The following is a 125152-nucleotide window of genomic DNA, read 5'->3' on the forward strand; positions in this document are numbered from 1 at the left end:
ATCTCATAGAAATCTGAAAATTAGTGCAGCGAACTGAAGCAGACAGGTGTTAACACAAAGCGGGGAACGCCGTACTCGGTGGCCTCACGCTTTCCCAGAACACCGCACGCTTTCCCAGAGCGTATGAGACCTCGCCCACTAATTTTTCCCCCACAATGCACTAAGATTCATGGCCTTGCGGTGAATGTTGTGGTAATCTGAACAGCAAAAGATTGAAAGCAAAGTCCACAACCTACTTAGTCATTAAAATGGGGCTGCAACACTTTTTTAAGCAGCCATGAAACGGATTCACTAGAGGAGCTTATTGCCTCATAAAATCACTGCCGCAAAAATTTTTAGAAACCATCCAGCATGAGCTGTCACAAAGATTTGTTGCACGTGGCAAATGGGTTCTTCCTTCTCTTGTGCTGATGAAAGCATTGGAAGCTAAGCAAGGAGAGATGGCATGGAAAAACACGACACATGTGCCTTGCGATCTTGAGCACTTTTTCCTTTTTTTCTTAGAATGCGTAGCATTTTAGTGCGATCACACGAGCGCGAACAAGTCGCAGCGGCCTGAGTAACGACCAAACGTGCCATACTGAAATCAAACAATTGCCGATACAATGGCTGTGACAAGTGATTTTTGAGCTTGTATCATCATTTGTCGAGGGAAAAAAAGCAATTTTTGGTTGACTGAGAATTTATTGTGAATTCCATGGCACATGTTGCACTATAATATTTGGCTCGCATTTTCTCTGAGCCTCAACAACCGATTGGCAGCGTTCACTGATCATGCTCAAAAATGTTTCAGGACCCCTTTAAGCAGATTCTGTGCTACACATGCAAAGGTTGCTCAACATGCAGTGGTTACTCGCATTTCACTATTGCCAGGCTGAGCGTGACCGTGCTTCTAATAGTCCGATGATGGTAATACCCCATATGGCCATGTTTATTTGATGGCCAAAGAGCAGCAGTACATGATTCAAATTGTCCAAGCCGGAGGAATTGCCTCCATGTTTGAAAAACACGGAGGCAACTACTACCGTTCTGGACAAAGTGTGTCAAACCAGCCTTCATACGTCAAGACTGCTCAGTGACATCAGCTCCCCTTTATCACGAGTAACTCTACTCGTAAGCATGCCTGTGAGCCCTTACAATACACCAATGGCCACCTTGCATCCATCTTCCACTGTGGTGGTGTAATGATTAGTGCTCGACTCCCGACCCAAAAGTCGAAGGTTCGATCAAAACTGCAGCCGTCCTATCTTTATTTAGGCGAAATGCTAGAGACCTATGTACTGCAGAATCTCAAAGCACGTTAAAGAACACCATATGGTTTATATTTCCAAAGCACCCACTACGGTGTGCCTTATAACTTACTGTGGCACATAAAACCACACAAACTGTTTTTGTCATCAGCCAATGAATTCACATTCCACTAGATTTGAAAGAGCTTAGGTTACAGGGCATACTCTCAGGCGCCCACATGGACACAGTGCTCACCACATGGAGTCTTGAATGCTGATGGTCTTTCCCGCAGCAACTGCTGAAGTGTGTATCTGGTAAATCGTCACACCGACGTCTGTCACTTGATCGCGAACGGACCCAATATGATTAGAATTTCTCCATTACGACTGGCTTCTTTATGCAAACTGGAAAAAGGAGTAAATCAGTGCGGGGCAATTTGATCAAAATTGGGCTTAATCGTAATAAGCTGTGCACTATATGGCACCAGTGTTAGTTACGCCCAATATACAAATTTAGCGAAGAGAATGCAGGGGCATGTTCGTAATGAGGGTTACTGTGGGTTCTGCGGAACCCTGGGAGCCCACAGTACACCAGCATAAAAAGTTGTAGTGTTGATATATACTAAGTATGCTTCAGTTTTAGTGGCCCACTTACGCTGCAACATGTTATTGTACCTTTAGATGCGAAACATGTGCATTAATAAAGCAGGGTTGTTTTTTTTTTTTTTTTTCCTTCAGAAACGCTAGTCATTACGTCATGAAGAAAGGTCAGTGCCGACGCACACAGCACTGCTCTGCGAATAATGAAAATGCACTTTTCTGAGCACAGCCCGACAACTCATCTATGTGTACCGACTTCCCCACTAAGCACGGCACAACGAACAACAAAAGGTGACGGGCTGCTCATGCGACTGCCCCTACGACTTCCATCTGTGCCCAAAACCAAAAGTGCACGTAGCCGCCGCGAAAAACCATTACGTCACATCTGCAGCATCACATGACACGACGTTTTGTGTCACGACCAAAGCCGCTGACAGCTCCAACGTCGATCGACGAGAATGAACACAAATCAGTTTCTTCTGTAAAACACGTGTATTATTACAGCAACACATGTCCAACCACTCCGTCAAGCGATCTCTTTAGCCCGCATGTAAGCGTTCCACTGCTCGGGTATCTTCTTGAAGGTGTTTATCTTCTGTCTGATCTGGGCAGGCGTGTCTTGGAAGTGATTCTTGCGATCTCTCGCCATGGCAGCGTAGTCCTCGCCGTACTTTTCCAGCATGTAGACGCAGAACTTGACGTCATCGACAGACATTCGTAGCGTGCTGGGCCTAGGCTCGGAGGCATGAGCTTCTAGCTGTGCAACGACGTGTGCCTTTGGAGCGGGTGTCTTTCGCTTGCCTTTGGTTGTCGGTTGAGCATCGACATCCATGGGGATGGCCTTGTTTGCGTCCGCAGCGAGGCCCATGTCGCGCATGTTGTCGAAAATGCCTTTGTTTTGCTCCCAGGCTTGCTTGATGAGCGTGCTTTTGATCTTCACTTGGCGTTTCAGCTTCTTTTTCATCTTCTTCTTGTGGTTGGCACTGTACGTTTGGCGATGCCGCCTCTTGGTCTTCTTGGCGTTTCCCATGATTTGATAGCGCTCGAAACACGGAGCACTGGCTGCCGACAAACAAGCGTAACCACGTGCGTCTCGAGTCTCGACGCTGTCTGGATAAATGATGTACTTATCTTAGATTGCAATGGCTGCAGCCTCCAAGCAGCAACATTAGAAGACGTCTGTGACTGGATATTTTATGTCATTTTAACAGTTTTAAATAAAACACAAACAAAACCATAATACAATGAGCTATTAAATAGTTTGAATTTATTTATATGTATGGTATAGTTCAACCAAACATTTTATTTTAAAACAGTTTTTTTACAAAATTAGTACATTAGTTCGCCGCTTGAAGCGCATGTCTCCGTCTAAGAGATACATCCATGCATCCATCCAGATCCGTGGCGATCCGGAGAAGCTGTGCGACTCTTGCATCGGAAAAATTGACGCTGCGCTAGCTACGCCGTCAATTGCGTGGATGGTCGCTGTCTGATATTGCCGAAGCAAGATTGTGTGCGCCGCTGAAACGAGCTGCCGCCCTCTTACCGACGCTTTCATCTCCTTCGTTGCACGGACATTTCGTTAAACGCCGAGGTACGACAACAATCGACGGAATCCGTGCCCGAGGAAATGAACAACTCGTCCGCGGACGTACTTTCGCAAGCGATCAACGTCACTAACTTGGAAGTCGCAAAGGGACAAACTCAAGACAATGACGCCGAATCTGACTGCGACGTCGACAAATTGTCCGGTGAGAATTCCTTTAAGTGTTGTCCCCGATGAACGGAATAGTCGACTGGTTTTCGATGCACTTTGTTAGTCAGTTTCGTTTCTAAGATCTGCATGTGGATAAAGATATTTTACCGTTACGACAGAGATACTTGCACCTGGAGAAAAAAAAAGTCCTTTTCGCATTTGTTTTGCTAAAACGCCACTGCTAAAGCGCCGAAAAACAACCGTAAGAACGACGGGCTTGTCGTCATTTACAACGGACGCCCGAAACAATGGAAAAGCTCAGTAACCGTGCATTATAGCGGCGACGGCTCCCCGCGGAGTTGTTCTGAAACGGCTCAGCTGTTATATCCCCGCTATCCAAGTCGGATAAATGTACTAATGCCGCCCACTGAATCGCTATTCAAACAATGCGTTCAAACAGTGCTACTCAAACTCACTTATCCACACCTCGCGCTGCTTCGGTACATAGTTCGTTGCGTCATGTGCATTCGCGGGCTACATCACCGCACAACGAAACGTGATGTGGTGTAGCCATCCTCGTACGTGCAACATTCAGTGGTCTCCTTCGGTTAAGATACGACACGACAAGTAAGTAAGTAAGTAAGTAACTAAGAACTGTAGCTCGAATTGTGTTTTACACGAACGAGTAAATCAGATACAAGTGGTGGACAGCAAGGTTTGATACCTGCCCGTAACACTTCAATATTAAGTAATTCGGGAATAGCGTGTCGGTTTTGGTTGTGATGGCGGCTAACTGTCAGCTCAGCCGTTTCCCTCGTTGTGACGGACATTTAATGGCTGTAAATATTCTTCTTTTTTTTTTTTTTTGCTAGAATAAGTCAGACTTTGACGTCTAGGCACTTTCCCATAACTGGAGCACGTACAGAAACATTTTCTTGTAGCTCCTATTTTTTCTAATTTATTATAAATATGCTCTTTCGGTTGTGGGCGCTCACGGAAAGCGACTTCTCGAAGATCGTGGCATTTAAACGAATGCATAGATTATCTTTGGCGGAATAACGCTGAGCAGCTGAATTCACTGATCAAGCAGACTTGAGTGGAACGGAGTTACGTCATACGCGTGCATAAACTGGTGATCAACACGAATCGAAAATATAGGCCCATGTGAGAGAAAAAAAAAGTCAAATCGAAATTCCAGAGGTTGATATCAAATTTAAAGCATTTTGTGATTACGTATCTGCGCTCCAATGATTCTCTTTTGAAATTTAATGCGCAGCGTCCTTTTGCGCCACATCGCGTTACATTTACTGCAATGAAGCGTCGCGGACGTTTGTATAAAACGCACAAACAGATGTGGTTTATAGCTGTGGTTTATAGTAAACGTGAATGATAAGCTTGTGTGAACACGAGCCTGTCGCTTTCGTGTACCTGTATATTTCTCACCGTAAACTAATCGCCTGTGACAGATAGCATAATTGCTGTACTTTATCTATACTATAGCCGAAGTGGCGTCGGCATTACTTCGACGAGAAATCTTACCTACTGGACTAATCAACAGCGCTTTACTAATTATAGCAATCAGTTACACTGCGCCACGCTTACGTGTATTAATGCACGAATTGAAACGGGTGAGCTATAAATGCCCATCTGCGAGTTTTCGGTCATGCGCTTTGGATTTCATTATCTCGCAGCTGAAGTGTCGTGCTGCTTTATATAGAATCTGTAATTTCTTTCAAGTAGACAAAAAAAAAGTGCCTACTTTCAGACAACGTCCTTTTTCCATGACGCCTCGATAGCTGCATGTATACGGCTCTTCACCGCCAAGCACGTTGTTTCAATAAACACTGAATCGTAAAATTTTTCCAGATGTAGCGTATATTACGGCGTGGCACACGTCAGTCAGGCTTGCATAACGCATGATGCCTCTGTATTACGTCGTTACTTCATTTGTGTAAACGAATCGGACGAATCACAGCGCTGGATGGGCTCCTGTGTAACGTTCTGTATGCTCGCAAATAGGGAACATCGCACTATACAAACGCCCACGAGCGCGATTTCAAGTGTGTATGGGGTTGGTAAGGGACTTGGGAAGAATTTTAGGTTAGCGCGCGCAACGGCCCTGAAAGAGGGGTCTCAAGAAGGGGAAAGGAACAGAGGTCGTCCAGTGCCTCCAGTGTACGCTACCCTCGACTTGTGATAAAAGTAGAGGGGCAGTGAAAGCACTGCCCTTGTGCGTAAGGGTACTCAGAAGGAGATTTACAATCGGTCACCGAAGCCGGTCTTTAAAAGGAAACACCGCGAATCAGTGTACGCGGCCAGGGTCTAAAAACCTTAAAGCCTATACTATTCGAAATACATGTTTTAGCCAGGTGTTCCAAGCCTATAGAAAAAATAAGTTAAGTGAAAAGTCGTACAGCGTACGGTTAATAAAACTGCATGATGTTTGGGTACCTGTACAATTACTCAACAACCCTATGCACACACATCTGAGACTCAGCTAGTTGGAAAACTTGAACAGAAAATCAAACAAATTCGCTAACGTTAGCTTGAAACTTCTAAATGCATTATCATATCGTCAATAAATTTGAACATGGTCCAAACCAAATATGTATATACTGTTTTGCGCGCTTGTATACCGAATGAGTGCTGCCTCTTCGTTCATTACATTCCTGTTATTTTGTAACAGCCGCGGCACTTATGCAACGTTGACGGATGCGTCGACAGCCCGACCTATTCGCGATAAGGGCGACCTTCCTTCGCTGGCCTTGGCCGCGTGTTTTCTGTAGGCCCCATTTTTTTCCTCCTTCTTCTTTATTTCTCACTCTTTCTCTCCGGCGTGTGCTGTCGTCTTGCTGTTTCACAATATGGCGGCATTAATCGGAACCGAGCCTTTTTTTTTTCCACGCATTTCTACTGCCCCCGGATTGGTCGTGCTGATCTCCGGCATGGTGACTGACCTCCTACCACGGATGTCGAGTTATAAAATTTTACGGCCGAACTGCAGCTTTGCGAGCTGTAATATGATCGGATGTGTCTCGACGAGGCCCAGTTCGTCCAACGACACCGCCAACGTTGTTAGTTTGTTTAGAAAGGTTAGTTTACGTTGGCGCAGGCGTGATCAGGATGATGCTGATGACGATGCATGTCTCATGCGATGGTGGTCTTGTGTGACAGGACATCGTCGACTGTAAATCGTAAAAAAACAAGAATAAAAGAACACAAACGGAGTGAGTGTGCGAGATGCGCGCGCACATCGTCCTTACGAAAGCTTGAAACATTAAAAAAAACAAAAAGAAACCATTAACGGATAAGATAAAGACGGTGATCCTGGCATGCAGCGGACCTTGTGGAAAGCTTCCGCGGAGCGGCGCCGTCTGTTTGGAGAGCACAAAAATGAAGGGGGGGGGGGGGGGGGGGAAGCACATGCGTTTCTCGGCGTTTACTGATGCCTATTGAATAAGGCGGGAATGACTTTTGGTCATGGGATATGCTGAGCCACGTGTGATATGCCTGACCCCCGTATTCTATAACGCCCCTTCACTCATCGCTCCACCTTCACTTGAAAAAACCGACAGAAGCACCATCTCTAGGCAAGGAAAACCACTGCATATCAGTAATAATTTGCCGCTATTCTTGAGTTGCGCAGCGTTTTTTTCAGCCGAGCAGCGGCGCAGTGCGCAACTCTGTCAAGTGAAGGGTGAAAGTCCAGTCGAGGAGCGTTTGTGAATACGGGGGTAAGAAATGGGCAGTTCCCGAGCAGGCTCGACAAGCATGGAATGTGTCACGACGTGCGAAACGTCTTGTCGATTTCTTGACTGGTCGTATAATGCATCGGCACTGAAGCCATCGCCTTCGAGTCGTCCTAAAGTTGTATGCGAGAGACCCCATGAACTTCCGTTTATTGATTGAGTTGTCCATTTCTTTATTTAGGCATGATATACTTTAAACAAGGCTATTTTTGTCCGAGTGCTTTGTAGTGTCTGGGAGCCGCCGCGGTTCTCCACTTCTCACCTGAAGGTCGCTGGATCGAATCCCTCTCGTGGCGGTCGCATTTAGGTATAGAGGCAAAATTTCATAGATGCCCGTGTGCTTAGATTAAGGCGCACGTTAAAGTACCCCAGGTGGTCGAAACTCTCATAAACGAATCGTGGTTTTCGGACGTAAAACCGCGACATCTGTAGCGTCTTGTAAGCATGCGTTTGTACTAGTTGGTAACATGAAGTAAAATTAGTTGTTACCAAGTGTAGTTCTTACAACGGGTGTTGTAAGAACACCCGTCTAACACCCGTTTGTCGCACAGCGACGGCCGTGTTTTGGTTATGGTGAAATCATAAGCGTAATGGAGTTTGTCTTTGGGACAAAATCAAACCCATCCTGGAAATCTTACAACTCTTATATATACATGTACACGCACACGTACAAACGCACGTACGAACATACGTAAATGATGGACGAACACCCCTTCCCCCGCACCCACTTCCAAGGAAAAAAGATATTAATAATCCACCGGGCCTGCGAGTTAGTCGCAGCACAGTCACAGCAAAAGCTGGAAGAGTGGCCTAGCTCTTGTGGCGACTACTATACGAGTACACTTGCATGGTACACACTGTACGCCATAAATTGTCATAATTTTTGCTAAATAGGAAAGGAGAAGTGAGGAGCCTGCTACACATTTTTAAGACATTTAAGTGCTTTTTTTTCTAAGCTGATAACGATGAAGAATTACGGCTGAGCCCTCTGTACGAGGTTAGAAGCGCTTAACTAGCCACTCGTTGCGCAATTTGCATCATGTGACGCCTGTTTGTTATTTTACTCTTCTACTTTGCTGTATTATACATATTATGCCGCGATTTCTTGCCCGACGCGACGCCTGTACGGGGTCATTAAGGGAAGCGGTTTCGAGCACCGGCGCTATTATGTGTATTATGTCATGTGATCTCGGCTACGGATACTGGTGGCGGAAAACTTCGTACGCCATCAAAGTCGTCTGTTGGGATCTCATTACAGCGTTCGCGTAAAATAAAATAAAGGGAGGGAGGAAGGAGGAAAAAAAGGGGGGAGGGATAAATAAATATATTGGATGTTGTGGTTTGACGTCCCAAAACCACCGTATGATTATGAGAGAGGCCGTATAGTGGAGGGCTCTCGAAATTTCGATCACCCGGGGTTCTTTAATGTGCACCCGAATCTGAGCACACGGGCCTCTATCTACCATTTACGCCCCCGTCGGAAATGCAGCCGCCGCGGCCGGGATTCGATCCCGCGACCTGCAGGTCAGCAGCCGAGTGCCTTAGCCACTAGATCACCGTGACTGGTGTAATAAATAAAGATAAAGAGGTTTGAAGAAAGAAAAAAAGGCATTGGTCACGCCCATGGATAAAATACGACAAACGGCCCGTCTGTGCGTATACATAACTTCACTTCGTATAAATTAATCTTGAAACCCACGCTCGAGCATCTAGCCGCAGCGTTGTTTTCAATTGGTATATCAATTTTATTCGAAGTTGGCGAAATACACGACAGCATTTTATGCCACGGAATGCGCGGTTTAGAGAAAAAAATATATATATTCATGTATTGTGAAAGGCTTTTCCGGTGTTCTGCGAAACTTGGGCAGAAGACATTTCTAATGTTTCCAGTTTTTTTTATATATATCTTGAAATATTGCTGTAACGTACGTTCTCTAACCCCCTCCCATGCTACCCGCTCACTTGGTTCTGCCCTCTTTTTTTATTCCTCGCCATTTTTTTCTTCATCTCTCTGCAAAAGCTTTGTGGCGTTTGAGACGGGCAGCCCAGGCCAATAGAACGGTTCCGACCTCTGGCTGTCTCGCCGGAAGACGCAAGTTATTCGATTGGAACCATCTACAATTTTCACGATTTTCAATTCTGCGGCGTATTGCCGTTACGCTATCTATATACGTCACACGCCAGCCGGCTACGCACATCGTCCTCTGGGCGAGCGATAAAGGTCGCTACTGTAATTTTCGTCGCCGTCACCTGTCCCCTGTGATAAACGCCTCGCGCCGTTCTCTTAGCGCTGCGTTTTGTGTCCGAGTTGCATGTCCGTGCGTTAGCGTCCACTGCGACGCGACGCGATGTGCATGAATAGAGGCATCTCTCGGTACTCGACCGAAGAACCTTGGTGATATATGTCTGAGAGCTTGTCTCGGCGCGACAGGGGCTTCAAATGGCTTTTTATTATTTTTATTTTTTTTATTTTCACACGTTCGTGCTTTTCTAGTATATATATATATATATATATATATATATATATATATATATATATATATATATATATATATATATATATATATATATATCCGGAGTGGGAGGGGGTCACTTATACACGCTTTCACAATGCCATAGGCCGACGTCATTTTTTGTGTGCGCCGACGAAAATGTCAGACAGCGATAACACTGAAGCGGTCATTGTAACTTCGCCGCCGCCGAAACGACCCGACGAGTGGCTGAAAGAGGACCGTCAAAAACAACAACAAGAAGAAAGATACGCAGAATGCAAGTCCATATTACCGCAGTGTCCCGTGCCTTGTATGCTGCGATACTTATATTTATTTATTTATGTTCAAAGTATGTGCTCGGACTTCAAAGCTTGCAGTCAGCGATTCAATCAAACAGCTAAGAGGAGCATGGGAATTGAAAACCACTGGCATTGTGTTCGCTTATTTCTGTCCCGTATGTCACGGTTGCTCCGTCTTCTGTTTACGTAGAGGAAGAAGAGGAAGGAACGACAGCCCTGCGCACGTGCGTTCGTGTCAGACTATATTATAGGAATTTGTAAACACGAAAATCTTGCGGTGTCGGTGAAGTCAGTGAGAAAGACAAACTCCTTTTCGGTGTGTGTGTGTGTGTGTGTGTGTGTGTGTGTGTGTGTGTGTGTGTGTGTGTGTGTGTGTGTGTGTGTGTGTGTTGCGCGCGTAATAAACTTTGGTTATGTCTAAAGGCTGCAACGTACAAATACGTAGAGCAATTTCATTAATGCCGCTGGTACAGCTTTTCGTCAGCTCCTCCTCGCGCATTGTTGCGACCGGGGTTTCCAGACACCGGAGGTCCGGGATGAAGTTGTCGAGGCAGGAGGAAGAGAGACTTGAAGAGGGTTTATTTACAATATGTACATTGCGAACTCCCTACACGGTGAGCTCTCAAACGTGGCAGGCCTCTACATGTCTCCTAACATAGCGCTACATGGTGCTTGGTTCTACATGGTTCTGCTCGGTTCTGCTCTCGAAAAAAAGCACCCACGAATGAGCCGTGGGGGCTCATTATAAAGGGTCTGTCCTCCCCAGATCCCTAGATCGGGGACCGCGTACAGAGGGCACCGTCCAACCACGGATCACACATTACCCGCGAGGGTGACGAGCACGCACGGTCCACGTGAACGTTCAAAATTGAAGTGTGGTCACTGCACGGCCATGTGGCACGAACGTGGCTCCTCCTCGTCAAGGGGTGTCGCTGGGCGAGGGGTCTGAAGTTGATGACTGCATCCATCGAAAGGGCCGCCGTAAACAAGCTTCAAATGGTCGCCGAACGACTCGTTCAATTAGCGGGACGATTTCCGGCCGCCGCCGCCGCCGTCATCTTCCAAAGAAGAAGCGGCACTTGTGGTCTCCCGAACTGCTCACGGTGTCGTGGCGGCAAGACGCCGCACCCTCCGGCCAGGGGGGAACAATACATGGCGGACACAGGCCGCCAGCCCGTTTGGCGACTAAAAAAGGAACATCAAAAGGAACGCCGATCCATTGTCAGACCTGGCGCCGGTCCTAACAGTAGGCAGCCGGTCGTTCGGTTACTTGTTTGAAGATTAAAGGAGCGCCGCTCCCTCTTCCGCTCTGGCGCCGGTCACAACAGCTCGTCCGCCGGCGGGAGAAGCGACCTGAGGGTGACCAGCTGCACAGGTTGCCCGAAGTGTCGCTGTGTAGTGCTGTCTTCCAGGCCACTGCTGATGACGCTCAGCCAAGGACTCTTTCCCTCTCGCTCCTTGTGGCTCCCCTCTGGGAAAAGCATTCATACACACCACCACAGGCACGGGAGAGCACCCTGCCCGCACTGAGACACGTCGAGTCCGACAAATTATCCAAAAGCAACCTTACTTAAGCGGTATTACCAAACACAAAGCAGCAATCGGGACGTTTCTCTGAGGTTTCACCAAAACTCCTAATCCCGATCCGATAATAATCTTCCCATCAAACTGCTTTCAAGAAAACTAACTGTCAAGTGATGCGCTCACCGTGGCATACCCGAGTGCTTGCGTGAGCAATCCGCCGTAACCCACCAGGTATCATACTCATAAAATAAAGCATTTTACTTCACGCTATCTTTTAGTTCCCGAAATTTAGTGCCGCCAAAGCCAGTCGTCAATTCCTTTTGAGAAGACGAAAGCATAACTGCCGTGCTGCACCTGCATTAGGAACATCTTTATTATATATCCGCAAACGCACATCACAGTGCTCCTGCCTGGATGAGATACCACCTAATCGTTCCCTTGCTGTTGCCACTTTCACAAAGCATACATATAAACTCACGAGCTAGCTTTTCTTACACACCGGACACATGCGAACAAAACATTAAATGAACAACAAAAAAAAGTTTCGCATGAATCCTGAAAAATCTCGCAAGCAATAACTTTGCGTCTCTACGCTCAGTCATAATTAGTTCATAACGTTGCTCCTGCTCATTTACACGTATCTACCATGACGCAGGCTCCTATGCGTGTCGTTTATGCAATCGCACAACGCTTACCTTAGCTAAACGTACAACGCCCAAGAAATGAACAAAACCAAAATTGTGTTACCTAAACACTATTTGGTAGACGAGATTCTTAAAAAACACATTAAAATCCAAAACAACTTAAACAGTCAAAAGCAAATTTCAAAACAAAATAAATCCACTAATGACCATCGTCAAAAGCTCACGGATGTCTACTCCTTTTTGGGACTAACGCGCGGTGTCGCGTCCTGTGGGTCTTTCTAGGCGAACGGGAAATGGAACAATGGCAAAACCCATTCGCTTCGCCTCCGACCCCCGCAAAGCTCTGCGCTGACAACCTGCGTTCTTACTCTCGCTGAGTACCTCGCACTCCCGCAGTCCATCAAACATGCCGTCGATAGAGCGACGAAAGGGTCTGCCTTTCTACCCAACGTGCTTTTTTTTTTTTTTCGTTTTGTCCGGCGGCTCGGACGCATACAAACCAACTCCGGTGCCGATGACAAACGCCTAATTCTGTACGCTCTAATGCGTGTCACTATCCTTCCAATAGATCTATACAACGTATATAGGCTACCAAAATGATAGAGCGCTAACGAAAACAAGGTACAAACGAGTTATTTACAAAATCACAAAAACAAACAAAATGTTCCTTTCAACAGTCCCGAGTCGACGTTTTCCGAGAGGCTAACAGCTGTTCGCAACAACTCTGAGTCGAACTCGCGGTGGTCGCGCCCGGAACGATTTTCTCGAGAAACGGGGTCTACAACACGCGTCAATCGCCCTGCTACCGAACCCCGCGACGTTCCTCGAAGCCGACTTGCTGTCGCTTCCTGCCCCTCGAAAACCACCGACTCTTTTGCCCCGCACCCCGTCCAATGCACCGCGAGAACAACGGAAGGGTCTCTTGCCCTTCGACCACTTACGCACACCATGCGCTTCTCTTTTCTTTGTTCTCTGGCCGCTTGGACGCTTGCGATACGGCAACTTTCTTGAAATTTCGCTCCGCCATTTGAATACATTCCTCAAACGCGTCGCGATTTCTGCCTGCCTGTTTTTACGGCGCTTTCTCCGTTTTGCACGTCTCTTGGTGCCGTCTACGGAGCCTTTCGCCCATCTCTGATGCTCACCAGCACCCACATGCTCATCTGATTTTTCGCGCGGACTGTCTGGATAATTGCCTAGCAATCTCTCCTTCAAACACTGCCGCGTACGATGCGCTTTTCTTTTCCGGCGGTTCGGACGCACACGATACAGACCCGTCAGAGATGACAACGGCACTTTTCTCGCGATTTTACCACGCCGTTTGAAACCCTTACTCAAACGCGTTGTGCTCATCTCGAGCTTTGCCTTATTGTTGCCCTTCGGACGCTTTCTCCCCTGTGCACGCTTCTTTGTGCGGACCTGGGAGCCTTTCGTCCTACTCTGACGTTCTTCATCACCGATATGCTCCTCCGCCATCTCGCGCGCCCAGTCCTGATGATTGCCTATCAGTTCATCGTAAGACCGCGGCCGCGTAGATTGCGCACTTCTGTTCCTTACTCTCCGGCCGCTCAGACGCCTGCGATTTAAGCCAGTCAGAGAAGACAACGGGCCTTTTCTCGCAAATCCGCCACGCCGTTTGAAGGTCCTCGTCAAACGCGCCGCGCTGATCGCGAGCCTTGCCGCGCTTCTGTTTTTCGGACGCTTTCTCCGTTTGGCACATTCCTTGGTGCCAAACCTGGAGCCTTTCGTCCGCCTCTGACGCTCATCAACATGGTCTACAGGGCTGCAAGGTTCGATGGAACACTCTGTTAATCTTAACTTCGTTTCCCCCACCACGGAACCCTCACACCCTGCTGTGACCGCGAGCTCTTTTCCCTCAGAATGGGTTAAAACCTGTTCCATTCCCTTACAGGCACTAGCCTTCTCTTTGGCCTCAAACGGCACCGCCGCTATATCTACAGATATCAGACCCGCAGCACTCTCTTCGGCCCTAAACGGCACCGCTGCTGAAACGCACCGTTCGTGCGGTACATCTGCAAATTTCTGACCTGTAGCCCTCTCTTCGGCCTTAATCGGCACCGCCGCTACGTCGCACCGTTCGTGCACTTCATCTACAGATGTCTGACCTGTAGCCTTCGCTTCGGTCTTAAACGGCACCGCCGCTACATCGCACCGTTCGTGCGCTACATCTATGGATTGACCATTCTGCTGCAATGCCACCAATTCACAATTAAGCCTTTCTATCTCTTCATCTAATTCCTGCATCCTTTTTATATGTTCTTCATGCCTGCGCTCAGCTTCCAATTCCTCCTGGCGCCATCTTTCCTTTCTTTGCGCCCTTTGTACTTCCTCCTTCTGGTCCAATAAGTACATATTCCCGAAGTGCTCGATTTCCTCATTGTCACTATTGCTTTCGAGAATCACTTCGCGGAGTTTAGAAGCAGGCATATCATCATTAAAATCTAGCTCCAGATCCCAACACAGGTTCAGCAGGTTCTCTCTCGTCAATCTCGTAAGATCCATGGCGACTACTTTGCTTTGGCTCAGCTGTGACAAAACACAAACCCACCAGCGCTTCAATTCTGGGTCTAGAGAAATTGAAGCCTGGCAAATCTCACAGCGGAGACCACAAGCTTAAGCACCCAAGTAGCACTACGTGGCCAACATCCCTCTCTACTTTTTCTTGTTAATTTTTCACTCCTGCTTTTTACAACATCCTAAAATTTAACCCGCAACGTACCCTTAGAAATTTTGAAACATTACCCCTTGTTCCTATTGAATCATCTAAGCTTTCCTGCTTTAGCGTACTTGCTCAGATAATCATCCAGTGCTGCCTTGTGCTGAGATAACAACCACAGTGGCCAGGCAGTTGTTGGTCATATCTATCTTTTAACGAATTTAGGCTAAAAGACTCGATATATCTCAAGCACAAAGCCAGGCACTCACCCCATTACGTGCGGTGGTGGTACGCTGCTTCGATCCCGCCGAGTTCCAGGGCTTTCGGCTGGCCTCCGGTACATGTCGCTCTCCGTCGCAGACTCGTATCCCACCGCTGCCAACCAGTTGTTGCGACCGGGGTTTCCAGACACCGGAGGTCCGGGATGAAGTTGTCGAGGCAGGAGGAAGAGAGACTTGAAGAGGGTTTATTTACAATATGTACATTGCGAACTCCCTACACGGTGAGCTCTCAAACGTGGCAGGCCTCTACATGTCTCCTAACATAGCGCTACATGGTGCTTGGTTCTACATGGTTCTGCTCGGTTCTGCTCTCGAAAAAAAGCACCCACGAATGAGCCGTGGGGGCTCATTATAAAGGGTCTGTCCTCCCCAGATCCCTAGATCGGGGACCGCGTACAGAGGGCACCGTCCAACCACGGATCACACATTACCCGCGAGGGTGACGAGCACGCACGGTCCACGTGAACGTTCAAAATTGAAGTGTGGTCACTGCACGGCCATGTGGCACGAACGTGGCTCCTCCTCGTCAAGGGGTGTCGCTGGGCGAGGGGTCTGAAGTTGATGACTGCATCCATCGAAAGGGCCGCCGTAAACAAGCTTCAAATGGTCGCCGAACGACTCGTTCAATTAGCGGGACGATTTCCGGCCGCCGCCGCCGCCGTCATCTTCCAAAGAAGAAGCGGCACTTGTGGTCTCCCGAACTGCTCACGGTGTCGTGGCGGCAAGACGCCGCACCCTCCGGCCAGGGGGGAACAATACATGGCGGACACAGGCCGCCAGCCCGTTTGGCGACTAAAAAAGGAACATCAAAAGGAACGCCGATCCATTGTCAGACCTGGCGCCGGTCCTAACAGTAGGCAGCCGGTCGTTCGGTTACTTGTTTGAAGATTAAAGGAGCGCCGCTCCCTCTTCCGCTCTGGCGCCGGTCACAACAGCATCTACTAAGTACCTTACCCTTACTTTTGCTTCCACTGTATCGCAACCTCTGCAGGTCATTACGTTGCTTTGCAGAGCACGAGGAACTGGGTTCGAGTCCCGATCGCGTTAGTCGCATTTCGATTGGCACGAAATCTAGTCTTCATTAAAAAAAAAGAGTCCCGGTTAGTCTAAACTGATCCCGCGTCGCATAGTACGGCGAACATAACAGTCGTATCTTAGCTGCTGCTCATAAAACTTGAGAAATTTGTTTTGAGAAATCATCCGACTCTGTCAGCATCAACTTTGCGTCCAGCGAGAGTGACACTTGATCAACACATCTCGAGCTAGTTGGCCGTTCATCACCACAAGTCAAGTGCAGCGCACGCTTCACGAAGACAGATACAAGGGACAAGAGGCTTAGTGCGTGCGCCTCGTGTTTCCTGTGTCTATAATCGTGGAGTGCGTACTGAATTTGTTCAGGAAAAGCTGCAGTACAGATACCGCCTTCTTATGGGATTTAGTAGAGCGTACTTTTGCATTTTTTTCCTACGTATAACGCTGATCGTCCTCTTTCCTGGTGTGTAGGCTTCGCGCATAGCGACAATGTGCATGGGAGAAGCCCACCGCATGCTCTCTTGTGGGGGTGACTGGTTTTTGCTGGCGAAGTTGCCGTGCCAGCAATAAAGCTCTTTCCATCCGACTCGACTTAGCCAAGAGTATACCGTTGACCGAGCGGTGATTTAGACCGCAACGCAAGTCCTAGCTTGCGCAAATTTCTATGTTGTCCCACTGGTCTCGCTTTCGTTTTGATTCTCAAATGCGGAACGTACTCCTCCTGGCGCTGAGTTTCTTTTTTGCATTGGCTAACGTAGTGTCAATCCAAAAAATTTCTGCCGCCTAACAGACGCTATGGGTGAGCGATGGCTGCTGTACCGTCAGGGGCGGCGCCAGAGGGGGGCAAGGGTGGGCTGGAGCCCCCCCAAAATTCTCGCCTGCCCCCCCTATGCCCACCCAAGTGCCCGGAAGCTTATATTGAAAACCTAGTAGGAGCAGAGCTAGCTTGCCCCCCCAGAGGAACTCACTTTTCGTGGTTGCCCCCCCAGTAAAAACATCCTGGCGCCGCCCCTGTGTACCGTGGTCAGGAACCGTTATTGAAAAATTGTGGGCGCGTTTCTCCGTGTGAAGAATCTACTATTTCGTAGGTTAAACAGCCTGATGTTATCGCATGTGCCGTTACGTCTCAGCTTCATATTATATTGAAACCTTACTTTATTTCTTTTAATTCTATGATCTTTTTTTGTATACAGAGATTACATATCAAACTCCGACATTTCTGAAGTATGACGCAGTGGAAGCTGACACGATTGCGAGCTCCGACAAACGTTCATTAGAAAAATGAATGCGCGCAAATTATTTTTGTCTTTGTGCTTACTAATCGGGCCCAGTCCGTTCAGTGGCGACAGCTACAAACACGCACATACACGAACCCTGTCATCATGCACCACATATATCCTGACGTCTATAGTTCTAATCTATGCCAGTACTGTACCACCAGAGCCACTCTCGAACATATCCTATGGGCACGTCCAGCATTAGTCAGAAATTCTGGGGTCGCGGCCTCCAATGAAGACCTTCGGGCGCGTTGGTGGACTGCGGTGCTCAGTTCGGGCCTGGACAAGCAACTTTAGGCAATCCAGCAGGCCAAGGAAGCTGCCGGGAGACACGGTCTCTCCGTTGGCCCCTAGGTGGGAGACCATCCCAGCAATCTGCCGGAAATTAATAAAGTCTATCTCTCTCTCTTTGTGCTTACCTGTCCGGAGACACTTATATTATACTACGCGGCGCGCTTTAACTGACTCGTTCGCCAATTTGTCTCAACCTCCAATGAGTCTAGCCTATAGCGAAGCTGTCCAGAGTCACGAGCGAGATGAAATTACCTTCACTAAGACTGATCATGCGCGAACGAATTTTTATTCGAGTATTTTATGCGGGCCGCGTTAATTAGAAACGGAGCGGCGTCTGCTGCCCCCGTCTCGCTGCGCGTGAGGAAATCGCTCTCCCGCGGCGTTATAGGTATACATACGGGCTCTGAGAGCAGTGGAGCCCGGGCTCCGTGTCGTAACCTGGCCTCTATAGTAGGCTGACGTGGGAGAGCAAGACTTGCGACACCACTCGCCGCTGATGTAGCGAAACAGGGGGTAAGCGTTGTTATGAATTAGGAGACGAAGTGCAAAAGGGCTGACTGCCAGGGGGACTGCAAAACCGAGGCGTTCTCTCATCGCAGGCCTGCCAGTACCTGTTTGTCAATCTGTGTAGCAACTGGGATGAAAGAAGGCGGTAGCTGAGGCTGGCTCTTCGCGCAACAGCCCCGCGGAGCGGGCGAAATGACTCCGGGGTTTCGTGCTTGCTTTGGCCACCCTCGCGCGCCCAGAGGAGGCGGCTGTTGATAGGCGCCCCTCTCGGAGACTCGTTTTCGCTAACCGACGTTGCCCTTTCAACGTTGCTACTGCGTCGTCCCGCTCAACGTTCGTGTGGTTTAACTTGTAGTTCACTTCGCTTCTTTATTCTGTCGTTTATATCTGTGTGGCGTTTCACACTCGCTGGAGGAGAAGCGCGAGCAATGTATGATGTGTATTAAACGCTGTTCATTGTCACGCTTAGGTTGGTTGATGTTAATAAGAGCCGACAGGGGTTTCGTGCCGAAGCTGCTAGTGCGGCAAAATAATCGCTCGATACAGGCGCGTCTGCCATGCGTGCTTGCACTTATTTGTGTTGTTCAACTTTGTTATTTCTCTTACGTTTATTATTAAAATGCTTTTTTGGTTGTCTTCCACTCGCTATCTGTAACACGTTATTGTTGTAGATGCTGCCATCTAGTACAAGCCAGGCGAAGGGTGATCGTGTGTGCTCCAGGTGCGCGTGGCTGGGCTCCTAGGTTAGAACGTGGTTCTGGAATAAACCCGTGTCCACGTAACCCAGCCTCCTGCCTTCTCGCTCGTGCCTGATGACTTCAACAGTTATGAAGTGGGATAATTATTGACTTAACTTCGCTGCCGCATTTACTCGCAAATGAGAACTTTACCCGAAATGCTGACTATTGATGGTTCTTCTTCGCCAATGTCGGCTATCTGCTGTACATAGAACATTGTCTTTATTAGATCTCTTTCCAGTGGTCGAGTTGGTTATCAGGCTTTGGAATGACAAATTCTGAAGGCTGTTTGTCCAAATCTTTCGTGGCATTTGCTTGCCTGCTAGTTTTTTAGTACTGCAGGATACTACCGAATAATAATAATAATAATAATAATAATAATAATAACTCAGGTATTGCGGCCCCAAAGCACGATGATGTGATTGAGAGGCGCCGTAGTAGGGGGCTCCGGAAATTTTGACCGTCTGGTGTTCTTTTTTAACGTGCATGCACAAACATCGAACAGCACACCAATCTCCTATCCACTCGTGCACTAGCTAAAAAACCGGCGGGTAATTGAAACGTTAACGTTAAGACAGATGTCGGGCAAGGGAAAATATTACATTAAAATAAAAGTAGCTAGAGAATCGTATTTTGATTATACATAAATATTAAATGAGCAAACAATTCTTATGAACAAAAAATAGCAGCTTATACATGAGTAAAATATTGTTGCTTCACTGTAGTGCCGAATACTTTTTGCTGATCAGTCTATTCTCATAAGTATTGTAATCTTCTTTCCTTGGTATCAAAATAGTAGTACTTCGTTAGAACTACCCTGTTCTTGGTCAATCCCACAGCGTGGCTGTGTGCCACAGTTTCCAGGCTCTTCTTCTTCAAGAAGAAGTAAACTGCAGTCTACTGGTGGCCAGACGTGCATGCGTATTCTGTTTTTTTTTTCTGTAGGGATGTCCGCTCTATTGTCTTCGAATACGTAAAAAAATATTACTGTGTTAATCTACTTTCACCTATTCTTATTCTTGGTTTTCCGTTGTTACTCTTGTCAACAATCTGTTGTTACTTTTGTCAGGAGTTCAAATAAAGTATCGCATTCATTCATTTCGTCGGGAGGCTCGGATGGTCTGACCGTTTGTTCATTTTAAGCATTTTCATTCATTTTGTGTTTTATTTTTAAATTAGAGTTCCAGCTTGATTTCATTTCACAGACCTTTACTTGAAACATCCTGCCGCCGAGTTCTTGGCCTATTACCCTTTGTGGGTGAGCGCCATCGATACGAGGACGCCATCATCATCATTATCATCCTCATCTTACGCTTCTTTTTGTATACAACACACAAGGCCCGCAGACACGTGCGCCTCCCTCAATGAAGCAGCAACGAACTAGGGTGAATGTGTGTTCGGTCGTGGTGCATGGGACGTGCGCAGCTGGCATCTTGGCGTGTTGTTCAGCGCTGGCTGGGGCCTCCAAACAAGAAAGGGAAAGAAAGTTGTCGATGGAGAAGTGGTGGCGTGCTGATCGCTCGGTGTCCGGCAGCCCTTCTCGTGTCGACGGCAACGGCGTCTCCAGCAATTGCAGCAACAGCAGCAGCAGCATCCGCGGAATCGCGATGATGACCGCTTCGCACGAATCAGTTCTATCTTGCAGAGGAAATCGAGGGAAGCAATTGGTTGGTTTCCTGTGTCCGCATCTCTACAGCCTTCGGTCGTCTCGGGAGAAAGGTCGATACGTGGAGCGGGCGTGTAGCGCACAACAACGCTTGGCCCTTTGTGCAGAAAATGTTCGACTCCCGTTAATTCGGTGGTTTTTTTTTTTTTTGAGTTCGCTACAATTTAATGGAAGGAAAACTGTTCTTTTTTTTTCGAACGCAATAAGGGGGACTCGTTTGATTCGACCCTCACCAGCTTCTTTTCTCTTTTTCGCCCAATGATTACGCGCTAAAACCACACGAGTTCCGGCTGATATGATGTATTCTGGCTCAATAGGCATTCTGTCTATAAGATCATTCGTAGCTTTGAATGTTTAGTTGAGCAGCTAGTTTATTAATAAAGAAACCTTGAATCAGGGGATTAGCCATGGTGGGGAAACATCTGGCCCGTGCACCCCCTTCCCCCCCCCCCCCCCAATTTTTTTCGCCATGGCATACAAAGCGAAAAACGACCATTTTAAGAGAATGCCCTTCCTGAAATAAAGAATGACACCCCCCCCCCCCCCTTTGCCGAAAAAAAATTGTGGCTACTCCCCTGCCTTGTATCGTTCGAAATTCTGAGTTGGCGACCCTTGTTCGTCAATTCAGACTCTTGTTTGTCAGTCGGGGCCACGGTAGAAGTTAAGTAGCCAAAGTTAATAACGCGACAATAACAAAAGCACATTCAGCATTCTTGTAATTAGGCAAAATCAAAACTAGGTACTGTTACTTGGTCGTCGATATAACGTTAATGATTAAATAGCCACAGTGGATGACTTTCGTCGTCCGCTGCGATGGAACATTGCTCATGCTCGGCTGCTGACCTGGTAGTCGGGGGTTCGGCGCCGGCCATGCATGGTGGTCGCATTTCGGGGGAGGCACTTGTACGTTCAAGAACACCAAGATGGTCGAAATTTCCGAAACTCTCCTCTACGACGTCCCTCATAATCATATATTGTGGTTCTGGGACGTAAAATCTCAAATATTAAATTAATCAATGAAGTTAGTGATAGTTTATTAGTTAGTATTAGTCGTCGATGTAATTAATATTCATGGTGAAATAGCCACATCGAGTGACTCGTCTTTAGTTGTCCAAGGTAAAGGCGTAAGGGACCGTGCGATCCTAATTTTTTTTTCTATGAGTATTCGTCCTTGCAGCTTTATTCCGTCGTTAAAACCGCTTTATTATTATAATTTAAAAGCCGCGAAAGGGAAGCAAGGACAGGGACACTAAGACGTTTGTCTGGTCCGTTAACTAACCAGCGTTGGAGGAAACGGAGAAGTGGGTGAAAAGTCGGAGAATGCTCGTCTTCTGACGGTGACTTGTTGACCTCAAGTCTGTGTTATCGACGCACATGGTTGTGGTTCAAGAATTTTTACGTGGACCCTGGACTATGGCCGACTGTCTCGAGTTCAGCCGACCAAATGCTATAGCTTAAGCAGGTTTCGTATGTTTTTCGCTTATTTCTCAAAACTGTCACTGTTATAGTTTTCATACGTAACTCCCTCAGTATTGTTATGAATTCGGGTTTGATGACATCCCACCGCTGCCACGACTGTTAGGAATTCGCTGTGTTGTGATGGTAGCAGTAGCCGAGAGCGGCGAGTAGTCGAACGGACTTCGCTGAAGCCTTCGCCCAGAGGCGTAGTAGGAAGGCAAACGTTTTGTAAAACAAAACAGGTAGCAACGTTTATAGCAGAAGTTTATCGTTTGTACAGAGCCAGCCAGCACGATGACGTCGGCTGGGGCGAAAATTCTCAAACATCGGGCCGGCACGGCCTCAAATCACGTTTTGGTCTTTTCTCTGAGACCAATTTCCGGGGCTCGGCGGAGGAGGCGCAGCTTTCCCCGTAACTGCACGGTGGCTCGGCGGGGGAGGCGAAGCCTTGGCCGGTACTGCACGTGGCTCGGCGGCGTCTTCGTGGAAGGTGGCGCTGGGAGGGGGGGGGGGAGAGAGAGAGAGTTTGTTGGAACTGCACTCGTTCTTGTGGGAAGAGTCGCTCCCGAACGAGGACCATGCCTCGGGCATACCAGTATTCAACAAAATGCGCTTTTTTATTTTTTATTTTGTCACTTTTGTGTTACGTCTCTTTGACCAGCCCACGTGTGGGATTTCATGCATGCCGTTATTTTCTGTGGCCTTTGAAATGTGGTTGCGTACTTATATTGGCAGCATACCTTAGTTGGCGCGCTGAAGCCGACAGATTCTATTGACGCACATGTTTTCCTGGGGATGTAAAAACGATTTGCAGTTTTATTATCCACTTATCCTTTTTGTTGTTTGCTTACTTTTAGTGCCAGTTGCTTTCCCTTTCTTTTGGTAAATAAAAAATGCGATTCTCGCAATGCCACCTAATTCATTGCTGTTATCATAAGCTTGGTTGCATTATTGTTGTATGTGTGTGATGATTGGAATATTGTATGCTGTGTGATGCTTGGATTGATTGCCTTACTGCCTGTACCATTCCTGCTTGGGCTCCATGCCTGCAGTATCTTGTAAAAAAAATAAAAAAATATTGAAGTAAATATAGGCGGCGCCTATGCGCCGTAGGATGGCGGGGCGCGTGTTTTGATATAGTTAATGGTGTATCTAGTGCCTCCTTCGTCATGGCAACGCGGCAGAAAAAGCTCCGCGCAAACTCCGCACCCGTTCCAATTGCGTCAGTGGGTCTTTATAAGTAGGGCATCCTGTTTCCTATCGCGACGTGACGTGACGTGACACCTGAGCGTTTTCCAGGACGCGTGGTGTATTTTTACGTTCGCGCGCGCGCCATCGAGCTTTTATCGCACAGGTTTAATCTTTCGTCCTGGTACGTTTTTCGCGAAATCTTGGACTGCTTCCTGCTAACCATGTGCTGCCTGAAGTGCTGCATCTGCAGCAGCTGGAACGCGCGGGTCGATCCTGATTCTCTCAACTTTATGCTTTCACTTCGCAAAAACAATCTTCTTTATGGTCTCCTTTTCTTCTCCGAAACTGCGGAATAACGCAATTCAGTACACCAGGGGTCGGCAACCTTTTGAGGTGGAGGACCCATTTAAACGAAGCCAACACAGCGGTGGGCCGAAGGGAGGCAAAGAAGGGAAGAGGTGGAAAGGGAGGGGGAGAAGCTTCGCAGGCAAAGCGTTAGTATCCGGCGAATTGACAATATTTAGTTAACTACAAAAGAAGCCACGAAACGTCGAAACCGGAAAAGGCAGAGCAGCAGAAACTTAGACAAAGATCAGAGACGTGTTTTTGTTTCTGCTGCTCTGCTTTTTCCGATTTCAACGTTTTGTGGCTTCTTTTGTTGTTAACTAAGTATGTACCAACTTGCCCAGCAAGCAACTCTCCTAAATTGACAATAATTTGCAACACTGTATCCTGCTTATTTCACGCTTATTTTCGCGCTTATCACGCTTATTTTCAGCACTCAAGTCAGAAAGCTGCAATTGAAAACATTAAGTTACGAGCGGAAATTAAATTTTAGGTGAAAACTGCCATGTCGGCCTTCAGATATGAAATGACAAGGGAAAGGGTAGGATAATGGGGAGGGGGCGCATAATACTACCCTGCCAGTTGCAGCATACCGACCCCTGCAAAATGCGCCACGATTGTCTTAACTCTGTAATGGAGTTTGGAGCTTATGTCTCACTTTCTGTCTAAAGGTTATACTGCTATTCCGTGCAGTCTTATCGTTTCCATATCGTATACCGTTATCTCGCATTATAGTGTGCGCTAGCTGCTCATTTTGTGTGCGTGCAGTTGGCGTCAGAAGTTTAGAGACCGCTATGTCTGAGAAAACTGAATTTACCAACAATTTGCGACTGTATTCGGTTGAACTGCACAGTACAGGCGGCGTCACCGCATTTTGGAAAAGGTCGGTAATACTCGCAAGGCTGCCTGCCGAAGCAGCGGAAATTTTAAGCTTTTTCTTGTCTCATGGTTTTTAAACACTTTACATCATATGTATGTATGTATGTATGTATGTATGTATGTATGTATGTATGTATGTATGTATGTATGTATGTATGTATGTATGTATGTATGTATGTATGTGTGCATACATGCATGCATGCATGTATGTATGTATGTATGTATGTATGTATGTATGTATGTATGTATGTATGTATTTAGTACTTTCACTGTAAAGAACATATAGGCGGAGTCGCTAACGACTGCATAGCAAAAGTGTGTCTCAGGAATCGAACATTTAAAATCTACCTCAGAAATTGATTGCGGTTGGGCTCGGTTTAACATTAACGAGTGGGAGGATTGTATCGTTGGCCCCGCGAAAACGTCCCGCCCGAGGCGCATGTTTTAAAGGCTTGTAATGAAGTGAAGGACTACTTCGAAGTTGGGCTACAACTAATGGGAGGACCCGTGCCAAGCTCGTTGGCACGGGTCCTCCCAGACTTTTAATTGCTAGCCGCCGCGAACTGGGTGGAAAAACACTGCCGCAAAAACTTTCTCCATCCGGGAAACTTAAGGACGTGCAACGAAATCGACGGTTTCTGTGCTGTGTTTACGAAGATGATAGGCTTCCAGCGAGACATTGGGCTGTTTGTATTGGGCTGGGTAAGATAGACCGCTGTAGAACAACAGAATGGGCACTCTTTCTTTTTTATTGATAAATCGGGTCGCTGCAGCGGCTCCCTTGTTTACGTTGGCGAGGAGAATGAGTTTTGGATTTCGCCTCGAAAGCTTTCCACGATGCCCCGTGTAGTTCAATTAAGAATGCTATTAGAGTTTGTGAGCAAACACTGAAAACGTAGCAGAACTCGTCAAACGTTCAATTTCTGCTATTGTTTGTGATCGAGTTGTTGCATCTCATTTTGTACGTGTTTCGTAAGAGAAATAATGACGTCGGCGTGAACTTATTACGCTTTCGAAGTTCGTCACCGCCTCCGAGTCGTTTCTTTGTGTTTCTGAGGAACTTGCACGTGTGCAAACAGTGAGGATTGCCTGAGAGTTAATACGCACAGGATTGTAAGGCGATGTGAATCAATAGCGAATACAAGGCTATGGCAAGCAATCCCGGTTGTTTATTGTGCTAAACAAAAAAATGCATTGTTGAACTATGTGGTACGTCCAAAATATGGGGTGAAAGTGTTGGGCTGCTTGGATCTATAGTGTGCATGATTATGAGGGATTTTCTTATGTGTACCGTGTGGGTTCAAAAATTGAGGAAATCGAACTGATAAAATACGCTTTACATCTAAATGCGTTACTCATAAAACCTGCACACATATGGCTGGTCTTTTGCGTCAACCGCGCACCTGCGTACGTCTGTCATCGAGTGCTGAGAGGCACAAAATTAAAATCCGCGTGCGCTATGCTCTTAATCAGTGGCGTAGCGATGGGGTAGCACACTGGGCGGCACACCTGTATACACGTAGGCGTCGCTGATAGCACCGTACGTGCGGCACGCGCTCCCATACTCTCGACTGTATACATCGTTAAGTGGATGTATTTGCTTTTTTGCCGGTACACCCATTGATATGCCGTTGTAAACAGTAAAGCTTCGCCGGCAGAGAATCCAAGCAACACAGCTGCCAAGTCTCGGACAGCCGCGTAAACGCCGTCGAGAGCTGCACAGACGGGAAACGGCTGCGCCCGCACTAATATAGACCCGCACCCTGTCGGAAGACATCAGCTGAGGCCAAGCCGAAGCCAAGCCTGTTTCCGTCACTGCTCTTTTTTTTCATGCTCCGGCCCCTTTCGCTTCTAATCACTCGACATAGACTTGCAGCGCGGTTTCCTTGAGCGAAAGGGTCGACGCCTCTACTTTTGCAACGCGTTCGTGGAGCATTGCGGATGCTCGCCGGAATCCACGCGCTTTTTCTCCGTGTGTGAGGCTTATCGCAATAGACGGAGTGGGGTCGTCGCGGAGTAAACAGGTAAACACAAGTGCAGTGTATACACTCTGAGAAGGGTGCGCGAGTCCGTGGCGCGCGCCGCTCGCTCAGCTATTCTGGTAGGGGGGCGACGGAGTTGACGACGCTGGAGCCTAACGCGCTGCCAGCCAGCCTTCTTGACCCTGCAGCGCGCGAAGGCCACCCTTAACGCGCATATTTACTCCGCGCGCGCGCGCGCGCCTTGATTGTGTTTTTTTTTAATTGCTTGGTGACGTAGTGGTCTGTCAGCAAAACTGCGCTTTGACCCCCCCCCCTCTCTTCCCCTCGCACATCTTTTTTTGCGTCTCCGTGTCTTAGCCGTGGCAGGGCTACACCGCTGTAGGAATACATTGGTCTAGCCAAGATATGCCCCCGCATATCAGCTATTTACCCGAGACCAAATAGCCTTAGGCGTTGGTCGTTTATGGTGCTTTGATCGAAGGTGTCTAATCCGTGCCTCAACATCACGTTTGCTAACTGTGGTCACTGCAGTACGAAGGCCTCTGTCGGCGAATTTTAGTTCAGTTATTTTGCCCGCTAAGTCCCGAGGCTACGGAATATCCGATCGTATATATCAGAGCGCCTTTTCCTGTGTAACACTTCCAAATACCTGTCCCTTTTCCAGGCATCGATTCGTCTACTCTTGAGCATTGATCGCGGTGGTTGCGTAGAGTCTCCAACGAATATTCCTCCACACCCACCTCGTAAAGAGAGAGAGAGGGCTAAGGGAAATTCCTGGAGATCCAGCTGGCGAGCGCCTGCACGGTTTTTTACCCTACATTGGAACTTGGTGGGGCGTAGAGAAGGAAGAAATGTGAAACGGAGAAGGAGTTCGCCCTGTGCACAGAAGGATTCTCATAAGGACCGCAATCCAATTCAACACTGTGGTCAGTGTTTCCCTGGCGTACATGATTTAAGCCATTCTGCGATTTCGCTGGAAGACCGCCACCTTACTGGCCTGCGAAAGAAATCTCCTAGCGCTCTCGAGAACTGTTAATCTATGCGAACGAATAACGGCCGGAATCGTCCCCCTTGCTTCTACTCTGTAGAATGGATGTATGGCATTTGTTATTTCTTTTGCTGTCACGTTTTATCAGGTTTGTAGTGGGTCAGTGAGCTTGAGAGAAAGAGAGAGAGAGAGAAACGCTGCTCGCGACGCTTTGCGAGAATGCACAGTCGACTTAACACGATGCATTGCCCCACGAAGCGCGAAACAGGCGCTGGGAAGACGCGCGTTCTATTTCGGTTGCTGCTGTTTACGTTCCTGTCACGCGCCGGAAAATATTGCGTACGTGTTGGCATGCAAGCCTACATTGCAGCTGTGCGTTCGAAGATGCTGAACTCTGCGGATGGAAACTCTGGTATATATCCCAGCAGACATTGAAAACTGCTGTTTCAATGATGAGCGATGTCGTTGGCACGATCCCTCAGTCGCGTGACTGCGCAGCTGTTTGGCGATGGCGTTGTGGGTTTAGCCTCTGCTGCGATCAAACAATATGTCGGCGCGTCACTGTGACGGGCATTCTTGACAACATGTGTCACGCTTGTGAGATGTGCGGCGGGGACGCGCGCATGCGCTGTATGTAAAGTTGGGTCGAAATTACGAGCACGTAGTTCGTCGCACCTTAACCATGGATCCAGTTGACGAGCTTCACAAGCGTTGATCCCGTTTGGGCAAACAGTTATGCAACCTATGTTGATGATTGATGTGTGGTTTTAACGTCCCAAAACCACCATACGATTACGAGAGGCGCCGTAGTGGAGGACTTCGTAAATTTTGACCACATGGGGTTCTTTAACGCGCGCTTAAATCTGAGCACACGGGCCTACAGAATTTTCGCCTCCATTGAAAATGCAGCCGCCGCATTTTATGCAGAGCCCAATTCACCATCTGGCGGCAGGTATTCACAGACTACCACCGCTCATCCAAGTCCGCTAGCGTATCATTGATCCTACCTTGGTATCCGTCATGACAATACCTGCAAGGTTTGCTGTATTGAACCTGCTGTAAAATGTGATGGAATGTGAAGCAAATGTTAAATGCATTACTTCCGACGTTTTCTTGGTGCGGGTGTATCGATGCTCTGCACAGCTCAGTGCTTGTCGGCCAAATCTGGGCCCTCTAGTAGGCCCGTGAAGTGGCGACTAAACAAGACCTCAATGTCCCGACGTGGGATACCCGCCCGGATCAGCGAACTGCACAAAACTCATTATATTTTTTTCACCAACCAACTAACCAACCAACGTAATCGGTAAATAATCTGATCGTATTAAGCAGCTTAGCTTCGGAGTCGTAAACATTGTGGCATGTTGAATTTTGCAAGCTCGAAGGGAGTCGCCGTAGTAAATTGCAACCACTTGAGAGCACCACAAATAATAATAATAATAATAATAATAATAATAATAATAATAATAATAATAATAATAATAATAATAATAATAAACATTCGGCCGTACTCGTCATGTATGCTGTTTGCCGCGCATGCTAGTGAGCCGCGGACACGTTTGCTTGTCGCTGAGAGGCGCCTAGGCGGCGCCGTCAGCGCGCCTTCTTCATGTAAATAAGCCGGCCGCTTATCATTACGCGAGCGGCAGCGTGTCCCGCGGTGCTTCTTCGCACTCATTCGCACGTGCTCCTCTCGGAGTGCCCCTGGCTATCGCGCGGGTTTGCGTGCGCAAAAGCGCATCTTCCTAGAGTGAGACGAGACGCCGGCGCCGGCATGGCCACTTATAGGGATGTCGTCGACCACTGCACAATGAAGAAACGTGTGTGGCTCGCGATATTCGGGTTGCTTTTTTTTTTTTCTGTAGTTGTACCTTGGTTTCCGCGAGGCTTCTTCGTCTAGTTAGGTTACAGGCCTATTCCATGTTTGTACACAGCTGTAGAGGACGTCGACATACCGAGGAGCTAGCTTGTAGCGACGTCGCGGCGCGCAGGCTCCGCCCAGCCCAAGGCTTGCCACCGCCCTTTATGATCATGCGATTATAAGGCGCCTGTGCGCTGCATGCGACGTCGATACAAGCACTTCCGCATATCGACGGTATCCACCGCTGTTTACAAACATAGAATAGGTCTGTGGGCATCACTTGCACGCACTGTGAGCGGCTTCGGGCCTAATAACTCACGCACCAATGAGCTCCAAAGCTCATACACGAGTTATATAGGATATAACCATGACTCCAGTCACTGAAATTGGCTCGCGTTATCGAAAACATCGGGTGAAAGCAGATGCTCTAGCCTGTTAGAGTTGCAGGCCGCGGTGATCGAGTGCTTATGATGCTTGACTGCTGACTCGAAGGTCGCGGGATCGAATCCCGGCCGGCTGTGGCGGCCGCGTTTAGATGGAGGTAGAATGCTATAAAGACCAGTTTACTTGCGTTTAGGGGCACGTTAAGGAACTCCGTGGAGTCGACGTTTCTGCATCCCTCTTCTTACGGCGTTGTTCTGGGGCGTGAAAATTAGACAATTATTGTTAAGCCTTCCAGAACGTATACTTATCTCCGTGGTTGCTGTAACGCTGTGCATTAATTCGCGGCCGTTGTATATACGTGTCGGTAGGCACGTACTATCCTCGTTCTCACTTGCCGCGGTGGCCGTCCATCCATTAGTCATGCACTATGCGGGGTCTGGTCGTTAGCCACAAAGAACGACTTCGACAACGTGCCGAGCGGGAGCTGTGAGGCTTCGCATTCCAAAAGCTCCTTGCTGCGCTGCATGCGTCGTGTATAGCACGAAAATTGCCGAGCGGGTTCCCCCACTATAGCTACACGTCACGTGCGCGACTGCATGGCGCGAGAAAAGGGCCGCTGACGCTGCCGTGCAGGCATGCAACGTTCGCGCTATTGCAGCGCTGTATGCGCACCCGTTTGCGTTGTTTTTTGTTTTTTTTGCTATACTTTTCGTAGTTATACGTAAACTAAGCACGGCATGCCTGATTGATATGTGGGGTTTAACGTCCCAAAACCACCATATGATTATGAGAGACGCCGTAGTGGAGGGCTCCGGAAATTTCGACCACCTGGGGTTTCTTTAACGTGCACCCAAATCTGAGCACACGGGCCTACAACATTTCCGCCTCCATCGGAAATGCAGCCGCCGCAGCCGGGATATGAACCCGCGACCTGCGGGTCAGCAGCCGAGTACCTTAGCCACTAGACCACCGCGGCGGGGGCTAAGCACGGCATGCATCAAAAGTGTTTCTGATTCTTTTTTTGTTGACCTTGTGTGTTTTATCTGAAACAGAGGGAAAGGGAAGTCCTGGCAGTACTTGTCGCATTCCTTCCCGCACTGCTCTCCGATTTGCATATGTGGTACATAGAAAATGTGGCATCTGTTGAGCTGTGAATTCCTCTGACGTCACAATATCACAGATGTCTGCATCTATGTCCAGTACCAAGCCGCATGTTTTTGCAGTAGTATATTTGAGGGTCTGAAATGATTATTCGGGGCGATGTTCATCGCGTTGTTGTGGTTGCATCTAAGTAGAATGAAATACCGAAGTTTAAGGCTGCCTATTCATGTGTCCTTTGGCGGATTGTGCGAGCTGGGTAATGCGTGGTTCCTATCGCGAAGTCAACAGGCTCGAACAGGTTTAGTCTGTAGCTTCCAGTTATCTATTGTCTGTTGATTTTCAGTGCTTGTCGCTTGCTGCGTGTGATGTGATAATTAAGTTGTCTAAGTGTGGTTTGTAATTATTACTTGTAGAGGCTTCGTCGGACTTTGCGGGCAGGTTTATCCCGTCGGTACTTCCATATGTATAGATGGTGTCTGAAGAAACACCTGCACATACTGGTAGCAAAGGTTCTTCTTCGTCTGTGAAGCTGACGTAATAGGTGATTGGTGATGTAGCTTGGTGTGGGTGAAGTATTCGACAGGAGATGTTGAATGATTATGAGCTAACTGTACTACAATTGCGTAGGGTAATTATAGGTGAGAAGACTGTAATTTGCACGTTGCAGCGGGTGCCGCAACCAACAGGCCCCCGCTCTCCTACACCTCATTTTGTGTAGGGCACTGCGGGGAATTGCGAAGCACTCAGTCTCGCCGTTCCACCACAGCGTGGTTGCAGCCCAGGCTGCTCGCCCGTGCTGCGTCGTGCGTTTCGCGATTTTTGTAGTGCGGGGCAAGGCCTCAGTTACCGAAGACCAGTTCTGTGCCTCCGAGTGGTTTATTTTTCCGACCCTCAGGAAAACGTGACTTTTCGTCGGCGCCAGTCATGCCTGGTCGCTAAACCATGACGCTATGCGGCTTAACTCACGTCCGGTTTCCCCTCAGGGTATAACTGGGTTAGTTCAGTTAGCCTAAACACAATAGGCCCAGATGCGGCATCGGGAAAGCGTGCGTTCGTACACTCCTTTGTCCCAAGACAATAATGCACTGCAGCGTAACTTATGCCCGGCAGTGGTTCTCTATATATGTTCAAGGTGAACCTTGCGCTGTGGTACAAGACACATACGCCGTGAATCTAAATGAGATGTCGATTATAACCTTTTTAACCTACCATATTGGGGTATAATGCAGTTTTCAAATACTATTAACGGTCAACAGCTAGGGTGGTTCATTTTTTCGCCGAGAGGTGCACCAATAGTAATAATTAAGCAATAAATCATTAGTCAGATCCAACAAAACCGAAACGTGGAGCTGCTTCGCGCTGGATATACGATGACGTCGCAAATTTGTTAAATGCTGGCGAGGATGTAAACATAGCAACGCGTGCATCTTCTATCACGTGTAAAGCAAGCTGGTGATGTCGTCGACGTGTAATCAAGCTGTGCCAGCCCGTCTTAACCCTACCAATGACGAGTTCAACGATGATAGCAGTTATACTGCCTGACAACGGAAGCATTGCATTTCGACTTCGACCCGCCGACGTGTGAGGCTGTAGCTAACGTGCCCCCACATCGATCTCCTCGTTGCTCAATATTGTGCGTGCATACTGCAAGGCCCTTTGGCAACGACGACTGGCACGCTATGCAGCTAACAAAACCGAACTGTGCGTCGTCGTCGCTTCGTGGAATAAAGCGCTTGCAGTGAAGAGACAAACGCCTTCGGTAGAGGAGTCAAAAGCTTTAATGCCGGAGAAAAGTCGTTCTTGACTTGCTGGTCAACCAGGCCAAGAGACGTCTCGAGGAATCGAGGCGTGCGTGAATGCCGCAACTACATCTTCGGTGGAAGTTGCAACATGCTGCATCTGTCTGTTGGGTGACGCGCGATTGGAAAAGAGTGGTAACGTCTGCTTCATACTGTGAGGATATCTCGGAGCGCATGGCATCGCGGTGCGGCCAGAGCTGCAGTCGCGCACCGGCAGCAGCTCGCGCACGCCTGCGCTTGGGGAGCGTGGTGTTGACAGCGGTACGCGTTGGCCACATTGTCGGGTAGCCCGCTTATTCCATCTTTGCTGCGGCAACTAGGCCGATATTCTGAGATAAACGTTGTGCGATGCTAACCTGTCAGTCTTGATTGAAGATAATGGGTTTCTAGAAACAGTATTTGACGTAGCATATACGTTGGTTGTTCGTTCCAGACGCCGTGGTACTGGGTGCGTTCGCGTATATTTCTTCTTTGTGTGTGCACCGCAGTACGCTTCGACGGGGAAGACCATAGTGAGCACGTATACCATGCTCGGTATAGATTTCACGTTAAAGAAAAACGAAGCACCCTATAGAGGCAGCCGTGCAGCTATGCGGGTTCGACGCAATAAAACAAACGAGAACGAGTTCAGGAACGCTGTAGGTCAAGTTAACGACCTGAACGTGCTTCTTCTCGTCGACATTCGTTACATGAGGCAGCACTCACTCGCCGGTGCCGAAATGCACGCGGGAAGCTTCCAACTTCGCTTAGCACCTCGTCATGTCCCCATAGGCAGCAATGACGGCACTTATTTTGGACGGCCGTGAGTCATACAGTGACGTGATGAGCGGTATCAGCCCAGTTCCTACAGTAACGATGAAATTAGCCCGCTGCCCGACAATGCGGCCTGTGCATGCATGCTGCCGTAGCCGACGACACGGTTCAACCGTTCAGCTATATGCATGCACCGCGCGATATGCTGCCGATGCGCGTTGCCGCGCTGGCCGCATCGCGAGCGAGATTTTTTCAGTGTGAAAGACTGTGCAGTACGTCACGTATACAGGGTGGCCCGCGTTTACAGGCTTCTTCCGGAATTGGCTACCAATCATTAAAATTCATATTCGAAATAACTTATTGGCGTACGGTTGTATAACTTAAAACACACCAGGGTTCCGAAGAGAAGATGTGTTGAGTTCTTTATTGAAATTGGTGAAAATCGCAAAGTTGCCAAAGTGCGAGTAACTTATTATATTGTGGGTATTGCTTTCTGGAGTGATCGCATGATGTAGTTAATCTAATATTGCTGCATGTTTATGAAGTGCATGAACATGACCTTGTTGCGTCGTTTTTGTTTTTTTACAACTTGAGAAGTTTATAGGGAGTCTTGAGCGATAAAGTGCCTTGCAAATCATTAGCTTGCATTTTTATTTTTATCATCTTTTCTTTTTTTTTTTTTTACCTGTTCTCCTCTCACCGCACGTTTTTTGTGGTTTGGGCGTGTCGACGGAGACCTCTGGCGGTCGGACTCGCGGTCTGGTCGAGCCATTAGCGGGTGCGTGCATTAGCTAACCCCGCCGCTGCACTTGGGCGCCTCGCTTTGTGCGTGCCTCGAGAGCTGACGACACGGTGATTTTCTTTTTTGTTTCTTTACTCTTTCTCTGTCTGCTCGCCCTGCATTCTTGTAGGAACCGATTGTCGTCTGTGTCGTTGCCTGTGTAGTTATATATCTCGGAATGTGGACGTCTGTTCCATTGGAACTAATAGAAAACACGTTAAGCACGCAACAAAGGCCCCGCCCCCATAACGGGGGGGGGGGGGGGGTCTTAGGTCTGGAGGTTTTGTTCGCAGCAAAAATATAGGCGGGTAATTTCAAGTCGTACAAACGTTGGCACGCACACATACGCATGGTACGCCTCTTGGTATACCTTCGTCGTCATGCTATTCGTGATGTATACACTCCTCTGGCTCAGCTTCGCCTATAAAAGGGCAGTGGCTTTTCGTGACAAATAATGGTATCACACGCGGTCGACGATCAATATTATTTTAGCCTTCTCCTTGTGCTCGACAGATAGAGATGCACCCCGTGGGATTAGGTGACAAGGGAAAGCATTGATTGATGTGTGGGGTTTAACGCCCCAAAACCACCATATGATTATGAGAGACGCCGTAGTGGAGGGCTCCGGACATTTCGACCACCTGGGATTCATTAACCTGCACCCAAATCTGAGCATACGGGCCTACAACATTTCCACCTCCATCGAAAATGCAGCCGCCGCAGCCGGGATTTGATCTCGCGACCTGCGGGTCAACAGCCGAGTACCTTAGCCACTAGACCACCGTGGTGGGGGCTGGGGGGGATGGGTGCACGTTAAAGAATTCCAGGTGGTCGAAATTTCCGGAGCCCTCCAGTACGGCGTCTCTCATAATCATGTGGTGGTTTTGGGACGTTAAACCCCACATATCAACGAATCAAAACCGTGGTGCGGGCGACAAGGAAGAGCACCTCCTTAGTAGTTCATGGCGATATATATATATATATATATATATATATATATATATATATATATATATATATATATATATATATATATAGACAGAGTTGGAACTTTTTGTGTGTGTGTGTGTGGGGGGGGGGGGGTGAAGAATATCCACCCATAAGTCCGTAAGCAATGGGAAAGGTTTAGCGAACTACTGCGTTTCGACTCGTCGACACCTTGACATCTGCTATAAGCAGATTCTGACAAGCACGACACCCAAAATAATGCCGAGATATGCTCTTGCTCGTCTGTGCTGTTGTTGCCTGACACGTAAGCGGATGACCCTTCTTACGTGGCGGTGAGTGTCGCTGAGACGGCGAAGCCGTCGGCGGTCGTGGGCCAAAGAAAGCGGAAGGGCTGCTCTGCGGCGGCCGAGGGAGGCCGGGCATCGTTGGCTTCCTGCCTGCCAGCCCGCTTTTCTTTTTCGCTCACGTGTGGCCGTCGCAGGAGCAAGAAAAAACGACGCCGTCCTCGTCGGCGTAGTACGTCGGTTAGGAGGGCGCGACGTCGCGTCTGGGTCTCGTCGAAGGCGTGTCGGGGAGGGAACGGCACGTCGCCGGCTGCGGACGCATCGCGAGTCTGCCTGCGCGGCTTTCGTCACGGCGGTCCTCCTCGCTCAGTTGTGTCTCTTGCGGACGCTCCCTCGTCAGCACTCCAGTTCTGCCGGAGCTTCCGTTCGGAACGGTGCGATCTGGACGCGTTCTCGTGTTCCGCTCGCTCCTCCGCTACAGAGTGGTGTAGATGCCTACCAGTGGCGCGACGGAATCCTCTTTGTTTTGGTTGCGCTTCGCTTCTCACATCCAGTCGCATCTCCGGTTCTTGTGCTGTGCCTGTACTCTGTTCCCGCCTGCATACGCCGGCCTTTACGCTTGTCACTCTTCGAGCCCCACCGTGTTTGCGTGTCTAGGGAAGTCTGTACACGTGCGCGGTGTATACCCATTGCAACTGGAACGGGGAAGCAACCCTGCGTATAGTCAGAAGAATTAAGAGGCATATATATACAGGGAGCAGTGACCGATCTTTGTTTTGTGTCGGGCCTGAGGTCCGGTGGTCTTCGCACCTGGACAGGACACGAACCACTGTGATTGTCGATTGTCGTGTCTGGTTTCGCGATGCCGCACAAGGATGAAGAGGAACCGCAAGCTGGCAGCAGTGCCGGTGGGTGCAATAACTCCTCTACTTCATTACTACTCACCTATGCACAAAATGCGCTGTTATTTACGGTCCTCGCGTATCTGCGCTGCATCTGCCATCAGACGGAAGTTGTGGTGCTACTGCGTTAGGCATGTGAACCTTATTACTTTCTGTTTGTACATTTTTTCTACACTGTTGTGGATTTTTCGCTTTTTTTTTCTACGGGCAATAACATTTGCAGGTAAAAAAAAAATAAGTGATCGAATTGGAAATACGAGGGAGGCAATGATAAAAATGTACACGACAAATAATTGATAATGACCGAAAATTGAGTTAGGCATTATAAAAATACATGATGTGGCTGTGGTACAGATAGAAACAAACAAGGCACTGTCTTAAAAATATACCTTTCGGAAGAAATGAGGATGATATACACTAACGACAAGAAAATCTAGTCTTGTCACATTTACGCGCTTCGTGTGGGAAACAAAAGCACATGATCCAGAACAGCAGGCATCACACGTATCTCGAGCGTCGAGCAGTATTGTTAGGTTGTGTGCGTGCTAATCAATTCTACTGCTTCGTATAGCCTTTCTGCGAGCGTCGCGCGCCGTTCGTAATAGCGCATGTAGTCGCTCGGTGTTGTTCGGAGCGCATATGCACCTTCACAAATCTTCCAACTTCCTCAAATATTGTCATGGATTGACGTAGTGAAAGGGCAGTCTCAACCACCTCGTATCGCTTGACCGTGCGTCCCGAAACATTTTTTGCTCGACAATGTCCTTGCGCTCTTTTTGACTTGAATCAACCGTCGCGAAGCCGCATTACGATCGACGTTCACAAAAGCAGCGCGTCTTACACACTGAAAAGTAGGGCAAGTAAATGGTTGAAATAAAATTCTAATTTCTCCCAACCGGCCTGTTATGCCCTCCTCCTTGCCCCACTATACCGTTTAGCGACCCACAGCTGCTCCTTTATCGTGTCAGCTAGCCGTCGACATACATGTCCAGCGCCGTGCAAACTTGCTGATCTTATCGCGCCACTCCTTGCACTCTCGACATCGCTTTTCATCTCTTGAACTCGCCGCGTTGGTGTAGTGATTCTGGTGCTTAACTGCTGGCCCGAAGGTCTAGTTAGATTAGACGACCCGAATCATCTGACGGGGGCGGCAAGTCTGGGCCGTATACGTCTAATCTATCGGACCTGTTCTGCCATTGTTTGAAGTGCAGGGTTACGTCCGTTTTTTTTTTTTTTTTTTTACGAATGGGTAGGTTTAGAACCACTGATGTTGCTTTACAAGCAAGAACTGTTTACTTCCCAACTCTGCCCCGTCCCCCTCCCCAAGGAACTAAAGGTCGCCGTTGTGAGAAGCATTAATCACGTCTTTCCTTTTTCCTTTTTTTTTTACATTCATTGCAACACTTGTTTTCATTCGAATGACGCGAAAAGAGGGCGGAAAAGGCAACTGGATAAAGCTTGCCTTCCCCTCCCCCTCCTTACTCCCCGCCTAATGGAAAGCCCCTACGCAAGCCTATGGGTGCAATTACGACAAGCACTTCTGCGAAAACTGCCTGGGTTATCACTCGGCGAGTGATTATGAGAACCGCGATGACTGTGCTTACAAAGACATCGGTCATTGTGCATCCGTCTTATAACAGCGACGAGAGCCGCTGTCGCTGTAGCGAGTTACCCACCATCCGTCAGGACGATTAATGCGTGGTCACGGCTGAGAAATGCTTGCAAAAGAGCTAAATACTGGTAATTGCCACACAGACATCAATGTACACCGGCCCTTATGGCTGTGTCATATTGTTCGTGGAGATTATAATTAATTAGATGTAGCTGCCAACTAAAGTTTTTATTTCAAACTTATTTTTATTTATTTAGCCAATATTTAGTAGTGCAAAATCTTGTGTCAGATCATCCGTAGACCATAGGTGAGCCTTCCGGGGTAGTTTCTGAAACTATAGTTCAAGAGCTTTGTCGTAGGCAAACTTTTTAATGCGTCATCGGTGGTAGAAAGTCGCCCATATTTCCGTGTCACACGTATGCGCGGCTTCATGAGTTTACACAACAGCGTGCTAAGACGTGGAATTTATTAAGGGCACCGTGTTTGTATAGACAAATTCCGCCCGACTTACGTCACGAAAATGCGGTGGCGCTGTCTTGGTAGGCAAAAGAGGCTCTGCCTACCGCAGTTTTATGCTGAGTTTTCAATGGTGCATGTGGTGTCAGTCAAGAAACGAAAAAAGAGAGAGAAAACGGTATGCCGACGAACTGCGTCGCGGTTAGATGTGAGTCGCGTCTCAGAACTTAGTTAAGTTAGTTGGCGCACATCGCAGCCCTCAGCGCTTATGGCGGAGGTTACGTGCGGACGTCGCTATAATTTTACCCATAATGTCGACATCGGCCTATCTTTGTTTACAAACATGGAATGGGTCTGTAGCTTCGTATAACATTCGCGGTGTCCGAGTTGTCATGCCCGTTATCTCGGGACAGAGTCGCGAAATCTATAGCGCGTTACAGAACAAACAACGCGTTCACTGAGGAATATGGTGGTATTCATATCGGGCGGTTTGGTGTTTTGTTTGTGCCTACGAAGATGTGTTCATAGGGTGAGCGCGAAGTGTATGTACTTTTCTGGCGCGATAAAAAAAAAAGTGAGAATGCGGGCTTGTGTGTGGTCGATGGTTCTGCTCAAGTCTCTTTTTACGCGTTCATTGATAGTTGACGTGTTAGTATCTTCGTTGATGGAGTGAAAGAAGTTCTGGAAGCGCGTCTGTATGAAAGACAACGGGAGAGACGGAGAGGTTGGAGGCAGGGGGAGGCATGTGCGCACTTATGCGCGGTCATTCGTTCGTTAGCGTTTTGGTCAATTAACGCAATATTTTTTTTTCATTTTTCGTTGTCACTTTCGCGTGATATATGACGTACGCTTTCGCTAAGATCGCCGAGTGCAAGCAGTGAAAGAAAAAAAAAGCATTAATGGTGAGAAAGCGAGGTCGGTCACGTAGTACTCTATTGCTCTCTATGTCTCTCTTATTTATCTATCTTTGTACGTGGCTTGATGAATGTTCATGTCCCGCGTAATTGCGGTGGAAGAGGCTGGGTGATTACGCTTCTTCGTGGCGGCGGAGAAATGCGCCCTCGGCGCTGTGTGTGGCTTTGCCGCGCGTCTTCGCGTGGCGGTCGTTATCGCTGTAATCCTTCCGCGATGTTTACTGCGATTCTTAGGGACTTCGGGGGATATACCGCGGAGTGGAAAATAACTCGCCGCCACGACGCCTGGCGGGAAGCGGAGGATGACGCTATGTGGTGTTTGTATATGCCCTTGCTCCGGAGCACTCAGTTGCCTTGTAATGATTGTGCCAAAGGTGCGTCTGCGGGGGATAACGAACACCGCAATGGATCGCTCAGTGTTATTATATCGCCAAACCGGGTCTCTTATATAGAAAGTGCACCCTATAGGTCGCTAGCAGGTCACGTTTGGTGGTGCTCAGGTTGTGTACTAACCGCGTGGTCTCGCAGTCCGAGCCGGACCTTTTCGACAATGTCACTAACTACCACGCCCACGGCGCGCAAGGACCCGCCATGGTTGTTTGGTGGTTGTGTGGCGCTCGATTGCCGACTGCAAGCTTGCCATATTGAATACCGGCGGTAGTGGCCGCATTTAGATGGCGGCAAAGCGTTAAAGACCCGCGGGCTTGGATTTTGGGAACCACCGGAAAACGAGACATTCACATAAAACGAAGTACACAGATGGTTGAGTGTTATTGCGTTTTGAGCCGCATTGTATTCAAATGATCGAAATGATTCCGAATGTAATGCCCGATTTCGCTAAATATCAGTTTTTATTAAACTATCTCAGATTTAGTGCTCGTCAAACGCCAACTGATCGAAATTTCCGGAGCTCATCTAAACAACAAGGTTTCAGGGCGTTAAGTTCCAACAATAATTACATATTAGCGGTGGGCAAGGATAAGAATGACTCCGCAGCCTCAGTGAGCCTTTAAAACGATTGGTTGACGCTACCCATTCCATGTCAGTTGAACCAAAATAAATTCCTTAAAAAAAAAACGCCAGGCCTGCGTGAAAGGTGCAGCACAGTCACAGCGGAAGCTAGAAGAGCGGCCTTTCAGAGCCTTTTCAAAACACTCATTGGGTAACTACTGCAAGCACACTTGCTTGATACCCACTAGGGCATTAATTATAAGCTTTTGGGTATAGCAGGCCGGCATTCGCTTTGCTATTTTTCGTCATTCTTCTGAGAAGTGTGGTACCCGCTAAACATTCGCAAGGAATTTCGTGCCCATTGTTCATGCTTGTGGCTGACGACGATGAGGAATTATGGCTGAAGTAGGTATGTGCCACAGTTAATAGGGGAACAAGAACAAGCTTTTGTTATAGGTTGGAGCATTGGACGGCCCACTCGTTATGCTATTTGCATTATGCGACGACTGGTTGTTCTTTCGCTGCTTTAAAACGCTTTATAAGTCTTATTAACGCGACTGCTTTCCCGACATCAAGCTTGCCTAAGACAAATTTGCCAACAAGTCACAAGCACCGGCTTAGCTCAGTGGTATAATACTGGGCTGGCACCCAATGCACCCGGGTTCTAGCCCTACTGTGTCCTTGGTGCTAGGTTTGCCAACAAGTCACAAGCACCGGCGTAGCTCAGTGGTAAAATACTGGGCTGGCACCAAGTAGACGCAGGTTTCGAGTTCTACTGTGTCTTTGGTGCTAGTTTTTTTTTTTTTCATTTAGCGGGATGTGGTTACGGACACCGGTGGCGGCGGTGGACAACTGCGCGTGACCAGAGTTGTGATATCATAACAGCTTACGCTGTGAAAATTGGTACGAGTATAATGCGCTGGTTTATAACAGGGTGTAATGTGCCATAAACCATGCATAGATAATACGTTGACAGGCGACGAACTTATATGTACATTGTTATATACCATACTTCTCGATCTACGCATCTTTAATAGCTGCGAATGTTGCCATCTATAAATGTATGCAGAACTTCAAAAGCCCCGCTACTTCTGCAATCAGTCCCAGGTTAATTCCCCCTCCCCTCCCCACTGATGCGAGTGTGAAGCTGTATGCCCCGTGCTGGTATTGCTGCTTGCTACACATGACGTGGTGTTATGCAATTTCGCTGAGCTGGATGAGAGGAAAAAAAAAAGCGCGCATTAAGCCGCACTGGTTAATGCCAAACCCAGGTCGCCGCGGCGCTTAAATATGCACGCGTTGACGACCGCTAACGACCTTGAAGTTTCCCTCACCGCAAGGCGGCCGCGATGCTGTGTAGATGCAAGGGTTATCATTAGGACTAAACGTGGTCGTCCTGTATTCGTTATCTGGCCGGCGCCGATGTCGTGGAAATATGGCATATAAGGCTAATTATACCGGAGTAGGAGAGGCGCCTCCCTCTGCGAGCATGAATAGGCACACGAATAAGAAGGTAGTCCGCGAGGTGCCACTGCAATGAAGATGAAGGGGAAGTTGCTCCTAATTGGCCAATTACCAATTGCTGAGATATACTTTTTTATGTATTGGTCGTGCGCCCTAGGGAAGAAGTGTGTTAAAGAGTTAACATTCAAGATTCAAGATGTAGTTCCTATTTACCCTTCACTGAGTGAGCCGGATGAAGGGTTAAGAAAAGAAAGGCAGATGAAGAGAAGAGAGATACACAGAAGCACGAGCATATCCACTCTATACAGGCGGTCGCTCAGATTTTTTTGAGTTCAAGCATACTTCAGTAACGTTTAGATGCCCTTTGCGCTCTTGCGTAATTCAAGAGACAATCGAACATGCCCTATATGCAGCTGCGCTCGCTATGACACCCAGGGGTGCCTGCTCCAGATTGTATCGAATCAACTGGACTCCAGACTACTTTCTGTACAGAGGAAGGCGATACACATAGCGAGAAAGTCGAACGATACCTTATGAGTAGTAAGTACAAGGTATATTCAAGGCCTTTCCGTCAAAACTGAACTGAATTAGAAGACGCTTGAGCATTGCTTTCAAGAGAAGAACTCGATTGCATAACATCGCCTTCCCAATCGCTATCTTTCCTTTTCTCATTGCTCTCAGTAATTGGTGGTCCTTTCATCCAACCGCTCGTTGTGCGCTTCACATGTTTTGACGCTTGGCGCAGTTCCATAAGCTTCCGCCACGCAATAATACATGCGATGTGCAATGACGTTCCTCGCGCTCAATATAAAATTCAGATGCTTTTTTTTTTTAGGCCCCGCCATGGTGGTCTAGTGGCTAAGGTACTCGGCTGCTGACCCGCAGGTCGCGGGATCAAATCCCGGCTATGGCGGCTGCATTTCCGATGGAGGCGGAAATGTTGTAGGCCCGTGTACTCAGATTTGGGTGCACGTTAAAGAACCCCAGGTGGTCAAAATTTCCGGAGCCCTCTATTACGGCGTCTCTCATAATCATATGGTGGTTTTGGGACCTTAAACACCACAAATCAATCAATCAATCAATCAGATGCTTTTTTAGGGGAAAATCTTCTTACGCCGTGGAGCGTATATGTCCTGTGTCGTCGTAGTCTTTGTAGTAGCCAGTTGCATTGCATTGCATGTCAATAAAAACTGTGTCACAGCATATCCACGGAGTGAATGATGATGAGCGGGGCAAACCGTCCGTCCGCTTCGCCCCACTCGTTATCATTCACTCCGTGGGTGTGCTGAATTTTTTTTTTTCGAACTAATTTCAAGCGTGGGTGTGGCTCTGTAATAGAACACCTGCTTGAACCGCGCATAATTGTTGAATTGGATTGCCACACGAAACGAAGTTTTTTTTTTTATTATCACTATTTTTTTATATTCATCTCTCTCGAATATTCACTCTCGGACGCGCTGATTTTTCGCTCACAACGAACGACGCTGACAGCGAAACTTCTGCCGGACGAGCTCGATCTTTAACGTTATAGCTTTAAAATATTTTTGGTGCCTGTACAGCTACGAGTAAATATTGCTGTGCAGTCGGATCCGGCTCCTGCTGTCGTTAACCCGCACAATTTCGCAGCCTGGCAGGTGTTTTTTTTTTTTTTCACGTTTGTGGGTGTATCCTTTTTTTTTAATATCGAATGCAGCAACCTGGATGACGACGTGGCTTTTACCTCGCTATAGTTTCACCTGTGGCGGCGCCTCCTACGCGGGATTTCAGTGTTCGCAGTGATCCGTCATCGTTGTTAAATATAAAGCGCTTCTCGTAAAAAAACACCAGCGGGTTCGCAAACATGGTTGCGAAAGCCGTTGCATCGTTAATTTCTTTTTAACATTGGTTCTCAAAGTAGGTAAAAATATTCATTGTGGTGTTTTACGTGCCAGAACTACGTGATTACGAGGTATGCTGAGTGTAATGGGCGATGCTGGGTTGATTTTATCCACAATTAACTCTCTAACGCACATTTCAATCTAAGTACTCGGATTGTCTTTCTTTTCACCCCATGGAAACTGGACTCTCGGCCCTTTTCATAGGAGAAATGTTTGGGTGCTTGGAAGCATGTAGAAGCCACGCCAGTTTCAGGTGGATATTGATGATTCCATGTGAGCGAGACAAACTCAGATTCCCCGCTGCGGTGCTCTAGTGGCTTAGGTACTCGGCTGCTGACTCGCAGGTCGCGGGATCGAATCCCGGCTGCGGCGGCTGCATTTCCGATGGAGGTGGAAATGAGGTAGGCCCGTCTGCTCAGATTTGGGTGCACGTAAAAGATCCCCAGGTGGTCGAAATTTCCGGAGCCCTCCACTATGGCGTCTCTCGTAATTATATGGTGGTGTTTGGACGTTAAACCCCACATATCAATCAATCAATCAATCAATCGAGACGGGCTCAGACGTGCGTCTTCAGAGCGTGTGCTATACGGTCTAAATAAAAACTTTTGCGCAAAGTACATGTCTCCGTACAAGACAACGTCTTGTACCGTAATCAGTAACCTATCGCCATACCTTCGTGCTTCTAGTTTTCTCCCTTTTTCTCTTTACGCTGCTAGAAACCCACTTTACAGGCCGATCTCTCCTCCTATATCGTTGTTAAACGTTTTCTTCGTCAAACTTAGCAGCGCAGACACGAAACTCGTTAAGCTGTTTATTCACACGGTGGATGTGTGAAGTTATCAACCAGGGCGTCCGGCGGTGTTTCTTCAACGGAAATACTTTTGTTGATTGAGATCACTTACCGCGCCGGGAATTGTGCTTCTCAGGCAGATGAATCAGACCCCAACCGTCATTTTAGGGGCATTTTGACTACCTTCAACGAGATCACGAAGCACTGTCAATTAGGCCGTAGGTCCTTTCCATTGTCACACGCAAAGTTGTCTAGGCCACAGGCAATCTCGTTTCGCTTGCTTCAGACGGGAACATACCGTAGCCTCGTAACCTATAGCCATTACTCCGATATTTCAGAACATTGTCCGGACTATCACAATCGCAGTTATTTTAACCACATGCTCTGGAGGTGCCCCTCTTTACAAAGAAAAAAATGAAGAATTTTCCGAAAACTCCTTTCATTTAATGCTCAAGAGTCCGGTTCTTATACAACAACTCAAGGCTGTCCAGAAGGCGCACAATGCGGCGGTGAGGCTGCAGGCTTCCCCGTTCCTACGTGGGAGCGGCCCGCGATCCTACCCCAATAAAACGGGGGTGGAATCCTTCAGGACCCCAATAAAAGTTTTTCATTCATCCATCCATCCATAGAGATCTCAGTGTTTCCAGCCGAGTAAGAAGGCGGCGCCGTGTGGTTAGGGCCAACACCGAGTTCGTTAGTATCGCACGCTTCACGCACGTTGCAGCTATATGCAAATAGTGTCCCGCGAAAAGGCGACACGTCGATAACGCAATGGGTCGAAGGAAGTTGCGTATATTTTCCTCGCGTTCGCTCTCTCCGCTGCACCCCCGTTACGGTGTCCCTAATGTTTCCCTTTCTCTCTTTCTCTTCCTCGCTATTAAAGGAAACTCGCTTCTATAAATACCGTAGCGTCGTGCCCAGAACGATGCATAGACGGGGACTCCGCCCTTCTCATACGTGCCAGGATCACGACGCGGAGGCAGTTCCCGTTTTCTCGCTCTGAGGTTATCGTTTTGGTTTTTTTTTTCTTTGGTGGCCTTGATTCAGTTCCTGAGCGGCGGTACTTCGCCACCTCAATGCTAAAGGTTACGGGCAGGTCGACTCGCTTAATTGGGCCTTTTTAAGAGGAGTTTTCATGTTGTATGTCTGCTGCCTTCTTATATGTAATTCAGCGCATGAAAACAGCAACAAACACTATGGTAGTCCGCCCGCTGTTGTGCAGTGGTTACGGAGCTCGGAAGCTGATCTGAAGGTTGCTGGTTCGATCCCAGCCGCGGCAGTCGCATTTTGGTGGAGAAGAAATGCTAGAGGCGTCAGTGCACATTAAAGAACGTCAGATGGTCGGAACTTTCGCAGGCCCCCACCAAGGCGTGCCTCATAGAATTATACCGTGGTTTTGGCTCGTAATACATAATATATAATTGTTAAACACTGTGATGTATTTATTAGCGTGCGCGTAAGAGGCACCCAGGTGATCAAGGTTAAACCGGAGCTTCCCACTGTGCCATGTCTCATAAACTTAATTCGATGATGGTACCAATGCGGGCTTGCTGGCTATTCATACTTTTACACTGACAAAAGGAACACGTATAGATAAACATAAGGCGGTTTTGACTTTTGTAAAGCTCCAGAATTCAAATATAAAGTTTGTTTATCAATATTCGCCGCCGTGGCATTGGGTGTTGAGACATGGCAGCAGCCGTGATTTGACCAGTTCGCCGCCAGCGGTTTATGTGTGTTGCCATCGCGAAATCAAATTATGTGCAGTCTTGCTAATGCTTATCATGGTTCGTCAAAGGACTGTTTCGAAGTTTCGGACCCGCAGGTCGCGGGATCGAATCCCGGCTGCGGCGGCTGCATTTTCGATGGAGGCGAAAATGCTGAGACCCGTGTACTCAGGTATGGGTGCACGTTAAAGAACCCCAGGTGGTCGAAATTTCCGGAGCCCTCCACTACGGCGTCTCTCATAATCATATGGTGGTTTTGGGGCGTTAAACCCCACATGTCAATCAATCATGAATCAGTCGAAGTTGTGGAACACATCATCATTGCTTGCACGCGCATGGCGTCAAAGCTGCTGAGTGTGCTCTGAGCCCAGTCGCAAAGTGCTTTTGGATGGTTTTTTTTCTTGGCTTTTTTTTTTTTTGCTGTTAATTTACGCAGTTACGCGAGACATTGGCTTGTAAAAATGTACTTCCAGATAATCTATGGCGTCGCTGCTGTGTCGTGGTTCGCAGGATTTTCCCTTCTGCGTTGCGTTATAGAAGCCGTTTCTTCATCGTGCGTTTTGCGCGCCAAAGGCACGTCGGGACGCATTAAACCTTGTAGGCTTAGAAAAGTGCACCAGTCGCTAAACTTGTTGGGTGGGCCTCATTGTTGGGTGCCGCTGTCTGTCTCCTTCTTTCTCCTGTCCCTCGTTATTGGCGCTGTTTTTTATGTGCCTCATTATCGCTTTTTGTGCCCTTAAGTCCGTTGCAGTTCGTTGCCGTTGAGCTACGCAACGCTTTATAATGGCTTAATCGGTTACTCCCTCTGTTGCATTGACACGAACGTGAGCAATGCAGTTTACTAGACTGATGATAACGCCAGAACACACGGCCTAGGTAGCAGATGCGGCTAAATCGGAGCCGCTATAGGGCACAGATTCTTTTTTTTTTTTTTAAGATAAGGGAAGGGGGCACAACTGACAGTGGATGCACTGAAGCGCTCGTTGAGCACGTGGTCGAAAGGGAGACACACTTGAGCGTGTCGGTGCGTTAGCGAATGTTTAATTTTCTTCGTATCCCTGGCGTATATATGCCTTAAGTGCCGAGGCGCCACAGAACTAAAGTCACTGGAAAAACCTAAAGTAGCGCCATTCGTGTCAATGGGCAGGCTCCTCTTCCCTCACGTGCATAGCTTTTGTGAAGGTATCGCAAACGCCATATTGTTTGTCCACTTTCGCGAGCGCGCGCTCCACGAACAGACGCCACCGATGTACCCTTTCAGCATAACCGAGGCGCAGCCGCTCGATGAACACACGGCGGAGCACTGCCTGAGCTGCCCAAGCGTGTGGCACATCCAGGGCGCCCGCGTGCTTCCGCCATGGCCTCCGAGATTGCGGGCGCGTGGCGGGGGAAACTCTAGAGGCGCTGCTGTGGTTGCTAGGAGAGGAGGTAGAGGCGAAGGGGTGTGGTTGGCGCTACTTGTTTTTTTTTTTTCGGGTACTTTACACAGAACAGCTTCATCGCGCCCTCTGGTTATTGCCGAGTGCCCATAGCCATTTTATTTATCACCAAAAGTGCTCTCACCGCGTCGTTAATCGAGCATTTCTGTATGAGACTTCTTAATTTCTGATCGTACAATACTGACTCGACCTTGCTTGACTTGTTCTCTACAGCAAGAGCCGAGAGTAAAGATTGACCGATACACAAGCACTTGTGCCTCTAGCTTTCGACTTGTGCCGAGTGTCTCTGCAGCGAAGTTGCATTCTTCGCTCGTGAATACAGACGCAAGCTATGCGCTGCACAATGGCGTCACCCCGACGCCGCCTCGCTGGCCCCTCTTCCTCCGTACGAATTTCACGCGCTGTTTCTATTCCTAGCCACGTCTAACCGCGGCTGCATCGTCATCGTGGCGATTGGCGCTGTCGCCATGATTTCTGGAAGTCTTATTACGTCGTCGTGTCGTGCGAACTGACTTCGTTATATTTCAGGTCCAAACCCACGTATTCTTCTGACTGCCGGAAGGAATTCGAAAACGCCACGGGGGTTATACTTGGAAAGCGTCTTGCGCTCTATAGTGAATTCGAGGTTGTGGTCTCCGTGCGTAATCAACTGGGCGTCGTTAAAGACAAAGACGAACTTTTTTCCTGGCACCTTCCCAAACGAGCCGCTGCTTTGTACATTGATTCCACCTTTCAGACTCCAACACCCCACTGCCTCTTTGGCTGTTGCGTCGCGTGCCAGCATCCACTCCTCGCAGTCGAGTGTGATTGCCCTTGATTGCTTGGGGATGCCCCAGCATACGTCACTCTGCGAAGGACACGGCTGGCTGTCTCGCGAGCGCGCCTTAACACATTGTGTGCGCCCCTTGATTGTTACGCAAATCGCCTGATCACTCGACAATGCCCATATATATACATATACCGTAGTGATAGAGAGAGAGAGAGAGAGAGAGAGATCTTTAAAGCGCTAGGCAATGTTGTGGATGTACTCAATTCTCTGTGAACTCGTAACTACAAGTGCGGAGATGCATTCGACCGGCGCCCCGCATCCGACGCAACGCGTGCCGGTGGGCAGAACGTATTGTGCTTTGTGAAGCGCCGTTGTCGCTTGTTCGCCGGTGCATGTGTCACTGGCATGTCTTTCTCTTCTGTCTTTTTTGTCTTCTTACCTTTTCCTTCGTATAATGTCTGTGCCAGAACAGAAGACGGGAACTGAAGTTTTCGTTTTCTTTGTGACCATGGCATACCGTCTCGCTAGGCATTGTGTTTTCTTTGTGAACATGGCATACCGTCACGCTCGACGATGAGGCATCAACGAGAGAAATATCCGCGAAAGGCTTACACTTGAGATGTACGCACCAGGTACTAGCCTCAATGGCTGTACTCTAGAAGAAAAAAGACGGGATGTAGTGTATAATAAACATGCACAAGATCGCACAATGAAGAAGTAAGTTGAGTTCGGAGAAATTCGCGAGTGATGATGGGACTCGAGCATGTACACGCGCACATGCTTTACTGTCTGTGACATGAATGCCGTGAGCACTGGACATGTCGCCGTCAACACCGCTTCGAGACAGGTCCGATGAAAGGAAAGCATAAGAAATGAAAACTCTAGATATTCACTTAAAGTAGACGGAAGAGGAAAGCGAAACGAAATGCGGCCAAGCCCGGGAAAGTCGATTCAACGTGAACCTCCGAAATATGAAAGAAAGGAGCGAAAAGAAATTCGTTTCTATCAACTTTACGCGGAACCTTGTTTAGGCCAGCGCAGGAGGGGAAGGGGAGGGGGGGGGGGAGGAATTCGCAGCGTCTTCTATAATGTGAATCGATTCTTTCTCGGAAAACTGCGCGTCGACGACTCCTATAGGAAATGGAATTTTGTTTTCCGTTCCGTCGGCGATTGCGCTCGCTGCATCCGTGGTATGTATATGTCCTCGCGCGCTGCTGTCATCCTCTCCTTTTAAACTCTCGCGTGCCTCGCACAGCGAGAGATTGCACGTTAAAGGTCACGCCCGGCAGGCCCGTGAAAAAAAGGTGCGCGAAAACTCGACTCGGAGGGCTTCCGGAGGGAAGTAATTGAAAGTAGTTGAGAAAGGCGCAGCCTTGGTGAAGCAACAGAAAGAGAACGGTCTCAAAGACAAAATAAAAAGAAAAATCTATTGAGTAGGACGACAAAGCGAAGTACGCCGGCGGGACTGAGTGTCACAATGTATATCGCCAAATAGCACGCCGCTGTATTTGCCTACGCGTTGACCTCCGTGCGTGAACAACTTGCAACCGCGCTGTTTCTATTAATTGACCAGATTAGTTAGTTAGTTAGTTAGTTAGTTAGTTAGTTAGTTAGTTAGTTAGTTAGTTAGTTAGTTAGTTAGTTAGTTAGTTAGTTAGTTAGTTAGTTATGAAGAAATGACGGCAGGTTTCGACCGTTCCTTCGACTCGTACATAGGCGCTCATGTCGTAAATGTTAGTGTGAGGGCTCTGGCTCTTTATTTGATTGTTCGTGTGGCTTTTAATTGCCTCTTCAGCGTTGATTATCTCCGAAAAAGTTATACTATTCCTTGACTGCAGCAATAATTTTTTTATAGTTTGTTTGTAGAAAGTTGCCAGGGATCAGTCGACAAGTATGCGATCGTGTGTGCGCAGGTCGTTCGTAAACCTTCTGGTAGTTTTTTAGAAGAAAAGAAAGAAGGCATTTGTATATGAATGATTGTGTGTGTGTGTGTGTGTGTGTGTGTGTGTGTGTGTGTGTGTGTGTGTGTGTGTGTGTGTGTGTGTGTGTGTGTGTGTGTGTGTGTGTGTGAGAGAGAGAGAGAGAGAGAGCGATGTAGTGAAATAAAGGGCTATGGGTGTACAAACTGGTTGAATTGACCGTGCAACAGCGAACTAAACAGACAATATCTGGTCGGTTTGTAACTTCGTGCGTAAAAACAGATTTCGTTAACCCAGTGGCAAGGGTGAGGACAAACAAGTGCCGATTGAGACGATGCGCATGCGCCAGGTCTTTCTGCGGTCATCTGTTTCACAGAAACCCCATCTTTCCGAGACGCGTTCTCAGGTATCCTCGACGTTCGGGCGCGGGAAACACTCTCTCTCCGGATTTCTCGGAAGGCCCCGCCGGAGTTGAAGGATTCTGCGAACCGCGCATCACCGATCGCAGCGCCAACGGCGCGCCGCGAGTGTTCGCGACAGTTTCAGGCTGTTCGCCCGTTCGTGATATTCTAAGGTCCCTTGACAATTATATATTTTTTATTCGTAATGGCAGAAAGCTGCGCTAATTGGCAGAAATTCGTATTTGAGTACGGAAGGTTAAGAAACGCGAACACAAAATAGCGGTGAGGACAAAAAATAAAAAATAAACGTGTGTTATCCTGGCATCTCTCTCATGTATTTGTGCGCTTGACTACCGTTTATCATTACGTTTTAATGGATACCTGGCCATGTTGGTATTTCAGGAAACGAAAAAGCGGACCAAGCTGCCCGATATGGACTACAATTGTATTTAAATTTCCGTAGTACAGTGTGGCCAATCCCCGTTGCGGGTATGAGCCAGGATCATTTAGGTGACAAACAAACAATTCCGGAATTTCAGAAAAAAATATTTTTTACCAATGCCCATTGATGCTTGGAACACCGCAAAAAAGATATGTCTACCAAGAAAAAGACCGCCTTTGGAATTCGCCACTTCACAAAGATAGCTTTCTCAATGCATTGACTTAAATGTGAGCGCGAAAATGTCTCATTCACTCCCTGGCGACCTATAGAGACGCTATATAATCGTCTTCGACTGAACGTCACATACACGAACAGGTATATGTACCGCATATAGGGCGTACCAAAAATCTATAGCTGTGATAACTGTTCCAGCATATAGACAGTGGGGCACATACTACTCGAATACCCTGCGTACCGCGACGAGAGACAATTGTTTCAACTAGAAATGGACATGATCTGCCATGAACAATTAACGTTGCGCAACATATTAGGCCCTGTGCGCGGACCTTCAAAACAGCGTTGGGTCGTACTGTTATTAATCAGTTACCTGCCCGAAATTGCCCTTGTCAGAAGGCTCTAATGATAGAATATCTCACGTGTAGAGAAGTTTTCGTTTACCTGATACCCTAATTGTGAATAGTATTATCAGATTCACTTGGTCACAACTTTTTTTCACATTTTTCTTTTCTCTCTACTGAAATCTCTTAGTCCCCTTCCGCATCCTCATACAGATAACCATGCCAGCGATATATAGGCGGTGGCATAGCGTCTAAGAGCTCGTGTCGCTGAAAACCCGCCGCCGGAGTCGGCCACGTTGGTTGTGAGCGAAAAATCGTCTGTGCGTCTACGACCGAAAAATCAAGTTACCGAGATAGCCGCGGGAGGCCGCTACTTGTCCACGCGTGCGCGCGCGATCACACTGAAAAAGCCGCGCATTTGAAGAAAAAAAAAGTGCTCAAGGTCACAAGGCATGGTAGTTCTTTTGTGCTTGCCACCCCTTCCTGCCTATAGCTTCCAGCGCTTTCGTCAGGACGAGAGAAGAGATAGTGCAATTGCAGCATGCGACAAACCTCTGTAACTCCACTCGCACTGGACGGATTCTTGAAATTTTTGCGGCGTTGAATTCGTGAGGCAATAAGCTATTCTAGTGAATTCATTCCATGCTTACTTGAAAAAGTGTTACAGGGCCCCTTTAACGCATTTTGTTCGACAGGTGTCACGAAGAAAACGAGCCCATTCGGCGATAGTAGCGCGTGCTGGTCCAATCTTCTGTGTGCGTGCGTGTGTATGTAACAAAACATGTTAATGAGTATGCACTTTGCGGTTGAATGGTGCACTATAAAGGCCGGATTTCGCTATCGCGTTCAACTCTTAAAGGCGAAGGAAGCATAAAGGTCCCCTCCCCCCCCCCTTTTTTTTTCTAATAAAGAGTATCTCTCTTTGTGTGTGTACTTTGTGTGGGATGTGATTCTACCGCCTTATGTCTCCTCCATAGCGGGAGGGAGCATGCTCTCATCCCACGGACTGTTTTAGTCTTTATGGCACATGCAAAAATGTCTCCGTTTTCTGGAGGCCATTACAGTCCACCTACTTTCACATTGTTTGTTTTCGTAGGTGAGCTAGATGTAAAGGGCGTCTGCCGGCGCTCCTCCCAGGACAGCCCAACAACGGGCGTGCGAGGGAGGCGCACACGTGCAGTATTACGAGTGACGTCTTTTCCTACGCCTTTTCGCGGACCCATCTCGGCCGGTGAGGGCGTCTAATGGCATACTTCGTAACTGCGCGGCTCGCGTTTCGCGACTGGCTGACGACTTCGTAGAACCTGTGCTGTCTTGCGCAGATTTTCGGGTGAATGTACTGACAGGTGGCAGCGGTGGAATGGAAATGAAGGCATCTATCCCTTTTCTTTGTTGTTGTTTGTATTCTCTCCTCCACCCCCCATTTTTTTTCTTGGAAATTTCGGTAGACCACTGATGCATTATTTTTTAACTTTCGTACTCGTTCGTATTTCTAGTGTGCTTTGTTTTACTATACTCATTGTCCTTTTTCTACAGTTCAACACTTTTTTTTCTGTCTTGCCTTTTCGCATTTTGATCTTAATGTGCCAGCAAACAATTTTATACACGACCGTATTTCTTTTTTTCATACGCGTATGGTCTTTAACGGAATGGTCTGTCAAACCCAGAAACCGCAATTTGCGTTAATTCCCCGAGACCCCGAGACACCTACACCGCCCGGGGCCCGGGATATATATATATATATATATATATATATATATATATATATATATATATATATATATATATATATATATATATATATATATATGTGTGTGTGTGTGTGTGTGTGTGTGTGTGTGTGTGTGTGTGTGTGTGCGCGCGCTTACGGCGACCGTGTGCAATCAGGGGGCGTAGGTCAACAAGAGGAAGTGGAGCGCACTCACACTCACTCGAGGTACACATATTTTGTGCTTAGGACTCAAACTCGCAAAAACTTTCCTCGAAATGAATGACTCGAACTCAGACTAACCAAAGCTTTAGTTACTTAACCGGACTCTCTCGGACTCGCTTACCAAGGCTTTCCTCGTGGACTCACTCGAACCCAAACTCAACAATGTTGTGCTCTGCCGGACTCATTCGGACTCAGACTTACCAAACCTTTTCCCAATTGAACTTGCTCAAACTCACCGTAGCACGCACCCAAGTTTTACTCAGCCGGACTCACTCGGACCTCCAACTCTCCAAAACTTTCTTCGAATGGACGCATTCGGACCCAGACTCAATGAACGTTTTCTCAACAGGGCTCACTCGAACTCAACCAGACCGAAATGTCACTCATCCGGACTCATCATACATTTAGACTCCTCGCTCGATATGAATGTGAGTAAGCGAGGGAGTCGATTCCCGAGTATGTTTCCCGGCCTTTTTCAGGGGGGCCCCGCCGCGGTGGTCTAGTGGCTAAGGTACTCGGCTGCTGACCCGCAGGTCGCAGGTTCGATTCCCGGCTGCGGCGGCTGCATTTCCGATGGAGGCGGGAATGTTGTAGGCCCGTGTACTCAGGTTTGGGTGCACGTTAAAAAACCCCAGGTGGTCAAAATTTCCGGAGCCCTCCACTACGGCGTCTCGCATAATCAAATGGTGGTTTTGGGACGTTAAACCCCACAAATCAATCAATATTTTAGGGGGCGATTTCGTGCCGACAAGTAGTTTGCCATGATCGGTGCTCACATGAGTTTTCACAAAGCCGCCAAAATGGTGGGGGCGCGTTGTTCGCAACTGGGTCAAAGAAGAGCAGCCGCGCCTGTCTGGCCCCGCTTTCTTCCGAGCAGTGGTGGGCGCATTCCTATCGGCTCTCGTTGTCCGATGTGTTATTCAAGGGGGGGTAAGCCAGCTGGGCGGGGAGGAATGGGCGTTGGAATCCTGTTGTACTCCGCGGGGATGCGAACAAGTTTCTTCTCGCCACCGGTGCCTACGTGCGGCTCTCGAAAATGGTCCTTGCACGCATACACAGTCTCGCACGGTCTGGATCAGGGGGCGGGTGAGGAATCGTCCGCGTCACGCCAACCTTCGCAGCAGCATCGTTCGAGGGAGACCGACCCGTACCGCGTGAGTCGCACGGGGGTCGTTGAGCGGCTCTCGATCGTCCGGCACTGGTGTTAGCGTATTTAGGAACTGGCGCCCGCTGGAAGATCGTGAGGGCACGCGATGGAAGTGAAAAGGCGCGTACGGTCAGTCTGTGGTTAGATGGGCTAAGTTCGCTGCTTGCAGCTTATTTTTCTCGTTTGATTTTTTTTTGTTTTCTGTTTTTATTGCGCACACTTACCTTAATGGGTTTGGTATCCTAGGTGATGATAACTTACGATTTCACTCAAATTTTCTTGAGCACGGGGATTTCTTATCTCTGCACGGTATGCACTCGCACGCTTCCAGCATTGCCTGATGTTGTCTAGTGTTTGCTTTCCACGTTTATAATAGTGACAGGATCTTCGTTCAGACTGAATGCAGTGATTCAGTTGTGTAACTCTTTTTTGGTTTTTTTAGGGGGGGGGGGAGATTTGTGCCATTCTTACGTCTGAGCTCCGGGAAGCCTCCCGCGCCACGGGAGCCGGTGCGCTCTCCAGTTCGCGTTATGTTAGTGTCGTTTCGGTAAGGTTGAATGCTGAGCTAGTTGACAAATCTTGACAGACAAGGACGAAAGGCAAAGATAAAAAAAAACATACCCAACATGATGCTATCAGCTGAAAAGTATTGGATGAACCACGCGTGCTCTCCTCGGTGAAACAGTGGTTACGTTGCTCGACTGCTGCTGGCGAATTTGATCCCGGCCATGGTGGTGAGGGTCCAAGGCTATTCGACGCCGTTTTCGCAGGGACCTGTTCCCCAATGCGCGAGACCAAATAAAGCTACTTCTCTCTCGTTCGCATTTCGCTTGTCCGCTCGGATCATACAGTGTATGACAAGGACATCGGAGCTCTCTCATGCTCAGGGCCTGTTCATTCTCATGTTTTGCAGGCAGCGAGTCGCCGCCGGTGTGTGGCCATCCCGAGCCCCGGTTCGACCTGCCAGAGATCCTGGAGCCCGGAGGCGGGGGATCCGGGGCGGGCGACGAGTGCTACCAGGCGGCGGCCGAGACCATCATCTCGCACTGCCGGGAGAAGGCCAAGGTGATGGGCAACGAGATATCGGCACCCTACGAGGTGCCACACTTTCCCATCGAACTGGCCGAGTCCCGCAAGGTCATGCAGCAGCAGCTGTCAACCAGGTATGTGTTTTAGGTTGCTGTATGTATATAGGTGATCATATCATTGTCACGTCGCTCTAACCGCCATTCTTGACGAGTTGTACGACTGAGCTTGTTCTTCTCTCGTATTGTTCTATGATACAAACGCCTTTATATATCATCATCATCATCATCATCAGCCTGACTGCGTCCACTGAAGGACAAAGGCCTCTCCCATGTACCGCCAGTAAATTTGGTCCTGTGCTTGCTGCTGCCATTTTATACCCGTAAACTTCTTAATCTCACCTGCCCACCTAACTTTCTGTCTCCCCCTAACCCACTTGCCTTCTCTTGGAATCCAGTTGGTTACCCTTAATTACCAGCGGTTATCCTGTCTATGCGCTTCATGTTCGGCCCATGTCCATTTTTTCTTCTTGATTTCAACTATCATATCCTTAACCCCGGTTTGTTCCCTGATCCACTCAGCTTTTTTTTTTTGTCTTTTAAGGTTACGCCTACCATTTTCCTTCCCATTGCTCACTGCATCGTCTTCAATTTAAGCTGAACCCTCTTTGGAAGTCTCCAGGTCTCTGCTCCGTAGCAAGTACCGACAAGATGCAACTGTTATATAGTTCCATCTTGAGGGATAGTGGCAATTTACCTGTCATGATTTGAGAGTGCTTGCCAAATGTGCTCCACCCCATTCTTATTCTTCTAGTTACTTTAATCTCGTGGTTAGGCTCCGCGGTTATTACTTTTACAAAGTAAACATAGTGTTTTACAACTTCTAGTGCACTATTACCGATCTCGACCGCTGTTCTCTTCCGAGGTTGTTGTATACTACCCACTCCGTTGCATTGCTGAGTAACTCAGGGGACGAATTGCTACTCATGATTACGGAGTTAGACAAGGAGAGCAGAAAGATAGGTCATAACATTAACTATATATATATATATATATATATATATATATATATATATATATAAATTGTGTGTGTGTGTGTGTTTTAATCCACCTTTCTTTCTTCACATTTACATTGAAATTAGGTCTAATAACTTCCCCTGTAATTTCCTTGACTTTATTGTCTGTTAGATCTCAATAATATTGTCCCTTAAGTACACACTTCTTTCCTTGATATATAAAGTGTGGAGCACTTTAGAGGGTCAGGCTTTCGCGTCGAGTGCTGTCATCGTCGAGTGGCCTAATGCAGGCAAAACCACGCATAGCTGCAGCCAACTGTAGCATATTGAGTGCTCGCTGGCACCGATGAGCCGTGTTCTTCGGGCGCCTTCATGATATATATAACATGCGGACATTACTTTTGAGGCTGGGGAAACGCGACACCACAAACCAGGTGTCAAAGTTGGGAGAGCAAGCAAGCGAAAATAGATAGAGAAAGAAAGAAAGCAATGGGAAGAAAAATAGAAATTGAGAGAGAAAAGAGACAGAAAAAAGTAAAAAGCAGAAAAAAGAAAGAGAGGAGGAAAGAAAGATTAAAAAGTCCGCTCCGTTCCCCCCCCCCCTTTTTTTCGTTTCGTGGATTCCCCTTTAGTACAAATCAGCAGATATGGTTCTTATGGATTTAAACACGACCTAGCTTTTACTACTTGTATACGTGCACTTGCTCGAGACAAAGGCGTGATGCAGCTACAAGTATGGCTGCTATATATGGGATGTTGACTCCGATGCTATAGTATGCGAGTTCAAATGACACCGATGTGACGCGAGCTGAAAATACGGTGGAAGTGAAACTATGTGTATTATGTAACCCTAAACTGTCGTGTGATTGGAGGGCACCATACAGCTGCTTTCTGCAGATAAAGGAGATAGAGAGAGCGTGGAAGAGAGAGATGGGGTTACTTTACTCTTTCAAAAGTAGAAATGTTGGTTTCGAAGACATGTTGAGTTCTAGAATCTGTAAAGTTAAAACGATAATCATTCTGACGACATGTCCGTTAGGCATCTTGGATTATAGTCCCCACTACAGACTTCTGAAGTTTAGAAATTTAGTAACCTTTAATGTACAGGCTTCAAGAGATGCGCGATCACCTGGGGCGATGGCAGGTCGGTTAGGTTGTGGTGACAGTGCGTTTTATGCTTGGAAAATTGTTAACTTTGATTGCCATTGCTCATAAAACACAGTTACAGAGACGTATCCATCCGAATTTATTGTTTTTCGGTCTCTTCGCTTTCTTGTCTCTGTCACTGCAGCGGCCCAAGCACCCGTGCGCTCTCGCAAACGTCAAGATGTTACGGCTGGCTTTGTGCCACCCCATGTTCTGGCGCATGCCATTGGAGGTGGGGGGGGGGGGGGGTGTACTCGTGACACTTTATTCTGATTTTACAGCAATAAATTCGCCGCGCGAATATCACGTTCTCTTCCAATTGTTGCACCGCGTGTAGCCGTACGAAATGGAAAACTGTCATGTTCAAAACGTAATGGAGCTTGCTCTAGCTGGTGTATGTAGTTGAACTTCACGAAAAATATAGATAAGCTTGCCTATGATATCTCGCCTTGACCCGTTTCCGCGTTTTCGTACCGGCATCTTTGCCGCGACTTTGTCGGTGCGCCCGCATCGTCACACTTGGCGTGTAACTCGAGCCCTTTTCTCTGACCTCCAACTGGCGAAATGCCAGTATATCTAGAAGCTACTCGAGCAACGAGCGAGATAATGCCGCGCGAATCGCATTTCGCGCACTGACCCAGCGTGCGCGATAAGGCGCAAGCACTGAGAAGTGCCTCTTAGCGATAGTGAGTTCATGCCTCCTCGCACAAAGCTGGGGAGTTCAAAGAACCACCGTGTTTTTCATTCGGGAAGCGAAGTGAAGCAAGCTCAAGCCAAGGCTCTTAGTTACCTGCAAGGGAAGGCGAATTCGGCGTAGCCGTCAGCTCGCCGTTTTAATGCCGTTTGCGGTGATTACCGGTGTTTTTTTGTTTTTTTTTTTACATGAAAGTGTTTTTGCCGGGGTCCAGCACGGCTCCATGACGTATTTCCGTCACGGATATGACGTCGTAAAATGTTTACTAACAGATTGCAAGGTAGAAAAGAGGAAAAGGAAATGTGCCGCAGTGAGGTGTCCAACAAGCGACCTCGCGCTTCTCAGCGCGCAACGCTAACCACTAGATCACAGAGCGACTCCCCTCCAACATGTTAACGACGAGCCTTTTATATACACCATGTACCTCTGACGGTCCTTGGCGCTCGGAAATATCGCCGCATTTTAGTATACAGAAGCGAGATGGCACGACGGGCGCGCGCGCTCTGAAGGTCGTCGTGCCGCGCCAATCCGCGCGCGCGCCTGGGCATCGCGTGATTAATGTGCGTATAGATGTTCTCTACCGTGATGGCTCACTTGCGCGCGCGCTTATCTAGGGATTAGGGTGCTTTGTACTTCTTGTGCTTCGTCCGCAAGTTTGCTTTCAAGTTATAGCAGTTAAAACAGCACAGGAACGTCATTTTTCTCGCTGCCGCGGCTGCGTTTACGAAAGGAGCGTGCTGCTCACACACGACGTAAGAATTGTGACAGTTGTTTTTCCGCGCTCGTCCTGCGTATGCTTAGTTCGGGCGTGCTTTAGGTTTGAGGTGTTCACTACAAGTTTCGAGTTGCTTGCTGTTCTGCGCGCGACAATGCAATTTGTTGCTGCAGCATTGATTCCTTCGCCCTTGTGGCGAAACAATGCATCACAAATGCTACTACCTCTGCGTGGACACGTTTCACTTTCGTGTTATGCCGATCACTAAATAGGGAGATCAACCACTTTTTTTTTTATAGGGACGCTGTTCTTGGTCGAGCCTTTCATGTCGAGGATCCGTTGTAACGCTTGTGAGTGTCATTAGTGGGAATGCGCCGCAAACATTGGGTAAATCTTCCATCTCACCGCTGGTGCACTAAAAAGTGAAAGCAAGAGTTTACCCAGTGAACAGGTATGCGCCACAGAAGTGTGTGCGGCCTATCAGAAAATCACCACAATCACAAACGCGTCACACGCCATGTAAATCGGTTAAATGCAACTGCGCACAACGTTTACTGCAAAGGGGACAGTTAACCCAACACGGGTCTGCTCGGGCACCTTCGCCGCTGTGCGCGCTCTGTGCTGAACCGGAAACAATACATCATTTCTTTTTGACCTGCTGAAGGTTTACTACTATGAAAATTGCTTTCAGAAACGTCTTTACGTGGCATTGGGATGGATTTGTCTGTGCCGGTCATTTTCTCTTTTGGATCTTCTATTTTCGGGTTCTTCAAAGCGAAGGTATGCGTGGCTGTCGGGGACTACATCCGATCGCTTGACTGACTAATCAATATTATTATCTTATTGTTTGTACACTGTTATGCACGTATAAAAGGATGAGGCTATTGCTTTATTTTACTCCCTATAAAATTAAAAAAAGATGAAGCTTTGTTTCTTTTTGTTCTTTTTATAGATTTGTACAGTAGACCGGGCACTATAGTTTTCTATGTATCCTGTACTATTTCTATTCTAAGACCTCCCTTATTCTAAAACTTCATGATACTTCATGAAACCACTCCATTCTTGGCCGGTCCCTCGCAGTGGGTGTGCGCCACAGCTAATAGGCCAACAAGAACAAGAAATAAACTTTAACAAAGTGCTTGATTGGGCTGGTTGGTGCTGCATAGTAGGCGAAGAAAGTGCTTAACAGCGCAAACGATAGGAGGGGATGTAAGAGACGACAACATAGCGCTGAACTAACAACCAAAGTTTATTGCGAACCAACTGTAATATATAGGAAAGTGAATCTGCGCATAACCACGCAACATATTCAGAATTCTACATAAATGCGCCATACGGCTTACATTATCATTAAGCGGTCATATCAGTGGACCCCATATAACTAATTACACAACCGTGAAGAAAAATTGAGGGTACGCTAACACAAGAAGCACCATGTTGTTGAGTGTGGAAGGCTTCACTAATCTCGTGCTCGCGCTGATTTTTGTGTCGCCCCATGATCGCAAACTTGTCAGGAATTGGCTGACACAACCGCACTTTTTACAATAGTCCGCCAGGTGGCTGATGCTCTCTCAACCGATAGTTTATGCATCGGCCTGTTTGGCCAATGTAACAGAGCCCACAAGTAAACATTATCTTGTATAAAATCTCTAAAATACATTCAGCATAGCGCGTAGCGTGTGTCTTAGTGCATGGTTCTTTCATAGGTCCATCGCTGTTGACCCTGCGACATAGCCCTCAGCGGTCTGTTCTCGGATCTTTTATCCCCTCCTATCGTTTGCGCTGTTAAGCACTTCCTTCGTCTACTGAGAACAAGAACCAACGAATGACGTGCACGTTACCAGGAACCGCAACACAGTGCTGTAGAATTTATATAGACACGGGTGACGTGGTTTGATTTCATGATACTCGGACAGAAACCTGAGACGCTACCGCTCCGTCTCGGTACAGTTGCAGCGTCTTGTTTTATCTCAAGTACAAGTGATTTTGTTTTTGTTTTACTTTGGAGTGGAGTAAACATTCCTTATCGCTGTGTTTTGAAAAAAAAAACATGTAAATATTCTACGCTTGGGTGTCCGACGGCACAGTCATCGTTTGGCGCCCAGCCAATGAAGGCCAGTGCAGTGGAGGCGTGGCGCGGAGAGGAAAACTGACCTTGTCTCTCGTATCTGTCCCGTTGTCGGCCACTAAGTGGCGTTAACTTGTTTCGCCACTCGATGCGGGATGTCACCCATATCTGGTAGCAGATAACGCGACTGATTCATGCCAGACACTTCTTTTTTAGCGGGAAATGAGGGCATGTTCGGCTGTAAGGGAGACTGGTGACCTTATTCGAATCGATCACGCTTGAACGCGATATTCAGGAGAGATCGAATTTAATAGAAGGCGGAGAGGTTGGCCTCAGCTAAATGTGCTATGGCCTGCTGGACTGCGTAGGCGAGAAATGAAAGGAGTAAAAAAAAGTGATCAAGGGTGATGATGGGAAGAGGAAGTAGTGCGTATGTACAGTCTGCGTCAAATTAAACCTGAACAGCGGCAAGCCTTCGCGGTGGTATAGAGTGCGCTCTGTCCAGCTATCACCATTGCCTGGCGCGCGCGCATCCTGTTCGGTAGCTCTGCGCATACACGCTTGTCCGTCCATGGCGATAAGTGGGTGGCGTGCGCTATACCATCGCGAAGGCTTGCCGCCGCTCGGGTTTCATTCGATGCGGATTGTGCGGGTGCGCCACAGGTAAAACTGAGCTCGCGAGCTGTGGCAGAATGGGGAGGTGAAAGTGCATGCCAGCGCGCTCAATCAGAAGATAAATCGCAGATAGCGAAAGGGCGTGGGCACATCCGGCTGACTTATCCCAATATCTTGTTGCTCACCTTATCGCCGGCGGAAGCCAAGCTTCGCCATGTTCTTACATTCAGCGAGCGAAACCGTGCTAAAGCTATCACTGCTCGACAGTGACGAAAGTGGTGGCACTCTTTGCGAAGCAGAAAGCGCGTGCTTCAGAAGGTTTCTTCACAGCGCGGCCGAACAAATGTATAAGGTGCTGAAGCGTCTCCTGGCGAGCATTGATGGTATAGCGGGGTGGCTTCGCACGAGCCGGCAATGAGACGGGCATCATCAAAATATCGTAATGGTTCAACCGGATGTGCCGACGCACTCTCGCGATCTATATACTGCGCACCTTCTGATTGAGCGCGCTGGCATGCAGCTTCGCCCCGTCTGACCACAGCCCGCGTTCTACTACTTTTGTAGCGCCTCTGCAAAAGCCACCTAGCGCAGCAACTTCGCTACAGCTTACCCCCGTGTTCACAAACGCTCCTCGACTCGACTTTCACCTTTCACTTGACAGTGTTGAGCAAGCTGCGCCGCTTCTCGGCTGAAAATCATGCTGCGCTACTCAAGAGTCGCAGCAGATTGTCGCTGATGTGCAGTGACTCAAGTGAAGGTGAAGCGTTGAGTGAAGGGACGTTCTAGAATGCAGGGATCAGTGTCTAGTCTAGCGCTCTTTAGAAAATCTAGAACAGCCCTCGCAGCAGTTTTGGACACCGTCTTATCGCAAATTGAGGGCAAAATGCAACGTTCACCGACTGTTTCTACTTATATATGCCTGCCAGCGTTCAAGCTATGGCGTCTTCTGCTGTCTCACGTAGAGTGGGCAATCGCTAAATATATGGGCAAAAGTTTCACACTCTTGGCAGAGTGCAAAGTTCGGTCTGTCCGCGCAGCTGATTAAGTGCGCTATAGCGTTGAGTGAAGCCAACGCCCTGGCGAATCTGGTGGCGCACATGCATGTCTTCGATTGATTTCAGCCGGGAGGTGAAAAGTCATATTGGGGCCTGTTTCCCGCAGACGTTTGTTGCGGTGGCCTGGTTAAGACCAGAAAGTTGCTGCTGCGTGATCGCGCGTCAGCGAGCTCTGCCATGGGTTCGCGGCATTCCTCGTATGCGAAATTTGTGCGTCGATGGAGGTGTCGTATAATAACGCGGTGCTTTCGCTATCAAGTAGCTCGGTTCCATTCAATCCACAGGGACCCGTTAAAATATAATCGAGTGACAACCTTAAAAAAATGAATCGTTACCAGCTTGCCCAATTTTCAATACTACCCCAATGAAAACTTTTGTGTGCGAGGCGATATCTTGCAGTTTTAAAAAGTAAATTATTGTTACTCAAGATACAATCACTTGTAGTGATTCATAATCAACTTTTAATTGATTCGTGAAGTTTAACGTCCCAAAACCACCACATGATTATGAGAGACGCCGTAGTAGAGGGCTCCGGGAATTTCGACTACCTGGGGTTCTTCAACGTGCACCCAAAGCTGAGCACACGGGCCTACAACATTTCTGCCTCCATCGGAAATGCAGCCGCCGCAGCCGGGATTTGATCCCGCGACCTGCGGGTCAGCAGCCGAGTACCTTAGCCACTAGACCACCGCGGCGGGGCCATAATCAACTTTTGCTCTGTACTATTGGTGCAGTGGCGTTATTACATTCCGCCATGCACCTTATGATTTTTTCTTCTTTTTTGTCTTTTATATACTGATTGTTGAATCCTTTTATCTCTCTGATCTTTAATTACACTGCATTTCATCCTTCCATGTTTTTATGTTGCACAACGTTTTAATTTGTGTTTATAACAGACACTGTGGCTAATCCCTTTTGTAGGTATTGGTCAGTTTTTCTTAAAGGACACGTCTAAACAAACAAAGCTTTATGTGTGGTTGCTGAGACCGAATATTGAATCCCGGATGTCATGCTCAAGGCCAGATAGTACAGCCATTTAGCCTCTCCATTCGGCGGATCGTCGTCGTAATGTAAACGCTTGACCTTTCAAAGCATAAACTGCAGCATCCGTTTTGATTCTTGCATTTATATTCATAAAAATTAGGATACAAAAAGCAAGCCTTTCCGTGAGTGTCTGGCAAGATGGTGTGGGAATGGTACAGAACACAAATGATGAAGTAGTGCAGAGACCGTAAGGTTAGGAAGAGCGAGAGATAAGTTTGTTTACAGAAAGGCAGAGAGGGATTAGTAACAAGCATTGCGCAACACAATCGAAGCAAAACAAAAGAGTGAGTATCGGCCTAACACGTGACCACGCTTTTAGGACGCACATTCCGAGCTCAGTGGTCACATGTTGGACCATTGCTGCTAGTGGGAAAGTGAAGGGAATAGGCTCACGGAGGGTTCACTTGCCTATATAGGCATGCAGCAGCGCAACGTGATGCTCTCTCTCCTAGTTTATTTCCTCCATAACAAAGACAACCCGCGCGACTCTCTGTTTCTCGCACTCCGCCAGGTGGCGACTGAGCTCGATCTCGTGATAGCGTACTCACGCCGCTGACTGTCGTCGTCATAGGATACGCTCCCGCGCGCAATGCCGAAACGAGCTCAGCTTAACGTCGAAGTCACGGCGTCAGGATGTCCCGTCTTGTGACCATGCAGGTTATTGGGGGGGGGGGGGGGCAGTGAAGGGGCTCCCTCTCCTTTTTTCGACTACGACGGGGAGACCGACTCGGGTTTCCACGCTTCGCACGAGCGCTGTCGACGCTTCCCTCCGTACGCGCGTACGTAGTAAACATAGCAAACGCAAACAAGCGCGGTGGCGTGACGTGGTGGTAGCGCCGTGGGCACTCTGCGCGCAAATTCTTGACTGGCCCTGTCGCAGTTGATGCTGCTTGTCGTGCTGTTCGAGAAAGCGTTGAGTTGTATGAACTAACGTTGGCAACTGAACCAACCGCAATAAACATGTGCCGTCTCTGTTTTTTTACAACCGCTGCAGGGAGAAAGGAAGCAAGTAAGTGTGAGCTTGTCATTCTCTGCATGTATCGTGAATTGGGTGTTGTTGGCTGTTTTGTGTGGTGATACTGCTGCGAAACGAAGGCCCGAGTCCAGACGAGTGTATGGCATTCATTTGCGTTATCGTGTTTTTGTTCTTTTTTTATTTGGGGTAACCGCGGGGAAGTAGGCTACCTAAATTTTAGCTGGCTATCCTAAGGTCATGAACTTATTACCGGGCGCGGCGCCAGAGAAGCGACACGTCGGGGAAGGGGAGGGGGGTGGTGGAGGGAGCACCCATGGCCAAACTTTTCGCTGCCTCCGCGCAGGAAGTTGGTTTCCCCGCCTTCCTGCAGGAAGAGGCGGGTGCAAAGGTCATTTGGCTAGTATACCGCGGTGCATGTTACGTGCCCATACTGTAGAAAACACTCTGATGTACGAAGACTACTGCTCACAACAATATCAATCTGTCATTCACCATAAAAGGCTACAGCGCACATAGGCGGGGATGAAGGAAGAACACAGCGCTGATCTTCTTACGTCCCCGTCTATGTGCGCTGTAGCCTTTCATGAGGCACTACCGATTAGCCTACTAAGCCGGCCTCGTGAGCCTTCGTTCAGTTATTCGGATACTGCGGTAACGGGTATGCGCCACCGTCCGAGTTCATCATCGTCATCATCATCTTGGCCTGCGATGGGTTCTCCTTTAGGGAGGGGCAAAGATTAACCGCATCCCTTCTTATAATCCGAACTCACTTATAGATATCCTGTCTGAGGTCCCCGTCTTTACGACGACAAGAACTGGGAAGTGACCAGCTCTTGGACCAAAACTTCAGGAGTACTCGGCCGCCATTATCGTCAAAAATCTTCATGACCATTTTCGACAACGACGAGACAACTCCGACTTCATAACGGCATGGGGCATGAGTTGTTGCCCCTTTTACGAGATTTGGGAGGGGAGGGGTGGGTGTAGACCCCTTTGTGCACACGCCTACGATCATCATCATCGTTTGGTGTCGCGCTCCTTGGCCAGATCCCTGTTCTTGGCCGATCCCCCTTTGTGGTCGAGTGCCAGCAAAGCTGAAGGTCCATCATCATCATCATCATCATCATCATCATCAGATCCCTGTTGTGGGTCTGTGCCGTTGATGGCAACAGGACCGGCGGTCGGCCGGCGTGGCCGGCTGCATGGCGTCGGGCCCGTACATGGCTGGGGCCTCGGCGATGGGCTCGGACCAGGTGTCGAGCGCGCCGACGCCGGCGGAGGGACCCTGGAAGAGGCTGTCCCGCCAGGCGAACGCGCCCACGCTCGTGGCGGCCGCGCGCGTCGTCGACAGCGGCGGCAGCGTGGTGGTGACGCCGAACATGCGCAACCTGGCCGAGATCGGCTACTCGTTGTGCGACTACCAGGACGACAACGGCGAGTCCGAGGCCCTCCGCGCCAAGTACTACGCCGTCACGCACGTCAGGAGCGCCGTCAGGAGCACCAGCGTCGGTCCCTTGGTCCGGAAGGGGTGCGCCAAGTCGAGGACAGAGCTGTTCAGGGACTGTCAGAAGCAGACCGAGCGGCTCGCGGGAATTCACTTGCCGTTCGCCAGGTGCGGAAGCCCCCGCACGCGTGCGTTTTGACCTCGGATCTAGTTTGGCCGGCTCTATGTGATTATCGTAGTCTTCGTTTGGTGCGGTCGCTTAGGTTTGTTATTATTTTGACTGGCTATTAATTTTGGTTACGCTCTTTATCGACTCGCAGTCGCCTTTTACGTGATTACTCAGAATTCCCCTCCCGGTAAGCTCTTTCCGCAGATTTCTGTCTCGTGACGCACGTCCTCCCAGCAACAATCTGCGGCGGCATGCAGCTGTGTATGTTTATCTTGAACGTCCTGTGTTACTGAGACACTAAGCTGTGACCTTCGGACGCACGCTTAATTGTTTTGTTCGGCAGTATGCGGTATACTGACGTTTGTGATGGACGCGTGTGGTGGTTTCGAATCGGCTTGCCTTTGTTACGTTATCGTGGCAGAAATGACGCACCCGGTTAATATCTGGGTCATTTTGCATTTTCTTTCGTTTTGTTTTCCAGGCATTATTTGCGATTTTTCAAACCGTGCCTTGTTTGTTTTGTATTCGGTGGCAGTGCATCCTCAGCTGATTTATTTTCATTTTTGGTAGCGTATAGCTCCTACTCTCGATATTCCCATTTAGCGACTGACTCCGTTTTCTTGGTTGCTTCCAGAGCGCAAAAGGAGCTCGAGGAGCGCAAAAGTTACTTCGATGGCGACGTCAAGGAGATGGAGGACAACTTGGCACAGCTCAACGACCTGGACTTTGTGCCTCACTTTCAGCGTGTGGCAATCAGCGGCGAGGACACGTCCGGGGTCAGTATATGAGGCATCTGACCAGCTGCGCCACATCGTTCAGTGTCCTGATCGCCGATGTATGTAGGTTCCTGCGTGCTCTTCGACGTGTCATCATGTAGAGTGCTCCGCGGGCTTATGAACTTGCGTCCATGCCACAAGGTGTACATTTGACGCGTCCCGTATATCGCCCGTTCTTCATTTGGAAACGCGCTCACACATTGCGCTATGCCGCAGCGCAGTGAATGTCGTGACTGTCACATTTAAGGGGTGGAACACCTTGAGCGCGACGCTTTTCCGCTGTCACAGCTACATTAAGTGGGGCAACGCTCGGTAACATACAGTATACGTGAAACACACACAAACAAGAAGGTGTAACAGTATAGACTAGCGTCTATCATAATTGTGGCTGGCAGTACTATGTAAAACGCTTCCACAAACCATTTAATCAAGGCGGTAACTTCAACGTGGTAGCTTCGCCCACTCGTCATGATTCACTTGGAGGAGATGCGTGGATTTTTCGGCATCCGCGGCGGTACAGTGGTCGCGGTGCACGGCTGATAACCCGTATGTCGCGGGCTCGACCCTGGCCGCATTTCGATGGAGACGATATGCAGAAGCCCCCTTGCTCTTTTCAGGTGATTTCAGTGCGCGTTAGAGGGAACGACAACTGCCCAGAACATGAAATGAGATTACTGCACTGATGGAAAGATTGTCCCTTGTAGTGACTCAAATGAACCCTGTTTTTCTCGTGAGAAGTGGATTTTTATTTCTTCATTGAAGATCGCGAAAATGGCCTGTGGCGTCTCTGGTGGCAAAAAACATAAGCTATCATGAATGCCCTGTCACGTGACTATGTACACGGTCAAAAGTTTATTGATTAGTACTGAAATATTGTTTGATTCTTCATAGCAAAAGATAATATTTTATAAAACTATGCGTATAAGCTTGCGTTAGTACTGCGCATTAAAGTGGCGCTGCCTTTGCGTGACATATGCGCAGTTTCGTTTTCGATTACTTGGCTTGGCGACGCGGTACAAATGCAGGGAAGCTCTATGGAGCCACACCGTCTCTTTGTAACGGCTTGTTATTTTCAAAAATAGTTGTAAAGTGCAGAATAAACGTGGTTAAGCACAGTTCCAGGAAATCCTGCGAAATAAGAACAACGACAGCATGCATAAGCCACCAGAAAGGCTACCGGCATCGCTATCTATATTCAGCGGTGCCGGATGAAAAGGCACTACCGTGTTCAGAGCCTTTCAGATCGAAAAAATACTGCTTATAAAATGACTACGAGCTCTTGGTAATAACTACTGCTGCTACGATCACTACGAAGGGTAAGCTTTCCGTCGCGCAGGAAAAAAACTGGATCGAAAAAAGTCAGTATTTGACCTCTTTAAGGAACACCAGATGGTCAAAATCTCCAAAACCCTCCACTACGGCATGTTTTATAACGTAGTTTTGAAACGTAAAAAAACCCCAGACTATCGTTACCGTTGTGTCGCTGCAGACTGGGGCGAGTTTACAATGCCTTTGAGGATTGGCTGACGAGGTACCCGGTCTCGGCGTCTTCTGTTTCCCCGCCAGGTTCCCCTGGAAGACTTGCACCAGGCTTCTAAACTTCTCGTCTCCGCACTCAGGTTGAGAGAGAAGTACATGGAAATTTCTCACCAGTCTTTCCCCAAGGCGACGAAAAGATTTCTTAACCAGCTAAAAGGAAAGCCCCTCGAGGACCTCGATTCCCCGGAAGAAATGTTCAGCTCGGCGGGTAAGCACTGTCTTGTCTCTCTCCGTAATTGAAACGTTTTGTTTCTCTAAACTCCCGCAAGACCAGCACAGATGATGATATCAGTTTACTCGTATATATTACCGCAGTGTTCTTGTCGTCGCACGCCTGTTTATCGTCGTGTTGTCTGGCGGCTTAATTGCCCGTTGTGGCTGTTTCCATATTGCATGCGTTGTTGTGTGGGTTGACGTGGCGAAGACGGAGTAGAGATAGCATGTTTTCTCAGTGAATTTGTGACGCTTTGGGTGTGTTTTACTGCCACTGTGACCGCTATTAAGCGGATTCTAAAATTGCGCCCACAATCGGGAGCTGTTCCGGAGGTGCTGATTTGGGTGCATTTTCGGGTAAATCTAATTAGATTGCTGCATTACCTATACGGCAGCGTAGCTTCCTTGCGTGTCTAGAGTAGCTTGTCAACGCTGCCATGAAATGCGTGTGCATGCAAAAGAAACGCTAAAAATGTTACTTTTTGGATTGAAAAGAAGCCCTGTGCTGCCAGCGATTGTGGTATTTGTGTAAGCGCTGTGTTTGTTTGCTTTATGCTTCTCTAAGTGCATATCAGTTTGTTTGTTTTTTTGTCGACGGGGCCTTTAAAAATTTTGTTGTTTGATTTCTTTACGTCTGTACTTTAATTTTTGTTTTTTCGATGCATCAAACTTGTACTACCTTTAAAGAATCTTTTGACATTTTTATTGCCTTCTTTCTTTTTTCACCTTTGTTTGTTTGTTTCGTATTTTTATATCACTCGATGGTTTGCTCTTCCAAGGTCTAAAGGTGCCAACCACCAAACGGGTTAAAACTAAAGGTATACCGTCGATTTTTTGCATGTTGAGGGCCCCCCTTTTGCCAGACCTTTTTTTCACTTCCTGGCATGTGCCCTAAGGAGCTGCCATACTTTTTGTCTTTCCCTCTACCATCTGTTTCCCCCTCGAAAAAAAAGTATACAAAAAGCATCAGAACCAAACGTCGAAGTTTGTGCTCTCCACTTTGCCAAAAACAAAAAAAAAAATGCCGTTCAGACCTTGGCGTCTTCCATAGGTGACGCAGTTGTGTTGCGGAAGTTCAGCTCCGCTGTCTCACAGTGACAGCCTTTGTTGCTTTTAAAATTTATTCATGAGGACTCGATTCTTAGTAGTGATGAATCGTGCTTTAGTACCTTGCACCCACCCCTTATGCAGTCGGTGTCCGTGTGGTGCAATAGTGCAGCGTCCCGAGATGCCAACAGACCTGACCTTTACTGAGCGTTTAGAGCTTGGCTTGCTGGTTTTTGTGAATACTGCGAAACAATGGGCTGGCGAGTAAAGACACCGACTAGGTAGGAAGAGACGTACATTGACAGTTTGCCTGCGGCGTTGTGCGTCTTTTCCTATTCTGTCCGTGCCTTTGTTCGCGAGTACGATGTTTCACGTTATTTACTTGACCTTTGCCGCTGCTGATATAGGTTACTCTGGTCTCTGGGCGTGCTTATTATTGAGAGAATTGGTGAAACCAGCGAATTCATGAAACAGAGTTGTATATACTACAGTCAGATGCTTCATTCTCATACGTATTTCTGACTTCTTGCGTTGCGGTCACTGTTTGAGGGCCGCGCGAAGGATTGAAAAAAAAAAAAAAACTCTTGCTATTCTAAGCGTGCGTAGGGTTCTTTTTTTTGGGGGGGGGGGGGGGGGGGTGAAGGTACGTTGCAGCGCCCCCCTTCCCCGTTGATTTCGACCCCCCTTTTGTAGGTGACACAGGTGTCTGCCCCCCCTCCTCTTGTGGGCAGACCCCTTTAATGTTTTCGTCGTCATTTAGGTCGATGAGCCTGCTATTCTGTATACGAGCTGACTACAGTAGTAATCTATACCTTCTCATCGCGGTTCTGCGTTCGTGGCATTTATTAGCGTTAGCTGGGACAAATGAATGACACCACTCGAGACGCCAATACTCTGAACGGTTTTTCGATACCCTAATTTGTCCGCTGGAGATCACCGGTAGGCCTAGATTGCTAACCACGAAATTTTGGTATTGTACACTATACTAACATTCTCAGTGCCTTTGATTGAAAGTTGAGTATGCTTCCTATAGATGTAACCGTAGCGCAGAATGTTGTGCTGCATTTCGCTGCAGTCTAATATTCCTGGTTTTTATAGCATGCTTACTGTATGCGAATACCTGGATGATGCTACTGCCCTTTCGAATTTTCGTAGGCCGTGGTGTAACTGCAATATTGCATATGATTTGATCCTGTTATTTGGTCGTAGTTGAAGCATTCTGATTACTCGCGTTATGAAAGTAGCCTGTAAACGTGTAATGTAAAGAAATTAATAGCCTGCTAATTCTATGACTGTCTTTGCAAGATATCATAGGTACTACGGATTGCCATTTTCGGCTGCGCAAAGCGAGTTGCTTTCGATAGCCTATTATATTTTTCTTGACATCAGCGTTTAGAAATATATCGGCAATTTTATATAGATACACTGTATTTACTTATCGCAACCCTTGTATACTTGTATTTCTATAAAGTAGCAGGCTCATTAGCGAGACCTATTAGTCACACCTAAATAGCGCACAGTCTATTCATATGTTCGCACGTCGTTTACACGACTCTACTGATATGGTCTAAACTAGTTGAACAGTTACGTTAAACAAAGGTAACATCAATAACCGTTATTATGTGCATATTCTAGCTTACCTACTCTATCTGTTCGTTCAGTACCGTAATTTATACCGCTTTGCACTTAGCATCTTCAAGAAAGGAATCATCATTCTAATTCGTTAGGCGAAGACCCACATGTCCTGGCTCGCGCATTCTGATGGGCTTCGCGAGTCAATAAAATTATACGCGCATGTTTTTAATTCGGGTTTTTCTTATTTTGTTATATGTACCCTGAGCCAGTACGAATGTGCCGATGTGAATTAGCGTGAGCCGCTCGCACTTCCGCCGGTTCGAAATGATACTAACAATAGAGCGTATTGCGTCCGATAATGCTGGTTTCTGATTGGGGGCGGTGCGACAGACCACCCTTTCTACTGCGTGCCCACCGTGACGGAGCCTTGGAACTGCGAAGTGCTGCCCAACATGAACTGCGAGTTGCGCATGCACAACGGCGTGGTGCACGTCTACAAGAACAAGGAGGACGTGGCGGCGGAGAAGCCCATGGACTTCCCATACGTCAACCTGCCGCAGTTCATCAACGACCTCAACCTCATGTGCGCCATGATCGCCGACGGCCCACTGTGAGTGAAGCACGCGTAGGAGCCCTTGATTGTCAGCTTGCACGTTTGGTAGCGTGTCGAGTCGATCCTAGCGTTTCCGCGAACTCCGTGGTTGGCTCGTTATTTGCTCGAGACAGGCCGCGTGTCACGAACGAGCAGCTAGAGATGTAACACTTGTACGATAATAGAGAGTTTTAGTACTGCGTACGCTGCGTACGTGGCGGCGTTGCGTACGTAAGGACGCCACGTTCTGCGTAGTGCGCATGCGCAGACCGCAACGCGCACGTATCGCGTTACTACGTACGAATCCGCTACGTACGCACGCATGAGATGCATGCGTGCGTACGTATGAGCTGAACGCGCCGCTCTCGAACAAGTTCGCGAAAGCGCGAGACTTCGTTTTGCAAAATGGCGGCATCGAAGGCAAGCACGGAGGAAGGAAAAGTTTCCTTCCTCCGTGAAGGCAAGCACCGACTGGCTCAGTGGCTTAAAATATGGCCATAATCTGGCTATAACATTTGGATTGGCTCACATTGGCTGTCAACAACACGTGATTCTATTTTGATCTACCAGACGGCGCAACACGCTCGTTACGTACGCGGGTACTACGGCGTACTAAAAGCCGATTAGTGGCAAACGACGCCACGTAACGCAAGGCGCTTGCGTGATGCGTACGTAGCACCATTCCGCAGTACTAAAACTCTCTAATAATGTGAAGGGGAACAGTAACGTTCAATTAAAATATTTACTAACGGGTAACGTTCCAGTATAATCGTGGTAGCGTTTCCTAAGTATTGCTTTATTACGTTCGTGTTAATTAGCCCAGCGAGGAAGGATCGTCGAGCTATTACATCTTCAAATAATGGTTATGATGCTTGGCTGCTGACATGATGGTTTCGGGATCGAACTGCAGCCGCGCCGGCCTCACTTAGGTCTAGGCAAAATGCTAGAAAACTGTGTGCTTAGATTTACGTGCTCGTTAAAGAACTCCGGGTGTTCGAAACTTCAGGAGCTCTTTAGTACAGTGCCTCTCATGTCGCGGGTTTTCGGGCGTGAAAGCTGGACCGTTTTGATTAATATCATAAAATGAGGCCCAGAGCGTAACCACATCAGCATGTCGTGCAGCTGCCTGGATAAGGCTGCCCTATTTACGTCATACACGTGAAAACCACGATGAGATGGCTGGGATAGCGGGAACCAGGCAGAGTGAAACTGAGTTTGTGTTGCAAGTATACGCAATCGCAAGTAGTGTTGTTTACAGAGGGTCAGCGCACAGTTTTTGGTGTTAGATATGCCAGGGTTGCGTGATTGTCTTTTTGGCGGCCCGGTATTCCGTATCTACATAGCTGTTCTCGATGTGCACGGAAAAGTTGGTATACGTGCTAAAGGGCACAGACTTCGCCGTAAAAGTTGACAAACAAAATGAAGGACAGAAGTAAAATTTTAAAGGCTCGTTTTTCTTTGTTAGACGCAATGTTAGTGAGAACTGATGCACAATGATGCCAATGAAAGTTTGCGAAGTGTTACTTGTGTAATTGTAATGTAAATGTGAAGAAAGTAAAGTGAAAGAAAAGAAGGCTTCCCGTGGGTAGAGACCGAAACTGCAATTTTCGAACATTCTAAGGTAGCGGGTTCTGTCTCTGCCGGTGACAAGTCATCTTTTTTTTTACTTTTCTTTTTTTTTGCATTTACATTACAATTGCTACAACTAACACCACGCATGCCTTCCTTTGCATCATTCTCCGTTAGTCCTCGTTGATGTTGCGTCTAACACACTTCAGTGGGCACATGTACGTTGTATTCCCTGTGTTTTCCTTTTGTCTGTGTGTGTTTGTGGGTGCTAATTATAGCGGCAAAATATGTGCCGCAGTATCGATATCTCTTGCTGTCAGTCCATGGGTTGCGTGATGTACCTGAGGTGGAGTTCTTATAATTCGGTGCCGTGAGTTTCTTGACACATGGTGATGGTTTGTTGAGACCGCTGAAAGTACCCGCACGAAATGATTTCTCTCTTTTTTTTTCCTGTCGTTTTTCGAGAATGACGCTTCACTGACGTGACTAGCGCCCGGTGGCGTGCCGAAGGTCATATGACAAGTGAAAGGGAGCTAGAATAGCCGCGCGGCTATGGAATTGATCTAGTGTCACGCGGGAGACCCATGCCGCATTGATCGGCGGCGCTTCTACGATTAGTGCGGACGCTTTAACACGCACAGCCATGCGCCCTGGCGGCAATGCAGAGAAGCCACGACTCCCTCTCCCCTCATTTTCAATAGGTGACCAGTAAAATAGCGAGGATTTGTGGGATGCACCGTCCGCTACCGACTTCCGGTTCGAGAAGAGTAGACGACGGGGAACCGCTTCGCCGCAAGCCTCAGATTATTCGGGACTCGCGCGCGTGGTCGCCTGTTTATCTTCGTCCTGATAAACCGCGGACGGTTGTTCAGCCGTTGGCTGCTTCAACTTGAGCGTGAGAGGCAAGCGGTGTGTATCGATTCCCCTGGAACGAAGAAAGAAAAAAAATGAGGTGTGCCGCGGCTGTGAAGAGAGCCACAACGAGAGGTAGCCTTTGAGTACGGAACGTTGAAGCCAGAGTGTGCGAAAACCATTTTATCATATGTACGTGTATATTCTACACTAAAAAAAAAAGCTTACGTATGAATTTGCTACGAATATTATATTGAGAAATAAATTCTCGCGCAAGCGCCTCGCAAATATATTATGGGAACGCGCGGGTGAAATCGACTTGCCATACGAGATGAGCACCGGCCATTGCACTCGTACATATAAGAAAAAAGCACACAAGCTTCTTTCAAGAGTAAGTTTACACGAAGCGCTGGACGAGTTCATTTGCGTTATCCTGGTCAAACTGTGCGCCAGGAGGGCACCCAAAGAAAGAAGTGCGTTAAAAAAGCGCAGGGTTTCGATCATTCGGTGCCATCTATGCCTGACTGCATTGTTTATGTGCCGCCATGCCGCGCAGCTTGATCAAGATCAGCGTTTAAATAGGCATCTGGCTTCGACTAAGAAATACATCTTACAGCGCGCTGAAGGCTAGAAAAGAAAAAGATATCTCAACGCACTCAATAAGTGCTGCGCTTCATGCCGATCGCCCGACGATGTCGGCCGAAGCAGCGATCCCGAAATGAACTCTTAGCACACCGCTACAGTCATCAGCTTTCCCTGAGATCTTTAAAATGGTGATTTTTTTATCAGCAGTAGCGTATCCTACAATGAAAACTGTTTTCTGTATCGACTGATCTACAAGCCAAACTGACAGTACCCCCGAGCAGCATAAAAACATTGTAGATCATTCTAGTGCGATAAAAAAGTTTCCTTGCCGTTTATGGCTTTCGTAGCTTGTCATCGTCACAGTCATGGTCAGCAAAAACAAAAAATCAACTTCTAAAGCACTGACATTGAACGGAGAGACGTTTTCTTTCAACGGAGCTGTACAGAAATGCGCGCGTGCCGCTGCTAACCCGCGTGGTGCGTCGAACCGGAAGCCGTCGTATCCCACAGCTCCCTGCGATGGCCCATATTACCGGTCACCTATTGTGCAAGAAGGCGAGCAATTGATGAGCACGCCGACCCTGAAAGCTGACGAAGGTTACGGGATTAGAAATGTGAAAGGCTGCATTGCGTTTGGTTACGAGTCATTATTCGATGGACGCCCGTGAGCGTATAGTTTCACACTTATGGGGGATATCTCGTAGCGCGTGGCATCGCGATGCGGCCATGATGCGGCACTCGCGCGCCGGCAGCTTCTTGCGCGTGCGCAGACGCTGGAGGGGCACAGTGCTGAACGGTTGAACCGCGTCGTCTGCTACGGCGGCGCGCGCTGGCCGCATTGCCGGGCAAATTTCGTCGTTACTGCGGGAACTAGGCCGCTATCGCTCATCGCGTCACTGTATGACTCACTGCTGACTAAAATGAGTACCGTCAACACTGCAGCTGGGGACATGACGAGGTACTAAGTGAAGTTGGATGCTTCACGTGTGCATTTCAGCGCCGGTGAGTGAGTACTGCCTCATGTAATGAATGTCGTTGAGAAAAAGCACTTTCAGGTCGTTATCTTGACCTACAGCATTCCTGAACTCGTGCTCGATTGTTTTCTTTTTAATATTGTGCTGATGCCTCATTACTGCACGGCAGTATTTTGTTTTTCTTTAGCGTGAGATTAGTACCATGCACGGTACGGGATCATTATGGTCTTCCCGTTGCAGCGTACTGCGGTGCACACACAAGAAATATACAGGAACGTACTCAGTTCAACGGCGTTTCGACAGATCAAGCAACTGGCGCTGTCTAATGTTGCGTCTAGAACTAAATTATTGCCAGTGAAGGCTGACGGGTTGGTATCGCACAAAGTTTAGTGCAGAATATCGGCCTTGTTCCCGCCGCAACGATGACATGAGCAGGCTGCCCGACAATGTGGTCAGCGCGCACCGCTGTCGCAGACGACACTACGCTCCTCAAGCGCCCTGCGCATGCGCGAGCTGCTGCCGGCGCGCGACGGCAGCGCTGTTGAGAACGACGGACCGATCCCGCCGAAGCCACCACTGTTGCGAAAGACGGCGACGCCAACACGGCCCCGGAGGCGCCACTGCTTTCAACTCCGCCGGGAAGGTCACCAGCCGTTTGGTAGCGTATGTTTATCAGCTCGCGACTGCTTCTGCGCAGAGCTGATAAGACGAGCGGACGAGACGACGGTGAGTTAAACAAGGTTTATGTACAGCATATTTACAGAGGCGTTACAATTTCGGCACTGGGGCCGACAGAGACTCGAAGAGCCGAGCTCTTCTTTCTAACACATAGGTCAGTCTTTCACCCAAGACCGCTGACTCACACACATGTCGGCACTCCGACACGGGGACGCCTCTCACATAGGACCGCCGATCGCGACACGCCGCAGGGCTTCTTTTATTTACACCGGGTCCCACCAAAGTGTCCAATCAGAAGCGCCGCTGGTCGTCAGAGCAGATTCCGCCAATGGGGGTCGCCGCGCCATGCGTCAGACCACCCGACACGCGGCCGCCGGCTCGCTGTCACGTGCGCCGCTGACTCACTGCACATGGGCCGGAGGGGCGCCGCGCGTGTTCACGCCGTCGAGGTGATCGCGCCAGGCAGACTGCGGGCTGGCCTTGACCCAGATTGCCTTTTTCCGAGGCACGGACGTTTGACGGGGACTCGCTGGCATAACAGCACCCCCGCCGCCAGACAATGCACCGGAAAGACGAGCTGCTTCCACGGGGCTCGGATGTCAGGTGCGCTCGTTCGCCTGGTCCCTCCAGGTTCGCCTCCAGGGCCATGGGGAGAATACAGCTCCAGACTGGTCCGGGAACACATCCCATTTTTGACGACGGATCCCAGCTCCACTGGCTTGTCGCCACAACTTGCTGACCAGCTTCACTCGTCTCTTCTGACCATCTTCGGGTTCAGCACTTGTCGATGGTTCTGCAACTTGCTAAGAACGGTTCGACAACAGACAACACACGACACAAGCAAGTGCCCTCGGTCACCCGACAGAACACCAGACAAAGTATAGTACAACATATACCTATCTACGTGTCTATCGGAATTTTGTTCCCTCTACATCAAGAGGCACATGTGGGACAAAAGACCCCTAAAATGACAACTATATATTTTTTTTCACGTACAACAACGTAACGGATTAGAATACCACATAAAGTTGGCCCCTTGAGATCACTCTGAACGAGAGCGCTCAGGCCAGGTCGTGATGAGGTCAAAATTTTGCCCCGAATCGCCAGCCAGAAACCGAAAGGTTGAGAAGGTACTAACTAAACGCACTGCTCAATGCACCTGCATTAACGTTTACCTTTCCCTTTTTTTTTTCTTTAGCGAACGTCAAAGTTGCGCTGTGGAGCAACATGCTCCACTTCAGTAACCGGCCACTTTTAGGCGACGATACCTATGCGGCACCAAGAGCGGCTCACACTTTCGACGTTGCACAGGGGAACAACGATACGGCTTGCTACTGATTGACTCCTCACCGCTTAGCTCGATATCGTGTTCGATCACCGTCGTGTCTCCGGGACGGTCCGACAACACATACCCAAACTCGGAAACAATCTTTCTCAGGTCCTCTTTCTCAGGTCCTTCTTCACTTAAGCTAGGCTCTAGGTTTATCTGCTCCCGGATTACTTTCGATCCCCCTTCGATTACCTCACTAGAACTCAAAATTTCTGCTTCCTCTTCCTCTGAAGCATTCAACAACAGATTTACGACCGCTTGATGTTGAACGTATGGTTTCATCAAGTTGTAAATTTTGTCCGGCCGCCTTCCTAATTTCACTTCATAATTTGAATCGCAAGGCTTCGATAATACTGTGGCGGGCCCTTCCCAATCAACCTCAAGCTTGTTCCTTTTGGATGGCTGCAGTAGCATTACCTGACTCCCTATTTCAAAAGCACGCTTCTTCACCGATTCCTCGTAGTGCTCCTTCGACAGCACTTTTGCCGCGTTTTTCTGGCTTTCCACTCGCGCTTCAATTTGGCTCTCCACTAGCGCTTCAATCGAGAAATCCTCACGTTGCTCTCCAATGAGCGTCTCTCGATCAACTCTCGGCAGCTCGCTCCAACTTTCCGCTACAGGCGAGAGCGTTGCAACCCTCTCGCTCTGACTCAATGGCGCCATGTCGTCTCCCCTTTCTCCGGAAACCGCGCAGCTAGGTTCGGCGACGGGCCGCTCGCGTGACTGCTCACATGACTCATGCGGAAACTTTCCTTTCTGGGGTTCCGTCGACCCGCCGACAGGGTCACTTGAGAGTTCACCGCATGGAACCAAGTCAAGCTTTCGCGAAAGCTTTCGCGCTTGCGATCGCGTGAGAGCCATGCACGCTAAGTTGGGGAAGAACGATTTACCCTGCTCTCTGAGAAGCTGCTCTGAGTTGTTGGAGAAGAGATAAGGAAAACGATCATTTAGCGCGGCAGACACAGCTGCTTCGGTGCAAAGCTTACCGAACGGGCCTTCAATGACAACCGTGGCGATTGGTAAGCGAACACTCTGCACCTCGGCGACTTGCCTAATCCACGCGCATTCTCCTGTGAAGTCATCCGGAGACACCAATGAAGGATGGACAACGTCCATGGTTGCCGCTGAGTCTCTAAGTGCTCGGCACGTTTTCTCGTTGACCCTAATTTCTTGGAGATACGGCTCCAACAACCGCATGTTTTTTTCTGATTCTCGGATCGTTGCGAAGGCAAACTTTTCCTGACAGTTTCTCGCGATGTGCCCTTCCTTTTTGCAGTTGTAGCAGATTAGCGGCTTCCGTTTGTTTTCCGATTCGAATGCCTGTGTGGTAGAAACCTCACTCGATTTCTCCGCTTCTGCTTGCCCTTCCCCTACACTGTCCTTAGTAAGAGATGGGTCCTTTTTGAAATTACGGTGCGGAACGGGTTTCCGTTGATCAGGTTTCCTTGAAAAGCTCTCTTTTCTCTCATCCTTTTCAACGCGCACTGCCCTGCTATGCAACTTTCGGCGAGTATAATACTCCTCAGCTAACTCAGCTGCCTTATTTAACTGTACTTCCCCAAGTCTGTCCTGCAGCCAAAGTCTGACATTATCCTCGATGCAGCGGTAGAATTGCTCCAATGCAACGCATTCCACCACTTTATCGCGATCATCATAAACACCTTCGCCCTTGAGCCATTCAATTAAATCGGCTTTAAGACGAAACGCGAAGTCAACGTGTGACTCATTCCCCTTTTCAGCATACCGGAACCTTTGCCTGAAAGCCTCGGGTGACAACTTGTACCGTCTCAAGAGCACTTCCTTAACCTCGTCATAGCTCTCAAACGCTTCCCTAGACAAGCAAGTTAATGCGTCGGACACTTCGCCGGGAAGAAGAGCTAACAGGTTCTGCGCCCAAAGAGACCGCTCCAAAGCGTTTCGCTCACAGACGTGTTCAAACTTGACGAGGTACTTCGCCATGTCCTCGCCTACTACGAACGGTGGCAGTTGGTCCCGAATTCTAAAACCGCTGACCTGACTCGTCGGAGAAGCTACGCTAGGCGCCTGCGAACACTGTAGGATTGCCAATTCTAGTCGTTTCAACTCTAGGCGCTCTTGTCTCTCGGCCTCCTCGCGCTCGCGACGTTCGCGCCTTTCAGCCTCTTCACGTTCGCGAGCTTCTCGCCTTTCTTCACGTTCGCGAGCTTCGCGCCTTTCTTCACGTTCGCGAGCTTCGCGCCTTTCAGCCTCTTCACGAGCTTCTCGCCTTTCAGCCTCCTCACGTTCGCGAGCTTCTACTTCTCGCCTTTCAGCCTCCTCACGGCGTGCTTTAATATCCACCCAGGCCTCATCGACTTCCTCAGCCGACACTCCCTCATCCTTCATGATCTCAAGGATCGCTTGCTTTCGTTTCGCACGGCCCAAAGTAATGCCGAGTTCCTCACAAATTTCGATGAGTTCCTTCACTTTAAGGTTCTCCATCGTTCACACTAGCCTCTTGCTGTTTGCCCCTGTTAAGAATCTACTTGCCGTACCCACTATAAGCCTACTAGCAAGACGCGCAAGCAATTTTTCACACTCCCGTGTTTACCCCCTCCGCATTAACTTTGGTTTCAAAGCGCTTCGACTTGGCTTGAAACTATCAAAGCTCACTTCAATGCTTCACACAGCCCTTCTCTAAACTACTACAACCTGAGCTAGAGTAGTCTGGTGAACTGAGGGGAAAACATCAGGCACTCACCGCATCGATGTCGCTGACGCCGGCCGATCCCGCAGCTGCCAACCACTGTTGAGAACGACGGACCGATCCCGCCGAAGCCACCACTGTTGCGAAAGACGGCGACGCCAACACGGCCCCGGAGGCGCCACTGCTTTCAACTCCGCCGGGAAGGTCACCAGCCGTTTGGTAGCGTATGTTTATCAGCTCGCGACTGCTTCTGCGCAGAGCTGATAAGACGAGCGGACGAGACGACGGTGAGTTAAACAAGGTTTATGTACAGCATATTTACAGAGGCGTTACAATTTCGGCACTGGGGCCGACAGAGACTCGAAGAGCCGAGCTCTTCTTTCTAACACATAGGTCAGTCTTTCACCCAAGACCGCTGACTCACACACATGTCGGCACTCCGACACGGGGACGCCTCTCACATAGGACCGCCGATCGCGACACGCCGCAGGGCTTCTTTTATTTACACCGGGTCCCACCAAAGTGTCCAATCAGAAGCGCCGCTGGTCGTCAGAGCAGATTCCGCCAATGGGGGTCGCCGCGCCATGCGTCAGACCACCCGACACGCGGCCGCCGGCTCGCTGTCACGTGCGCCGCTGACTCACTGCACATGGGCCGGAGGGGCGCCGCGCGTGTTCACGCCGTCGAGGTGATCGCGCCAGGCAGACTGCGGGCTGGCCTTGACCCAGATTGCCTTTTTCCGAGGCACGGACGTTTGACGGGGACTCGCTGGCATAACAGCGCTATGCACCGCGATGCCATGCACTCCTAGGTTTCCCCTGAATGTGAAGCAGACTGTATGCACACGTTTTTTTTTTGTAGTTGTATTGGGGCTTTCGAAAAGTTGCGGACATGCGGACGCCCGCTCCGCATGGTGGCTCACAATATTGTTTTTTTTTTTTATTTGCCTGCACCATGCTGCAAGAATACTTTAGGCGAGTGAACGATGCGAAGCGAGTGCTTGGCGGGGAGGGAGCGATTATGGATGGCTCGCCGGATCGGGGACTGTGACGGGCTGCTGGCAAATTCCGCAAAGCACATCCGGCACGTGAGCGACGATTTTCAAATCAGAGAAAACCGGGTAATCGTGCGATATCCACCACGCGACACGCACAGAGCGCCGCCGCGAAAGAGAGGGTGATATGGGAGGAGGTTGACTATGCGGCGAGGGTGTTGTGGTGACGATAAATGTTGTTGTTGTTAGTGGTTCATGAGGAAAAGGAAGAAGGCACCTAATTTCTGTCTGCCTACAGGCGACACGGCGCCGCTACTTTCCTACAACACGGGGCTTTCTTACACCAAGAAGGGGGGGAGTGGAAGCCGGGGCAAAGTTTCTAGCGCCATCTCCCAGGCTTCTAGCGAAGCAGAACATTATCGGGCAGCGGATTGTCCCGGCGTTCGCTCACCTAAAGTATTCTTGCACCGTGGCCTGCACGAATTCGGGTGGCGCTGAGCCGTGATTCGTTATAAGCTGCAAAAACAGGGGGCCATATTTCCCCTAATAATATCTTGCCCCCTGGCATGAGCGTAGGCAGGGTGTGCAAAAGTGGCAATTGCCGCCCTCAAGCCACCCCAGCATCTGCGCCCTGTACAGGCTGCACCAACACCCCTTCCTCTCCTTCCGCCGCAATGCTTCACATGCTTGCACCCCCCCCCCCCCCCCGAGACAAAATCTTGCCGACGTCCATGTCGCTAATCAAATATAGTAGTCCCTACTATATTTGATATGAAAGGAAAGCGCACAAGAAAGAGAAAGAAAAAAATGGACGCTTGCCTGTCAGCTAGCGTGTCACGGTATGGCAATTCTGCCCCACTATTGGGGGGCAAAAATTTACCACCGCCACATCACGTCCGGAGAGCTGCCTAATCCGTACCTTCCTCTTTTTTTTTTTTTTTTACCGACGTTTTGCCTATTTCATGCTTGCGTGTTCCGCCTGTCATGCACGTTCCTCTATCGGTTCACACCTGATCGAACAACGGTTTCCGTCTCGCATCTCACGTCTATTTTTGTCTTTCCTCGTTTCCAGTAAATCATTTTGCTACCGACGGCTCAGCTACTTGACCTCGAAATTCCAGCTGCACGTGCTGCTCAACGAGCTGCGCGAGCTGGCTGCCCAGAAGGCTGTACCTCATCGTGACTTCTACAACATCAGGAAGGCACGTATCTGTCCGCGGCTAAGCGTTGGCACGTTTGATGGTCGTCCCTTCAACTGAGTGATTCACTACCCGCTACTCTTATGCGCTCTATACTAGTACGTATGCGTCGACCCAGAGTTGACACAGTTTGGGCGTAAGTCGTAAAATTAAGTGCACGCGATGACGAAGGCGGGGGGATGGCGGAAGCGGGTGGTTTCGGTTAGATACACCTCGACTTAACTGTCTCCTAATCTTTCGTCGTCACCAAAGAAAATGTTAGGCAAAAAAAAAAAAACAGCCCTTTTATCGTGTTTGTAGACACCGGGGGCTTAGAAATGGCATCTCGCTATGTGAAAAAAATATATATATATAAATTCGGGGAAGAACCTAATAATACGCACTTGTTATCTCGGCACTAATCGCCGAAATATCGTGCGCGAAGTTTTCAGAGTGGGGGCGTGGGCTTCATTTGTCGTATGCTAACCGACCGACTGACTAAACATTAGCTCGCTGTTAATGCGTCACGCCTCTCAATTGAAACGTTGATCATGAATCTTTTGTCATTTCGACACGATGAATCGTGTTCGTTTTTGTGATTGTCAAATTGCAGCTTTTTTCTAATTGGCGGCACGCGATTAGCCTGCGTGGGGCTTCCTTACCGAGGTTTACACACTCGTATACATAGAGGCAGCGCGACGGTGTGCTTTGCTGCACGACACCGCAGCCAAAGGAAAAGACTGATTTACAGAGCTATCATAGCCTCTCGTGTTTGGTGATACCCAGCGAAATATTTTCTACTTTTGACGTTTGTTTGACCGAGAACAGTGTTTCGAGTTGTGTCGGAATAATCTCGGCGTCGATTTTCGCAACGTTCTCTATTTGCGCTACAGGCACTTCCATGACTGACTTTGCATCTTTGCACATAACTAAGGTTTTATTCCGTTTACTGGTCGCTGCAGGTGGACACTCACGTTCACGCCGCGTCGTGCATGAATCAAAAGCATCTGCTTCGGTTCATCAAGAAAATGATGAAGATGCATTCCGAGGATCACGTTTTCAAACAGGGCGACAAGCTGATGACGCTCGAAGAGGTGAGTTACCGGTCCAGTTTCGCGTAGTGTTATTTTCCTTGGGAGGGATGGTTGTGTTGTCACGCAAAACTTAGCTGTTCTGTTTGTTATTTTTGCTTAGCGTGTTCCGATTGGCTAATTCGTAGTTATGAATTGTACGTTAGAAAGAAAAAAAAAATGAAGCTTGGTGTTTGCGTCTTTCTTTTTCTTTTTTTATCTGTGCCGCTGTTTTAATATTTTCTTTTTTTATGCTTTTATACATCTTACGCGTCATTTATTGCCAGAATTCGCGTGATTTTGTTCGCTCGAGTGATATGTGGTGGTGCAAATTCAAGCTTCACTTCTGGCTTCAGTGCAACTCATTTAATGCATTTCAGAGCCTCTATTGTTGATTTGACCTGCTCATACTAGCTCGCTGAAGATGGATAGTATGTGCAATGCATTCGAACTTTGTGGTACTATCTGTGATGATTATCTCAGATAACAATACAAGAACGTAATTTTAGTTTATTGTTCTTTTGAAGTATATCTTGCACACTTCTGTATTTTCTGCAACTGTTACTGTGACGTGCCTTTAGAATAAACGTCGCAGTTATAGTTGCACAGTGGTGTAGTGAAACAGCATCAAAAATTTTTTAATGATAGTCTAAACTTGCTGCACAGCATGAACAGCACTGTTCTTGAACTTTTCGTTATAAGAAAAAAAAGCTGCAGCTAATCATTGCAACACTATTTTTTTATTGTAATGAGTTGGCCAAGCCTAAGAAAACAATTGAGTTATGCATGCCGGCTGTTGTGCATGGCTTTTCTTGTGCTTTGTAGCGTTCTTTAGTGTATAGCCTAGTCTAGTTTGTGCTAAAGCATTGCACCTCCTTACTGAAACTTTGAATAATTTGTGCATGAACTTTTGTTTTTGCAGCAAAAACAGTTAGGATGTCAGTGTTACCTGCCACCGTTAGAATTGCTGGTTATCATGTCTGGAATTTTTATTAATGTGAATGATAATTTTATTGTGTGAGGCATGAAAGATCACTTTCTGCATAATCTGTATGTTTCTTGTTTGTGCTACTCGCTTTAATAAAAAATCTTTAAAATTCAAGTCATGAACTGAAAACTGGCTCCAGAAATATTCGGTTGTTGCCTATAGCTTCTACAACATACTTATATGTCATAATAAAACAATAACATTTGAATCCTATTATGAGCAACATGAACCAGGCAGCAATTCTTGTTTTTTATATGAGGTTTCTCTTATAGACATACTACATATGCATTTTCTTTTCAACCCCTATTTCAATGTAGGCACACTGGTGTCTGTTCTACTCATTTGTTTTTTACATTTGTATTTGTTATAAAGGGGTTCGACTGTATGTAAAGAGCAGTAGTAAATTTTCTCAAGGATCGTTCATGAACTATTATAGTTATGGTATGATATCATTCTCAGCTTCAGAAACTGCCTACTAGACTCAGTGGTTGCATGATTCATGACAGCAGGGGCGTCAAATTATATCTGATGTTTTTTAGAAACAGGAACTTTGGTTCTGAAATATTGTCACCTGATTTGACAAGGAATCTACTTGTATGAATCTTACATCATGTGCCTCCTTATCAAATTTCCAAAGTTGAAATGCTCATTGAAACGTTAATAAAACACTCATTTTAGTGTTAAAAGGCAGAGAAGTGTCAGGTCATATCTTCTTAGTCTGTCACATCTGAGTCTGAATTCGAAAAAATTCAGCGCTACAAAGGCTGTTTTTTTATCTATAATTGCTGTTTGTTTTGTATTTCAGTTCAGCCAAAATTTTCAATTAACGTGCTGAAAGCTAAGCAGGGAGGGATGGCACAGGGGAAAGAAGTCACGTAACGTGCACATTATAGCCTTGAACACTTTGCCTTTTTTTTTTCTTTTAACATGCAGATAAACTTGGGATATCGCAAGCACAAGTAAGGGCATGCGCACAGAGTGGGTGCAATAATTGTGTAGCCAACGATGCTCAAATCAGTCAATGTCTAAATCTGAGTATACTGTGCAGTCGTTTCAGAATTAATTGTTAATTCCTGGCCAGCAGCTGCACTACATGATTGGCTCGCATATTCTCAGGAACCTCAACTACCAATCGACAGTGTTTCCTGGCCATGCTGGAAAACAGTTGCATGTCTTTGTAAGCTATCTCAAACTTCTCAAGCATACTTAAATGGCATTATAGGCAAGCACGAAATTTTGTTATATTTGTAAAGCACATTTATCTCTCATTTACATTTTTTCCAGCAGGAAGATGCAGCTTGTTAGTGGAAAAAATTAAGGTCAAGCATTGTTTTTGCATTCACATGTAAAGCACTGAACTAGCCGCCTTATGCAGCATTTTCACACATTTGTGGAAAACATGCATTTCAGGCTTTGTGAGAAACATTAAGTTGGGCTTATTCTGTCATCAATTGGCAATATGGGCTGACAGCTAATGTTGCATTATACGAAGGGATACTTCTCACTCAAAGAACTACAGGTATTACAACAACGACGAGTACAATTTATTGCGATGGCAGTGACCTAATGGCACAAATTCTGTCAGGGGCCTTATTTTTCATGCATAACCTTCATAACAATACAGAATCTGCTTGGCTGAAGTTGACATGCAGGGTACGTCTAAATTTTATTGTGCAAGGCGGCTTCATGACAGCACATTATCACGATGCAGAGAAGGTGCCTTTGTGGCAATACACAGAGATCTTTTGTTAATTTTTTCACGGGTAGTAGTTGAGGTGTGGGTTGTATTTTTGAAAACATGTCCTTTTCAGTGTAGATAAAGTAATGCCACGTTTGCTACTTCACTGTAGTGTGAAGAAAAATAAGAAGCCTGTATTGAGTCTCAGTTCATCTACCAATAATAAGTATGGCTTTTAATGAAAAAAATCTAGTGGTCATACAAGTACATACCATGCTAGCTCAATGCTTTCATAAAATGTTCATTTAGAAAAGTAGCACCAGCATGAAGTGCCATCATGGCTTCAGAAAAAGGACAAAACTGAAATTTAAGTATTGCATGTGCATACCACCGCTGAATTTTTGTTTTGTCCCATTTAATTGGATGATGCTCTTTGCTCCCATTTGTGATAAGGTGTACATCTTTCTGTCCCTGTTTTCACAGATTTTATTGAATTTGTTGTATTGCGGTTCACACCTTTCCATTGAGAGATATGCATGGATAACTCTCTCCTTCTCTTTCTTGGTGAAATAGGTGTGGCGTATGGAGTGGGTGTATGCAAAACAGGTAATTTGACAGTAATCTAAATTATCAGGGACATTTGCATTCACAAACCGACACTTTTGTTTTTTTTATGTAAGAAAGATGTCGTAATGCAAGAAGCATCCTTGCCTTCAAGGTTCCCTAAATGTAAAAAGGTCTTCTTGGAAAGACCTAAAATTTTTAAAATTCAAGCATCTATCTAAGACTGCACATAAGGAGTGAAACAAATTAAGTGGCATGGCGCATGGGATGCTCTGTAAAGAATTTCTCTATTTCTGCATGTCAGCAGTTGTATTTTCCAGTGAATGACATTTTTCGAAGAGCCACGTATGTTCTTTTCCCACAGCTGTAGGAACTGAACTTGATACAGCTTTTGCTGTTTAAAATCCCGAGAACTCGCTTTTGTAAAGCGTAATACCAATGGTTGTGCCGTATTGGGCCCCCCTCTTCTGTTTGTCATAAAGTCTGGGATTGTTAACGAGATGTTGCCTTCATTCATACAAAAAGGTTTCTGTACACTGCATTTGTTTCATAGCTTCGTGCCATGGTCAATGTTAACATGACTTTCCTTTTTTTTTGGGGGGGGGGGATTTCATGAAATTCTGTGCCATGTTTCACCCTTGCTGCTTGCCACTTTAAATTAAAGTGGTTTAGCTTTACATCTAACATTCTTCACTATGAATGAGCTAAATGCAATGTTGCAGCAAAGAAATAAACATTTACAGATTATGTATGATTTCAAGTATACCTTTCTTTTACATGATCATGCTTGCTCTGCATGTCACCTTAGTGCTTGGCACATTGTGCTATTCTGAGATTGTGAAACCTCATGAACAAAAATGCATTCACTGGAAAGCACATTAATTCTGTGCTAAGGACAGGCATGCAGTATCGATGTCAGGCACACGGTCTCAGTGTTGATCAAGTGCTGCCGGGGTAGAGCTGCCATTACTAAATCCATCAAGACGAGATTGAGTTTGATAAAAGTTCACTACCATTGCCACACGAGACAAAACAGGGCAATTTGTAACATCTTGCTCATGTCATTTGACATCTGGAAACGAGTTTGACATCCGTTTAGCCTAAACAGCTTGTAGTATCCTGGCAGCATTTGATCACCATGGATGTAATGAAGCTTCCCACATGAAATGGCACGCATTGCACTGAGACGGAGAGGAATACTGGGCCCTGGCTTTGTCACTTTATGCTGCCGTACAGCAGCTGCTTTGCCTTGCATGTCATTGTGAACATCCTCACTGTTGTGCTTCTGTGCTCCAAAAATGCTCATAAAGTGTCGCTAGTTAATCAGTGTTAGTAACGCATCTGTTTATTCTGGTGTACTTGAATGAGGGTAAAAGGAGGCATGGCACGCTTTCTTTTCTTACTTTTTTAAAAGCGCCATTTTAAAATTGTATGTAATGCTCTTTATAGATATCTACTCACAAAGTTCATTCGAAGTTTTTGTCTCTGAGGGCATTCATGCCATATTGTTGGCACTAGTACAGCTGTGCATTGCAATGCTTTTTGTTAGTACTATTGCATCGCCAGAGTCTCGAATATGCCTTAAGGTAACCTTCCTTCCCAATATTAGTTATTTATCAACTACTCAAAGAAACTCTTCACGCTAATGTTAATAAGAAATGATGAATCATATCAATATGAAATTTGGGTGACTGATTGCGCAGCACAAGGATGCTTTAATTAAACTTATGTTAGTAGTCTGACTGTTAGGTTCTGTGGAGTGCTTGGACAACCTAATGCGCCCTACTATTACAAAATTTTCCCAAAAACATAATGAAAGCAATGAAGTAATATTTTGTGCAATAGGATCAAGTGTTTGTATACTGAGCAGCTCTTAAGGTGTTAATGCAAACTATCTGTGCTTGCATCCATACATTAACAACTAATGCTGCCATTCACCAGAATGCATAGAATAATATGTATCAGATGTTAATTCTTTCGTTTAAGAAATGGCAAAATTAGAAGGTGCTAATTGTAGGCAGCCTGGAATACTGCTGTCTTTAGCTAGGCCATGCTTTCTTGAAGTTGTTTCCTCAGTGACTAGTACTTGTATATGTGTTCAGAGTATCGTCTTGCACGTTATAAACAGTGCTGTTCTGACTACCACCAGGACGATTGGTACAAGTGATCGATAGCCAGTGGTGAAACTGCACTCTGCAAATTTGCAAGACATGCTATAGTAATTTGTCATGTCATATAGCAACAAGAAGTGAAAATGATGGGAATGTGCATTACAAAGTGCTAATAAAAGTCGGCCGATAGTGAAGCCTAGGAAGTACAAAGGGTGTTAATTGTACTGTTTAAGTGTATCGTTGTAATTATGATACAGATAAGAAGAAAGTGAAGCATAAGAAAAATGAAAAAGCCGACAGCAGAAACCGAATTTGCAGCTTTCATACTAAGTGCCCTGTGTTCTTACCAATCGAACTACGTCAGTGGTCGTCCATCTTACGGGGCATGTGCATGAAAACTCTGGGAGTGTTAGTCAGCACTGCTCGCAGCCGTGGTCTCTCTTTTTACTGACAACAGTGCAACAAAAGACAAGGGGTAGGAGGAAGACAGACAAGCGCTGACTTACAGCTGCAGTTTCCGAAATTTCCGAAACTCGGCAGAATATTAAGAAAAAATACACGGGAACAAAAGATTGCAAACCAATACTTGCAACGAAAAAAAATCGAAAAAGAGTAATCACCCTACGCCACACACGGCGGTCATGCGCGCGGAACAAATAGTGCACTTCTTTTTCGGTCAAAGCAATGAACGGCATACTCTTGCAGGTATTGCCAAGTTTACCAATTCCCACTGCCTTAATTACCTCGCACTTTATTTGGGAATCACATCCCCTCACCAAATTTTTGGGGCTCGTTTCTTTGTGTGACACAACATTGATGAAAACCAACTAAAAGCACGTCAAACATTGTGTGTCAAACCAAGATAGTGTTTCAGGTATTGTGCAAACAAAGAAATGATGCCTCAAAATTCTCTTCCTTCATCATTACTCAGTACTAGTCACAAGTTACAGACGTTTGAGTTGATATTAAGATTATCTGAAATGAAGGTGGACACTGCATTTTGTCAATGCTTACCTTCATGCTCTGTTTTGTTTCGTGAGCACTATTTAAAGGGGTCCTTCTTATCCCCCTTTAGCTTGAAGTCGTCGAAGACACAGTGATAAGTGCAGATGAGACATGATGCTCTTACCATCAACTTGCTTGGAAAGTACTGTATTACTTTTGCATTGAGCCACTGAGGCTGTCGATCATTTGTTCTGATCATATTTTGGGGATGATATTGTTCGATAATATGGATAAGCAAGCACGTGCAGATGTACTATATCTTGCAGAAGATCTTGCTCCCTATTTTTGTAAATTTTATGTCATTTTTTTGTTGCATGTTTCGTTGGTCAAAGCATTAAATGGCCAAAATCCCAGCAGCTCCTTCTTTTTTCAGCTCTAAATAAGCCTGCAAAATATGCATACACCCATAAGCTGATTATACAGATAGAATGGCTAGAGGGATTGGATTGGCTTTTTATTTTATATTCATCTCACCCTAAGTTTGTGATGCATTTTTCTTTTATCTTCTTCCTTAGTATGGCTGTTTCAGCCGTGGCTTTGATCAGGAATTTGATGGAAAGGTGTGTATCCATACAGAATGTTCTTGTGAAAGTGGCCTGTGTGGCGTCGCCCTGCTTGGTTTGGTTCAAGTTTTTTTTTTTTTTTGTGCGTGTCTGTGCTCGATTGCGCACATGGCCTGACCCATGAGTCACACCAGCCTCAGACAGATCACTTATGTACAAAGTCGACAGCTTGTTGTTTTTTCAAGCTTCCTAATTATGAGCCTAATTTGATATTTATAAGCGCATAAGATTGATGTGTATGTGCATCTTTTTCTTTATGGCACATTTCTTAGTTTACAAAAGTTACCTTGCTTGTTGAAATTCACTTTTGAATGTCTTAATGCAAGACATTTGAGGGCAAAGTACAACTGCAACATTTGTGCAATTCATGTCACAAGTTTGAGCCAACTAGCCCACTGATCTTCACTTCTGTGGATTCTCAATCTTGCTCATGCATGGTTGCCATCAGTAACTCCTCAGACTTTAAGCTATGCTAACAGCTACAGCAGGAATCTATCAGGTTGCTCGTAAATTTTGCAGTAAGTCTTTTGCAACTTAAAACCATCTTGTACCAAGTTTGTCCTTAGTTGGGCTTCTTACAGTGCTCATGAAGTCTGTCATAATAGCACAACTAATGGGAATTAAGCGGTGTATGAATTTTCTTGTTTTGTGGAGCACAGTTTATGGCCTGTCAAGCTTTTTATGTCTGTCTATACTTCCTAAAAAAAAGTCATGTTGTAAATGAGTGGCGTGTTTATATGTTTGAGCTCATCACTACAAATATTATTTTGGATACTGGGAACATGTGGTCAAATGAGGAGTTTGTTTAGAGCAATAGACATATACATCTATTCAAAAGGCGTACTGTAACATGCTGCCTCACATTGTTTTACAATGTCAGATGAAGTCTGAGATGTTTTGAGGAGCTAGCAGTTCTTGTTGGAATTTTTCAACGAACATATTGTTCTTATTGGTTTTATAAAATACACACTCAATACTTCTCTAATCGCTAAAGTCTGTCACTAAAGATGCTTTAGATATCAAAGTGGCTCTTCAGGAAAAAGCACAATGTTGTTAACATGATCATGAAAGTGCTGGTGCACTCCTTACCAGCTCCGTGTAGCAGTTTAACTTTTGTCTTTCAGTTACTTTTTCAAATGAGTCATTTTTGCCGATTCAAAGGAAGATAGTGATGAAAAGCGTTCCGTGAGCTAATGCGCAAGCCTGACACGCATTGCATTTGTTGTTAGAACAGTGTCAGTTTTAAATTTTACTAGTGGGGTCAAAGACTAGGAACTCAGGTCCAGCAGTAAACAGTATTCAAGATTACAGACACAAGCACTCTTTGTAGGTCTCTGCAAACGCCTTGTGTAAAATGACATGATTTCAACAAGCAGTGTGCTGCTATCTGCCTTTGTCTTGATATTGTTTGTTTAGTACTGTCCTTGGCTGGCAGGACTCGTGTTATCCTGTATTCATATCCTTGCAAGCTGAATGTTTCTTTTGTATTCCACTAACTGCGGAATGTCACCACTGTGATCGGGTTGTTTAGAGTGGCAGAGTTCTCTTCAAGGGAAAAAAACGTGTGACAATGTCGGCACATCTTCCAAATCAAAGCACCAGTAGAACCTTGCTTTTTCATTTTTGTTTATGCTTGTGTACACGTGGAAAGCAGTTATTTCTGCAGAGGTTCCCTGTGAGATTTCTTTGTGTCAAAGGCAGAGCAAGTAAACTGTCAGTTATTCAATCTTTAGAAACTCTGAATGAGGTGACAGTGCAATAATATCACTTTTTTTATTGACTATAATTGCTGCATGGTATTTGCCAGCAGGTTATATGATACACTCATGTGCTGTAAAGCTTACTTACTGAATTGCATCTGCGGTTAAAAAATAATGGAAAAAGAATGAATTCATTAATCTCAGGAAAGAGCAAATTTGAAAGGTGGCACAACATACATCATTACAAGTGCTTTGTTGTGGTGTGTTTTCACACTGTCATGTACTTTGTAATGTGTTCCTTTTTCAAGTTGTTCTTACTTTAAAACACCATATTTACCTGATTAAAAGGTAATATAGCTAATTGTCCTAGGTGGGGTTCTACTTGAAGATTGATCCACATTAAACCATGCCATCAGGAATGAAACTAATTCATGCTGTTGAGGCTTTGTTGCATATATATTTCAAAAACCTGTAGCCACTACAGCCTGCGCTGCGATTAAGCTAAAAATTGTGGCAACAACATGCTTGTCAACATACACTTTTCTTTGAGACTATTGGTGCCTTAGAAATACTGTGTACTTCCTGTATCATCGGAGCAGCCTGTTTGCTAAAGCTTCAGGAAGGCACTGTGACAATAGTATATAAAGTCTCAGTAGAATGCGATGTTTTTTAACTGCATGTATGATATAAATGCCCAAGAAAGTAAATACACAGCCAGTGCAACGAATTATTCGCTTGAGCAATTCACATTTCATGTGGAAGCTGTGACATTCCTATGTCATGTCTAGGATTGCCATTTCTTTTATGCTCACTCCTTTGCTGTTTATCACAGTGGATAGTATTGCTTCATTGCGACGATTGCATATTATGAGTGCTTCTCCCAAAAACTTCATTTACTTTTCCATCACTCATGAGATCGATGGTTTTCTTTTTAGTAGTTGGGCTTCTGGCAATGCCGTGTTTGCTTAGGCGATGTTCTGCAGGTCATTACCTTCATTACCATTATCATATGTATACTAAAACAATTATTTAGGTTTAGTTTCACTGCATATAACTGGTTATGTACAATGTCAATTTTTATGAAAGAGAACACGGGAGCGCATGGCCTGCGCGCTCCGGCGGCTGCTCGCAGCGCATTCAAGCAGGACCGAGAGCAACCACAGTCTCTTTTCGTGTCATCTTGTGGCGAGCAAAACAACCATTCGTAGCTGATATAGAACAGCAAGGTTGCAAACCCTTCCTTCAAGGCGATTACCAGCTCTTGTGTAATCACCTTGAAGGGGGAGGGGTGGCAATCTTGCCGCTGGTTTCATATCAGAAACGAGTGATTGTTTTGCTCGCCGCGAGATGAAGAGAAAAAAAGGCTGTGGTTGCTCTTGGTCCCGCTTGAGCGCGCTGCAAGCAGCCGCCAGAGCGCACAGGCCACGCTCTCTGTTTCATAAAAATTGATACTGTACATAGACTGCAGCTCAGCAATTGTTTTTTATCATTCTTATTATTATGGCGGGTTAGTTGGTTTGCAGGGTTTAGTGCCCCTTTGCAACCCATGCCACGAAAGGTATCATCATGACGAGACCACCACTGTGTGAAAGTGTTTACAAGTTGGGGAAACAATGGACTGATGTTAACAATGGACCCTCTGCTTTTTTAGTAAAGTAATAAAATATTGGAGTATTTATAAAATGCAAAGTTTCAAATTAATTACCCTGGATTTTCAGAATGAAATTATACATGCCAGCTTTGTTGATAGCATCTTGTAAGGCATCTGAGGCTGATGAAACTTTTACTTACTCATGATTCCTAGATATGTTGTTAATGTCTGAATAAAATCTTTGTAAAGCTATTTATCAGAATGGTGGCCAAGAAATGTTGTGAACTTGTACATTACATTTCACCATGTAATGATTTTACTTGGCAGTATTGCAATTCGTTTTTGATGAGCTTGTGTGAATGTTTGAAACCTTCAAATATTTCAGCTCACTTATACTTGAATTTAAATTGTTCAAAAATTTGTTCAAAAAAAGGTGGTTTCACTGCAGCGAAAATGTGTCAAACTGTCAAAACATTTAGTCAGGGTAAATATGCGATGTTGCAAAGTTTACGTCAAGGTTAAATGAACATATTACCCTCACAAAGTTTAAACGCTTGTCATGCCGGCTTGTATATTTTAAACCAACATATTTTGCAAGTTGTCACTCGCATCCTATTGATAGTCAAATCCTACGTTATTCAAAGCTGTTATCAGCTCATTTAAATCACCAAAAAGAATGGCATTCACACGGGCCTTATTTCAATTTAAAAAAAATACTGTGCAGGTTAATTTGGTAATATGCCCAATTTTTTTATCATATGTGATATATACTATTTGTATTCTATTCAAAATTATTCGACCAAAATCACTATTCGCTTTGACTTGGCTTCAAATATAAAAGATACTATTCCCACCAGCCTAGTCCTTGCATGTTTTTGCCAAATTACCTTCTTACACTTTTAGAAAAAGCTTTAGTTTAAATCTTATACCAAACTATATACCAAATGCCAAAATGCTTACATTAGTCAAGTTGTGGTGCAGGCTTGAATGGGAATTATGGTGTCGCAGAGCAAAATTATGTTTCCCACACCATAGAAATTAAACTTTTCATACATTCGATCTTGTAGTTGTAACAAGAAAAGCATTGTGGAACATTTGTTTAAAAAATTTTAATCTGAGATTGTGATCTTATTTCGGAAATTCTGGAAGCATTCATGAAAAAGCATCAATGTCACCAGATGCTACCAAGCTAATAAGTGAATAATATTCATGAGAAAAGCCCAGAAAATGTGGTGACATTTCTGCAAAGGAGCCCAAAAGGAGCAGAATTATCATAAATTTTCCTGTTACTAAAGATATTGTCGCGGGTTATAAATGACAGGGGGTTTATTTAAAAACACGGACAGTAGGACTTGTAGAGACGCTCTCAGAGAAGGCCGCTAAGATTGTCGTCTTCTTCAGTCTGCTGCGCTGCGCCTCTCGAGCAAATCCGCGTTCTTCGTTGTCGTCGCTATCTCGCCGCTAAATGCAGCTATGCACGCGGCATTACCCTCCCGCCAGAGTGAGCGTCGTCCCGATGCTCAACAGGTAGAGATGCGGCCATCGAGTGTTTACATCACTGAGAGTGGTAAAGTTTCATGCGGACCACGTGCACTGTCTCAGGCAGATGCTGGCGACGTTTTGAACAGGAGGAGGCGTCGGGCACGACTTCGTACGTCACGTCGCTAAGACGACGCAGAACCTTGTAGGGTCCGAAGTATCGGCGTAGAAGTTTCTCTGAGAGGCCTCTTTATCGTACAGGAAACCAAACCCAGACTCTATCTCCTGGTTGATAAATGACGAATCGATGGCGAAGGTTGTACCGTTGGGCGTCAAGTTGCTGCTAGTTCATTATTCTGACGCGGGCAAGCTGCCTTGCTTCTTCGGCGCGCTCAGTGAAGTCTGCGGCGTCTGTCTCTGAATCATTGCAATCGTAAGGCAACATGGCGTCAAGCATTGTCGTAACTTCTGTGCCATGAATTAGTGTGAACGGCGTCATTTTTGTTGTTTCCTGGCGTGCCGTATTATACGCGAATGTGATGTACGGCAATATTCGGTCCCAATTCTTGTGTTCTACGTCGACGTACATGCAAAGCATGTCAGCGATTGTCTTGTTAAGTCTTTCTGTAAGCCCATTAGTTTGTGGGTGGTAAGCTGTCGTCTTCCTATGCGCTGTGCCACTGAGCGTAATCACAGTGCACAAAAGCTCGGCTGTAAACGCGGTACTTTTGTCTGTTATGACGACAGCTGGAGCACCTTGTCTCAGAACAATGTTCTCAATGAAGAACTGAGCCGCTTCAGCTGCAGTGCCACTCGCGATTGCCTTGGTCTCCGCGTATCGGGTGAGGTAGTCGTCGCCACTATAACCCATTTGTTGCCGCTGTCCGATGTTGGGAATGGGCCCAGCAGATCCATTCCGATTTGAGAAAACGGGGTTTCTGGCACGGGCACAGGATGTAATAGCCCAGCGGGTTTGACAGGTGGTACCTTGCGCCGCTGACAGTCAATGCATGTTCGGACGTAATGTTTAACCTCTGCTGCGATTCTTGGCCAGTAATATTTTTCTTTGATGCGTGTCAGTGTTCTTGTGAAACCGAGGTGGCCCGCAGTGGCTTCGTCATGGCAGGCTTGTAAAATTTCGCTGCGGAGAGCTCCAGGAACTACCAGCAGATAGCTTCTACATGTTGATGAAAAGTTCTTTTTGTACAGAATTCCGTCCCGTAAACAGAATGACGATAAGTTCTTCGAAAACACTCTTGGTGCATTGGCGGCTCGTCCGTTCAAGAATTCTATAAGCGAGTTGAGCTCCCGATCATCTTGTTGTTGCCGAGAAATGGTAGCTGCATCAACAACTCCTAAAAAACCTGGGAAATCATCATCCTCTATAGCCGGTGATTCAATCGGTGACCTTGACAAACAGTCGGCGTCTAAGTGTTGCCTTCCGGACTTGTAAACTACGGCCATGTCGTACTCTTGGAGCCGTAAGCTCCATCGTGCTAAACGTCCAGATGGGTCTTTCATGTTGGTCAACCAACAAAGAGAGTGATGGTCGCTTACGACTTGGAAAGCGCGGCCATATAAGTACGGGCGGAACTTCGCAACTGTCCAAACGACGGCCAGACACTCCTTCTCCGTTGTTGAGTAGTTGGACTCGGCGCGTGTCAACGTTCTGCTAGCGTAGGCAACCACTCTCTCCACACCATCTTGGCATTGGACAAGAACAGCACCTAGGCCCACATTGCTGGCGTCTGTATGGATGGCTGTTGGTGCATTCTCGTCGAAGTGAGCAAGGACAGGTGGAGTTTGTAGACGCTGTCGCAGCTCGTTGAATGAAGCTTCTTGTTCTTCACCCCATACAAATGCGATGTCTTCCCTTGTAAGGCGGGTGAGTGGAGAGGCGATGTGTGCAAAGCCTGCTATAAATCGCCGGTAGTAGGCGCAGAGACCCAGAAAACGCCTGACCGCTTTCTTATCAATAGGCCTTGCGAACTTTGCGACGGCTGCTGTTTTATCTGGGTCAGGCTTCACACCTTCGCGACTGATCACGTGTCCCAGGAACTGGAGTTCTTCGAAGCCGAAGTGGCATTTTTCCGGTTTGAGTGTGAGTCCAGCGGACCGTATGGCTTGAAGGACTGACAGTAGCCGCTTTAGATGCTCTTCAAACGTGGCCGAAAAAACGATCACGTCGTCGAGGTACACAAGGCATGTTTTCCATTTCAGGCCGGACAGAATGGTATCCATTAGTCTCTGAAACGTGGCTGGGGCTGAGCATAGACCAAAAGGGAGGACTTTGAATTCATAAAGCCCGTCTGGCGTCACGAAGGCGGTCTTTTCTCGGTCGCGCTCATCTACTTCTATTTGCCAGTATCCACTTTTAAGGGGGGACACGGGTTTTAAAAGCCGAAAAATCGTCAAAAAGTTGATTTTTTGGAAATGGCAGTTTTGCTATTTCCATCCAATATTCTACCATTTCGCCAAGTTTTATGCAGTTTGAAACGATATCTTAGCCGTAATATCAATTTTAGCACCAGTGCCAGCTAAATATGAGCCAAGAATTTGGTAAATAAAGCGCCTTTTCCGTGACACGCGACGGCCGTCATATTTGTCCGACAGCCGCGAATCATATATCGTTTGAAAGCGCAGCCTCTCGTCTTGATTTTCGCGCCATTTTCGGCTCCGAGCGCGCGTTGGCTGTGAAGATATCCCGATTCAAAAAGAAGTCCCAACACGCGCAGTAATTGGCCAGTTACGGCACGTGACCCGCAGCGGGTCACGCCATTGGCCTGACAGGCATCGTCTGCATCACTCCGCGGCGACTGTGCGCACACCGTACGCGTCAACTGGTTTTCGCACGTGAGCAACGATGTCGACGCCGTCGCCGAAGTTCGCTACGAAGTACAAATTCGGAACAAAAAGGAAGAGGAAGACTCCGTACAACTTCCAGAAATGCGCTGCTGTGCCACCACCAGTTCCTGACCATGCGGAGAACGGCGTGCTTCCCGAGTCGAGCGGCGCCGATGCGGGCGTGTTAGGCCTAGTCCCCCAAAGCGCTCTTGACAACCGCCGCGGGTCTTCGTCGTCGTTTCGGCACGACACTGCAATGTTGCAGCCAGAAGATTTGCGGCGTATAGAGAGTGAAGCTCAAGAAAAACTTAATGTACTTGCTTCAACTCCTGCTACTGCCCGAAAATCTGACTTTTTGGATCGTGATGACGCTGCCACACAAGCTAGCAACGATCTCGCTACAAGTTTTTTCATCGCTAGTTACGACTCGATGAACGCGCTGCTGGCGTCTACCAGTTGCAAGTGTACAATTTGTGGTGGTAACCTCACGGTGCGAAAAGGTGAGCGGGATTTTGGCCTTGCTGTGAAGTTTGTTGCCGAATGTGCGATCTGCGGCGATAATGTGCAGGGATGGAGCTCGCCGCGCGTGAGCGGCAAAGCAAAGCTCAGGCCTTTTGTCATAAACATCCTTGCGGAGCGTGCAATGCAGAGCACCGGAAACGGGCAAACCGCAATGAACGACATTTTTGCGGCGATGAACATTTCGGAGAGAGGAATGCACAATAAAACATGGCAGGGACACTTGAAAACGAAACTCGTCCCCGCGGCAACCGATGGGGCAGAAAAGTTGATGGGGACATGTGCACAATTAGTGCGCGATTTGTACCGTGACCTAAATATAAACAGCCCGGACAACATCGCTATATCGTTCGATGGCACATGGATGACGCGCGGCCACTCGTCTCATATCGGCGTCGGCACCGTAATTGAGCTCTACACAGGATTTGTGCTCGATTATGTAGTGCTCAGCAATTTCTGTGCTGGGTGCGCACGGGCACCAAAAGAAGTTGACCCTGCCTACCAGGCTTGGAAGGAGGCACACGCATGCCAGAAAAACACGGACAAAAAAGCTGGGGAGATGGAGGTGGAAGCGGCACTGATCCTCTTCCAAAGATCGCTGCAGAAGCATAAGCTGCGGTACACGACCTTGTTGTCGGATGGTGACAGCCGCGCTTACCTTGCTCTTCAAGATGCGAAAGTCTATGGATACATACCCGTGGACAAGGAAGATTGTGTTAACCACATTCACAAGAGAATGGGCACAGCACTGCGAAATCTAGTTTCCAAGCAGAAGTCCTCTGGTACAGAGAGTCTCGGTGGGAAAGGAAAGCTGACTGGTGAGCTTATCACCAAGCTCAGCAGCTACTATGGCTGGGCCTTGAAATCGCACAAAGGTGATGTCAAGGCCATGCATAAAGCAGTCATGGCCACATACTACCACATCACCTCAAACGATGTCACTTCTAACCACACTCTCTGTCCAGAGGGCCCAGATTCATGGTGCCGCCAAAACGCAGCAAAGGCCAAAGGTGAGCCTGCTCCAAAACACCGCCACAATCTGCCACCCCATGTATGTGAGGCGCTTCTTCCAGTTTACAGACGTTTGTCTGATGAATCGCTTCTTCGGCGATGCCTAAGAGGGAAGACCCAAAATAACAACGAGTGTCTCCACTCAATTATTTGGGCACTGGCGCCGAAGGAGAAACATGCATCATTGTTTGCTGTGCAAGCTGCTGTGGCAGAGGCTGTAATGAAGTTCAATTCTGGGTATGAAAAAGCTTCTACAGCCATACTTCAAGAACTTCAGCTAAACCCTGGCCAACAGTTGACCAAGCGCATGAGTGAAAAAGATCGCCACCGTGCTGAAGCATGCGCACGCAAGCATGCTTCTGCAGAAAACTTGCAGCGTGTGCTACGAAAACAACACCGAAATGACTCTAAACAGACAGACTATGTTCCTGGAGGGTACTGATGCTAGGCCATTTGTGAACATTGTAAATAGTTTGTGATTTTCTGTATTAAATATGAGCCTATTTTGTTTTTTGACGTTTTCTCAGAATGTCATTTTCGATGTTTTTGAAACTTGCCAAAGCGATATCTTGGTCTTGAGGTCACATAGAGCCACAATTCTTGTGGTGGCATGTAGCTACATATGTCTCCTACACAAATGTAGGAACAGATTTTTCAATCTAGTCTTTCTAAATTTTTATTCTTGGTACTAATTTAATCGCTTGATAGAGATATCTGGAGATTAAACTTCAAATTGCTATAAAATTGGTAATACTTGTAATATTAAAAAAGTAATCCTACATTTGTGTTAATTACACTTCATAGTATCTAGCCATATGTCAATATTAATATTCTGGCCAATAATTGCCTTTCCATTGTTCTGATAAACAATATAGGATTAATTTTAATTATCTCTGCAACTGGCCAACCAATTTCAAAAGCAATTATATTTTTGAAATCAGCTTGAAAAACTCTGTCTGGGTTACAATTTTCATTGAATTTGGTCAAGAAATATAAAAAAAAAATTTAAAACCCTCTTCCCCCCTTAAGGTCCATTGACGAGAAGTAGCGTGCATGCCGTAGCCTGTCCAAAGAGTCATCGATCCGTGGTAATGGATAAACGTCTTTTTTTGTAACATGGTTCAGCTTACGATAATCGATGCAGAAACGCAAGCTGCCGTCTTTCTTTTTCACGAGTACCACTGGCGATGCCCAAGGACTTTTTGATGGTTGGATAACGTCATCCTCTAGCATCTTCTTGACTTGCTGCTGGATTACCTCACGTTCTTTCTGAGCGACGCGATAAGGGTTCTGTCGGATCGGTCTTGCTGTGTCTTCCGTAATTATACGATGCTTAGTCAGAGGCGTTCGACCCACTCGTGATGTCGATGAGAAGCAGTCCTTGAACTGGTCGAGCAGCTCCATAAGACGGCATCTTTCAGTCGGTGTTAGACTCGGACCGATATCAACTGGTGGTGTATGTGGAGGTGATTGAGCTGTGGGTTCCCCTTGCATTAGAAGACAGTCGTGAGAGTAGTCCAGCTCTTCGAGGTACGCCACAGCCGTGCCTTTACCGATGTGCCGGCGCTCATTCGTGAAGTTGGTCAGAAGCACGTCTGCGCGCCCATCCACTAAGCTGACAATACCGCGAGCGATGGCGATGCCTTGGTGAAAAAGAAGGTCAGTGATGCGTTCGACTATGGCGTCTTCATTACAGTGCACGGCGCAACACACGGAAACAAGACTACATGACAGTGGTGGCACGCAGACGTCGTCGTCGACCACACGTAACACCCTGGGTTCTTGGTCTGGATCGGTGGTCACAGACTTGTCAGTGGCGAATGTGATCACACCGTCGCGTATGTTGACCACAGCACCGTACTCTCTTAAGAAGTCCATTCCCAGAATCATAGGTTTGCAGCACTCCGGTAGGATCAGAAATGTGGCTACAAAAGCCACATTCTCAATAGTGAGTCTTGCTGTACATTTTCCCGTGGGAGTCATTATCTGGCCTGCAGCACTTCGGATATAAGGGCCCGTCCATTCCATCCTGACTTTCTTGAGTTCATCTGCCAATCGTTCACTCATTATGGAGAAGTCTGCACCCGTATCGACTAAGGCCGTCACTTCAACGCCGTCAATCGTCACAGCAAGGTCGGCAGTCACAGTTTTTTCGGCGAAGTCTTCATCGTCGTCTCTCACGTGTTTTGGCAGCAGTGGGGGTTTTTCGGCAATTCGACGGCTTGCAACCTTCCCCCCAGAGGTCGCTGCTTTCAGTTTCCCCGCCGTGGGCTGGGAGACCGACCTCTGACGGCGTCAGCAAAACTACGGCGGCTTGGTGAACCAAAGCGAGCCGGTGATGGTGACCGCGTCCGGAAGGTAGAAGAGCCTTCCCGCCTGCCAGCCTGGTCGTCGTCGATGGGGGCACGGCTTTCGTCGAACTGTCGGCGCGTAGCTGTAGGTGCACTACCGCGGTATTCAGCTCGGCGATGTGGGCAAAAACGGCAAATGTGCCCTGGCTCTCCACAGTTGTAGCAGAGTGGTCGACGATCCGCAGTGCGCCATATGTCGGTCTTCCGCATATAGGGTCGCCTGACAGAATCCTGCTGAGCCCAGGCTGCCACAAGATACGGTTCGAGATACTGCGGCGCTGGCATGGGCATGGGTCGACGAATAGCGTCTGCATAGCTGTATCCGTTCGGCTGGTACGATACTTCTGGAGCCAATGGACGACGCACAGCATCTGCATAGGTATACGAGTTTGGACGGTGCGGTGGAGCGGAATATTGCTGAGGAGAGGCAAACGCTTGTCGAAGTTCATGGCGAACTATTTCGGCGAAGGAGGCTATCGTGGACTCCTGCTGCGGGGGCGCCTGTGACTGCAATGTGTATTTTGCGTTCTCCTTCGCGATCTCCTCACGCACGATCTGTCTAATCAGGTGGCGTAGAGCAAACTCGTCGTTTGCGGTAAGTGCGGCGGCGCCTGCAGCTGCGCCGGTGGCCGGGCGATCAGACTGTCGGTACCGTTGTTGTAGCGCACGCTCTATTGCGGTGGCCTCCCTGGTGAACTCGTCCACTGTTGTCGGCGGATTGCGCACAAGACCAACAAATAGCTGCTCTTTGACGCCCCTCATGAGATGGGTTAGCTTTCGAGCCTCGGGCATGTTGGGGTCCGCGCGGTGGCACAGGCGCACCATATCCTCAGCAAACATGGCGACGCTTTCATGCAGCTGTTGGGTGCGTCCTTCAAGAAGGCGTTGTGCGTTTTCGCGTCGGTCCGCGTTACCGAAGGTGTCAAGAAACCGACGACAAAACTCCTCCCATGTCGTCAATGTTGCCTCCCGGTTTATAAACCATGTCTTCGCGCCGTCTTCAAGGGCGAAGTATACGTGGAAGAGCTTTCCATCGAGACTCCAGTAGTTCGATTTAGCTACCCGTTCGAACTGCTCAAGCCAGTCTTGTGCATCTTCGTTCGGCCGGCCATGAAATGGTTCAGGAATGCGCATATTCTGGACCGTCACCTGTGCAGGACTCCTTGCCATTTCTTGAGTAGGGGTGGTTGTCGGAAGTGTTGCTCCCTTTAAAAGGCCAAATTCTGGTTCAAGACCTTGAAGGCGACGGCTTGAGCGGTGCACAGGCGTCTCCACGCGCGGCTGTCTCGTAGGGCTGGACTCGGGGCTTCTCACAGGGGTGCTGATCATGAGGTGGTAGTACCCAGCTCCTCCACCAGTGTCGCGGGTTATAAATGACAGGGGGTTTATTTAAAAACACGGACAGTAGGACTTGTAGAGACGCTCTCAGAGAAGGCCGCTAAGATTGTCGTCTTCTTCAGTCTGCTGCGCTGCGCCTCTCGAGCAAATCCGCGTTCTTCGTTGTCGTCGCTATCTCGCCGCTAAATGCAGCTATGCACGCGGCAATATATTTTTATAATAAAAAATGTCACTCAAATGCTAAAGAGAGCTGAAAAAAAATCAAATAATTTTGTACAGCAAAAGTACACACAACTATGAACGAAGCACATTCATTATTTAACATAGTCTTCGAGGTAGTTTCCATTTGGTTGAGTGCGCATATGCCATTGCATGATTAATGTTACTTTGTTGATTGCCCCAACGTATGTTTGACTTCAACACTCCTCTAAGTCATCGACAAGCCCGCTATTGGGGATTGTGACGATCACTAAAATAATTATATTTGTTAGGAAATTGTAAATAAGCCTAAAAAATGTGACAAGAAACTAGAAAATTTAACAAGTGACTCAGTGATAAAATAAGCCCAAATCCGCTTATTATAACCAGAACTGGCAACTCTATAACAATTCTGCCTTAGCAGATACATGTCTAACACCTGTCCCTTGAAGAGGTCTAAACGTGCGAAATAAAACTAGGTATCGCATAGGTGCTTGTCTCATCTCTCTTATCTAGGTTTTGCTGCTCCAGTCTCAAAGATATGCAGAAACTTGAAACATTTGCTGAAGTACGGTTTATACGGTAGATGGGTATATTTGTATTATTGACCATTTTAATGCACCCTCCCTTATGCATAGTTCAATAAGCATTATTTCAATTTTGCTAGCCAAGTTTTTTGCTGTGCTATGTCAGGGTGAATTTATGTCAGACTAGTGCTCGTATGGTACTATCACATGTTCTCTGTAAATGCTCAAGCCTTTGTAAGATACATGAAGCTTGGCTACAACTTGATAGTTTAGCACACATCAACTAATTTTTAAAATCTTATTGCTGACAGAAAATTGGACATGTCTGCCACTTTGTACATCTCGATCTCATTGATGGCACTGTTTGCGATGCCATTTAACACCCCATCTACGTTACCAATAATGTGCCTGGATTTCTGTGGTTTGAGTATTTACGTTGGATTGTGCATGGTCGTTTCCATTTTTTTTTGCTGCTTTATCTCTTGTTTTTTTGTTTTGCTTGGTGCATGCTCTGTGTGTATGTATTGTTGCTGACTTACCATTTTAACCATTCCAGCATTGCTGATTTTTTTTAGTATGAACATATACCGAAGTTTCTCGTTTGTTTGCAATTTTCTAGGTTTTCAGTGCTATGAACATTACAGCCTACGACTTGAGTGTCGACATGCTCGACGTTCATGCGGTGAGTTTGCTTGATCATCGGATAGCAAAATAATGATTATAAAGGTTTATTGGTTCATCAAAATCGCATGCTGTGTTCTCTGAAGCTTACTAAATTAGCGTTAACATTAAAATATTTGCAAATTGTCAACCATTAAAGGGGCCCTGCAACACTTCTTGAGCGTGGTCAGAAAACACTGCTGATCGGTAGTAGAGGCTGTTGACAACACATGAGCCAAATATTATAGCACAGCACATGGCCTGGAATTCACAATAAATTATCAAAGTCAGCTAAAAATTGCTTGCTTTTCTCTTGACAAATCATGTTATATGCTCAAAAATCACACGTCAACGACCCATCCATCAGCCATAGGCTGATTTTAACATGGCGTGCTCGCTCGTTACAGAGATCGCAGCGGGAGGCTGCTACTTGTCCACACGTGCGCGTGCAATCACACTGAAAAAGCCGCACATTCGAAGAAAAAAAAGAAAAAAAGTGCTCAAGGTCGCGAAGGGCACGTGACGTTTTTCTGGGAAGCTGCCATTCCTCCCTGCTTAGCTGCCAGCCCTTTCGTCAGGATGAGAGAAGAGAGAATGCAATTGCAGCATGCGACAAACCTTTGTAACTCCACTCGCACTGGACGGATTCTTAAAATTTTTTCGGCCTTGAATTCATGAGGCAATAAGCTCTTCCAGTGTATTCATTCCATGGTTACTTGAAAAAGTGTTTCAGGGCCCCTTCAAAGATCAATTTTTGAGGCTGTTGTGCATAGATGTGCCATGTTTTCTTTATACCTAAACATAAGGGAGGGTGATTTAAATCACCTAACTACATCAGCAGAAATGCGTTGAAAAGACGATTGTTTTATTATGAACAATTTTTGTACACTAGTATCATTTAATGGAGCACATGAGGTTTTAGGAACATTTCTCTCTCTCTCCTTTCTGTGCCCAGGACCGAAACACGTTTCATCGCTTCGACAAGTTCAACACCAAGTACAACCCTGTTGGTGAAAGCAGGCTGCGAGAAATATTCCTCAAGACGGACAACTACATCGGGGGACAGTACTTTGCAGAAATTCTGAAGGTTTGTAAGCGTAGTCTTGCATAAACATATGAAATATTTCAATTAAGAAAGAACAAGCACAGCTTTCTAGATGAAATTATACGAATAGTTAATTAGCACGGGCCACTTGTGGTCGTGTACGAGATGCCTGGTGATTCGCAAGTAAATTACTAGGAATGCTTCTTAGTGATATTTTTTCTTACATGCAGCCTTATTTGAAAAATGTTGAAACAAACTCTTACGTTGCCATCACATTTTATGATGACAAACACTGTTACAAAAAAGTCACATTTGATAAGAAACAAATTTTTAGATCTAATATTTTACTATAGTTATGTGGTATCTGCAGTGTACCTTTGTAGGCAACAAATAATTTAAATATACATTATCTCAGCATTTACTTAATGCACAATATGAACTGTATCTCATGTTATGCCAGTATTTAGAGAGTGATGCAATAGTCACAAGGGGCTTTCTTTTATCACTTGGGTATCTACCGGATCCTTTTAGGTGGGAATAAAAAATAATCTTTAGATCATGTTTGCATCATATGTGTTAGGCAGCATAAAATATAAAAGCCAGGAAAGGAGGTTAGCAGTAATATGTTCATAATATATATCACATTGGCAGTTCAAGGCACTAACAACCTTCACCTTCAAGTTTTCACTTTTAGTGATGATGTTATTGGTGATGTACTGTGTTATTATCAAGCGTACAGGCAGGTCCTCAAATAAAGTCTTGCCTGGCTGCTCCTCAGGTTCTGCTGAATGTCCATTTACTAAAGCACGAAAGCCTGTGAGAAACTCTTATGTAATGTTGGGCCATATTCACTTCATACCCGTCACAAAGAAATAAAGGGAAAAGAAGCAATAAATATGAAAAAGTTGATATTTCATTAAAGTAATGACATTTGCATTATCTCCAGAAAGGGAAGAATGTAGAGACGTCATCACTGTTATTTTGTGGCAGTTCAACGCTTTCTTCTCTGAATTTCGAACAAAACTACAGCTGCACAAAGCAAAGGCTTTTGTGTTTGTAAGAATAGCTTCGATTGAGTCCCTCATTGTGCAGTCATGTGATGTTAAGCACCTTTCGGAATTCCAGGAAGTGATGAGCGACCTGGAAGAGAGCAAATACCAGAACGCAGAGCTGCGGCTATCCATCTATGGCCGATCACGCAACGAGTGGGATAAACTGGCCAAGTGGGCCGTCCGGAACACCATGTACTCGGACAATGTCCGCTGGCTTGTCCAAGTGCCTCGACTCTAGTGAGTGACGGGGCATGCGCTTTTACCACATTAAGAAGGCTACACGACCCGTTTCTGTGCAAATGTGGTAAAATTAGCTTTAAAATGGCTCTGTAGCCTGTAAGCTTTATTATCTCTCGTTATCTTGGTTTGAAATAATTGGCACATATACATTCATTACAAAGTGAATCAGTCTAGCCAGCGATTCATTTGGCATAGTTCCATCACAGTATCATTTTTAGATATAAATTATGTCCGATCAGGAACGAGGTTTCAAGCATTGTGCATTCTGGCCAAGATATTTAGACCAATGAGGTTCCAAGCGTGTAGCAATGGTAGGAAATGTTGCTTAATGTAGTAAATGTTGGAATTTTCTGACGTGAGCAAGGACCAATCATTGTGATGATTGTAATGCTTGGTCCCTGCTTCTAGTACAAATATTGAATATGAACACGTTTTGTCGCCTAGAACAGTAGTTCTCAGGCATGGATGTTTCGGAGACCCTTTGTGGACTGGTGCGAATGATGAAAAAACTGTTACACTGAAAGATACAGCTTGAAATCGGTGTTCTTTTATCGTTCCTACAAAGACTAGTCAAATAAAAGTGCCACACCAATTCAATCTCAACAACTTGTCAATAAGTTGTGCGATCTACAGCCACATTCAACCATTTTCTAGCTGCGTTTGCTGTTCAAATATGGAAGCCTACAAAAAGTAGGCTGGCATGCGTGTGTTGTAGAAAACTGTGACAAAAGCTTTAAAACAATCTCATGGACAAGGAAAAGCAGAAGTAAACTCTACCACAATAAAACAAGCTATTATGCAATGAAGCATACTAAGAATCTGAAGGGGCTGTTGTAATGAGACATAGTGAACTCTTTTTTTTGTGTGTGTGTCGGAGGTGGATTCTGTAGACTCTCATTTGAGAACCAATGGCTTTAATAGTAGATATGAGTTGGAGTGCAGCTCTGCAAACATATGTGCAGTTATTTTATGTGGTAAGTTGGTTAGTTCCGGCGCTAAGTGTACGGGCACACCAACTGAAAGACGTTGCGTGTTTATGGGGAGGTTATTCCTTTTTGTCCACAATTTTACTCATTCGTGTATGTGAGCCCTAATATTTGCCTCCACCTTTAGTGATGTGTTCAAGTCCAACAACCTTGTGAATAACTTTGAAGAAATTCTGGAGAACATCTTCCTGCCCCTCTTTGAGGCCACCAACGATCCCAGCTCTCACCCTGAGCTGCACCAGTTTCTTCAATACGTGAGTTTTCTAGACATCATCAAGCACAAGTTCGTTCTGGAAACTGCAGTTTGTTTTGTTATTATTCCCACATTGGAGCCCGTTCATTGTGCCGTTGGTACTTGTAGCATAGAATAAACCAGCGGTCACTGGGCATTCATTATTGTGAAATTGCAAAATGCAGCTGAAGCCTTTTATACTACCATATAAACCAGAACATAGATAACTTTTTTTTTTTCAATGATTTGCTTTCAAAATATTTATATTGTGGTGTTTAAAATAAAATCGCTTGCCTGTGCACTATTAGCCATTAAAAAAACCAATGGAGAAAAGGGCCCCATTTTTTTATTATGCTATATTGTTTAACACCATTTATTTCAAGCAGTGTATAGGATTGAAGCTTTGCTGCCTTTTGCAAAAACTTGGCCACCGTACTTATAGAGTCAAATGATTTTTTTTTCTATTGGCCATTGTCTAATTTCAAATAAACTTGCACATAAGTGCTTCAGTGGTCAGATAAAGACACAGGGTAGGGTAAATTTTTTAATTCATTTTTTTTGTTTGGAGTAATGCATGTAAAACCTTCCTTAACAATATGAAGGGCCTCAAACATCCTTGCGCTCCTTGAGCCATAAACACCAGGTTCTTAAGACCAAATGGCAAGCAGTCAAGCGGCTTCTTCTCAGGCGATGCATAACCAGAGCTTTCTGCCTCAACTGAATTTTTTAAAAAATCATAACTGGTAGTTTTTCTGAGCCTAGCTGATTTCTGAGGTCATACCGTTTTGGCTTTAAAAGCACTTGGCACAGTTTTTTTGAACATGCGTGGCATTTACCAAATCCACTTGCCTTGTGCGTCTGAGGTTTTGCCTTCGTTGCACCTTTGTTGATTGTCTTGCAATGGCAAAATATATTCTCATGTTGATAAATCAAGGAAACTGTTTAGAAAGCACAGTATCATTTTAAATCTCCACGCTTCAGCTATGGCAAAAAGTGGGACCGGAAGCACTCGGGCAATTACACACCACTGCAAGAACAAAGCCTTACTTGTAATGACAATGGCTGAGCTTTGATTTATGTGTCATTACAAGTAAATGTGTCTGCACAGAGTGCGAAGGGACTATAGCACTCGCAGAGAACACAATAAATTGTGTTCTTCAGAATGAAAACCCTCACAATGGCTATTTTTGAAACCATCTAACTTTCAAAAACGCCTGCATGGCCATGGCTCTAGCAAACATTCTCAAGGTCGCGCGTCATATTAACGAGCCACAACAGGGTTATATGTTTGGCTGAGATCAACCGTATTTTACAGTATTTGGTGATTAGAGAAGCAGGAGATATGACAAAATAAGCCATGGAACCAAGAAAACAAGAAAAGAAGAGAAAAGCTGATACGTGTGATGACTATATGGCACGTCGCTAACAATTGAATTGTCCAGTGCATCTTATTTTTGAACAAAATGTGAAATATACTTTTTTCTTCTTTAACTCTCAGTATCTCACAATCAATTTTTGTTACACTTGCCTCATCATGTAAACAACTTGAATAAGGGAGGTTGTTTTTTTTTTTTGCAAAAGTAAACCAAACATCAATACGATTTCACTGAATAAGGATAGTTTTCACTGTACTAAAATAGTTTTCATTTCTTTTAGCAGATTTTTTATAAGAATTATTGACAAATAATGCTTGCTTTGCTTAAAAAACTGCAGAAGTGTCAAAAGCTTGAAATACAATAGTGGTTCTAGTAAGGCATGAAAAGAAGCATGTAGTTTCGTTGAAGAGTCTTATTTTTCTATTAAGTATATTGGCTTATCACATTTAAATTAATCTTGACTACCTGTAGTTTTATTGTGTGAGTAGTCAAAACTGGTGTTAAGGTGATCTCCTGTTCTCATAATTCTTTTTTTTTTTACATTCTGGCAGTAGCAAAATATACTGCACATTTCTTTCAGGAGATTAGATGCAAGAAAAATGAGCAAGAACTTTAAACAAGGACAAAGGAGGAGACGCACTCACTCACACCTAGTGTTTTTGGTTTTTGCTGGTTTTGCTTGCATCTAAACACTAATCAAGCAGCTTTGTACGACACCTCTCAGATTATTTTCATTCTAATTTTGGTGAGAGAAGCTGCACCCTGTTGTCTGAACACCCACCATTGTGTCTGCACTGAATGATCCCCAATCATAGCTTCTGCTACTCTTTCATTAGATTGTGGGCTTTGATTCTGTGGACGACGAATCTAAGCCTGAGTACCCCATGATTGACAAGGACGTGCCGCTGCCAAAGCAGTACACCGACACGGAAAACCCGGCGTACAACTACTACCTGTACTATATGTACGCCAACATGTGTGTCCTCAACCACTTCAGAAAGTAAGCGTGGCAGTTCCTGTTTGGTCAGTAAAGTGCTTTGTTTTCGCGAGTGCCATTTGACGCTCAGACACCGGCCATAAAGTCTTTGCACACATATAGTGCTTCTGCCTAAAATGAATGGCAGGATGCCATGTACATTCCTTAATGGTTCCAAGTATGCTAAAAAGAAACACTATAGAAGTGAAGGCAGCACATGCTGTCTTCTCTCGTTCTATTGTCCTTGTTTTAGCACAGCTAGTCCCGTATTCAGAAACGCTTCTTGGCTTTACCTTGACTTGAAACCGCCTTCAATGCAGTGCGCTTAAAATGCGTCTGTGCATTTGTGTTACCTTGGCAGCCTTGGCACTGCCTAAAAACAGCATGTTCGAAATTTGTTTGTGCTGCATTTAAGTCAGTGGCAAGTCAAGTTCAAGTCAAGGAGCGTTTCTGAATGTGGGGGTTAAAACCATTAAGGAATAGATGTTAACTAACTAGCACAACTTCATGGTCTTTTGCGAAAAGTCATTTGCAATTTCATCCAGCTTAAGCTAATGCAAACGAACATGTTGTGATAAGCTTTTGCTCCATGTTGGCTAAAAAATGAAAAAAGCTTGTGAATAACAACTCTGAAGCCAGTGCTGGTGCTTTTTGCATGTTTGTTGATTGTATTCTTTTTCTAACTATGAAATCACTTTGCGAATGTTCTCAGTTCGACCAACGCATTGTGGCAGCTTTTTTTATAAAAATCTGCAAAGAGAAATAAATAAAAATATACTGAACTAAAATTGATGGACGTGCTTCTGGCATGTATTTCAGTATTATTTCTTAGCCTTCCAACAATAGAATGATTACTATGACATGCATGCATTGCCAACAGTGATCAATGGCCAAGCTGTTCACAGGAGCTCAAGTCATGGTGGACATGGTACAAATGCACCGGTTGGCAGAATTGTTGCAAAGTTCTCAGAATCATACTCAGGGCACATATTCAGCCCACCATTAAAAAAGATGTTGCCTTTTTTCGCTCTTCTCAACCTGTCCAGGTTGCGCGGCTTGAATCTCTTTGTACTGCGGCCACACTGCGGAGAGGCGGGTCCCGTGCAGCATCTTGTGGGGGGCTACCTGCTCTCAGAGAACATCAACCACGGGCTTCTTCTAAGGAAGGTGGGGAACAGAATAATCTGTGTTGTGATTTGTTTAAACAAATATATTCAGGCATTAAGCTAACATCTGCACTTGTGACTGGCTGCTTACCGTCAAAATTATTTTCCTGATGCTTTTCAGTGACAGCTTCCTGTCAGCTTTTTCTTGAGTCACGTTGATTCCCAGTCATTGTCAAAGGTTTATGAATCCGTCGTAGGAGCTTGAAAAAAACCTGTATGTTTCTGTAGCCTGAACGTAGACTTACATGTATTTACTTTTTCATCCCACACTAGTTTGTGCTAATCTTGCAGTAATATGCAGTTTTACTGGCTACGTTCTCAAACTGCACAAAAAATTAATATTTTCTCATGTTGCATTTTTTATAAACTTTTCATGCTAATTGTACAATGTTGTGAAAGCAGCCTGGGTTAGCTGAAAACTGGAAACAAGCAAAACAATGCTTCCTTAGTTCAGGATTTGATCTCGGATTCTCTGCATGACAGCAGGCTTCAGAAGCAAAGAACTAGGGTGGATTCTTCCAAAGCACATAGGGGACAGTGCTGCTGCTGTTGTCACTCTCCAAGTTTTCTAAATGCACAAAATATGTGTAAAGAAAAGCTAGAGAATTCCAACCTTCTTTCAATGATTCTCATGGATGCATGATTGAAGGTTTCTTGCGTGTGGCCTAGACTGTCCATGCATATTTTGTTTTATCGTGTGTCCAATCTCTTCATGTACATAGGACAAGTAAGCACAAGTGACTAAATGTGAGAAGAAGAGCATTTAGGCTATTCAGAATTGCAATCCAGCATAAACTAAGAAAGAAACACGCATGCAGACCTGTTCAAAGCACAAAGTTAAGGAGCGACTCGTAAAACACGCATATGATTGTAAGGGAATTGGCATATCCTTTCCCAGCATCTAAAGTGAATGTGCCTCTTCTCTCTGTTTTCAAGCACTGTTTCAGATTTTCTTTAGGATAGCATTAAGTGTGTGTCATCTTTTTTATGTGCTCCTTGCTGGTAGTGCATAGGAGCCGGGAAAAGTCTTATCACAACTGATTCTCATTTTTGTCCACCTCATGTGATATGCAGGTGCCAGTTCTGCAGTACCTGTACTACCTGGCACAGATTGGCATTGCCATGTCACCACTGAGCAACAACTCGCTCTTCCTCAACTACCACCGCAACCCGCTACCAGAGTACCTCAGCAGAGGCCTGTGCGTCTCTCTGTCGACTGACGATCCTCTGCAGTTTCACTTCACCAAGGTGCTCCTCCACTCTCTGCTTGACTAGGCCGGTGATGATACACAGTCTAACAGTGATATGAAGTAGTGTCTTTGCAAAGAAAGTCGCCTGACACGCGTTACTTTCATCCTGCAAACTACAGAGTTCAGACCCATGGGTCTTCTCTTGTGCTCTAATGTCTCCCTGGCGACAATAGAACCGAGTTGGCTGTTCGTAGTACTTCTCTATTTAAATATTAATATTTGACTGAAGCCTAGCCTTAGATGTGCTTGCTGCTACTGTTTCTGTTTTACTGATACTTGCTGTACCTGCTCAGTCCGGTTAAAATTAAAAACCTCTAAGCACAATTTGACTTCAAGAAGTAAAGCGGCCTGGCCGATTAGGCAAATCTGTTGTTGTTGCCACATTCAAAAAGAGTGGCCCTATTGTTTTCAGAATTTTCTGAATCACGTCAACTAGCTTTGCTTACAAGTGTTCATAGGGCTTAAATTTCTCTCCTAAATATACAAACATCGCTACTCACCAGTCTGACAGCTGTCTGAGAAGAACATTTATACATTTCACATGTTATGTTTGTAGAGCAGATGACCCTTTATGTCCCAAGTGCAGTTGTTCATTCATATTGCTAGTCACACACACACACACTTATACAGCTTGATGGTCATCGAAATCTTGTGCCCAGGAACCCCTCATGGAGGAGTACAGCATCGCTGCCCAGGTGTGGAAACTGAGCAGCTGTGACATGTGTGAGCTGGCACGTAACAGTATCGTTATGAGTGGCTTCCCTCACAAGGTTGGTCTGCAAGCTGCACGCTGACTTTCATTAGCGAAGGCCCAGTGAGACATACTGGTCGTGTTCAAATATGAAAATTCTCTCCAAATAGCAGAGTTGTGGTTTTTTTCCCGAGGTAAACCTTGCTGATGGCCCCTATCTGATTTTTTTAACTGAAGTGTGCAGACTCTGTTTGCTGAAAATTTGCTTTTTCTACATTCGCTAAAACTTTTAGCATTGGATGCAGCAGCTTTTTGGTCATCACGAGAACATACTTCTTTGAACATGTCTCATTATTCAGTTAGAATCAGCTCGTAACTAGTGGCTGCATCCTTGAACTCATTACTTTCGCTATTTCAGTAACAGTACTATGATCACACGCACCAAGAGATGTGTACTACTTGCAAACACATAGCCATCTCAGTCGTTCACCTTGTTATAGTTTTTTTACAGCTCAAAGTTATCTGCATTACATTTCATACTGGAATGCAGAAATCCTAGTGGCACCTCTATGAAGCATATCTAGAGACAGAATATCTGCATAGAGTTTAATTAGTACAGGATGTATGGATGGTGTTAACCTTTTGCATCTCTTCAGATGCAGTAATAATCAATAGCTGACCTATGTGCTCTGCAGTAATAACCAATAGCTGAGGCAAATGAGCACATGCATCAGCAGAATCTCACCGCTGTTGTGAAATTACTATAGAGCGCAGTTTAATTTCAGTAGCATGCACATTACGAGCTTCAGTGTTGAAGTGTATCTTCTTAAGTACTCTAGCTTTTTGATGGTGTCTGCAGATTTAGCTTGTCCTGGCAATGAAGATATGGTTTGGGAATTGTACTGCAGCTCGTTACTTCGAAATATTGGCCGTTCAATCACACTTGCAACTTAAGGGTGTCCCTGTAGCAAGCTAGTGCAGGCTGCAAGAATTCGACCAAGAGAACATGACGATGACCATGCACCAAGCACGAGATGCTAGGGCCTGTTCTTGTTTGCATCCACATAAAATGGTCTTGGATGAAATGTATAATTAGTGGCCTCATAACACCGACGCCTGTCCACTTGTTTCCACAGTACTTCTTTAAATATTGAACTTAATACTAAGCTTTGTGCGTAAAGAGTCTATCTCCCAATACTTATATTTTACTGCGTATTTTGCACTTCGAACCAATCTGCTAGCACAAATCTATCACTCCGTGTCCCAATATGTATGCAGCATGTCCTAAACATCAAAAAGTGCTTGTAATTCTAAAGTGTTCACCTTGGTATCTACACGCTACTCCATTCGATCGGGGGATGTATCACAATGCAAAACACCTGTTGAAATGCAAATAAATCATTTCACATACGTACTTTTACCAATGTCTCTGAACATATACTAAAACCTACTATAACGAAGTTGCATCTTACATGAAAATAAGTTCATTATAACCGATAAATTGTTGTAAAGGTATAGTCGTAACACTATATCTATTGCAAAACTGTTATTCATTTACTTCGTTATAACCAATATTTCGTTATATCCGGATTTGTTATATTGGAACTTGAGTGTAAAACTTGAGAGACCTTTTAAGCATGCTCGTTTGTACATATTTATGAGAATACACAGCGCTTAAGGGGAGATGCGGGTCGAAAAGCGCGAGTTTTTTTTTTTCAAAACTACCGATTTTTTATTTTTGCGCCTGTTTTGATAAGACTAGTACCTCTACTGTTATGAAAAGAATGATACAGGTCGATACTTAACTGGAAATGCTTTGAAATTACATCTAAAGAGCACAAGGTGCCTGTGAAAAGGTCGAAATTGTGTAGTCTTCGAGCACCTTGCCCCCGATATTGCGCCGCCGCTCGCCATTGTTGATCGCATGAGTCGAAGAGTCGAGCCCCACTCTTCAAATGCCAACAGTTTCTCTCGCTGATGCAGCGCAAGAAATATTAAGAAGAAGCACTTTTCTGTGCGTTTTTCGAGCGCCGCGACTGGCTTATCATATGGTACGAATCGGGGACCGCCATTGGCCACTGCGCGCCTATACGTGCTCTGAAAACTATTTGCGGGGTCCATGTCTTGTCGAGCAGCACAGCTGAACAATGCTTTTCTTGTTTAATTATCTCCGTTATGAATGAAAAAAAGCATTGCTCGCAAGTGAAAACCCCTGTGCGGCACGCTCAGTAGGAATAGGCTACGACCAGCTCGTCCGATTTGCGGCAGTTGTTGGCTTACAAAAACCAATGCATCAAAAGTCATTTACACCCGTCAGCCGGAAAGTTCGTGATGCGGCAATGGATGACGTCAGCACCAATCTTGAGAGGTCGAAAGAGCTCGCAGTGAGAGAACTTAGCAGGGACGACATTGCCATTATGTATGACGGTATGTGGCACAAGCATGGCTGCAAAATGGCATGACACTGGACTTAGTTTAGATTTCACAGTTCTGTCGAACTTCCTAGCTTGCAGTTGGCACAAGGCTCTCCTAGATGGAGTAGAAGTTCGGCAAGCGTTTCATGGCCCTGTCTGTGAGCGAAATGTCTGTGAGGAGTCTGCTCGAAAAAGGCGTGAGGGACAAACTCATGGTGCTGGCGTATTTTAGTCGCAGTGGCCACTACAGGAAGAATTGTTCTTTTTGGTGTGCAAATTTCATCTGATTTAATGATATCTTTCATAAATAAAAACTCAATTTTAACTTTAAAACTCGTTTTTCTCAAAACACAAATTTTGCCATTTTTTCCAATGTGCCCCTCTTTTTTTGGGCACTTCTAGTGCTCAATCTGCATTGAATTTCGCCCAAGCTTTTTACAGAGTATGACAAATGCAATTATCTAGTTTCAATTTCAATATTTTATTGTATAATTAAAAAAAATGTATGTATACCTTTACTAGGGTAGGTGAAATATGGACTTTTTACTTCTATTATTTTTCACACGTATAACATATTTTGTATTATTTTTCACACGTATAACATATTTTGTATGTGCTTTCTAATTAAGTATTTGCACTCTACACTTTATTTGAAGCATTAAGAGCTATGAACGACAAAAAATTGCAGAAGTAGGGATGAAAAGAGGGGCGCAAAAGGGTTAAGGTTTTCAGTTTGTCATGTTACAGAGCTAAAAGTGTGTAACTTGCGAGAAAAGTAATTATATATTTGAAATCAGCATAAAAAGTTTTATAAACAGCTCGAGTTTCATTGCTCTAAGGTTAATATTAGAAAAAAAGTGTCTTCGAGTAGCATCTCCCCTTAAGGTCTACAAAAACATGAGACATGAACAGCGCACATCTGCGTTCTTGTCTCATGTGTTCTTGTGTATTTTAAGCGCTGTGTATTCTAATGGATATATAAAGATCTTGAATAGTAAAAGCAGTCAGACCTGACTGAGATTGTGTTCTTTATGACAAACTGTTGCTCTTCCAGGTGAAACAGTACTGGCTAGGCCCAAACTACCAGCGGGAGGGCCCCACAGGAAATGACATCACACGCACCAACGTTCCAGACATTCGTGTTGCATACCGTTATGAGACACTGGTCGATGAGCTTTCTACCATCTTCCGGACAATGCAGCCTACGCCCTAAAAGAACGGCACATAATTTGTTTGTTGGTTCATGTTGTATACTTAGAGTTTTTAAAAAAGTCACTTTGAATAGAGTCCATTGATGTGCCAATGACTGCGGCTACTAGGTTTGTATTGAAAGTGCAGTGATTTGTCTCTCGGTAGGTGACCATATCGAGATTTCGCCTTGCAAATCTACTAGCGCTATTAAGCATGAATGTTAAAGGAAGCAAAGGGTGTTAGGATAGCCTTCAAGAAGTGCTTATGTGTTCTTTTATTGTATCCTTAACTGCTTAAGTTATTGCCACCATTAAAGGACTTTCTTTACGAAACTGTGTTGCAGCAGCTTTCTTATGCATGATTTTGCATGTTCTTTACAAGGTGCTCAACAGACGAAGCTTTTATTTTTCTTTGGTTGACTTGTGATTCACAAATGTGGTCATGAAGGAAAGTGTTAACTTGAGGACTCCTTTCCTTTGTTAGGCATAATATTGTTGAAAATTAGCAGATAATAATGTTAGGTAAAGCACAGAGGATGATATTAGAAGTAATTGTTATGTAGGTTTGAAGAAAAAAAAGTGGACGAAAAGATTACTTGTCATTGGCAAGATCCGAACCTGTGACCTTTGAACAACGCGTCCGATGCATTGTTATTCGAATGTTGCAGTTTGGAATCCTGCCGATGGCAAGTTATCTTCTCGTCCACCTTTCTTTCTTCTAATTTACATTACAAAGACTTCTAAGAAAATCCCTTATGACTTCCCCGGAATTATTGTCTATTAGCCTTCATAAAATCTACTCATGACAATTATGGTTTATTTGCAACTTGAATGCCCCGCCACGGTGGTATAGTAAGGTACTCGGCTGCTGACCCGCAAATCGCGGGATCAAATCCAGGCTGTGGCGGCTGCATTTCCGATGGAGGCAGAAATGTTGTAGGTCCGTGTACTCAGATTTGGGTGCACATTAAAGAACCCCAGCTGGTCGAAATTTTTGGACCTCTCCACTACAGCCTCTCTCATAATTATATGGTGGTTTTGAGACGGTAAACCCCACTAATCAATCAACTATTTATGACATAAAAGGTGTCTGTACACATGCAGTATACGTAGTTCTTATTGGCTTTTTCTTCTTAAGATTCTTCAATATTATTTTGAGGCACTTTCAAATCCTGACAACATCCCTAGTCATATCATTCTGTTTATTAGAACTTGCTGTTGGACCAGTTGCTAACTCGCCGTATTGAAGCTATTTGTGGGGTGCGCTTGTGTGTCTGAATTTGTGCGTGAATGAGGGAAGGCCAAGTTTCTTCAATATTATTTTGTATCCTGGAAAGTTGACTTGCATAACCTTGCATACATTCACGATCTGATGATCTAGCAAAGGTCCTACTTTTTCTGTGTGTCTTGCTTGCCATCTTCTGTCGTATTGGGTTTTGGGCAAGTTTTATGGAATCGCACTACTTACTGAAGACGAGTTAGCTGTAGAAGCCTCAATGAGATTTGCTGTTTTTGCTCTTTGTTGAAACAAAATGTTTCTCTGAACAAATCTTTGCACTAGCACGATCTAATTCACTCAAAAACAGTGCTGTTTAGAATAGTTTTTTCATACACCTGAATTGATTCCTTCATCCATCATTTTATTGTGCGCTCTACCTTACTTTATCATCTGATTTAATTGCATTCCGATCGCAAGCAACTTGCAACTGTAATACAAACAAAATATTCATGGGAAAGGTGGAGTGTAAGTAATTAGAAGTCAGCGTAGTAATGTTTCAAAAAGTGAACTACTTCTTAGTAATCAACTATAAGAAATGTATGTGAATATGCCGTTGCATCTATAATTTACAAAGATTCCAGTTACGTTTTATTTGCAAGGGATTCTGGAGTAATATGTTGGGGCATGTTTAAGCTTGTTAACAGTGTGCTTGATAATTATAAGAAACAGTTCTGCAATTAGCTAGGATTCAAGAGTTTCGCCGATATGTAATTTAAAAATGCACTGCAATGAGGCGGCTGATCTTCCAATTATTCCTACTGTTTCTCAGCTTTAGGGTTTCTACTTAGCCATAAGTTATTTCTAATTGAAACTTACTGAAGGCAGAGCTTGTGGCATAGAATTTATTGTAGTTTTAAGAATGAAAAACTGATGTTTAATTCTACAAAGACAAAAAAGTCATTTTTTAGCTTCTCTATTGTCAACCAAGTTGTTTACAAGATAATTCAGGGTCACAGTACAAGTATATACAGGCTTTCGTTATTATAATAGTGGTTGTTAGACAACTGTCGTGAACAGTTCACTCATGCAATCTAATCCAAGGAAATAGCATGCATCAACACTTCATGGCGTGTGACATATGCAGTTTCAAAAAAATTTCACGGCATGGTTAAAGGTTTGCCCTTGGTAATTCAAAGCATCTGGACCTGCCGAAGCATTCTTACGTGATGTTTAATACTCCACACATGATCGCTAATCTTCCATAAAGGGATTGGGAGTATGTACATGCACTTCACCAAGCTCCACAACCGCAGCTTTGAACAGAAGGCACATGCAGTAAGAGCTCGTTGATTCAGATTTTACGGGACCGGATAAAAATAGCTGAATCAATCAAAGGCTGAATAATCGAAGGATTTTTTTTAAATGTCTATTCCATCAATGCACATTCATTTTCTTGAGGAATGTGCAAATTCAGTAAAACTTCGCATAGTAACAATCCAAGAGCCGCAATTTTTGTCATTTGTGACTTCGTTCACTATGTGAACGTAGCTCAAGATGCGCGTGTCATAATCCGAAACGTCGTCCGATTCATACCTCATCATGTACCAAAAGAAAAAAAAAGAATGAGATCTTCGATGGTGACCATGTCTTTCCGGAAGCTCACGGACGTTTCGGCTGTCCGCGAACGCCGTTTCCGCACCTCCGCGTCGCAAATTTCCGGCGCTTCGCGATCAGCGCGCTCGGTGTAACGTCCGAATTAACCCGTGCCCGGTGAAACGTGAGTGAATCAAGAGAGCCTAAGGCCGTTAAACGATGCATACGCTTGCCGGGACCAGAGAACACGTGCATGTTATCCGAGTGTGCGAACTAACGGGTGTCGAGTTGGCTAGCTTCGACTGTATTATAATGTCCTGTGAAGCGTTGAGTGGCAAAAGTGACCATATTGAAACACGCAAGCCCCGCCGCGGTGGTCTAGTGGCTAAGGTACTCGGCTACTGATCCGCAGGTCGCGGGTTCAAATCCCGGCTGCGGCGGCTGCATTTCCGATGGAGGCGGAAATGTTGTAGGCCCGTGTGCTCAGATTTGGGTGCACGTTAAAGAACCCCAGTTGGTCGAAATTTCTGGAGCCCTCCACTGCGGCGTCTCTCATAATCATATGGTGGTTTTGGGACGTTAAACCTCACAAATCAATCAATTGAAACACGCAAGGATGGAGCTCGAAATCGCATTCCATGTGAAAAAGAACATATTTTCTCTTACTTCCAGCGAATGTCGTCGTGCTGTTCGCAAGTTGTGCATAGGAGGCGGTTCTTATTCCTTTCGTAGTCTGCGTGCAATAAACTCTGGTAGAAGACATGGAGCAAAAGAGGCTCAATATGCTCAAATGTTAACGCGAATGCCTCGGATGCTCATAGAACGCGAAAATTGATCGTCGTCGTCAACACGTGTGACACAAATATGTTGACGTCAACATGACGTCACAGTTCGAAAAACTTGTGTCACTATGACATCACATGATGACGGCATCAAATTACGTCATAGTATGGTCAAAGGGTAGTCGACCACGGAGCCAGTTCTTAACCAGGCGAGGCGCAGAAAGCTTGTAATACCTCCATATCGGAGTCAATTCGTAACCACGATGATTATCAAAGCTTTAGTTGTAGTGGGATGGAAGATCAGTGCATCGACTAAAAATTAAGTGAACACGGTTTTCGCCTTCGAATCCTCTTAGGCATAAACAACCATGCGAGTGAGTTTTTTATTATTATTTAATCGCTTTGGATGTATTCGAGCCTGGTCAGGTGCTTTGCAACGCGAGCAACTGCGCGTCTCTCATCTATACACGTATTCTTGAGGGGGGTTCGAATGCTCACGCCTAAACTTGGTCACAAAAGGACGATGGCCCCGAGTATCCTGTGAAACTGTAGTGTTTCATCTCCTGTTAAGTCAAGATAATTGATTAAGAAAGTGATAACAAAAGTACACTTATCTTCAAGTCGGACAACAAACACCCATCACAGAAAAGCGAATGCAAATTATTGCGTAGTTAACTGATCTAATTATTTTTGAGCTTTTGCTGAGGGCTATATAGTTGTTATATAAAATGAGTTTTTTTTCTTTCTTGAGTTCGCAATGTGCCAGCGAAGGCTGTGACGAAAAGCTGGCTTTGTCGCAGTGTACATCTCTGTGAGGGAAAGGCCGCTTTTGGGTTTGAAAACTACTCGCTCATGGCCAGTTCAAGCGATTCTTCTGCTCATAACGTGTTTAACGCTACGTATTTACGACGGGTAACCTTGAAAATAGCTTTAAAGAAGCGTGGTAAAATTTTCTTCCCGTTAAAACTCCAGGGCCGAAATTGGTGTCACTTTTAGTTGCGATGGGACCCCCAATGGGGAGCTATGTACTCAGCGGAGCAGATTGACTTTGATGGAAAAAAAATGCATAAGCGTGGCGTCGTTTCTGTCTTTCTCTCTCGATGGAAGACACCTTCATAACACCGCGCAAGAGACGAGGGAATGCGAGTGATAGAGACGGCAGAAAAAAAGGTAAGAGAATGGTAGAGAAAAAAAAAGACGCATTCGATCTGCCTCTGACGTACGCGAGCGAGAACAACCGCGTACCAGACGCAGTCTACCGAGAAGACCGCCGAGAAAGCCGGGGCTGCAGTGATGTGCACGTTCTAACACGGGCAAGAGGAAGAAGGGAGCGTTCCTAACTCCCAAAGAGTGTCTGGTCGGCCCGGAGGAGGCGTCGCTTGAAAGGCCAAACAGAGGAGCCATGGATTCGAAGGAGAGCAGGGGCACAGCACAAAGATTGCGCTCGAGACAGCCAAGGGAGCATCGTCATACGAAGTCCCGAAATAAAGCTGGTCAAGATGTTTTGCGTGATCGTCAAGATCCGGCTCGGAAGCGGGCTCACTCGTCGTCGTGCTCCTGTGGACCGCAGCAGAAGCCGGCGTTTGCGCAGAGGCGCGTGGTGTGTGCACTTGGTGACGACGACAGAAGCTGACTGCGTTGTGGAAGAAGGCGAAGCCATCGTCGTGTTTGTGGGGACGACGGGCGCACTCGTTGTAGGACGAGGGGTGGCCTCCGAGGTCGTGCCGTCGGTACCGGCGAGCGCATCTCTGAAAGAGCGTCCCTTGAAGATAGCCGAGCTGCTACCGGGGTTCCAGCGTGTAACAAGGCTTGGCGGCGAGTCACGGCCCCGTCGATTGAGGCCATGATGACCGCGGCCTTGCGCTGGAGTTGCCAGTACGTGCAGCGCGGCTTGGTTGCAAAGTGTTTCCCATGCCAGTTCATGCAACGAGGGTGTTGTGCTGCACACGATCCTGGGTCGTGCTTGGTGCCGCAGCGCAGGAACCGTTCGTCTCGCGAGCAGGTGGCGTTTGCGTGCCCGTAGCGGTAGCTACGGGAGCACTGCAATGGCCGGGGCTTGCGAGGACAAACCGGGCGCATTTGCTTATAAAGCAGTATATCCGGGGGGACTGTAGTCCCTGTGAAGGTGAGGGCTGCGGACACCGGACACGAGTGGCACAGGGGACGCAATGTTCGGCAAGGTTTTCGAAGGGGACCGTCTGGTCCACTCCAAAAACCAAGCTGACACAGGTGTTCATGTCCAGTTGTTTGGCCCGGACTTGAGTCTCACAGATCGTCCCGACCTGGAGTAGGGCGGTCAGATCGATGGTGGGGTAGGTGTCAACTGCAACCAAGTTGCGCCTAAAATTCACCCGAACACGCTGGGGACCGGGAATTCCGAGAGAAAGGCGGCGATTGCATTCCTCGACGCAGCCAAGAAGTTGGTCTTCTTCCCGACTTGCCGACAGATGATGGTGGCCGCGCGGTCGCTCGGTGTGAAGTCGCCAACGTGTTGGGGACCGTGGGAGCACGGAGATGTGCTTGGAGGCCCGCCGTGCACAGTTGGGGCGGGCGCCGTTTGTTCGGCGGCCGCAGTGGTTGACAGATGAGATGAGGAGGTGTTGGTGCGAGGGGGTGTCTATTGGAGGTATATATCCACGGCCGCGGCGGGAGGGGAGAAAGCTCTGATTTGCACCTTCGCTTCGCTCGGAGCCGGTGAGATGGTAGCAGTGTGATGGCTGCTGTCCTTTTGCGGATGGGTTTTCTTAGAGCGTGCCGGCTTGGATTGTGCCCGCTGCTGCTGAGTTGGAACAGATGACGATGCCGAGGCTGCCGCGACGGCGTCCTGCTGCGGCGTTTTCTTCCGGTTGCCTTTGTGAGGCGCCATTTGTAGCCCTTAAACGGGCTGTGCGTGAAAATTGTGGAGTGAGGATAGGGTTAAGGACGGTAGGGGTCGGTTCAAATCTCACTCCACTGAGGTAAGCTTTGCGGCATTAGTATTCGCTCTTCCCATTTTTGTAATCCTCTTCTGAAATAGCTATTTAAGGTGTCGTCTTCAAGCGCCGTACCGCCTACCCGCCATAGGTCGTCAGTATAAGTTGGTCACAACCGCTTATATGTTCCTTCATTAAGGTATGCACCTGGGTCTCAAACACGTGATTTGAGGCCATTCCTCTAGCAGCCCGGTCCATCGATGGAGAGAGTGACGGCACATCTGCCGCTCGCTCGCCGCGGCGCCCGCAGCTGCCGCCTCGTCCGTTCTCCCGCAACACCTGCCACGACCATCCCTCGCTGCACCGCCGACTCGTCTGTTCACGCGCAATAAACTTGACGCGTGCCTAACGTACGCTTTGAAATATGCCTGTACGTGTAACCTACAAGACCTGCGCCACCTATCGCTTCAAACAAATCTTCCAGCGCTCACCGCAGCACCCGCGTTCCATCAGGGCTTCCATCACATCAGGGTTCGCATCCATCAGGGTTCCCTTCAGGGAGATGCTTTTTTGTTTGTTTT

The 125152-nt window shown here is 46.6% G+C and overlaps 2 protein-coding genes across 13 annotated transcripts; one reads left to right on the top strand and one right to left on the bottom strand.

The window, feature by feature from the left end:
• Positions 1-2302: 2302 nt before the first annotated feature.
• Positions 2303-2959, bottom strand: LOC119171936 (nucleolar protein 16). Its single transcript, XM_037422833.2, has one exon. The coding sequence runs from the start codon at positions 2857-2859 to the stop codon at positions 2356-2358; it is 504 nt and encodes a 167-aa protein (XP_037278730.1). The 5' UTR covers positions 2860-2959; the 3' UTR covers positions 2303-2355.
• A 282-nt stretch (positions 2960-3241) lies between these two features.
• Positions 3242-118398, top strand: AMPdeam (AMP deaminase). 12 transcript variants are annotated; one of them, XM_075892662.1, is made up of 20 exons: positions 3242-3580; positions 55630-55879; positions 65089-65103; positions 67318-67459; positions 69026-69206; positions 69991-70029; positions 72224-72443; positions 83145-83274; positions 84213-84344; positions 87560-87592; positions 91182-91226; positions 105407-105469; positions 106403-106534; positions 107618-107781; positions 108898-109024; positions 111215-111378; positions 112401-112521; positions 113595-113768; positions 114430-114540; positions 117930-118398. In XM_075892662.1, the coding sequence occupies exons 1-20, from the start codon at positions 3460-3462 to the stop codon at positions 118086-118088; spliced, it is 2523 nt and encodes an 840-aa protein (XP_075748777.1). In that variant the 5' UTR covers positions 3242-3459; the 3' UTR covers positions 118089-118398. The 12 variants fall into 12 exon arrangements, with proteins under 12 accessions (XP_075748777.1, XP_037278731.1, XP_037278732.1 ...); XM_075892666.1 differs by lacking the exon at positions 3242-3580 and adding an exon at positions 35999-36363; XM_037422834.2 differs by lacking the exon at positions 65089-65103.
• The last annotated feature ends 6754 nt before the right edge of the window (positions 118399-125152 follow it).

Source organism: Rhipicephalus microplus, chromosome 4 (assembly GCF_043290135.1).
Source record: "Rhipicephalus microplus isolate Deutch F79 chromosome 4, USDA_Rmic, whole genome shotgun sequence".
Taxonomy (NCBI): domain Eukaryota; kingdom Metazoa; phylum Arthropoda; class Arachnida; order Ixodida; family Ixodidae; genus Rhipicephalus; species Rhipicephalus microplus.

Excerpts from the sequence above, each read along its gene's own strand:
- LOC119171936 (XM_037422833.2), bottom strand. The coding sequence starts at position 2,859 with ATGGGAAACGCCAAGAAGACCAAGAGGCGGCATCGCCAAACGTACAGT.
- AMPdeam (XM_075892661.1), top strand. The coding sequence starts at position 66,273 with ATGGCGTCGGGCCCGTACATGGCTGGGGCCTCGGCGATGGGCTCGGAC. Across the intron at positions 91,227-105,406 it reads ATCAGGAATTTGATGGAAAG|GTTTTCAGTGCTATGAACAT; the intron begins GTGTGTATCCAT and ends GCAATTTTCTAG. Across the intron at positions 107,782-108,897 it reads GTCCAAGTGCCTCGACTCTA|TGATGTGTTCAAGTCCAACA; the intron begins GTGAGTGACGGG and ends CTCCACCTTTAG.